The 138,632-nt window shown below is 42.3% G+C and overlaps 1 protein-coding gene across 3 annotated transcripts; it reads right to left on the reverse strand.

Annotated features, from left to right (window-relative positions):
* Window positions 1-13,115: 13,115 nt before the first annotated feature.
* On the reverse strand, window positions 13,116-114,436 carry RABEP1 (rabaptin, RAB GTPase binding effector protein 1). Of its 3 annotated transcripts, XM_089678503.1 has the most exons (19): window positions 114,285-114,436; window positions 85,025-85,153; window positions 77,405-77,608; window positions 74,733-74,893; window positions 67,268-67,387; window positions 63,542-63,677; window positions 63,005-63,183; window positions 57,588-57,704; window positions 49,456-49,920; window positions 47,045-47,149; window positions 42,098-42,214; window positions 37,354-37,452; window positions 36,541-36,681; window positions 35,585-35,774; window positions 31,390-31,401; window positions 30,302-30,357; window positions 21,851-21,949; window positions 18,781-18,897; window positions 13,116-16,443 (listed from the first exon to the last, which is right to left on the reverse strand). In XM_089678503.1, the coding sequence occupies exons 1-19, from the start codon at window positions 114,316-114,318 to the stop codon at window positions 16,342-16,344; spliced, it is 2,583 nt and encodes an 860-aa protein (XP_089534629.1). In that variant the 5' UTR covers window positions 114,319-114,436; the 3' UTR covers window positions 13,116-16,341. The 3 variants fall into 3 exon arrangements, with proteins under 3 accessions (XP_089534629.1, XP_089534630.1, XP_089534631.1); XM_089678504.1 differs by lacking the exon at window positions 31,390-31,401; XM_089678505.1 differs by lacking the exon at window positions 85,025-85,153 and having other exon boundaries at window positions 114,285-114,416.
* Between the last annotated feature and the right edge of the window lie 24,196 nt (window positions 114,437-138,632).

Consider the following 138,632-nt stretch of genomic DNA (forward strand, 5'->3'; position numbering starts at 1 on the left):
GCAATGTTTCTTTCCCTTCTGTGGGAGATCAATATTTATTATCATGTTAAGTTGTCAGTAATTTCACCGGTTATTATAGATACTCTACTTGGATATAGTTTTGCCTCGTGAGATTTTTTACATCTTTGCACTCTATCAATCCGAGGCAACGATACTTTGATTTTCTTATATTCCAGTAAGTATTGTGGATAATTATAAGAACGATACTTTCAACATTATTTAAGGTAGCCTGTGCCAGTATATATATTTATAATCTTTTTATAATATTATAGTTCAATAACAATCTTTGGCTCTTTGTCTATGGGATTTGTGAGATTCTTACCATTGAAGAAAAAAGCATTTCAATCTCGTAATCATTTTGCTTTGAGTTGTGGCCCTATGAGATTAATGATACCTTCACCATTAGTCCTACTTTCCCACTTTCTTTAGATCATTTTGAGTATTATCCTTCAGGTCCATGAGATAAGCCTTGTATATAATTAATTTTGGGGTTTTTTTTATGTCCTTAGAAGGTGTAGAGCAGGGGTGTCAAACTGGCAGCCCTCCAGCTGTTGCGAAACTACTAAGTCCCATCATGCCTCTGCCTTTGGGAGTCATGCTTGTAACTGTCAATCTTGCAATGCTTCATGGGACTTGTAGTTTGGCAACAGCTGGAGGGCCACCAGTTTGACACCAGTGGTATAGAGGGTGATCTGATGTTTCCTGGTCGTTGTTTGTTCCATGGGATTGAAATCTGACCACTCTTGTTCTTCTTGAGTGTCCACACCGTTGGGGCTCCGACTCATGTGGGTTCATCCTGGATGCTATTATCTTATACTTACAAAAATAAATATTAGTCAGAGCAATTGTGATTGTGGTAATGCTCTAAATGCCATTGACTAATTGTCTATATATACATATTATGATTCCTCTCTACATGGCCATTAAAAATCTCTTCTGTATCTATGCACCCTGAAGAAGATCAAAAATGTGAAATGATCGAAACACGTCGGGTTAACTCTCTCCCTTTCTTTTGTGTCTTTTCGCTTTGTGAAGAAAACTTTTTTGCAATATTTGTCAGAGCAAATGCCTTTTTTAACAAAAATTATGTATTTCTTATAAGCATGTCTATGTAATAAAGTTGATATTTTTTTGAAAAGTTATATGTCCCAGTTTGCTGCAATAAAGTGCCATAAGTGTTTTTTTTCTTCCATGTATCCATTCAGGGACAGGCAGCCAGATACTCGACCCTTCTGGTAATCATAAGAGTATTCACAACCTTTACAGAGCACCCAAGATCTATTAGCCTTTGCCTCTCAAGACCCAAGCCATCAGCTCGGGTGGTTGACAAATGGGACTTTGGAGAAGATTCAGTCTTACTGGCACAGGGAGTGGATCCTTGACACTCATTAGGAGGAGCAAAGGGTACCAAAGCCTCTTCTGCCAATCTGGGATCACCACCAGAACTGTCACCTTCTCCCACGACAGCCTCAGCAGGACGCTGAGAATCAGAGGGAGCAGCAGAAAGACATAAGCTGTGTTGGAGATCTACTATGCAATCAGCACCTCCACCCCGATTGCCTGCAGATGCTGGACCTTGGAATAGAACTTCAGCAACTTGGTGTTGACTGGGGATGTGAACAAGTCTATCTCTGGAAGAAGCTACCAAGCTCCATTAGTAATCAAAAGACTTGGGGCAGTCTGGACTATTTATTGTCATCCAGGATTGTCCTGGACACATAGTTCGATTGAGGATTCTTCCAAGTGGGCACATAGACCGCAGATACCTGCAGAAGACTGACTTGAGCCGACTCTAAAATTGGAGAAACCTCTTTCGGGAGGGAGAAACTGTGAGTGCCCCCTTCCAGATGTAGGCCACAGTCGTTGTGCTCTCTAACTTCACTAGGACAGGTCCATCCCAGATGAGGTGACCGAAGGCTAGGAGAGCCCGAAATGCCATTCTCTACTCCAGGATGTTGGATACCATCTTGGACTCTTGAAAAAAGGCCATTGGTCCTTAGCCCATTGCTCCTGAATTTGGGGTGCCCAACTACTTTGGTGGTGGCTGACTGCCCCACCAGCCACTAGGTCGTCAGACAAGAATGACATTGCAGAAGATTCTTCTTCCTCAACCACAAGGTTAGGCTTGCTTTCATACAAGGCATAATCCATATCTTCTAACCTAAGCTCTCTGACTGCCAGAGGTCCAGAAACCTGACTTGAAAGGGAGAGAAAGCTCAACTTAAACTTAATCTACTTGACCTGCTGGAGCAAAGCGATTTCTGCGGCCCAATCTGCAATGTAAAGGATAAAAGATCTACCAATATGGCTTGAAATGCTTCCCTTGAGGGACCATGTGTCCATCGCCAAAACTGTACCTACAATATCTCACAGAAGTGAGAACACCCCTCACATTTTTGTAAATATTTTATTATATCTTTTCATGTGACAGCACTGAAGAAATGACACTTTGCTACAATGTAAAGTAGTGAGTGTACAGCTCATATAGGAGTGTACATTTTCTGTCCCCTCAAAATAACTCAACACACAGCCATTAATGTCTAAACCGCTGGCAAGAAAAGTGAGTACACCCCTAAGTGAAAATGTCCAAATTTGGCCCAAAGTGCCAATATTTTGTGTGGCCACCATTATTTTCCAGCATTGCCTTAATTAACTCTCTTGGGCATGGAGTTCACCAGAGCTTCACAAGTTTACACTGGAGTCATCTTCCATTCCTACATGATGACATGGATGTTGGAGACCTTGCGCTCCTCCTTTTTACATTTGAGGATGCCCCACAGATGCTCAATAGGGTTTAGGTCCAGAGACATGCTTGGCCAGTCCATCACTTTTACCTTCAGCTTCTTTAGCAAGGCAGTGGTCATCTTGGAGGTATGTTTGGGGTCATTATGTTGGAATACTGCCCTGCGGTCCAGTCTCTGAAGGGAGGGGATCATGCTCTGCTTTAGTATGTCACAGTACATGTTGGTATTAATGGTTCCCTGTAGCGCCTCAGTGCCGACAGCACTCATGCAGCCTCAGACCATGACACTCCCACCACCATGCTTGACTGTAGGCAAGACACACTTGTCTTTGTACTCCTCACCTGGTTGTCGCCACACACGCTTGACACCATCTGAACCAAATAAGTTTATCTTGGTCTCATCATAACACAGGACATGGTTACAGTAACCCATGTCCTTAGTCTGCTTATCTTCAGCAAACTGTTTGTAGGCTTTCTTGTGCATCATCTTTAGAAAAGGCTTCCTTCTGGCATGACAGCCATGCAGACCAGTTTGATGCAGTGTGCGGCGTATGGTCTAAGCACTGACATAGATCTCTTCACTGACTTTTTGGATTATGTGCTGGCTTACCAATTTTTTCCTGGACTCCCAGCTAGAAATGCAGAAGCTACCCTCTCTGGAGTGAGTGTGGAAATTGACTCTTGAACTTCTGTCTCTGTCTCAAGATGAACATCTGTTGAGTTAAAGACGTCAAACTGATTGCTGTTAATTTAGGCTTAACATTTTAAGAATAAGAACAATGCAGTGATTGAGTACATCCTTGAAGGCCACAGCATCTTCTAATGATAAGGTCATGTGTCTGGCCAATCCCATAAGGGACACACCAACCAATGGGGTGATTCCAAACTATGGACACCTTCCTGTTAAAAAGGACACAATTTTGACATCCTGCTGTGACAACATGCTCCAATCTTGTAGAATGAGCACTTGATTTAGTCACCATAAGGGAATTGTCAAGCCATCCACTGGAGGCACTTGAAATACTTCCATAGCTTTGCTTCTATCTAAAGGCACTTCATCCAGAGAGGGTGCGCGGGTGTCCGGAGCGGATGACTCACTGACCACTCCGCACGATCCTGGCATTCCAGGGGTGATATTAGTGGCCACCGCTTACCTGCATCCCCAGAACTCACCTGTACCGCTAGAGGAGGTGGCAGGTGCTCTTCCTATACCCACCTGACTGTCTGGAAAGTACGTGGGTTGACCCCGCGCCGCGATGAAGGGGGTGGGCAGGGGGAACAAGATGGCACCCTCCGTTGGCTCCAAGGCCTCCTCGGCTGCTGAGGAGTCACAGAGGGACAGTGCCTCCCTCTTCTGCTTCTGATCATCAGGATAGACATCCCTCCAGATCCATAGAGCCATGTGAGTGACCTCCCTGCATCTCCTAGCTCCCTTTCTAGTCCTCCTGGGTCTTCCTCACAGGCTGCAAGCCTATCACCAGGTCGTGATTCCCAAGCTTCTTCCCAGCTAGACAGGGAAATGGTGAATATCTTTATTAGTCAAACTGGTAGCCAGGATTCCACACATGATGGCCCAGTGGATTGTCCTGCCCTTCTTCCTGCACCACCGCACTATTCCGGGGATTCCGTACTCATCGCACATTTTGCTGATTTGTTACAGCTGGAACTGTTAAAGCTACCACTAAATTGGCCTCTGACCTGAAACAGGATTTTTGGGAATTGGGGGATTGCCTGGAGAAGATTGAACGTAAAGTTGATGATACAGTTGATAGAGTGTCCTGAAATGATAGCATGATTGCCGACTTACAAGAGCGCCTGGATGAGACATACAATAAAATTGAGAATCGTGCCTGGTGCTGCAATTTTCGAACCGGAGGATTGCCTAAAATGGTAAAAGATATTTTGTCTATTGCCCGTTTTCTGATCCATGCTGCGGTACCAACGATTGATGAAATTCATCTGGAAATTGATCATATACACAGGGCTCTTGTTCCTTTGCAGCCGGATGGCCCTTTTCGGGACATAATAGTGAAGCCTCACTTTTTCAGAGTTAAAGAGTCTGTGATGCGTTACGCTAGAGAACATCCAGATTTGGAGGTCGATGGATACTGGATTCAGATCTTTGTGGATATCTCCCATGCTACCATCCAAAAGAGGAGGGCCTTTAAACTGCTACTCTCATCGTTAATTCAGAGGAATATCCGCTACTGATGGAACTATTTAGTCTACAGTTTCTTTCTAATGGCAAATCCTACTCTTTCTGTACATTCCTTGAGGGGCAAAGACTCTTGCTGAACTTAGGCTTTATTTCTCTTAACCCCTCCTCCCGCAACCAGCCTAAAGTTGATGGACCCCCCTCCACACTCTCACCTCCTGGAAGAAATCCGCAACTGCTACACCACATTGGGTGTCTTGAAAACTCCATTTGCTCCTGATAAAAATTTCTTTTTTTTTTTTTAAATTTGGTTTTTTTTTTTTTTAATTTATGGGGGCCTCTCCATGGCCCCACGCTGGGGCATTGGCCTCTGTATATGCATACTGCCTTACGGTTTTGATTATTATTTAGTGGTTTTGACAGTTTTATCCTTGTTCATGTGGACTTCAGAGTCCCGGGAAGAGTCTATACGCTCTCCCTATTTACAAGACTCTCCCCATTGTTTGACTTTGTCCTTGACGTAGTATCTAAGATATTGACATTTTGATATCTCACGTTACATACTACCATTTAGCCTGTAGTTGGATGCGGGCCATTTCTTGGCCTTGGCATCTTTGGTCTCTTTCTCTTTTCTTACTTTCAGAATTTTTTTAATTTTTTCTGTTTGAGGGTCAACTCAGGAATTTTTAACTGTTTTTGGATAATTGATGTTCTGCATGGATGGGTGATTTTGTCTGATGATAGCTATACCACTTGTTTTCCATGTCTACTTCAAAAGAATGCACTGCCATGATACGTTTGCTTACCCATAATGTTCAAGGATTGGGCTTCCTTTCTAAGCGACTTAAAATATTTTCCCATTATAAATCTTTGGGAACCGACATCATGGCTTTACAGGAAACACATGTTGTCCCCTCTTTTACTCCCAGATATATTCGTAGGGATCTCCCGATTTAGTTTTTTTGCAAACGCCTCTGAACAAAAGAGAGGGATGGCACTTTGCTTTTCCAAACGGCTGTCATTTACGGAAACTAAAGCTTTAAGGGATAGGGAGGGACGATACCTTCTGGTCAAAGGTTATTTGGAAGGAAATACGGTGTCTTTTCTTATTTACTATGCCTCTAATACAAATCAAGTGGCCTTCTTTTGTTCCCTTTTTAAATCTTTGTGTAAAGAATTGGAAGGTGATGTGATTTTGGCGGGGGAACTCTAATCTGGCCTTAGATCATGTACTTGACAAGTCCCATGTAACTAAACTTATATCACCCTCTAAAAAAGCTGCAATTTTGTGCAGCTTTTACATTGCCATGACCTAATTGATGCGTGGAGGGAGGCCAATCCCATCTCTTGAGACTACTCCCACTTCTCTAGGGCCCATAACCATTATTCTTGTATAGATCATGTATTTCTACCCTCGGAAATGATGGCTAAGCTTCATTCGGCCAAAATTATATCGACACCTTGGTCGGACCACAATCCTGTAATTCTGATGCTCGCGGATTTGATGGTTAGAGTGGTTGCACCACATTAGCGATTAAACGAGTCTAAACTGAGTGATGAGTCATGTTGCCTGGCAGTGGGCAACCATCTCAAGTCCTAATTTACAATTAATAGGGTAGAGGATACGAACCCCTCTATTATTTGGGCAGCCCACAAAGCCTCAGTTAGAGGCTTCTTTATCCAGATGTCCTCCAGAATAAAAAATATTGCGAGGAATTGATCTCTGCCAAATCTAGAGAATATGAATCGCTAGTTGCCCAATATAAACTTACCCCAACCTCAGATCTCTTGTCTAAGGTGCAGCAGGCCCGGTTGGAACTTAACCTCTACTTCACCACAAAAGCAGAAAAACAATTACGCTGGATGAATCATAAGTTTTTAAGTGGCGGGACAGACCAGGTTCCCTTCTAGCTCATAAACTTACCCCCAAATTCGCTCATTCAGCACTGCCCAACCTCTGGCTAAAGGGGGGCACTATCACTCAAGATCCTCAGATCCTTGGGGAATTTCATGATTTTTATGCCTCCCTGTACGGGCCGCCTCGGCCAGTGGAACCTTCCCCTTTTCTAGAGTCTTTGCCTATTTTCCCCCTCACTGAAGCCTATAAAGAGCTTATGGAACAACCTATTACTTCTGAGGAGCTCCAAGACGTTCTTATATTTCTATCGTCACATAAATCCCCGGGCCCCGATGGCCTTCCTAATAAGTAGTATAAAACATTTTCTGCTCATCTTCTTCCACATATGACATTATACTTCAGTTCAGTGAAGGAAGAGGAAGGGGTCCCTTTGGATGAAAATAGGGCATATATTAGTGTTATTCCCAAACCCAATAAAGATTCCTCAGATGTCTGCAATTATCACCCTATTTCATTAATTAATTGTGATTTAAAAATGTTAACAAAACTTCTAGCCGTACGTCTTAATTCCTTTCTGGCACAATATATTCATAAAGACCAGTTGGGATTCATATTGGGTTGTCAAATATTAGACCAGATTCGCAGATCTGTTACTCTGATCTCAGCTGCCTGTTCTAATTGGGATGCCCTTCTTTCTCGGGCACTTTTGCTTCTTTCTCTGGACCTTCAGAAGAATTTTGATAGTCTGACATGGGAATATTTGTTTACTACCCTGAAGGCCTTTGGTTTCGGTCCATTGTTTCTGGCTTTGCTGCTCTCGTTATCTGATAATCCCTCTGCTCTGGTCGCCATTAAAGGCTACAAATCTTTTGTATTTCCAATCCAAAGAGGCACTAGACAGGGCTGTCCGTTGTATCCACTCCTTTTTCCTCTGGCAATTGAGCCTCTGGCTAAGGCAATTCATGCCCATCCCCAAATCTATGGCGTTCATTGCGGACAACAGGAGCATAAATGTGCCCTGTTCGCCGATGATGTTCTTATGTATATTACTTCCCCTATGATAACTATCCCTAATTTACTGTCAGTGTTATGCCAATTTTCAGCTCTTTCTGGGCTCTCTCTCTTAATTACCAAAAAACAGCCCTTAATGTTTCCTTATCCATAATTGAGGAACAACTTTGCACTTATGATTTTCAGTGTCATATTTGTATGTATGATGGTACACTGTTTGCATGTAGTACTTGTTGTTGTAAAATACTTAATAAATAACCATTGGCAACTAAAGGCACTTCATCAGCCTTGCAAAAGAAGGATTTAAAAACCTGGTCATGTTCATCCATATCTTCTTTGGAAGAATCTGACAAGGATTGATTTGCCTGAGAAGCTTCTGAGACTGCGCATTCCCATGTGATCCCTTCACAGGGTGAGTGAAAGCAACTCCTTTAGAAAGTATTGACCACGTGTTCAATGAATGCGATAATCTGTTAGGTGTCAATTTCTTTATTCTAGGTTGCGTGAACCAGCAGGGCTCATACTGTCATACCCATCTGTATCTTCATTTTGGAAGAGTCTGAAGAGGATTGTTTGCCTGGAAGGCTAGGAGACTGCTCATTGATAGAATAGATAGCCCTTTCACAGGGTGAGTGGAAACACTTCTTTAGCACGTTTTAGCCTCACGTGACACCTGTTAGGTGTCATCATCTTTATCCTTGGTTGCTTGAACAAAGCAGTATTCACACAGTCATGTCCATGCGCCTGGGAAGGCTAGGCAGCTTTTGATTTCCAGAGCATCCAAATCTTCTTTATAAGAGTCTGAAGAGGGCCGTTTTGCCTGGGAAGGTTATGAAACTATGAAGGGTGAATGGAATGAGCTCCTTTGAGTGTATTTTCCACTTGTTTAACCACTTTAGCTCCGCCCCATAGCAGAAATACTGTTACAGGGCGGCAGCTATGTTCAAAATTCCATATAGATACGTGATTTTGCATTTCCGGGTAGGGGACGCTCAAGCCCTACCCGAGCCGCCATTCGCGACTGCAGCTGTCAATCACCAGGTCCCGGACGGTGATTGCCGAGGATCTCCAAAAGGGGGGGGGGGGGGAGGAGGAGAACTGTTAGTAAACAAAACAGTTCTCCCTGTCAGCTCCTGCACTCTGCTTTGCATGGCTGTGCACAGTACAGCCATGAAAAGCAGTGTGCTTACAGTGCAGCACAAACACAGAACATGATATAAAATGGCACTCAGTTAACCCTTTGATCACCCCACATGTTAACCCCTTCATGCCCAGTGCCATTAGTACATTGTCAGTGCTTTTTATTCGCACTGATCACTGTATTGGTGTCACTGGGGATGTCAGTGACACCAAGTTAATTCCCCACCGCAGTCCCGCTATAAGTTGCCGATCACCTACATTGCTAGTAAAAAAAAAAATTTAAAAACCCCTTTTATATATACAACCATTTGTAAACGCTATAGCTTTCAAGTAAACCAATTAATTCACACATATTGGGATATTTTTTTTTAGCCGACATGTAGCAGAATACTTTTTAGCTTAAATTTGATTTTTAATTTTTTTTTCACTGGACATGTTTAATAGCAAAAAGTCAAAAATATTGTTTTCTTTCTCAAGCTCTATTCGTGGGGAAAAAAGGACATACATTTCATTTGGATGCAGTATTGCATGACCGCGCAATTGTCAGTTAAAGTAACACAGCTCCGTAATGCAAAAAATGGCCTGGTCAGGAAGGGGGAGGGGCAAGTGGTTAATGAATGTGATCACCTGTTACGTGTCATCGTCCTTATCTCCGGTTGCACAATGAACAAAGCAAGAGTCATACAGTCATGTTTGTCTGCATCTTATTTTTTGAAGAAGGCTGTTTTGCTTTGGAAAGCTGAGACTGCTCATTGCCAGAATAGATAAGCAGCAAGCAAAGCCCTGTAAAATGATTAACAAAGCAGCTCAAAAAAATGATTCAATGCAGTAGAAAATAGCTTGCATTGTAACAAACCCTAAAAGGGTTAACTACTACTAGAGGAAGGTTGATACTGTAGCTTCTAACCACAGCCCTAAAATCACCAGATGAACCAACCTTGCCCTGTCAGAGAGCAGGACATGATCAAAAAAGGTTTTGTTTTTTTTTTTTGGCTGGGGAACTGGAGAGCAAAAATATAAAACAATGTCCTATACTCCAACAGGCAATAGCTGGCTATAGTAGTCATCCATAGGTGACTCCTGTACTTTCTCTGGGAATGTTGTTCTTTTAAGAGGGCTAGCATAATGGCACAATAGTAATGCAAACATGAGAAGCCACCAATGGGTTAATGCCATGTGTGAATAAAGTATTACTTTGTGCACCTGTTACACAGATTACTACCTGTGGAGTATGATCATGGTATGCACAGTGGATCCAGTGAACAAGGTTCAGCAATACAGCATTCATTTGGATACAAAGCATTTTTTAATTTAGCTCACCCAACCTCCACTGACTGCAAACACTGGCACTGCGCGTGTGTGTGCGCGCGCATAGGGGAGACTCTGCTGTCACCGCTGCCTGCTTCACATGGACCCAGCGTACCCCAGACAAGTCTGTTAGCCATGATAAAAGTCACCCCAGCTGGGCTCACTGGATTATGGGTCATTTAGTCAGTGCACCAGGGACCACGACTAGCTGAAACCTCTCACGCTTGGATGGACGGCCAGTTCTTTAGTCCAGTCAGGTAGAGGAGTACACCTAGGTCCTTCACATAGGAGAAAAAAAAAAAAAGGAACAGAGCAAGCTGGAAGGTGGGCTCAAATTTTTGAGTTAGGTCCTGGAAGCATGGGGGAAAGCAGGGCCCATACCCAGCTCTGCTGCTGTGGAGCCATCAGGAATGATGTTAGCACTGAGAGAATAAAATGGCAGGAAGAAAGAAAATCAGTGTATGCATAACCCTTACAAGGCAGCAGCTGTTGGGTATTGGATGACAGAATTTAGGTGTTTGGAGGCCTGTACCCACAAACTCTGAGGGGTATCCCAAGGGTTGAGAAAAAAATCCCAATAATCTAGCATCCCATGGGCAGAGTGGAAAAGCAGACAGGAGGGGAAAATAACCCCCAGACAGCCTGCTAGAAGCATCAGCGATTTGGATGCAAACGTACAGGAGTCTTTTTAAGTCCAACTATAAAATAGACAAATGGCTGTGTCAGAGGGGACTTTGTGAAAAACCTGACTACTAAAATAGCTTATACCAATACATCTTGTGCAGTGGGGTATGTGTGCCTTCAAGGACATGTGTCCCTAGGTAGGAGTTGGTAAATCCTGAATTCTTTTCCAGAGTGGGAAAGGAGGCAAACACCCACTGCAAAGATAAAAATGGTTAAATGTTATTTTCCTAAGGAGATAGAAACGGAGATAGTCAGAGAAGACAGCTATTAAGAATAACTGTACATCTCCTGTAAAAAGGTTTTTTGACATTTCTTTTCTAAGTTGGGGGATAGTGGACATGGACTACCTCATCATTTCCAGAAAAGGAGGTGAACCTTTAGTTTGAGGAAAGCTGTTTAGCAGCTTTGGTGGGCTTGGAGAAAGAATGTTTGCCACAACCAGAAGGACTCATAGTGGATGATAGTGCCCGAGGGGAGCGACTGAGGTGAAAATTGTACAGTAGGAGATACACAATGCACAGCAAATTGTGGGCTGGATAATAGGGCCTGTTGGTACCTGCCTCAATGTATTTATTGAGGGACTTGCCAAAGAGAAGCTCACCCTCGAAGGACATGTGCAAAAGGCATCTTTTCCACACCAGTTCAGTTGCTCAGGCTTTAAGCTGCACATATACACAGAAATGAAAGACATTCTGGAGATATTATAGATCAGGTTCTCCATGGCATCTACACAGAATATTTAGACCAAAGGAAAAAGTTGTAACTTCTCATAATTTCTGTGGCCCAGGTAGTCATACTTTGGGCTATCGCTAAGGTGACTGTGGCCAGGTGTAGGGCAGGGCCTGCTAGCACAAAGGAAGTTTTTATAAGAATCTCCAAACACCTCTTCACTGATTCTTTAAAAAATGACATCCTTATTAGAGATGGTAGATTTAGCATTTAGCTCAAGAATGGCTGGGGCCACAGAATGGACAATTTTTTAAATAAAATTCTGTATCCATAGGATACAAGGCTTCAATATTTTAGGGAAGGGATACCCTCTATGAGTTTGCCCAGTCATTGTATAAGGATCAACTTGCCTGAACCAGAGTAGGAGGGACTTCCTACAGAAGGCTCTCAAAGAAAATGGGGGCTGTATAGCGCTAGTTGTATTTACCCAAAAACTAGCACTAGGTGTATCAATGAATCCACAGAAACCAACAAACAGAGAGAGGGTAGGAAAGACATTTTCTTAAATAGCAGAAAAAAAAAATAAATATCAGGGTAGAAAGTCTGCATCCTCTTTCAATTGTGCCACAGCAAGTGTGTCAGATAACTCTTTGTTGGGAAGAACTATAATCAGACGGAGGCAAGACAGTAGAACTCTTGCTGTTAATAGCCCATGATTTCAGAAGCAGCAATAGCTTCTGCAATAAGTAAGACATAAGTTAGCTGCTGTGAATTCAGTCTCTCACTATTGAGGTTCCTGCTCCTAAACACCTGTAATCCTCCATTGCTAAGGGAGGGTCTTTCCCTGTGGAGTACTCACAGAATGTATGTGGATTAAAGGGGTTCAGGGTGTCCAATATGAGGGAGCCACAGTAACCCAGGTGCTAATGAAATTTCTAAGGATGGATCCTTTCAAAGCTGGATAACAGGTGGTGTGGCAAATGATCAGCTTGCATTGCGGACAGGAAATTAAGGCCAGAAGTGTGCAGCTAAGTGTGTGGAAAAACGCAGTAAATCGCAGCACACCAGCATTTTTGGTAAAAAAAAAAACCCTCTAAAAACCATAAATGTGAAAAAACACCACTAAACACTAATACAAAAACACTAAAAAAAAAAAAAAAAAAAAACCCATTAAAAACTCACGTTTTTAACATGACATTATACAGCCAACGTTACCAGCGTTATTAAAATGCCCAGTGTGCATGGAGCTTAAGCTAGCATAACTTTTTTAACCCTTTCCCACTCTGAAACGAATAAGACAAGAATGGCTGGAGTTCAGCATCAATTTTCTTTTTTTTTATCCTATGTTAAGGTTGAGTTGCATAGGTATAAATTAACCATTGATTAAAAAAAAAATCACTCACTACCCCCTATGCAAAGTGTACGGGTAAATTGGGTTTTGGATTTTAACAGTTCCTGACATTCATACAAGCTTTCATTTTAACCAACAAAATTGTGTACAACAAATACTAACATTTCAAGGTAAGGAAAAACTATGAGAAAATATATACTGTGTGTCAATATCGGACCTTTATTTTATGTTAGGTAACATGACGTATTGCCTTATCTGTTAATATACCAAATGTAGAATCAAAATCAAGCAATTACCTGGTTTCCCAGTTGCAAATTTCATTCAACCAGACTTGGCATTAACTCCACTAAAAATTAGAGACGGTACAAGAAAAGACACTTCAGCAGCTTTTTAATTGTCAAACACTTTACTTTGAGGACACTTGTGCAGTATTTTTCATTGGGTTATGAAGATACTACTTTATCAGTAGAAACCTGTCAGGGAGACTTGTCAGTGGTCCTTTCCATCTTGTATTTTACAAAGAACTGCATACTTCATTGTACTGTAACCAGGCAAAGGGAATTAAATGTTCTGGTACCTTTTCAGTAATGTTAGGCTGCTGCTGTATTTTGCAGCTCAGCTACTTGCAAGATGCAGTACTTCAGAGATATTCCAACAAGCTGGAAAATCTCTGGTGTATTAACTTATGCTACCATGGTGTCTCTCTCCTCCCCCCCAACCCACCCCACCTCCCAAGTCACCCAAAAGCCACATCAAGCAGTATTTGACCACTCCTTAGACATGCCTTCTGTTAATCTGAAAATCAAGCACCAGTACATACAATTGAAGATAATCTTGTACTATGCACTCCTACAGATACAGAGCATAAAAAGGTATAATACCCATTTTAACTTCTGGATGTGAAAACCTCGCCTTTTTTTTTTTTTTTTTTTAAACTATCCCCCTAGTTGATCTCCAAAGCAATATACTGAGAAATTTGACTTTTGACAATGCCCTGACAATTAGGACCAAAGATGGGGAATATTCTCCCTGAGATCAGAAACAGCCATAAACACATAGTAGGGGATCAAACTCTTTTCTACACTAAGAATTATATTGAGGGGGAAAAGTTCCATTTTAGAACAGCTTAGATTCTGTCAAATGTTTTGTGTTGTAGATGAAAGTATGTTACCAAATTGTACTCTTAATAAAATAAATTGCACGCTGGGTTTCTTGCACAGAAACCAGAGTACACAAAACATTCCAAATAACAAAAAAAATTATGGTAAAAGAAAAAAAAAAAGTTTACAAATTCTGTCCAAAAGAACAGCTGTGTTGATATTCAGTTTACCTAACAAAATCAGCATCTTAAACATTAGCTACTTAGAACATAAGTATTTGGTCCTCAAAAACAAACTGCAAGAACATAATCTTTATGCAGCCCACTGAAAGATTATTCTTTCAACTGTAAAGAAAAGCTAAACGATTTGGGTACTTTAACAGACCATTTAAGGAACGCATAGAAATTGGTTGACCATCTTCTAAATAAGCAGAGCAGGGCAATGATCAGACCTTAGCAGGAGACAAAAAGTTTGAATTGGATCTGCTGATAGTCCCTACAGCTAGATAGCACTAGAGTTACTGGATTTACTAAAGGATATAGGCTGTTAACCTAACAAAGCATATGCTATTTTACAAAGTAAATGTTAGTGAGTCTTTGTTCACTCTGAACACCCAATTATGTGATGGAAAAAAAAAAGAATAAAACAAAAGAACACTAAATTTTTGCTTGCACATAACTGGGTATTCAAAATGAACACAGCTTCAAACTTGATCATTTACATTTAATGTGTAAAATGAACAGTTACTATGCTATGTAAACAACCTCTAGTCCTTCAGTACATGAACACCATTGTTTCTCAATAACTTGACTGCAGTCTGAAGTCTATGACTATCTTTAGCCCACCACACAAGAAAAACCGAATCTGTAGCCAGAATGGATGCAACAACTTGTTCCATCAGTAACTCATCCCTAATTCCCTTCCACAGATTTTATTAGGGAATGCAACATACACTGTATCAATGGAGTACATATGAACTATATACCGAATAAAAGGACTGATCAAGGTTTTCTAAAATCACTATGGTGTGGACATTTTATGGTATTTGATCCCTTGCATAATATGAGCTGCTCAAAACAAATATGTAAACAAATCTAAATGCAAATGCCTTTATGTGCTGAACAGTCCACAGAACTGGAAAATGTGGAATGCAGCTATCAGATTATCAGAGTCATTGAGCAAACTGACCAGATGAAATCTATAAAGGTGACCAAACAGCAGCATATGGGCCCACAATTTGCTACATGTCAAACTGCAGTGGGCCATCTGCAATACATGAACTTTGGTAAAATGACCATGCAGAATAAATCAAGATGATGTCTGGTAAGTATTTACTATATATATGTTCTACAAAAACAAATATGGACATGCCATTGAGAGAACTGCTGCTGCCTATACATGCTGCAATTTACAGAATTAAAATATTACTGCACAATTAAACAGATGACATCACTACTTGATTTCCTTTGCTTAAATGCTTTTACACAGAGTGAATGGCAAAGAGTATTGCTAATATTCTGTGCTTAAGGATCTCATATTCAACAATAAATATGGTGGGATTCACTGCAATTCATTGTTAAACTGCAAAACTGGGATTTAAGTGCCTGGTTCCAGTCAATGGACTCTACAGACTGATTAACCAATTACATGTTTCCTTATACTCTATGATATGCTGGAATTGTATGCTGCCGAAACAAAAAAATATTAGTGTAGAATAAACCGTGTCTACTGCCTTTCACTATGCTGCTTTTGGGACATACTTAGAAATAGAAATCCCCAAATTCCCATTACAAGTCCTTTCAATAACAGAGCAGAATTATTGCACCGAAAGAGTGTTATGTCATTCACCACCAGAGTTTCATTTGTAAACATAACCTGCCTTGCCAAAGACACAGCGGGCCATCACTACACTTACAAAAAACAGGTTACGAGCCAAACTGGACGGGTTAAGAAGAAGGCTGTTGCCAGCAGCTATCATGCTGTTGCGTATGCTTAGTATACTTACAAAGCATTTTATTTTGTTTTTACGTTCCCAAAAATAAGATGAGAGACAAAACAACAGACTTTTATTAATGGAGAGACAGCTCTGTTTAGTCAGACAAAGCGACTTGTTTCATTAGTGTTCCCACTGGAAAGGTTCCTTGCCTCCTTGCTCTCAAGACTCCAACCTGCATTGATTTATTCCCTTATACAGTGCTCTCATTTCACATACCACATCCCCTCATCTGGGATAAGAGTTAAATAATAATTAATGTTACTAGAAAGATGAGTTTTAAAAATAAAAACTCAGTTGCAGCTTCAGATCCTTGTGATACGGAGAGGTCATGTTTCAGGAAGCTGATTAATGTCTGTCAGTTTTGTGTCATTCAGAATAGCTCGAATGGCATCCAAGGACTCAGTCTGCCGAATACGCTCCAGCTGCACCTGAAAGGAAACAGCGACCAAACGAAATGGTTAATGCGACAATCTAGAGGAAAAAAGGGTATATGTTAAAAGGAAACTGGACATGTCACAACAAGAAAGAAGTCTGTGCTAGTTATATGGGCTAACATAAAGGGTCTGTGTTTACAGGCTGTGCTCTTGTGTTGATGGTATCAGTTGTTCCTGAGATCGTTCAGAAATTGACACACACAAAAGCCCATCAGTGTAGGCCCTAAAACTCAGTAAGTGACTACATTTAAAAGTGAAACGGTGCCTGTGACCAGAGGGTCCACCACTGCATAGCACTGCTGAGAAAATTAGAAGGGAAAAACCTATACTATACTCACAGCACACCTAATGGAAACATGAACAAGGAGACACACAGGGGGGCTGCCATTGTTGGCAATCTTCTGGAAATTCTAGCTGCATGGACGTTTTTGGCTTTAGTATTTATTGAGAAACTGACAAAAAAAAAAATGCAAAAGTCCATAACTCTACATGTGTTCATTTCTTCTAGGTCTGTAACTTAATGGACTAAAACCATTGGATCAATACAACTTGCAATTGCAGAAGGGGAAGGTCAGCAATGATTGCGACTATATTTGCAAAGTGGAAGTCTTCTTTAACCAACTGCCTACTGAGCACTTTCACCCCCTTTCTGCTCAGGCCAATTTTCAACTTTCAGCGCTGTTGCACTTTGAATGACAATTGCGCGGTTATGCAACACTGTACCCATATTAAATTTTTATCTTTATTTTGAGACAGATAGAGCTTTCTTTTGGTGGTATTTAACCACTTGCCTACCGGGCACCCATACCCCTTTCTTTACCAGGCCAATTTTCAGCTTTCAGCGCTGTCGCACTTTGATTGACAACTGCGCGGTCATGCAAGATTGTACCCATATGAAATTTTTATAATTTTTTTCTCACAAAAAGAGCTTTCTTTTGGTGGTATTTAATAGCCGCTGGGCACTTTAATTTTTGCGCTATAAACAAAAGAAGTGCAAAACATTTGAAAAAAAAAAAATGTTTCTTTGTTTCTATTATAAAATTTTTCAAACAGGTAATTTTTCTCCTTCACTGATGTGCGTTGATGAGGCAGCACTGATGGGCACTGAAAGGCAGCATTGCAGGGCACTGATAGGCAGCACTAATGAGGTGGCATGGATAGGCAGCACTAATGAGGTGTCACGGATAGGCGGCACTGATGATGGGTACTGATAGACAGCACTGATAGGTGGCACTGACTGGCATCACTGCTAGGCATTGACTGGCGCAACTGCTGGGCACTGACTGGCAGAACCGCTGGGCACTGACTGGCAACACTGCATTGATGGGCACTGGTGGGCACAGGTGGGTGGCACTGCTGGGCACCGATCATCAGGGCACTGATCATCAGTGCCCTGATGATCGGTGCCGATCCCTGCTTTGACAACTACCGGTTCTCGGCAGTACTTTCCTCGCGCTCTGACAGCGTGAGGAAAGTGCAGCCGAGAACCGGCAATTGCATTTCCCGGAGATCAGTGTGTCATTGGACACGGCTGATCACATGGTAAAAGGCCGCTGTGATTGGCCTTTTACCACATCGCATGATCAGCTGTGTCCGTAGGACACAGCGATCACGGAGATCACTGGGGGCGCGCAGGAGAGCGCGTTCTGGGAGGACGTCATAGGACGCCCTCCCAGAACTGGCCGTCCACAGTGTAGCTGTCATTCGGCTACCTGCGGTTGGCAAGTAGTTAATTACTACTGGGTTTTTTTATTTTTTGATAAACAAATCAAAAACTGAAAATTTAGAAGAAAAAAAAAGGTTTCTGTTACAAAATTTTGCAAAAGGAGTCATTTTTCTCCTTCACTGATGTGCGCTAATGGGGCTGCTGTGATGGGTATTGACAGGCATCACTAGTGGGCATTCACAGACATTACTGATGGGCACTGAAAGGCAGTACTCATATGGCACTGATAGGCGGCACTGATATGTGGCATTGATGTGCACTGATGGGGCTACACGGATCATCAGGGCACTGATAATCAGTGCCCTGATGATCAGTGTAGATGTCCCCTCTGAGGAATGCCGATTACCGGTTCTCCTCTCAAGCTGTCAGCGTGACAACTTGTGAGGAGAGAAATGCTGATAAGAGGCATTTCCTTATTTACATGTGATCAGCTGTAGGATCACAGCGTCAGGAGGGGGACGGTTACTCTTTTCAACATTTGTCAAGGATTTTTAGTTGGATTGAGGTCTGACCTTTGACTGGATGATGATATGACTTTCACTTTAGCAGCTTTTAGTAGTCTATAAAAAAAATAAACCACATTTTATTGTAGATGTTTGATTCACCTGCAACGTTTGGGATAACTTCACAAAATCTCTCTGCACTTGCTCACTGACATCCAATTCTGTCTGCAGCCTCTGTGCCTTGTTCTTTTCTTCAAATAAAAGCTGTTCCAGGCTAGTCTGAAAATAGAGCTATAGTGTTAGTATTCACAAATACGTCTAGCATTACAGCCAAACAGCTGTTTCAGATCAATTTTCCTGCCAACGCAATAACAAAAGTACAGGATTTGCAAAATAACAGCGAAGAAAAGTGCAAAAAAGAAAGCAGCATACATTTAGCAAGGCATTAAAAAGGTAACAGTGGTTAACTATTAGGACAAAGTTCTTTACAATAACTAACTATATGGCCCTGCCTACACATCTTGCGCATATCAGACAGAAAAAGGTACCAGTATCAAGCAGCTATGTATAAAGTACTTGTGCAGAATATATATATATATATAAAAAAAAAAACACTCTCCAGTGCTCTAGTTCATTCCAGGAACAAAAGTGCACTATGACTATATCCATAAGATGGCGCTGCTCACTTGGTAGCACAATGCTGGTGTTAGTCTGGACTTCTATCATCTAAAATGTATGTCGGGATGCCCAGTATGTACAACAAAAAAAGATTATACGATCAGTAAATTACACGACCATAATCACGTATAACAGTTCATGTGCCACAATCCCTCTTTTCCAGACAAACTGAACAGGCTAGTCCATTACGTGAGATTAGTACAAATAAGAGTGCAAGCAAAGCACAGATAGGAAGACCCACACTTCAGAAGTAGCTGATAAAGACCACACATAAGGTGGAGTACAGACAGCAAGTCCCTTTGCAGCAAACAGCAATCATGCAAAGTGGCAAGCTAGTCAAAGCATTCATAGGCCAGGAAAACTTTAGGAGTGTGGCATCCAGCGGGGTCAGATCATGGGTTCCTGATCCCTGATGACATCAATTGCTACAAAACGAGTCAGTTGGAGCATACAATCTGACGTCATTAGTGACACCCTGGGGCGTGGCCTGAACACGTTAACGTTCCCATGCACATCAGCTATGTCAATTCATGCTGTACCATTGCCCCCTTGTTATACTGAGGAATGCTGTTTATATTAACTTAAAATTTGAGTGCTTTTAAAATTTTTATAAAACACATTTGCCCTATGATATTATACTATTGCAGTGTTTTTGGATTTATATGTGGGTACTACTGAGTGTGTGCTATACATCAACTGAAGAAGCCAGTCGAACCTTCCTGGATGGGCTATGTACGCATGCTTACCATGACCATTCTATATTTGGGGGTCATGGAGGTCCAAGAGTTTTTCCTTAATCCCTTCGTGCTGGCGCCTCCCGGCCCTTTAAGGGTTTCAGAAGTCAGGAGGCGGGGCGAGGTTTAGGGTCATGTGACACGCCATCACATGATTGGGAAAGGTCCCGATCGAAAGAGGAGAGCGGGACCTTTCCGTGAGTACCGGACATGTGTGCTGGGAGTGCGCAGGGCGCACTCTCAGCACGTCTTTTTTTAATAGAACGCAAATGTGTGGCCGGCGTGAAGAGGTTAAAGGCACAGTGGATTTGAAAATAGAGAATGCAGTGCTAGTGTTAGAGCACATAGGATTAAGAGACTTTATGTAACGTTCCTTCATAGGGGACTGGACTTTCACTTGATATGAACGTTATTTTTTCACTTTGATTAGCACATTTCATTGTGGAATGTTTTAATAGTTTTTGATCCATATAAATTATTTGATCACTCTCACATATATAAAGTTTGTTAAGAAATGACAAATATAGGTATATCTAAGCACTGTTGGTTTGGGGATTTAGCAGTACCTTTATTTTGAGAGCATGTAAATGTTCTACACCTATTATTCAGTTATAATACATTATTCAACTTTAGTCAAAGCTGCACAGTTTGCTTTGTTTTTTTATCTACAGAGGCCCCTTATCTGCATGGTAGTATGCATTCAAACAGTATTTTGTCCAGAGCTTGTGCGAAAGCCAGGCTGTTTCTGAATTTCTGGTTTGCTCCCACAAACAGGATAAATGGATACTATCCAAATGGTAAAGTTATTTTTTGTTTTTCTTGCTTATTATTTTTTGGCAAATAGCTAATATTTCTGTGTGTCATTTTCATTCTTGTCTCTTGTATTTTTACGTCTGTACATACTTCTATGCACTGCCGGCCTAGGGATAATAAATATAATTCATAAATTGGCCTTAAGCATACAATTCACATCTAGAAGGACCGTCATATTATTGGTACCTGTACATGGTTGTAAATTCACTGGTAATTTAATCTGTGTGAGATTGTAACTGTCCTGAATCATGCATATGTGTGTATGGCGGGAAAAGTGTGTGTAAGGACTGATACATTTATGGCCGGATTAAGACTTTTGTACAGGGTTTGTCTCACATGACTCCCGTTGAATGCATTTCCGTGAGATTTGAAGCATCAGGGAGATTCCTCTTTCCACTGTCAATTATAAGGTTGTGTTCCTTGTTGTCACCACCTCTACAGGGCGAATATCTGAGCATATGGTTTTATCCTCAGAGCCCATTCTGGTCTTGCACAGGGACAAGGTGGTGCTGCTAAGGGCAAGCGAAGGGCCGCATCCAACCCTTGGGCTGTAGTTTGGAGACCACTGTGCTAGATAAATGCCCATTCCTTTTCTGTCTTGTCTTGAAAGCTTTGTGATAACCTTATGATGAGGGGAAGCTACAAGAAATTTGTCAGATCTGCTCTAATTTTAAGGACAATGAATCTCTAAGTAAGGACTATTGAATAAAAGGACCTATTGGATGCTGTATAGTGTGGTTTTTTTGTCATATTTGTTATAGAACACTATAAAAATGTAAAAGAAATTCAATATATAGTCAAGTTTGGTTCTGGAATGAAGTTTGGCTTGGGTATTAATGGGGCCTAGCATGTAATGCCAAAGCCAGAACAGCTGCCCCTAACAGCCAGTTTTACAGTATAGAAAGTTGGTTGGGGTCAAGAAGCCATATTTGTGTATTTTCCTGAAACACATTTTAATAATTTTTTGTGGTTACACATTTTGATTCACAAATATATGCTGCCCTTACCTTGCTGGATGTCTCTTTTCTAAGTTGGTCCTCCAAGGAATTTCTGAATTCTTGAATATTCTGCAGTTCTTTTGTCTTTTCTTGTAAGGTAGACTCTAGCTGCATTGGCAGAAATAACAGCTTTTACACCTCTGTGATACGACTATGCCCACAAGTGTATGGTTCAACAGCACTGAACAAAATAGGCCATGACTGGGCTTATGCAGGAATATGAACACTCTGATGAACTACAACTGAGCAAATTACTTACTAACGTTTCCCCCTTAACGCATCCTGTCCCTTTAAGAGGTTTCTGACGCCAGGGCGGCGGGGTGAGTTTAGGGTCATGTGAACACTGCGATTGGCTGTCACATGATCGGAAAGGTCCAGATCGCAAGTAGTGATCGGGACCTTTCCATGAAGCGCCGGCAACATGCCGGGAAAGCGCAGGGCGCACGCTCTTTGCACAAGTTTGTTTACTTTTGGTATGAAAATATGCGGCCGCTCAGCATCAAGGCCCAGCCACCAAAAGGCCACATATTTGCATACCGTCAGTACCAACAGGTTAAAGAGGAACTGCAGGTAGCAGTATTGTATGTTTTACAATAAACCTATATCTCTTCCTCTCTAAGGCCCATATCACACTAGGGATTTTGCTGCTGGCAGCATCTCAGCAGCGACAGCATCACTAATAGTCCACTCACCTGCTCCTATGGCATGGTACCTCTTTCCACTTACTGTTCCGTTCTGCTGAATAAGTCGGACTTTGATGGTACAGAGGACACAACACTTATATTAAAAGTTTACAAAACTTTTCTAAACAAACGTTCTTCAAAATCCAAAGAGGATCAAACAGATCTTAAACACATTGTAGTCTACCTTACATCAAATACTGCTCTAACAGAAAAATCTGCACGCTATGATCCACAATCTAGACCTATATTATTTGATTTACAAAATATGTGAACAATAACATGGTCTTGTGGTGGTGGGTCCTCTTAAGTCAATGTATTTCAAGTCAATGCTTCTTCAGGACAAAATAAGGACTAAGCGATGAGATAACATTTACTAAATACAGAAAAAGACTATTAACCACTTGCCCTCCTGAGGATTTACCCCCCCCTTCCTGACAAGGCCATTTTTTGCATTACGGCGCTGCATTCCTTTAACTGACAACTGCACGATCATGCAACGCTGCACCTAAATTAAATTTCCGTCCCTTTTTTCCCACAAATTGAGCTTTCTTTCGGTGGTATTTGAGCGCCTGTGCGTTTATTTTTGCGCTATAAATAAAAAGACCGACAATTTTGAGGAAAAAAAAAATATTTTTTACTTTTTGCTAATAAACATGACCAGTAAAAAATTTTACAAAAATCAAATTTCATCATAAATTTAGGCCAAATTGTGTTCTGCTACATGTCTTTGCTAAGAAAAAATCCCAATATGTGTAAAATAATTGGTTTACATGAAAGTTATAGCATTTACAAAATGGTGGTATAGATACTGGAATTTTTAATTTTTTACTAATAATGTCAGTGAGCAGCAACTTATAGTGGGACTGCAGTGGGCATTCAGACACTGTGGGGGAACTGACTTGGTGTCACTGACATCCACAATGACACCAATGCAGTGATCAGTGCTAAAAAAAAACAAAAAAAAACACTGACATTGTACTAATGGCACTGGGCAGGAAGGGGTTAACATGAGGGGCAATCAAAGGGTTGTGTGCTGGGAGTGTTTTACTGTGGAGGTAGTGTGTTGGTGCTTCACTGTAAGCACACTTCTCTGGATGGCTGTGCTGTGCACAGCCATCCAAAGCAGTGTGCCTGAGCCGACAGAGAGAACTGTTAGTAAACAAAGCAGCCCTCCTCCCCATCGGAGATCCTCTGTAAATCACTGGGCGCCAGGGGGGTAATCACTGGCAAGGACCCGGTGATTGATAGCTGCGGCCGCCCCCTACCCAGAAATGCAAAATCACGTATATATACACACGTGATTTTGCACACCCTGCCGCCCTGTAGCAGTATATCTATATATGCTACAGGGTGGCAGGGAAGTGGTTAAAACATGTTTACAATCAAAGTTATTAAATAGATCATATTTAGTGCAAATTGTAATCAACTATGATGAAGTGCCATTAGTCCTCTGTTTCACTGTCTTCACTGCCCAAGTTTCCTCCACAAGGATGGCTCCTGATCAGCCACTGCAGCCACATTTAAAAGGTACAAACATGTTACATGTATTGGCACGTTTGCATTTTCCCTAAATGTGAATATTTAATTATAATTTGCACTAAACATGATCCATTTAATAATTTTGAAATATGTATTAATAGACTCTCTTTTCTGTGTTTAGTAAATGTTGTTACCTCGTTGCTTGGTCCTCAGTTGTCCTGAAGAAGCTATATGAGAAACTTGTTTACTTAAGAGGATTCATCACCACAAGGCAATGTCAGTGTTCACATAACTTGGTAACGGAAAGAAAAATAGGCCTATATTGTGGATGATAGCTAGCAGTTATTTCAGTTAGTAAAAGGAGTAATCAACATAAGGTAGCCTACGATGATTTTAGGATGAATTTGACCCACTTTGGATGTTAAAAGAATGATTGTTTGGAAAAAAGTTTTGTTAAAATCGTTTAATATAAGTGTGGCCTCATTTGTACCAGTAAAGTCAGACTTACTCTCTAATTGATTTATATGACGTAATGGATATGGTACTAATGTGGTCTTTTCATTTACCTATATGTTACATTGCACCTTAAAATCTTTAAAAAAAAACTTTTTTTACTCTTGAAAAAAAAAAAAAGTGGCGGGACAAAGTCAGCAGCCACCTGATCTCCACTTACAGTCAGGTCCATAAATATTGGGACATCGACACAATTCTAACATTTTTGGCTCTATACACCACCACAATGGATTTGAAATGAAACGACCAAGATGTGCTTTAACTGCTGACTGTCAGCTTTAATTTGAGGGTATCTGCATCCAAATCAGGTGAACGTTGTAGGAATTACAACAGTTTGCATATGTGCCTCCCACTTGTTAAGGGACCAAAAGTAATGGGACAGAATAATCATCATAAATCAAACTTTCACTTTTTAATACTTGGTTGCAAATCCTTTGCAGTCAATTACAGCCTGAAGTCTGGAACGCATAGACATCACCAGACGCTGGGTTTCATCCCTGGTGATGCTCTGCCAGGCCTCTACTGCAACTGTCTTCAGTTCCTGCTTGTTCTTGGGGCATTTTCCCTTCAGTTTTGTCTTCAGCAAGTGAAATGCATGCTCAATCGGATTCAGGTCAGGTGATTGACTTGGCCATTGCATAACATTCCACTTCTTTCCCTTAAAAAAACTCTTTGGTTGCTTTTGCAGTATGCTTTGGGTCATTGTCCATCTGCACTGTGAAGCGGCGTCCAATGAGTTCTGAAGCATTTGGCTGAATATGAGCAGATAATATTGCCCGAAACACTTCAGAATTCATCCTGCTGCTTTTGTCAGCAGTCACATCATCAATAAATACAAAAGAACCAGTTCCATTGGCAGCCATACATGCCCACGCCATGACACTACCACCACCATGCTTCACTGATGAGGTGGTATGCTTAGGATCATGAGCAGTTCCTTTCCTTCTCCATACTCTTCTCTTCCCATCACTCTGGTACAAGTTGATCTTGGTCTCATCTGTCCATAGGATGTTGTTCCAGAACTGTGAAGGCTTTTTTAGATGTCGTTTAGTAAACTCTAATCTGGCCTTCCTGTTTTTGAGGCTCACCAATAGTTTACATCTTGTGGTGAACCCTCTGTATTCACTCTGGTGAAGTCTTCTCTTGATTGTTGACTTTGACACACATACACCTACCTCCTGGAGAGTGTTCTTGATCTGGCCAACTGTTGTGAAGGGTGTTTTCTTCACCAGGGAAAGAATTCTTCGGTCATCCACCACAGTTGTTTTCCGTGGTCTTCTGGGTCTTTTGGTGCTGCTGAGCTCACTGGTGCGTTCCTTCTTTTTAAGAATTTTCCAAACAGTTGTTTTGGCCACACCTAATGTTTTTGCTATCTCTCTGATGGGTTTGTTTTGTTTTTCAGCCTAATGATGGCTTGCTTCACTGATAGTGACAGCTCTTTGGATCTCATCTTGAGAGTTGACAGCAACAGATTCCAAATGCAAATAGCACACTTGAAATGAACTCTGGACCTTTTATCTGCTCATTGTAATTGGGATAATGAGGGAATAACACACACCTGGCCATGGAACAGCTGAGAAGGCAATTGTCCCATTACTTTTGGCCCCTTAACAAGTGGGAGGCACATATGCAAACTGTTGTAATTCCTACACCGTTCACCTGATTTGGATGTAAATACCCTCAAATTAAAACAGTCTGCAGTAAAAGCACATCTTGTTCGTTTCATTTCAAATCCATTGTGGTGGTGTATAGAGCCAAAAATGTTAGAATTGTGTCGATGTCCCAATATTTATGGACCTGGCTGTATTTTTTTAGACTAGCAAGATAAAGTCTGGAAAAAAGTGTTGTGGCAAGCAAGGGTTAAAGAAATTGCTTCCAAGCAAAGCCTAACATTTTAAAAGAACTCAACTTGTCTGCTTCTTTACAAGCTTGTCCTTCCTAAATGAGTGAATGCATCTCTGCCATGGGTTTCCTGTTCTTGGGTGGTTCCAATGCCTTGCATGGTCCCTGTGAAGCCACCATTTCATGCACACTCCCAGGAAAAAGTTCAAGCTGAAACTAGGATGTTGCCTGCGCTGACACAAAAGCAGCCAGAGTGGAATGAATTTGGCACGTACGTGGCACATGAAATTATGGGAGTTGTAGTCCTGGGAAGGGGGATAAGGTGATGTTCTGTGCCGTAGTGAGTGCACGCTCCCCAGCTGGAAGTTCAGGAAGAAGCAGAGAGCAAGCTAGAGTGGACAGTTCTAAAGAAGCCAAGTTAAAAGTGTTTCTGGACATTTTATGTCCTATGCTCAACTGGCATTAACAAATGTAATTAGGATAAAACCAGTGCGGTGTTGGCATAACTTCAGTGGACAGAAAGTCTTTGACAGGTCTTCGTTAATCCCTTGATAAAGCAAGACACTGGCCGATCGACTCCAGGAAGAGAAGCCCATTTTGTTGAAAAATCCTTTACAAGAGGGGATTGAGCACTTAGAACCATTTAGAAGGAGGCATTGTCTGGGTGTTTTCAATCTTTGTAATTAAAGTCATGGAATAAGGATGTGTAAAGACAACTTGGGAGGATGTTAATGTGTATGAGAACCAAGGCAAGAGTTTGGTAGGTGAAGTAACAGTGGAGGCCTCTCACTGAAACTGAACACACAACCTTGTTTAGAAAAGTAACAGTTTCCTTCTGTTTAGGTGAAATGACAGTTGACTAAAATTCAGCTGGTGGGGTTTCATCCTCCTCTAGTGAGGACCGTCCACACCTGACAACAAGTTCTCTGTTAGGTATCTCTGAGTTGAAATACGCTGGGAAATGCAACAGTGGGTATTTTAGTACCTTGCAATCAGCAGGAGAAACAACTTTCACTTACAAATAAAAAAAAACCTCATAACCTCATAAATAATACTTCTGATGTAAGAAACAGAAATTAACTCATGAGGAGAAAGGGGAGATATCAAAAATAGCTACTGGCGCAGGCAATTCCAACCTAAGATATGTAAGAAATACAATAGGCCCAGTTATTTCCTGTGCCAAGTTCACCTTTGCAAATAAGGTCTTCACTGGAGGATTTGTTCTCAACCGCAGCCCTTCCATTTGGTGCTAGAAATGTTGCAAACGACTAAAAAGGTGTATAAAAAGGAACTACCCAAACACCCCAGAAGTACTCACAGACCCAAGGATGGATTTGGTGTGTCAGGGGGTGAATCAGCAACAACAGCTCTGTGATCACTTGTCACTACAGGCAGCTAAAAAAACAACAGTATTGGGTTCAATTGCCAAAAGCTGTGCTATGGAAAAAAAAAAAAAGGCATGAGGTGAGGGCTGACTGAGAAGAAACTGCTTCAATTAAAAAAGAATCAAAAAGAAAGAAATGACTGGTGCAAGAGGAGAAGGAGAAAGAAACTTTCAGAAGTACAATTAACAATTCAGTACTGTTCGTGATACTTTTTTTATTTGCACTGACATACAATTTTGAGGACAAGCTTTCGGGGAGTGTCCCCTTCTTCAAGGTCCAAGCAGTACTGAATTGTTTCTGTCGCAAGTGCACTAATACGGCTACAATCACCTCAAGCAGAAGTACAATTAGAAACCACAAAGCAGAGTGTGCATACTCCCAAAAAGCTAAATACCAGCCTGTAGGAGAAGTAGCAGGAAGTTTGAACTGGTGGTATGGGCCAAACATTGGCCACAAAAAAAAAAAAAACCCCACAACAATAAAAAGGAAAAAAGGCCCCACAGACCACAAACGATTATGTACAATATAAGTACATAAAGCAAATATACAACCATAGAAAAGGGAAATATAGAGCACTGTACATCTGTCCAGGAAGTATAAAACAGCCACTATAGAAGCTTCACACAAAGCTGGCTAACCAATCACAACAGTGAGACGAGGACAGGTGAACTGCCGTAAGCTCTGGTCCCGATAGCTCTGCAGGGGGTCCCCAAAAAACTGCCCTGACATGAATAGCAGGGTCCTGTACAAACTGGAACACAAACAGGTTGTCACTGCAAACATGCAGGACCATCGTGGACAGGACACAAATATATTTAATGCACTTGCAAAATCTGCACTCCTGGGATGACTGGAAAGACTTCCAGGATTTCAGAATCTGGCCAGAATCTACTAGTAGCTGTCCATAGTAGAAAAGTCTTTCAAATGAACAGAAAATAGCTGAGATAAAGAAAAAATGCCCACTCTATTGAGAATGCTAAGCAGAACCTGGCAGGTGAGGTGGGGGGAATTATAGGTGGTATAGTCTCTAGGGCAGCCTTTCTCAACCAGGTTGCCCAAGCACCCTGGGGTGCCTTGAGATTTCTTCAGGGGTGCCTTGACAAAATGTCTAAAAAGTGCCAAAAACTTGAATACAAGCCAGCAGGTGGGACAACCCTGCCTATTAGTTACACAAAGCCAAGGGTTTTCATTGTGCACCATTAGGACCTTCTAGCCGCCGCCGTCCCGACAAACAATGACATCTTCAGTCGATAAGGAGGATGTCAGAAGCCTCTACAGCATCCTAGTACGACACCCCTTCATCAGAGCTGCGGTCACATTAGCCCAGCGATGGAGAAATCTCAGGGAGAAGGGAAACACTGGAATGCTAGTCAGTACCAGTGTGCAAAAGTGTATTTTCTTTGGAAGAATAAATCGCCTCTAATGTTGGGTGTCGTACATGTGTGGATTTTTATGCATTATATAAAACTATTAGAATCGTTTTTTCACATTTTAGAATGGAGTGCCTCAATACTGTCCATAATTTTAAAGGGTGCCTTGACTGAGCAAAGGTTGAAAAACACTGCTGTAGGGAAATGGCCTTCAATTTTCTACATGCCTACTGTCTATTTCTCATAAACCTTGATTGCTTAATATAAAAGCTGTGCCCCTCAATGGATAATAGAGAAATAAAAAATTCAACTTGACTTATAAGGGCAGGAACCATAGAAGCCTATTACAGTTTTTTTTGGTTCCTTATCCATAAGCATGCACTGTGGAAATCTGCAATAGAAACTATTCCCTGAGGGGCATTTCACACTAAATGCATTTCAGTTGCTTTTTTTCTGCATCCAAAATGCACAGAAAGTAGGTTATATGGTTGTGAATGTCGCAGTTCACATCAGTGCTTGCAGTTCCCGTGCATTCTGGATGCAGGAAAAAAAAGTAGAACAGGCTGTATTTTTTCTGCACAGAACTGTACTGGAACACGTTAAAACACTGGAATGCACATGTCCCTATTTAGGGTTACCTCATACTAGATGCGGTTCATTGTGTTTTTTTTCTGCATCAAAAATGCATGCAATGTTTTCCATGTATTCCAATGGCCCTAGTTCACACCAGCGCAATCACGTCCAGTCAGTTTCCAGTGCAGAAAAAAAAAGTAGAACGTGCTGCATTTTTTCTGCACAGAACCATACTGGAACATGGCAAACTGCATCAAAACTGCACCGGAACTGTGTGTGATGTGAACTGTAAGCAAAAACCTATCCAGAGTGTGTTTTTGTAGTGTGAACTAGCCCTTACATTGAAGAAAAAGAGAGGGGGAAAAATGAACTGGAAAGCATAAAATAAAAAAATAAACACACCAGAACATGTCAAAAATGGAATGCACCAAAAACGTGCATGCAGAAATGCATCTGGAATATAGTGTGAACCACCCTAAAAGATAAACACATTATATAAGGATTACTTTAAACTTTCTGGTCATTCCCACAAAACGAATGTATTCCAGTGAAAATTACAACTTCTTTTTAAATACTAAACAAGTTCCTGAAATAAATACGAAATAACATTCATACCTGCTCTTTTTCTGCTTTTATTCTGTCCAGCTCAACTTTTAAACTTGATATTGATGCTATATAAAAGGAAAGACACATCAGACTAGTTAAAAAAAAAAAAAGTAAGGCCACACAATACAGTTATCAATACACCTGACATATGAACACATACAATGTAAAACATTATACATGTATCAAACAAAACAATGGCACAGCAACTTCTTTTTGTGTGGAGGTAAAACTAATGAAAAGCTACAGAGGCCTAAATAGTTAAAAACAACTGGGAACAAAGTAGATAGATAGCAATAATTAAATTCTAGCCTGTCAAATGCATTCATTCAGACCTTGCAGTATTTGGTCCGGGTTCAATTTGTACCAGTGTATAGCGTTTATATGCACTAGATGTTTACTTAGTCTTTCAAACCGCTTCTCAAAGTTCATTCCCCAAAATCAAAAAATACTGCTGTTTAACCACTTGAGCTCACAAAGGTATTACCCCTTTCGTGACCAGGCCATTTTTTGCTATTTAGCACTGTGCTACTTTAACTGGCAGTTGATCTGCCATGCAATGCTGTAGCCAAATTAAATTTATATAATTTTTTTGCACATAGAGATTTAATTTGGTGGTATTTCATCACCACGGTTTTTTAATTTTTTATTATATAAAAACGAAAAAAAAAAAAAATTTGAAAAATGTACAAAACCGATCCTAACTAATAACCAAAACGGATTTCTGCTTGTACAATCATCTTTGGAAACAGGAACTGACATGAATACCAATTTTTGCTCTGTAGAGTCCTCTAAAAAAAAAAAATTACAATGAAAAAAAAAGACCCCTTAGGTTTTCATGTCATTTTTTGACGGTTGTGTTAAGCATTGTCCATGCATATGGTCTTTTGTTTGTTCAATTTAAATAATCCTCCTTTGACACAAAAGAGTAATGCTGTGCTTAAAGAACAGGGATGCTCTAGTACTCTAGTGTTTACTTATTGTATGATAAACACACACAACCTCAACATATCTCACCTTCTAGTGACATGAATAATGAAGAACCCATGAGCCAACATAAAACCTACAACACAGACTTAAAACAGACAAGTAGATCCTACCTTCTAAGATGTCTGCAAAGTGGTGAGAGACAGGAGGAAGAAGGGACAAAAGAAAGTACATAAAATGTCAAGAAAAGGAGGAAAATAAAACCATAAAGAGACTTGCTTTGTATTAGTGCCCATCTCTGAGTTTTCTTGAGTTATGTGCTGAACAAAAAGAAACACCAAACAGGACAATATATAGATCAATTGATCTCTGTTATGTTTGCTATGCTTTTGTTTTTGGTATTCCCCAGCACAAACCAAGAATACATTTATCGGTGAACGGTCATCACATAAGCCATCAGATCACCAGAAAAAAGGTCATATGAAAAGAAGAGTTTAAGAGAACAATACTAGTATTGGGAGTAGAGCACATGCTCAGAGTAGTTATCCTCTTGTAGGTACTCATCCAGATAAGATCTGCTTCTAGAAATAACTCCGCCAATTAGCTACACCTGGTTGGTTGTACTTTTCTATGTTCTGAGTTGCTCCCTTGAAGAAAAGTATTCATACCCCTTGAAATTTAACACATTTTGTCATGTTACAGCCAAAAATGTAAATGTGTTTTATTGGGATTTGATGTGATAGACCAACACAAAGTGGCACACAATTGTGAAGTGGAAGGAAAATGATAAATGGTTTTCAAAATATTTACAAATAAATATCTGAAAAGTGTGGAGTGTATTTGTATTCAGCCCTCTTTATTCTGATACCCCTAACTAAAATCTAGTGGAACCAATTGCCTTTTGGAGTCACCCAATTAGTAAATAGAGTCCACCTGTGTGTAATTTAATCTCAGTATAAATACAGCTGTTCTGTAAGCCCCCAGAGGTTTATTAGAGAACATTAGTGAACAAACAGCATCATGAAGGCCAAGGAACACACTAGAAAGGTCAGGGATAAAGTTGTGGAGAAGTTTAAAGCAGGATTAGGTTAAAAAAAATATCCCAAGCTTTGAACATCTCACAGAGCATTGTTCAATCCATCATCCGAAAATGGAAAGAGTATGGCACAAGTGGAAACCTACCAAGACATGGCTGTCTACCTAAACTGACAGACCGGGCAAGGAGAGCATTAATCAGAGAAGCAGCCAAGAGGCCTGCAGGAACTCTGGAGGAGCTGCAGAGATCCACAGCTCAGGTGGGAGAATCTGTCCACAGGACAACTATTAGTCGTGCACTCCACAAATCTGGCCTTTATGGAAGAGTGGCAAGAAGAAAGCCATTGTTGAATGAAATCCATAAGTCGTCCAGTTTGTGAGAAGCCATGTGGGGGACACAGCAAACATGTGGAAGAAGGTGTTCTGGTCAGACGAGACCAAAATTTAACTTTTTTGCTTAAAAGCAAAACGCTATGTGTGGTGGAAAACTAACACTGCACATCACCCTGAACACACCATCCACACCGTGAAACATGGTGGTGGCAGCATCATGTTGTGGGGATGCTTTTCTTCAGCAAGGACAGGGAAGCTGGTCAGAGTTGATGGGACGATGGATGGAGCTAAATAAAGGGCAATCTAAACCCTAAACATACAGCCAGAGCTACAATGGAATGGTTTAGATCAAAGCATATTCATGTGTTAGAATGGCCCAAAGTCCAGACCTAAATCCAATTGAGAATCTGTGGCAAGACTTGAAAATTGCTGTTCACAGATGCTCTCCATCCAATCTGACAGAGCTTGAGCTATTTTGCAAAGAAGAATGGGCAAAAATGTCACTCTCTAGATGTGCAAAGCTGGTAGAGACATCCCCAAAAAGACTTGCAGCTGTAATTACAGGTGGTTCTACAAAGTAGAATACAAATGCACGCCACACCTTTCAGATCTTTATTTGTAAAAAAAGTGTGAAAACCATTTATCATTTTCCTTCCACTTCACAATTATGTGCCACTTTGTGTTGGTCTATCACATAAAATTCCAATAAAATACATTTACGTTTATGGGGTATGAATACTTTTTTCAAGGCACTGTACTACATGTAAAGTGTTTTCACAACACTGGCCTAGAATTTTAAAAAATGACCTTTAGGTCCAGTTCACACCAAGAATCGCACAGTAATATGCTTGCATTCCTGTGCGATTTGAGTGCAGAGCGTCTTCAGCTCAATCATATGAACTGGCTGAAATCACACTGCACCGCACCAACAGTAGTGCATGCACTACTTTAAAAAGCACATTGTAACCAGACAGCATGGTGCTTCTGTACCATGCGACCTGGTGCAGACTGCAATTGGGGTGTCGTTAGCACTGCACTGACACCCGCTGCAGAACGCAAGGGCAGTGCGTTTTAAACGTGGTGTGGGAAACTTGCACAAAACGCAGGCTTCCCACGCCGTGTTCTCATGTGAATGGGCCCCAAAAGAAGTATATATTTGCCAACATATTGGATGGTAGGTCAACCAAAATCTTTCCAAGGGATTCTGGAAAACTACTTTAAGCCTATATCAACACACAGAGATGAGTGTGACTGTTACTGTGTGAGTGTTAAGTGTGCGTTAAATGCCAAATGTTACAGTTACACAACACAACAGTGCCAAGTACACAGGCTGTATTCGGTTTTAAATAAAACACATTTTAAATTCCATACCGTTCATCTACTGAATCTGAAATTAAAAGTCTTTTCTTACAATTTTATGTTGCGCAAAACTTAGAATGCATTAAAGTGTATGTTACCCTTTAAGGTATTATTTCATACATGTGTCAGTGCTTGTGTATAAGGGTGTGCGCAACTGTAACCCATTATATTTTAATTCCTTTGTTTTCTTAGAAATGCCTTGGGGATCCGCTAGTCTCTCCCTTTGCTGTACCAACTTGGCCACACCAAGCATGGATGAAAAACTGCGCTGGTGTGGTCAGTTTGTGTATCATTTATTCCCTCTTGGAGTTATAATATGACTGTGGTCAGTTTAGTTTCACACCCTTTGCCCAGCCCTGCTGTTCCCTGTTTTAGTGTGCTGGACAGCATACAGGGGTTTATTTACTAAAGCAGGTTCACTCACAATCTCATGCACTTCTGCATAGAAACCTACAGGTTTTATTGCTAACGCTTAAAGTGTTACTAAACCCACAACAGTAAAATCAGTCTGTGTATGCAGTAAAGGATTGTTATACTCACTGTGGAACCTAAGGGGTTAATCCTCTGCATTGTGTAAAAAGGTAATTTAATCCTGACTTCTTTGATCCTCCCCTTCTTCCAGTGTCCCCTTCTTATATCCTGATAAGACATATCGTGTGGAGTCACTCTGCACATGCTCAGTTTGGTGTGTAATGCTAGAGAAGGTTTTTTTTTCCTTGGGATAGTGCATGTGATCAGCACAGGGCCACTCAGCACTGTCCAGACAGAGGTCAGGGTTTCTGCATCCTTCTAGAGCAAAATGCAAACTTCTACAAGTTTTAACCTGTGCTCTTCTGAACACTGAAAGAAGTCACAAGACTGCTCTAACTGCTGCTGAGAAAAGGTATTTAGCAGTTTATTTTTACTAAAATAACTGCATTTCCATTTTCTGTGTATTGTGGGAGACCAGATAGAGTGAATGCAGGGTCCTGGGTTTAGTAACACTTTAACAGCACAAGCCGAGATTAGAAGCTAATCGGCTACCATGCACAGTGGCACCAGATTCTGAGTGAACCAGCTTTTGTAAATAAACCCCCAGTGTTCAGGGTACTTCAATGTGTATGCCTCTAATGTGTATTGTCTACCATCCTGCCTTCCTGCCCACTTATCCTCATAAAACCGGCTGCCCCGCACAGCTGTAGGCAAGGAGTGTCATGGGATGCCAATCATCCCTTTATCCCTGCCTACAGCCTGACAACACTTTTGACTGTCTGGATTGAGCTACAGAGCTCTTGAGATGTATGGTGTTAGGATCCACTTACAGCACCTGGACCAGAAAGAGAGGAGAGGATGCAGCAATAACATGACTAATAGGTACAAAAAAGAAAAAAAACACCCCACAAACATTTTTTAAACATTTTTAGATTAAATTAAGTGCTTAACTAGCTGCTAAGCATTGCCTTGATATAACTGGCATTTTAGGTTCACAAATACTTACATTATCTACCTGTTAGCAATAATGAGTGAGAAATGAGTACAAAAAATATAAAAGAATTTTGAAAGCTCACCCAATACCTGTGAATTCAAAATATAAACCTCATCACCTACGCTCTCTCCTTTATGCCAAACAAAGCTTATTGGATGAGAAGCTGGAAGTCTTACCTATCTCCTCTTTACAATTTTCTATTTCAATCTGTAGGGTTTCTTCTATATTTTCTTTCTGACATTGCTCTGCTTGAATTTGCTCCTTTAAGAATAAAATTTCTGCTTTCAGTTTTTCTTCAAGGTGGTCTGATGCAGTCCGGACACTTATAATATCTTCCCTATATTTCAGAACTAATTCATGTAGTTCCTAGGAATAGACAGAGGCAGCCAATTGAGAGAGATGAAAATGAAGCTGATAAAACTCTTCTGCAATAGAGTCCAAAGATGAATGGCTGAATAAAACACCTTCATTACAGTTTACCTACACACTTCCTCTTGGTCTACTGCAGGCCATAGACGGGTCGTTTATCAGCTGAATTTTTGTCCAAACGAAAAATAGGCCGATATTCACACCGTTAGTGGGGCAATGCCGTGGGCCGTTTTTTGCGGATCTTCTCATTTCTTTTTATCAGTCATGCTGGAAAATCTTTGAAAAACGGCCGTTTTTCGTTTGCATTGGTGGCAGCATCCATGACAGCAACGACCAATTTTTCATTTATTGGCCGACAATTCGGCCGATAAATAGCCCGTCTATGGCCAGCCTAAGAAAGAATGTTAACATGGCTGATATCTTTTTTTTCCTTTTAAACAAACTACAAAAAGAAAAAAAGTTAGATAAAACTTTGCAAGGTTAGGGTGCACACTGAGGCTTCTGGGCAACTCAAAGAACAAATCAAGCAATGTGTTATTTTCTTTAAGACAATCTGGCATGTTATCTGGGAAGTATTATCAGATTTCTTTAGGCTTCCTTGATTTTTTTCTTCACATGGATCATGCAGGTTTACAATATCCTGATGGCTTCCATAAAATAAAGCTCATGATCTCCGTGGCATCAACTCCATTAGGTCTACACATACAGTAGGTGCATAACGTAGTGGAAGTAGCAAAAACAATGTCTGAAGGTAGAAATATACCTCAATTGTTTCAGGAAGAATGAAATTTTCTGCCTGCTGTAGTGACACATGCAAGCTATGTTTTCCTTGAAGACTCTCATTGTCCTTCTGTAGCCTAGTCAACTCTTCAGAGACTTGCTCCCGTGACTGTGTCAGCACAGCCTGAAATTGACAAACAGAAATACTAGGAATAATTAGAGCAAACCTAGTCAAAGGGCTGATCTACAATGCACCATGATGGTTACAGCTTCATAAAGTATAACAAAATGTAGCAGAAGTAAAGGTGCCTTAACCACTAGAGACACGTAGACTGAATATCTAGAAAAGTTTGAGAGGATATATTCTATCAAAGCAAAAGCACATCTTCAGAAAGTACATATTTTCAAAATACGTAAAAAGTCATTTCTGATGTTACTATTTCACTTGCTTGGACGTATATTTTTATGATGGTTCTTCACGAACAGTTTTCTTGATTCTTCCTATAGAAGCCTACACAAGACCATGCAGTTCGTATCCTTTCTGAAGGACTTTATCATAACATAATAAGCTGCCTAGAGCCGGTATGGTGAGACAGGAACTAATTTACATTTATATTAAACAATGTCGTTTTTCTTTAACAAAATTATAAATCCACTGTAACCTCAATAATAATAATGATGATGAATAATGAAGAGCTGCATGGGCCAGCATTAAAGTGAACTTGTTGATTTGCCCTGCATGCCAACGCACAGATTAATTTTAAGTCTAAAATGTTATGAGCAGGTCTATGGCAGCTCTCTTCGTAGTATTTGCTTCTACACTCTGCTGAAAGAAGAAATGAGAAAAATGAATTACCATCTGTTCTTGAACACTTCTCTTTGCTAGAGAGAACGTCTGCTGAATTTCAGCGAGCAACGCTTCTGAATCCTGAGCTCGCAGTGTTAGGGCAGTTATCTGACAACAAAAGAAAACATTTGCAGTGAATATGATGTCAGAACATATCTATTAATGGCTATTACATGGAACACGACAGGGAAAAAACTATTCCTTCACCTTTACTTGGTTACCCTGCAGACTATTCAAGTTAAAAGGAGAAGTTCATCTTTGGAACATGTTCAACACGTTTTCAGGATGGAACATACATCTGCACCTTCCCCCCCCCCCCCCCCCCCAATGACTTGGGAGCATGAACAGAGAATCATTCACCATTTGCCCTCCAGAGGATTTACCCCCCTTCTTCACCAGGCCATTTTTTGTGATATGGCGCTTCGTTACTTTAACTGACAATTGCAGTCATGCAACATTGTACATAAAAAAAAAATTGTAATTTTTTCCCACAAATAGAGTTTTGTTTCGGTGGTATTTGATCATCTCTGCGTTTTTTTTTTTCCACTATAAACAAAAAAAGTCAATTTTGAAAGAACCAAAACAATATTTTTGACGATTTTCTATAAAACAAATACAATAAAAAAAAAAAATTAAAAATGTCAATTAATAAGAGAATTCTAACACACAGCATAGGCATATTTATAATTATAGTCCAAAACACATTCTGCTACTCCTGAGTATGGGGATACCACATGAGTGTCTTTTTCACAGCCTACCCACAAAGAGCTGCCCAAAATCCAAGGAGCACCTTTAGACATTCTAGGGCATAAAGTACGTATTTTCCTGACTACCCCTCACATTTTTAGAGGCCATGGAGTACCAGGACAGCAGAGACACCAACACAATGACCACATTTTAGAGAGTAAACACCCCAAGGTATTTTTTAAAAGGCATGGTGAGCCATTTGAAGACTTTTTTTTTTTTTTTTGGAAACTGGGGGGGAAAAATAATGAAAATTAATCTTTTTACACAAAGTTGTCAATTTAATAAGACATTTTTCACACACAACGTGCTTAGAATTTCACCCCAAAACAATTCTGCTACTCCTCCCAAGTATAGAGATACCACATGTGTGAGACTATTTTAATGTCTGAACTGATATTTACCATACATTGTATCATTTGTAACGCAGCAGTCTCCATTTCTATAAGCCAAACAAGCCTAGCCTACTGGCACAGGCAGAAATGCAGTCAACATATCGGCCTGGGTCAGTACAGGCAGAGGCAATACTGCACTAGTGTGGCAGTGATCAGGAACACTTACTTGCTGCACTGGCGACACTGGCACTGGTGTGGCCGCGATAAGAAACACTGTTGATAGCTTACACAAGTCTGGTGACACTGAGACTGGTATGGGAGTGATCAGGAACACTGTTGCTGGCTTACACTGGTCTGGTGACACTGCAACATACCTGGCAGTGATCAGAAACAATGTTGCTGGCATACACTGGTCTGGTGATACTGGTACTGGTGTGGTGGTGATCAGCACAGCCATTATTGGCTGTACTGGTCTGGTGTGACAACAGTCAGGAAAACAGTTGCTAGCTACACTGGTGCAGTGCCACTGTGACTGGTGTGGTGGTGATTGAAGACAATGCGACTGGCCAGTTATTAGGGCCAGTTCACGTGTGAGGTTAGGGAGTGATAAAACCTCACTGTTAAGTCACGGTTTTACCACCCCCAACCACTACCCCCTTTAGCTGCAGAGACAGCAGCAGGGGATGTACACATGCCACAGATGCAATGCTTTGCAGCCATGACAGGGATTTTACCTCCTGACACTTTCGGTGTGCGTAGAACTGTGACCCATTCAAGTTGAAGGGGGCATTGGTACAGGAGTCAAGGTAGGTGGTGAGGAGACGATATAATGCACTCTGAAAAGCAATCCAAACGGCAATCAATAGACAGCAGAGCAGTACAACGTCACCACTGTACTGCTCAGGAGGCTGGGTTTTTTTTTTTCTTGGTTTTAACTCTGACTCCCAGTGACTGTAGTAAGCAGTTTTTCCCCTCTTACAGCTGATCGCCGTGAGAGGAAACTGCTCAAACGCTGCAATCTTGCAGCCTTTGCTTACATGTGTGATTGCTGTGATTGGTCACAGCAATTACATGGTATAGGGACAAATTTCATTGGCCCTGTACCCAGCAGATCACAGAGTGTGCAGGGGGTGCAGGAGGATGTAAAAGTATATCCCCCCGAATTGAAGCTTGTCCCACCCAGCTTTTTATATGCAGTGGCAGGGTGGGAGATGGTTAGAGTAATATAAGTGAGAACATAGTTTAAGATGTTTTTAACTCCATGACAAATTTGTTTTCAATTAAATCATTAAACCTTCAGGAGTAAAGCATGCATATTTGCCAAAATGAATCTCTCATTAAGTGTCATGTTAAAGTTAGGGGGTTTTCCTACTTTATACAAGGCAACTACAACAGGCAAAACATGTGTAGAGCATGAATGGACCCACAATGCCCTTAGCAGTACAGTTTAAGCAGGCGGTTAAGGTTCTAAGTATATTTCAAGTGTTAAGACATACAAGTGAAACCAGTTTCTGTTCCTCACACAACACCACTGATAGAAATGTAAGTATCAGTATGGTTTAGGAACACAGCAGGCTGTCATCAATGTGGAAAGCATAAGTAAGCATCAACATTCATTAAACACTGCGTATTGTGCCCCAGTTTACAGTAATGTAGAAGGTTTGACAATTTAATTACCGGAACGGACTGCAACCAAGTTGTCACCTAGTTTTCTAGACTCTACCAGAAACATTCCTGGAACTCGTTTTCCAGAACACTGCACAATATCTGTGTTGCGGCATGCTGGATGTTCAGAACATCAAATCATTTGTGCCCTTTAAACGCAGGCAAAAGTCGCTGGGTGCCGAGTCAGGGGAATAAGGTGGTTGGTTAAGTTTCGGAAACACATTAAGTGCAGGGGCATTGTCGTGGTGGAGAATCCACTTGTCAGGCCACAGGTACAGTCCTTTCCTCCGAACAGATTCCTGTAACCTAGTCAGATTTTCCAAGTAACAATGTTGGTTGACGGTGGTACCATTTTCTATGAACTCGTAAGGAACAAGCATAGATTTGAATAGAGAATGAGACGTGCATTCTTTGGGTGAGGTGAATTCTGTGTTTTCCCCTACAAGCTCTGGCACTCTGTTTCCTGGATCATACTGGAAACACCAGCTTTCATCACTGGTAGTAACCCTACCAACCAGCATTCTTCAAAAGAGTGGATGAAATTTGAAGATGACATCTCTTCTAATCTTCAGTCAAGATTAGAAGCAATATCTTTGCGGGAATCTTTCTCGTTCCCAAATACTTCATTAGAATCTACTACACTGTATCCCTGTTCATGTTCAATTCTTCTGTCATCATTCGCACACTAAATCTTCGATCTGAACGTACTAGAGTTCACACTGTGTCCACATTTGCAACTGTCCTTTGTGTTTTTTGCTGCCCTCATCTTGCGTCATCGTGGACATCTTCTTAAACTGTCTATGCCATTTAAAAACACCAATTTCTTCATGGAATGTTCACCATAAGCCTGTTGTAACAGCTAAAGTTTCACTTGCACATTTTGCCAGTTTTCATGCAAAATTAGATGTTAATCTGCTGCTCCAGATTCCGGTCACTCATTTTCCACCAACAGTGCAACATACGTGTTATTTCTTCCACTACTCTGTAAACACTGAGTCAACTTGTCTGCGACCCAAGCCAGAACATACTCAAGCATGAATGGCAGTGTGTACACCTCATACATCTGTGTACCCAAAATTTGGAAACACTTAGGCAAATCACATTGCTGAGCTGCTATATACTTCACAGTTGTACGATGGAGCTTCTAATTATGTTGAATACTGTATACTTAAAGAGGAGCTCTAGTCAAAACATAAAAAACTTAAAGCCAGCAGCTAACAGATCTGTAGCTGTTGACTTTTAAAAACCAGACACTCACCTTCCCTCGATCCAGCAGTGCGCTGACTGCAGCCATCCTCTCTCGAAGGTGCTGGCATCTTACGTGTGGGCACCCGGCTTAACAGCTTGCAGCTTCACAGCCGGATGCCCACTGTGTGAGTAGCATTACACCTTGTGAATGGTCCTGTAGTCTTCTGGGACCTGTCACATGTGACAGGTCCCAGAAAACTATGGGGGGTTGTTAGACAAATGAGGACAAATTCCACTTTTGATCGCCTAGGAATTAAGTAGCATGGACTCTTGCGCAGTACCAGTTAAAGCGGAGCTAAACCCAAAAGGGGAAGTTCCGTTTTAAGGCCCCGTCTCCCGCTCAAGGATTGGCACCTTTTGGGGAGCGGGTACGCAATTTTGACAGGTACCCACTCCCCAAAAGGTGCCAATCCTTAATGGGGAGGGGGAGACGGGGCCTTAAAACGGAACTTCCCCTTTTGGGTTTAGCTCCGCTTTAACTGGTACTGCGCAAGAGTCCATGCTACTTAATAAATTAGCCAAAAGAAAATTAATTGTTTTAATAAGAAAGCTAAATGATAGAGTTATGTATGAGGCAAGGCAAATACATATATAAAACACACCAACATCTCTTATTTTTGTTGAAAACCCAGAGATAACATTCTCACACATAAAAACTCAGAAGCAAATCAAACATGAGCGTCTACAAGTACTACAAGGGATGGGTGTAATCTGGTAGCATGGTAGCAATAAATGGCTTTGGTGAAATATATCATTCATACCTGTTTAACAGTTTCTTCAGAATTTTGCTTTAAATACTCCTCCAGTTCCTGCTTTTCTTTTAAGCTTTTCTCAGATTGGTCATTTGATTGTCTCAGCATTACTTGCAGTTTTTTAACCTGTGAACAAGACCATTACAGTAAAAACATTTTACATACTAGTCAAAAATTCTCAGGTACCCTAACAACGAACATACAATAACTTGATGCTATCAAAACAAGCATGGTAGCTTGCATTTATTTATTATTGATGTAAACAATACAGAACACATTTTTCACCACAGTGGTATAACTCTTCCTAATGGAAACACCCCTCCATCAGCCCAGATATTGCTGAAGCTTGCAAATTCACTCATTTGACACTGGCATTCCAAAGGAATGTAAGAATCCAACCATCAGTATAAGATGCACACATTGTCAAACATAGGATTTTTGTACTGTAAGATTAATTTCCTGGGGTTCATTCAGCGACACCGTGTCATTCATACAGTGTCAGTGCTTTTTAATCACTGTATTAGTGTCACTGGGGATGCCAGTGGCAGTTCGTTCCCACCCAGTGTCATAATGCCCGCCACAGTCCCGCTATAAGTCGCTGATCACGGCCATTACTAATATAAAAATAAATAAATAAAACTTCCACTGTATATACCGCCATTTGTAAACGCTATAACTTTCACGAAAACCAATTAATTTACATGTATTGGGATTTTTTTTTCTTTAGCAAAGACATGTAGCAGAATACATTTTGGCCTAAATTTATGAAGAAATTTGATTTTAAAATTTTTTTATTGGATATGTTTTATATCAAAAAGTCAAAAATATTGGGTTTTTTTTTTTTTTTCAAAATTGTCTTTTTTTTTTTTTTAGCGCAAAAAAATAAAAAATGCAGAGGTGATCAAATACCACCGAAAGAAAGCTCTATTTGTGGGGGAAAAAAAATGACATATTTCATTTATGTGCAGCATTGCATGATGGCACAATTTTCAGTTAAAGTAACACAGTGGCATATTGCAGCAAATGGCCTGGTCAGGAAGGGGGGTAAAAACTCTGGAGGACAAGTGGTTAAGTACAAAAATCCCATTTTTGTCTCATTCCTTGAGAGACACAAGAATTCAGAGAATGTTGAGAAATCCAAAAGCAGTGGAACTGAGGGGTGGACAACAGCAACAAAAACACTAAGGGGCCCACACAAATAGGAACTGGGGGCTGCCTGCAGTTGATAGAGTCACCCAAAGGACCTTGCACCCAAAACTAGCATGATATGAAACCTGAACATATACGTGAACGTAACCTGGGATCACATGGTTACTCTTTGTTCAGCCAGAGGGCTGAAAATAAAAAAAAAACTAAGATTCCTGCTTCAACACAAGCAATGTGGATGCAAGGATCTCCACCCTCTGATCAGAGCTATAGCTGACTGTGCTAATCATAGGTTTCACAACTGTCTTGTTAAATAGAAATCGATCTAACAATTGGTTTCTAACAGGGAGGGCTACACACAGATCGAAATTCAGTCAGTCCCTGGTGAACTGGTTGAATTTCAACCTGTGCGTACCCAGATTTAGAGAACAAGGGAACAGTAGGCCAGGTGGTGGCCTTGCAAATTTTGGGAAACAGGTACTTGAGCTGCAAAAGCTCAAGAAGCACTCACAGATATAATAGAGTGTGCCTTTACAGGGTGGAACCCAATCCTTCAGCATAGGATTGGATGATGATCTCATTCAGCCATTGAAAAGGCTTCCCTTACGAGTGCCATCAGGGATGGCAAAGGGACAGTCATTATTTCTAATGCATGCAGTTGCTCTGAGGTAGACAAGCACAGAGCAAACTACATCTAAGCAATAAAGGGGAAATCTTCTGATAAACTGGAGCCAGACAGAGAGCTGGAAGAACAATGTCTTGGTTGAGGTGAAGAGCCAAAACCAACTTAGAAAGAAAGAAGGCTCTAGGCCTCAACACCAATTCCAAGATGCCCCTGTCCTTTAAGACCCGGGCTTCAACAGACATGCCTTTATAGCTAGCGAATGTGAAGCAGAATGTTAAACTGGTCCACAAGACAGAAGATTTGATAGACCGATATACAAGATTTATTGTCATTGCAAATAAAAAAAAAATTGACAATGAAATTTTCAAAAGTAACTCCTCACAATTTAAAAACTCAAACAATAATTTACATTCACCTCCATACAAACATTTTGAAAAGTAGATAATTAACTGCACTAACATAACAAAACACTAACCTAATTGGTGGTTACCTATCTTAAGCTAGTTTGGCATTTATACCCTTATTAGCCTGAGGGAAAAAGCTCTCTCTGTTTTTTCTGACATTAATGTTCCTGTAGCGTCTGTAAATGTGGACAATCTGGTAGAGCACAAGGTGTATCTCTTAGTAGTCGAATTAGGCTGTAGTACCGCATCTGCATGGGCCCATCAAACTGAGGATCATCAGAATCCTGCACAGTGGACAAGGCCAGAAGTCCACATCTGGTTTCATCTATGTATGACACAGGTCCTGAAATCCCTCAAATGCAGGCAACACTTTCCTGACTCCATATGTAGGAAGTCTGCCAGCCAACTTTCCACACCTAAAAACTAAACAGGGACAAGGCGGGAACATAAAGTTGCTGAAGCTTCAAAATGTGAGAAGAGATTCCTCTGTCTAAGTCCCTATTGCATGGACAGGGTGTCTAGTAATCCTCCCCAGCTTGATAGTTAATTGGAAGAAAGGACTTGCCCCCTTCCAGAGCTGTATTCCTGTGCCACCAGGCCAGCTAGAACCTGATCTTTGGTGACAGATGAACTAGTCTGTTCCACGATGACAGGATGTTGGTTGTAAGGGTCTGGAGTGGAACTGGACAAATTGAACTGCCTTAAAGAAGGCTACCATCAAACCCAGAATTCTCATGTAGAAGCAAAGAGTGGGGTGACACCTGGACTAAAGAGTCCAAGTCTGGGAGTGGAGAGTTTGAAGATTCTCCTGAGGAAGAAAAATTCTGGCTTGACCCGTATCTACGATAAGTCTCAGATACTCCAAGCATTTAGTCAGTTCCAGCACTGACATTGTTGGTCAGAACCTGTGTCAACTGCTGCCTCAAAAGGAGATCATCCAGATATCCCACAATAGGGATGTCCTAGCAGAGCAGCAAGGCTAGCATTGGGTCCAGAACCTTGGTCAACCCCCATGTTGTTAAGGGACAGAATGAATGGCAAGGCCACAAACTAGGTGTTTTCAGAGTCTACAGAAAAGTGAAGGAATTGATGAAGTGCTAGAAAAATAGGAACATGTAGGTATGCATCCTTGATTTTCTCAAAGGCCAGAAAGTCTCACTGTTGAAAAGAAATGACAGGTCTGGTTAATTTCATACAAAATGTCTGGGCCCAAAATTAAAGCATTTAGGGTTTTGAGATCCAAAATGCCCCATTTGATTTGGGAACTGTGGATAGGCTGGAATAGAACCCCTGTAACTGTTACACCACACTTCACAAGACCTGCAAGGGCTGCACATAGATCTGCTAATTTGTGTGCTGGCACAGGCAGGTACAAAGACATGAAACCACTGAATTTGACTATCATCCCACACCGTCATCTAGGATGTTGGCTCTCCTGAGGCTCGCAAAGGCTAACAGATGTCTCACCACTTTGGAAAGTGGTGGTGCCCCTTTATGCTGAACTAAGTTCGTCTGAGGGTTAGGGGTACGTGGAAGCCTAAGGTTTGAAGTTTAGCTGGGTGCTCAGCTTGGGTTTGGCTTTTGAGAATGAGGACCAGGAGTGTCGAAAGGAACTCTTCTTGAACTCTGAGCAGCGGTGAAATTTCAAGTCTTGAGCTCTAGATGTCTTCTGCTGGTGCAGAGGATAAGGGTGTCAAAAGCAGGTCTAAAGAGACGCTGAGCCTTAAAGGGCATTGGCAGCAAATGCTTTTTGCATGCCTGCTCTGCAGCACATGAAATCAGGGATAGGCTGGAGGAAACAGCAGCTTAGGGCTCCATGCACAAGCTCAAAATGCTCCACAGGCAAGGTATCAGCTTGGAAGAGAGACTGGATTACTTCTCATAGCCTTAGTCCAGTTCACCAAGGACTGATAGACTAGCATCACTACCAAGACAAGGCCTGCCAGAAAAAAATAAGGAAACAGTCTCTAATCATTTATCAATGAGAACCTTAAACACAGGCATATCCTTTACTGGGATTGTCAATGCTACGTTAGTATGCAATGCTGCAAGATCCACAGCAGGAACAGCTGCCAGATGTTTGGGATTTGTAAACAGCTTGTCAAGGTGAAGAAAAGCTGGGAACAGTCGGTGCAATGGAAGGGTTTTGGACCTGTAAAGGAACCTAGACAGGTAACAGCACTGGTAGAAGCTACAGGATGATTCACCAGTTTTAAAGTGGTATAAACCATGTCAATAAGAGAGATGGTCTCTATGTCTGGGGTGTAATGGCAGTAGTCTGTGTCTCCTCATCAGCAATATCATCCCTTAATTTGAGAGACTCGGTGTTACACATATAGCAGATGAGGGGTGTGGTAAATAACAGGGGCTGTTCCTCGGAGATGCTTTGATTTTATACTCCTGGAGGTGGCACTATAAGCCGTATGGTCTAGATTCCTTGCCAGGCTGTGTTCTTCAATGAAAAAAAGAGAAATAATCTTGGTCAAAAGGGAAACGGCAGTTGCGAAACGGTTAGACAGAGCATGGAGAAAAAAAAATTAAAAACTGAGGCATGCTGGGAGCAAGAGGGGTTAAACTAACTCAATGTCTAATCCTCTAATAAGCATCAGTGTAACCGAATAGTCTCCAAATTCCTGTGTCGTTCAGTGAATGATAAACACATCTGTTTTTTTTTTTTTAATGGACTCACCCATTTACTGGGTATGTTACGTAAGCACTGAGTGATTCTTTATTAAGATCAGACAAAGCTTTACAACAGATATTGACAGGTTACGGACTTACTTGATCTCTTGTTTCTGCTTCCTGTGTCTGAATCCCCTGCAACTGTTTTTCATAATTAGAGCACATATCACATCGTCGTCCTAGCTTATTACCAGCTGTGTGCACCTGCAAAAACACAATGCAAGGCTGTATTTCATGGCATTTTAAGTAACAAATTCAGAGCACAGTGAAAAGCAATATATATATATAACCCTCAGCAGAAGATCAATTTAAATGAAACTAATGTAGTTAAAGTTCATCACCAGTCAAGCCTTTAAAAATAACTTCTGTATTCTAAGTGTCTACTGCTCGTTTAGTCTAGGTGTGAAGCATAGTAATATTTACCCCACTCCTCGCTTCCCGAACTGGCACCCTTCTCCGATTTGCTTCAGCTCCGGAATGTGGACGGGGCTTCGACTGCTGGTTCTGATTTGCACATGATCAATTCAGAGAAAGAGCGGTTTCATAACCAGCAAATAGAAACAACCTTGGGGACTGGCTGTAATTTAAATATATTTGCAAACGTATGCAGCAATTTATTATTTTATATAGATACACTATTCGCTGCACTAATAAAGGTAAATAAACATACAGATGCTAACAATACTAAAAAAAAGAAGAAAGTATTATCCAGATCTAACAATATCCACAAAAAGTGCTCAATATATGACACCTCTTCACAGTGCTCCACCACCAAGCTGAGAGGTAAAATCTGTTAAATTTCTCATCTAAACATAATCCATATGGATCACCAGTGCTCATCAGAGGTCCCACTTCAAAAGGTAAGATCACTCTCAGCCAAGGGGTTCTTCTGCAGCACCCACCAACCAAGGGGGTTGTACTTACAAAAGTAAAAGAAAAACCAGTGCTGCATAAAAACATTAAATCCCACATGGAACGACTAAAATGACCGACTTTCAGTTTGACACGTTTCGTCATAGATGCTGGTGTCCCAGAAGTCTACGATGACATGCACTGGAAGTATGTTTTTATGCAGTACTGGTGATTATTTTACTTCTGCAAGTGCACTAATAGTTTATTAAAAGTCTACAGTTTTAACACTATGTGGAGCATCTGATCTTCTCTTTCTGGGTAATTACCTGCATACACAGATTCGCTTGGTTGGTGGGTGCTGCAAAAGAACCCTTTGGCGGCCAGTGATCTTACCTTTGAAGTAGGACCTCTGAGGAGCACCGGTGATCCATATAGATTAGGTTTTGTTGTGCAATTTGACACGTATGATTTGAGAGTCAACGCAAACAGTCTCAACTTGGTGGTGGAGCATTGTGAAGAAGTAAAATATGTTGAACAATTTCATAAGAGACTTGTTTGGACTTGGTCCTTTTTTTTTTGGACATTGCGAGATTGTATCTGGATAATACTTTATTTTTTATTATCATCATCTGTATTTTTATTCATATGTACCTTTAATAGCTCAGCACATTGCTTACCTATTATCTGAGGCTTTGAAGAATATCTTATAGCATGCTAGCAGCTTCTTCATCATATGTTTTTTCTCTTTCACAGCGCGGTTACTCCTTTGAACACTTATATGTTATTTTATATGTTTGTGCTTGCTAACTGGTGTCACTGCTGGGGAATATCTGAACTGTTCTTTGGGAATGGCTCCATCCTGCTTGATCTTTTTCTACTGCTTGTTTTTTGTTATTTATCAGCAGTGTCAATGCCCCTTCCCTACCTTTCTCTCTGTATATGTTGCTATTCCAGAAAATAACCAGGTATACCATGTATTAGTGACTTTTCCTTATGGATAGAAATAGATACCATAAAAGAGCCCCGCATTATTTATCTGTCTTTCAGTCCAGTCTCCAAGCTTCTCTTTTCATCCAGCTCTGGATGGAGGGGCCCCAGACAACTCTCAAACTGTATTGGGTTTTTTACTTGATTACAAATAAATTTAATTCTGGACATTTACAAGTAAAGTGGCTCTTCTGTTTTTCTACCATTCCTCCATGGATCTCCAGTGTTGTTCCCACTCATCAGCCACCCAAAATAGTCCTAGCTGGACAAAGATTTCTTAAAGATAAGCTGCAAAAATATCTGCACTAGGCTCCCAGCAGATTTCTATTATTATTTAAATGTATGTATAGTCAGTTATTTCTTTTTTTAGTAGTGGTAAGAGTGTGTAAGGATTAGAACCCTTATTCATTTATTGTTGCCAGCCTGCATCCCATCTGGGAGATTTCCCTTCACTTCCTGCCTAGGAAACAACAGAGGGGATGATCTCCCAAGAGTGGACACTGAAGATAATAAAAACCTCATGGGGGTCCAACCTACTTACCACTCAATGTAACACAAAACAAAAAAAGTTATGCACCTAAAGAGTAATGCAAACTTTAAGCACATCTTGGGGATTGACTTCATTTCTTTATGGTATTAGACTTTAAATAAGAATAGGCAAGAAAATATACCTCTTTTTGTAATAAATTCCATTCTGTCTCGCTCACCAAACGGTAACCAGATGGAGGAACATATGCACTCTCCGTAACCTGTGTGACACTTGAGAGCAGCGATGCGGTCTCCTCTTGCTCAGGAGTCATGGCTTTGATTGCTTTCTCCTGATCTTTGGTTAACATGAATCCACTTGGCATGTGCAAAGATCCAAGGGAAGAAGTGTCAAAATTCTCAGAAACAGAATCTGCTCCTACAAGGGGGCCGAAGTCAGATTCATCAAGGTTGCCAGCTGATTTGGCTTTGTTGTTATATACCAAGGTTTTTGCCTGCAATGGCCCAGATGTGCCTAGACTATCTGTAGACTGTGCTCTTCGAAGTCCATCTTTAAATAAGTCCTCTTGCTTGCCAAAACATTCTCCTTCATGCAATGTTATGTCTGCATCCAATGAATGGATTGAGCCATGAGAACTGTTTAGGAGACCCTGGAAAATAAAAGAAAAAAGTCTGACCTTTTGTAGTATAGTCTTTTGGCTGATTATGTTTAACCACATTAGTATTTTAAATGTAGGAGATACATCCTGAAAAAAAAAACCTTCTAAGATGCAACGCCTATGTTTTGTACATCTCCCTTGGAATTACTATGTTTTATACAGCAGGAAGAGCTTGTCAAAATGCAGTCACTCCTGAGTAAAATGACACTTACAGATAGTCTGCAGGTGTCATTGAGTAATCGAGTGTACAGTGTACTGTTACATTATAGTTACTATTTGATTCAAATGTTGATCAAAGTTGTGACCTTAGATCTTTATATGATGTCAGTTAAAGAAACCATACAAGTTACACATTTATTGATTTTTGTTAAATAAAATGTATTCCTGTTTAACCCTTCATTAGTCCCAATCAGTCCCGGTTAATTCCTTTCTGCCTTTAACTTTTATTTTTTTGCTAGTTTTACTTTTATTACTTTTATTTTCTTACCGTCAATATGTATTTTTCCATTTTATATTTTTCAATGTCGCATAAAAAACACACATAAAAAAAAAACAAAAACCTTTTTTCCTATTTGCAAATAACTTTGCTGTGTGCCAAAAACAATATTTTAGTGTAATCTTGAATGGCAAAAAATAAAGCATAAAACGTATAATATTAAACAGTATAGATTCCATATAAATCAGAATTTTTTTTGCATGACAATATTACCAAATAAAAAGCCTAGAAGGTCCACAAAAATATGTATATATTACTTTATCTCACTGGCAAAGGCTATTGCTGAATAATAATGCCATAGTGGAAATGTGAAAAAAGATCTAGTCCATAAGGGGTATAAAAGATATGGGAGCTGAAGTGGTCAATTAGGACAGCGGCTTGTGAAAATATGGAATGTATCACAACACATGAAAGACTGGATCATTTCAACCAGAAACACTGAGATCATGAGTTGTAAATAACCTGTTGAAAGCAATCTTCAAAGAAACAGCTAACAAAATATCACTGTAGCTTTTGGCTCCTTTATTTAGGTAATATCAATGGCAATAAAACTATGGGAAATCCAGCACAAGAGAAAGGCTCCCGCTCCAACAGAAACAGAAAATTCATCACAAAAACACTTTAAAAGAAGTCCTTCTGCCAAATTGATCAGTTATAAATGAGAACCGAAGGATCTAATTAGATGCAAAACACATGCATCAAAAATGATAACACAAGGGTGGGAATCCTGCTGCCCTGGAAGACTCCTGGAAATAAAGTTACCAATAAGTCTAACTCTGAATTTCACAAATCATCTTCCAGGACAGCCCATGAGAGGCTAGCAAATAACTTAATAGATTTAGGACTGAAAAAAAATCTGGACAACTGTTCCCAAAGGGCTGACCATGAATATTTTGGAGGGTCCAGTGTATATGAACCTTTCAACAGAGTGATATAAAACACAGGAGACCTAGGCTGTAGAGGAACAAGACCTGAGTAGACAGCCAAAATACACCTAATGCCCCCATGACTAATCCTGTACAATGTTACACGGACCTGACTCAAAAGGGAACTATATACTGTATATTTTAGTAAGACCAAACTACAGTAAGGCCTTGGTCAACTAAGGGCATACATAAAACCCATAGCCTGTATAGTTTAACGTAAAAGGGTAATTTAAAGTCATTTAATAAGACACTTTCTTTGGGTTTGGTATCACATACAGCTGTGGGTATAACGCTCCATGTGAGAAGAATGTAGAATTGATCCATACCTATTGAAGAAACCACTTGATGACATTCTGAGTGTAAGCTAACAGAATGCAGGACTGCAAAAGCACACATAAGCCTAGTATTTGCATCCTAAAAATAATCCAAGGACCTCAGTCCTCCAACAGCTGTGCAGGATTAACAGCCTACATACTCAAAATCTGACATGGTGAGGCAGTTTCTAACACAAGCTATTGTTCACCTACTGCAAATGAAAGGATTAAACAGTAGGGTGCTGGTCCCATTGAAACCACAACACCTAAAGTAGAATTCCAGTCAAATACTAACTATACTTAAACCTGCTCCCACTCACATTCTAACTTCCCTGTAAAGTAAAGATAGATATATATATATATATTATATATACATATACATACATACACACACACTGCTCAGCATAAATGAGTAGACCCCAACAGATTTCTCAGAAAACATTTGCTTTCCTTTCAGAATCAACATTTTCTATGGGACACTATACTACAAAATATTCCCACAAATGTGGGCCATTGATTGCAAACATGCTTTGTTAATTTGCACACAAAGTTTTTTTCCTAACAAATTCATTCAAGACCATGTTGCAAAAATGAATACACCCCAATGAAAGTCTTAGGAGCAAAGCTACATTTTAGACAACAAAATCCTAATTAACTAGAATTCAATGATAGCTGAGTCTAATTATTCATTAAACAGGTGTTCAGCAGACAGATGATTATAAAAGGGCGTTACTTAAAGAAAACCCCTTCCAATTTCATGCTGTCAGCAATGTCACCACATGGAGGAAAAATGTCACAAGGTCCAAGAAAAAAAATAATTTCTTTACACAAGAAGATCAGCAAAGCTTTACTTATCTATCAGAATACTGTAGCAAACGTGATACAAATATTTAACAAAGATGAAACTGCAACTATCTCACAGAGACATCCAGGCCATTCACGGAGGTTAACACCTCGACAGGAGCGTCTTCTGATGAGAAGGGTTGAAGAAAAATCGCCATGCAAGTTCACTGCAGTTAGCTAAAGAAGTAGAAAGCCAAACTGGGGTGATTGTTTCCCGTGACACAATACGGCATACACTTCAGAGGAATGGCATGCATAGGTGTCGTCCACGAAGGAAGCCTCTCCCTAAAGCCCACGTACAAAAAAGACCGCCCAGAATTTGCCAGGGCCCATGCTGAAAAAGAAGACTACAGGAACTCTGTACTTTGGAGTGAGAACAAGATAAATGTTTTTGGAACTGATGGCTTCAAAACTGTATGGCGTCACAAAGGTAAGGAGTACAAAGAAAAATGCATGGTGCTTACGGTGAAACATGGTAGTGGCAGTGTCCTGTGGGGCTGCATGAGTGCTGCTGGTGTCAGGGAGCTGATCCTCTGAAGTCACGTGACAGTGCAATAACATGTAGGGCGCAAACGGAGGCAGACGCAAACTGGAAGTGACATCATGTGAAAGCACCCTTTTCAGATCTCAGTAACAGAAGCGATTTTTAGTCTTGCAAAATATAAGTGCAATACTTAATTTTAATAAACACTGGAATTTTTAATCATACTGCACCATAAGAGGTGCATTGCTCTAGCTATATATGGGCAAGGTAAAGGCGACAGTATGAATGCTCAAGAGGTTTAAAGGCACCATACCTTCTTTCCATTTTGGTTTTATGTAAGAAAGGAGTGAAAAGCCCCTAGAGGTCTGGAGGAGAAGGAGGCAGAAGGAGCTGGTGGAATCCGGATAGTGTGTCATATACACGCATGATGATATAAATTTGGAGGTGAGAGTTCTGTGAGCACAGAGGTGGAACTGTATTGTGCGAAGTCAACACAGAGCACATATATTTTGGTGTTGGACAATCACACACTTATATGTGGACTTTATGAACTGATGCACTTATATACACTGCTCAAAAAAATTAAAGGAACACTTTGAAAACACATCAGATCTGAATGGGTATAAATCTCATGCTGGATATCTATACTGATATGGACTGGGTAATGTGTTAGGAATGTTAGGATGCCCCATCGTTTGATGTAAATGAAAATTATCAACATACAGGAGGACCGATTTCAAAGGCACCCCAAAAAGCAAAGTGAAAAAATGATGCAGCAGGCTAGTCCATTTTGCTGAAATGTCATTGCAGCAACTCAAAAAATGGTACTCAGTAGTGTGTATGGCCTCCACGTGCTTGTATATATGCCTGTCAACATCACGGCTTGCTCCTAATGAGATGACAGATAGTGTCCTGGGGCATTTCCTCCCAGATCTGGACCAGGGCATCACTGAGCTAATGGGCAGTCTGAGGTGCAACCTGGTGGCATCAGATGGACCAAAACATGATATCCCAGAGGTGTTCTATTGAGTTTAAGTCAGGCAAGCGTGAGGACCATTCAATGGTATCAATTACTTCATCATCCAGAAACTGCATACTCTCACCACATTAAGGCCAGGCATTGCCGTGCACCAGGAGGAACCCAGGACCCACTGCACCAGCGTAGGGTCTGACAATGGGTTCAAGGATTTCATCCTGATACCTAATGGCAGTCAGGGTGTCATTGCCTAGCCTGTAGAGGTCTGTGAGACCCTCCGTGGATATGCCTCCCCAGACCATCACTGACCCACCACTAAAACGGTCATGCTGAACAATGTTACAGGTAGCATAACTTTCTCCAGCCCCTTTCACGTCTGTTACGTGCGCAGGGTGAACCTGTTCTCATCTGTGAAAAGCACAGGGCACCAGTGGCGGACCTGCCAATTGTTCAATTGCAAATGCCAGTTGAGCTCTATGGTGCCGGGCAGTGAGCACAGGGCCCACTAGAGGACATCGGGCCCTCAAGCCACCGTCATGAAGTCTGTTTCTGATTTTTTTGGTCAGAGACATTCACACCAGCGGCCTGCTGGAGGTCATTTGTAGGGCTCTGGCAGTGCTCATCCTGTTCCTCCTTTCACAAAGGTGCAGATACCGGTCCTACTGACGGGTTGAGGACCTTCTACGGCCCTGTCCAGCTCTCCTAGAGTAACTGCCTGTCTCCTGGAATCTCCTCCATGCTCTTGAGACTGTGCTGGGAGACACAGCAAACCTTCTGGCAATGGCATGTATTGATGTGCCATCCTGGAGGAGTTGGACTGCCTGTACAACCTCTGTAGGGTCCAGGCATCGCCTCATGCTACCAGTAGTGCCACTGACCCTAGCCAAATGCAAAGCTAGTGAAAATCAGTCAGAAAAGATTGAGTAGGAAAAAAATATCAGTGGCCTCCACCTGTAAAACCATTCCTGTTTTGGGGGTCGTCTCATTGTTGCCCATCTAGTGTACCTGTTGTTAATTTCATAAACACCAAAGCAGCTGAAACTGAGTAACAACCCCCTCTGATACTTAACTGGTCAGATCAATATCCCAGGAGTTTAACTGACTTGATGCTATACTCTGATTAAAGAGTGTTCCTTTACATTTTTTGAGCAGTGTAATATATATGTTAAAATGCAATAGATATTTATTCACTTGTTTATACTGTATGTTAATTTAGTTATGTGCAAGCGATATACACAATAAGGGTATTAGAGCAGCATCATCTACCAGATTATTCACTTCACTTAATGTGGGTACACATTTTGATGCTAGCAGCAGCAGCAATAGTCATTTAAAGGGGCATACACTTGTATGTAATGTCACGTTCATTGAATAGCATAATCAGTTTTAGGTAGGGCAGGAGTTTCACTATATAATTTCGATCAGTCTATGGCCAGGTTTAGTCCTGTAGTCAGACCCCTGTCTTAGTCCTAAAATAAGTGAAACTGGCATAGAGGGTTTTCAGACTAACAAGGGTAACAATAGACATCTTGTTGTGTCTTGCCTGCTCCTAACATGATGTTAAAACATTTATAATGGCAGACAGGCTCATTTCAATACATTTTTTCCTGATACCGTGAAAAAGAAAATCAAAAAGTATATTTTCACAGAACAAAAAAAATCTTTATTTCTCAATTCTAGTTTACTGATCATAACTGCCAGGACAGTAAAGACACAGTTAGCAATGGCAAACACAGCTCCCCATGCCTCTCAAAGAGTGCTGACATTATTATAAAATTGCATCAAAAAAGGTAAGCAGCAGTTTTTAAATATTTTTAAATTATGCTATGTGGATGAGAACATGTACCAAATTAAAGTAAATACTATGCAAAAAGTGGAAACACACTTTAAAAACAGAGATTGTACAAGAAGAGAATCAAACAGGGCAAATCTTTGGCGTGCTTTAAAGATGTGCACTGTGTTTAGCTTGCTTTGGGACTTTGAAACAAGCAGAGAACAATTAAAATGAATGAAAAAAAGCTGAGACAAAAGCCTGGCCATGCAGCCCATCACTGTCAAGTGACTGGGCCTCTCCTCCAACCACAGACTTCTCTGTGCAGCATTTATTCCATCATACACTGCAGTCTCTAGACCAGGGGTCTCCAAACTGCGGCCCGCGGGCCGGATGTGGCCCTTTGCTTGCTCTTATCCAGCCCTTGGGGAACTTTTCCTTCCACTCATTCGAATGACTATTCCTTCCATTGACACAAACCACGGGGAGTGATTATTCCCACTAAAACCAATGATGGAAGACTAGTCGTCCCACTGACCCAAACGACGGGGCGCTGTTCCTCCCATTGACAAGGCCCAGTTCCTCCCACTGACACCAGTGACGGGGCCCAGTTCCTCCCACTGACACCAGTGACGGGGCCCAGTTCCTCCCACGGACACCAGTGACGGGGCCCAGTTCCTCCCACGGACACCAGTGACTGGGCCCAGTTCCTCCCACGGACACCAGTGACGGGGCCCAGTTCCTCCCACGGACACCAGTGACGGGGCCCAGTTCCTCCCACGGACACCAGTGACGGGGCCCAGTTCCTCCCACGGACACCAGTGACGGGGCCCAGTTCCTCCCACGGACACCAGTGACGGGGCCCAATTCCTCCCACGGACACCAGTGACGGGGCCCAGTTCCTCCCACGGACACCAGTGACGGGGCCCAGTTCCTCCCACGGACACCAGTGACGGGGCCCAGTTCCTCCCACGGACACCAGTGACGGGGCCCAGTTCCTCCCACGGACACCAGTGACGGGGCCCAGTTCCTCCCACGGACACCAGTGACGGGGCCCAGTTCCTCCCACGGACACCAGTGACGGGGCCCAGTTCCTCCCACGGACACCAGTGACGGGGCCCAGTTCCTCCCACGGACACCAGTGACGGGGCCCAGTTCCTCCCACGGACACCAGTGACGGGGCCCAGTTCCCCCCCCTGACACCAGTGACGGGGCCCAGTTCCTCCCACTGACACCAGTGACGGGGCCCTGTTCCTCCCATTGACACCAGACATGGGGAACTAATTATCCCACTGACACCAATGATGGGGCACTGTTCCTCCCACTGACCACCAAGCCTAGGGTATTGTTTACGCCCACTGATGCCAGGGCATTTTCCATTCCCACTGACCACAATCCAGCCCCCATAAAGTTTGAAGGGCAGTAAACTGGCCCTTTGTTTCAAAAGTTTGTAGACCGCTGCTCTAGACCATGGCCTGTATTTTATGAATCAAATTTAAAGGATAAAGTTACCCTTAAAAAAATAAAAATAAACAAACATACATGTTTTTGCATGTTAAAAAATGTGCATTTATTAAAATGTTTAACAATGGAGCCTGTGCATTGAGAGGATCCACATGAAGGGGGGGGGGGGGGGGGCAGGCAGGTGCTGTATAATAGCATGTTACACTCTAAATATAAGTGTAACGTGCTACAAAAAGGTGAACCTTTAAAAATGCAGGCAAAGTGTGGAAAAACTTTCTGTTGTATAGCAGAGTGGTATCCTATTTCTACTTTAAATACCTCCATAGTATTTAGGGAAATCTAGTTTACAAATTTAAAAAAATGTGGATATGAAAATAGGGTAACCTCTTGAATTTGAAGATTTGGAAAGGATTCTTCATGAGTAAGTGTTATTTTTGATTCCTCCTCTTCTCTTTTCTGTTTCCTCTCCGTTTTGCTACGGCTTCTTTGCTCATCTTCTTCCTAGAAAAGAAAATAAATAAAAAGAACCGGTATGTATTGTGCAGTGAAACGGCATGACCAGCTTGATTTTTTTATTTCTAGTTTCAGAGTAAAAGGACCTTTTGTCAGGTTTAAAATTCTGTCTGTGTGCCCATTAACGAAATTTACCTTACCCTCCTAAAGCAGCATCTGTGGAATTTCAGTCCACTAGACACTAACGTGAGGGGAAATATCCCTATTAAAGATAAAGACAAAAAGCAAAAACTGCAACACATTTTCTTAAAAAAGACTTGTAAATTTTGTTTATACATAACAAATGTAAATAATAGTTTCATTCTCTAATATACAGTTGTGTTCAAAATAATAGCAGTCAGACATCACTAACCTGATCAATCACTGTTTTTGGTAGGAATGATATTTCTACATGGCAAATAATTTACTAGCAGGTGTAGTAGAGTAATAGAAATCCAACAGACCCAACAGTGATGACATGCATGCTGCTGATTCTGTGGAATTGAATCACTAATTGAAAGGGGCATGTTCAAAATAATAGCAGTGTGGAGTTCTATTAGTGAGGTCATTCATTCTTTGAAAATCAGGTGGCAATTATTGCCCTTATTTAAAGGAAGGAAGGCAGCAAATGTTGTACTTGCTGGCTACAGTGCATTTCTCTCTGAAATTCTGAGGAAAATGGGTCATTCCAGACATTGTTCAGAAGAACAGCGTACCTTGATTAAAAAGTTAATTGGAGAGGGAAAACATATAAAGAAGTGCAGAAAATGATAGGCTGCTCAGCTAAAATGATCGCAAATGCTTTAAAATGGCAACTAAAACCTGAAAGACATGGAAGAAAGCGGAAAACTACCATTCGAATGGATAGAAGAATAGCCAAAATGGCAAGGACTCAGCCAACAATCAGCTCCGGGAAGATCAAAGAAGGTCTAAAGTTACCTGTAAGTACTGTTACAATTAGAAGACGCCTATGTGAAGCCAAGCTACAGTGAGGAACAGAAGTATTTGAACACCATGCGATTTTGCAAGTTCTCCCACTTAGAAATCATGGAGGGGTCTGAAATTCACATTGTAGGTGCATTCCCACTCTGATAGACAGCATTAAAAAAAAAATGTAGAAATCACATTGTATGATTTTTAAAGAATTTATTTGTCTTGCACTGCTGAACATAAGTATTTGAACACCTAAGAAACAGCAAGAATTCTGGCTCTCAAAGACCTGTTACTGTGCCTTTAAAAAGTCCACCTCTACTCCACTCAATCTAACTTAGTAACACCTGTCTGAGCTCTTTAAAGACACCTGTCCACCCCACAAGTCAGTCAGGCACCAACTACTACCATGGGTAAGACCAAAGAGCTGTCAAAAGACACCAGAGACAAAATTGTGGACCTCCACAAGGCTGGAAAAGGCTACGGGGCAATTGCCAAGCAGCTTGGTTAAAATAGATCAACTGTTGGAGCAATTGTTAGAAAATGGAAGAGGCTAAAGACGACTGTCAGTCTCCCTCGGACTGGGGCTCCATGCAAGATCTCACCTCATGGGGTATCACTGATAATAAGAAAGGTGAGGAATCATCCCAGAACTACAAGGGAGGAGCTGGTCAATGACATGAAGAGAGCTGGGACCACAGTTTCAAAGGTCACTGTCAGTAGAACACTACGCCGTCATGGTTTCAAATCATGTATTGCACGGAAGGTTCCCCTGCTCAAGTCATCACATGTCCAGACCCGTCTGAAGTTTGCCAATGACCATCTGGATGATCCAGAGGAGGCATAGGAGAAAGTCATGTGGTCAGATGAGACCAAAGTAGAACTTTTTGGTCTAAACTTCACTCGTCGTGTTTGGAGGAAAAAGGATGAGTTGCATCCCAAGAACACCATCCCTACTGTGAAGCATGGGGGTGGTTACATCATGCTTTGGGGGTGCTTTTCTGCGAAGGGGACATGACGACTGCACTGTATTAAGGAGAGGATGAATGGGGCCATTTATTGTGAGATTTTGAGCAACAACCTCCTTCCCTCAGTCAGAGCATTGAAGATGGGTCGTGGCTGGGTCTTCCAACATGACAACAACCCGAAACACACAGCCAGGATAACCAAGGAGTGGCTCCGTAAGAAGCATATCAAGGTTCTGGAGTGGCCTCGCCAGTCTCCAGACCTAAATCCAATAGAACATCTTTGGAGGGAGCTGAAACTCCATGTTGCTCAGCGACAGCCACGAGACCTGACAGATCTAGAGGAGATCTGTGTGGAGGAGTGGGCCAAAATCCCTGTTGCAGTGTGTGCAAACCTGGTCAAGAGCTACAAGAAATGTTTGACCTCCGTAATTGCAAACAAAGGCTTCTGTACCAAATATTAACACTGATTTTCTCAGGTGTTCAAATACTTATGTTCAGCAGTGCAAGACCAATAAATTCTTTAAAAATCATACAATGTGATTTCCTGAATTTGTTTTTTAAATTCTGTCTGAGAGGGGATGCACCTACAATGTGAATTTCAGACCCTTCCATGATTCCTAAGTAGGAGAACTTGCAAAAACGCAGGGTGTTCAAATACTTCTGTTCCTCACTGTATCTGCAAGAAGCCCCCGCAAAGTCCCACTGTTGAAAAAAAAAACACGTGCTGAAGAGGTTACAATTTGCCAAAGAGCACATTGACTGGCCTAACAAGAAATGGCGCAACATTTTGTGGACTGATGAAAGTAAGATTGTTCTTTTTGGGTCTAGTGGCCGGAGACAGTTTGTCAGACGACCCCCAAACACTGAATTCAAGCCACAGTACACTGTGAAGACAGTGAAGCATGGTGGTGCAAGCATCATGATATGGGGATGTTTCTCATACTACGGTGTTGGGCCTATTTATCGCATACCAGGGATCATGGATCAGTTTGAATACATCAGAATACTTGAAGAGCTCATGCTGCCTTATGCTGAAGAGGAAATGCCCTTGAAATGGGTGTTCCAACAAGACAACGACCCCAAACACACCAGTAAACGTGTAAAATCTTGGTTCCATACCAACAAGATTGACATTATGGATTGGCCAGCCCAATCCCCGGATCTTAATCCAATAGAAAACTTGTGGGGTGACATCAAAAATGCAGTTTCTGAGGCAAAACCAAGAAATAGAGAAGAACTGTGGAATGTAGTCCAATCATCCTGGGCTGGAATACCTGTTCACAGGTGCCAGAAGTTGGTTGACTCCATGCAACACAGATGTACAGCAGTTCTCAGAAACAGTGGTTATATAACGAAATATTAATTAAGTGATTCAAAGGAAAGCAAAATCTTCAAACATTTTTCAGTTTATATAGTGAATGTTTGAGTTTGTAAAGAAGAATACAAACACTGCTATTTTTTTGAACAGTCTAATATTCACTTTTCTTCAATTTTTTTTAGAGGAACAACACAAATTTGATCTATTTTTCTTCATGTTTTGATTTGGAATATAATGTGTAGTGTTCCCAATGCATTTGTGTGTATGGAAATAAAAGCTATTAGAAGGATTTTGAGATTTATTCACTTTTTTCAACACACTGCTATTATTTTGAACACAACTGTATATATATATATATATATATATATATATATATGTTACATCTGGGAGCGTTAAAGCCAAACTCTAAATGTATACAGTCTGTCCTAACATTATCAATATTGATCATATTGACATTTTCTTTTCTGTTCACAGCTTTGGTGTTCTCTGCCTGACAGAGGCAGCCTTATGCAGCCCATAGACGGTTCGTTTATCGGCCGATTTTTCGTACAAAACATTGGTCGTTCTGTTGCCACCAATGATTGAGAAAATTGGACGTTTTTCACAAATTTTCCAGCATGACCGATAAAAGATATGAGGAGGAACCGCGAAAATCGGCCAATGCCATTGCCCCACTAACAGTGCGAAATTCGGCCGATTATTCTTTCGAACAAAAAATTGGCTGATAAACGAACAGTCTATGGCCTGCATTACTCAGGCTGTAGACCGTTTACCAATAATTAGAAATTGCTCACAGCCTCCAGATTACTCCTTTTACAAGCTTTCATTTGTATAGCTATCAATTGTATTTTGTTTCCTTACTGGGATTTGTTACCTATATATGAACAGATACTTTGTTTGCAGCCAGCTGCTACACAGCAACTCTCGGGAGCAGTTTTTATACTCTGGTATTTTATTTTATCAACAGGTTTTATTTCTAATTTACCTTAGTGAGGAGCACCAGACTTTAAATTTTTTTTTTTTGTTTTTTCATCAGCAAAATGGTGGCAGTCTGCACACAGACACTGACTCCCTGTTGCATACTATGAATGATATGGGTAAAAGATGGCTATAGCTGCTTTTCTCCATCTGTAGAGAACGCAGACGCGTTTCATCCCTTTTTGGGGCTCTATGATACAGGATTATGTTGAAGTCTACTATAGCCTGACAAGCTGATCCTATCTGTCTTGCACCAATCTATTCACATGATGCTCTGACTAACACAGGTTTGGGGGGCATAAGAGTGGTACAACTTTCAATGTTTTGGATTATCAATATTGTACTACATTTTGCTTCTCATATCAAAGTATACTTTTCGCCCTCTTTATATAACTATTGTAGATCCTATTTATAAAAATAATAAAGTGTAGAGCTACATCCAATATATTAAAACATTTTTTAGTCACATAATGTAGCTTTAATAACAATCTAAATTCAAATGTACTATGCCTAATCCTACACCATCAGTGCTAACTTCAAAGATTCTCAAAAAATCTTATGTATAAGCGGCTTTCCGTGGAGACACCCACTGTAGAGGAGGAGCCTGAAGAGCCGGCAGGGGACCCCAGCTTTAAACTATGTATAAAAAATTTGCTCTGCGAATATGTCACTCATTGAGCTCCACGATTCTTCACCGTAATATTACGAACACCAATATCCGTGCTGATGATCCTAGGACGTCCATCCACAGATGAATCTTTCATGTATAAAAATGTTCATTATGACCACTTCACATGGAAAGCATTTGCAGCACTTGAAAATAAGGAATCCACAGATAATGCAGATAATCACTTTTATGTACTGGATGAAGCCCTTACCCTCTGATACTTATTTTTTTATTAATAGGATCTAGAGCAGTCACATAAAGAGGGTAAAATATTGTTGTGTAAGTTGATATCAAAAGTAAATTACATTACAGCCTTAATCTAGGTAGTCAGTGTTGCAGTCTCTCTTTTGGTTGTTTTTTATATCAACTTAGATTACACTACAGTATCAACATGCTAGCTTTACCACATCTATGAATGACAGTCTTAAGCAGCCTCAGTGATATATACCAGGTCTTTCTTTTTCTTTTCCTCGACTTGTCGTAGCTGTTCTGTGGTCAACACAGACTCCATGCGCTTCATGTCTTGCATCATCAAACGCTGGGACTCAAGGAACTGATCATTGGCCTTCTGCCATGTATGTTTCAGCTGATTGTGTTGTTGCCTCTCTTGTTCTAGCAGATGACAAACTATCCCAGAGAAAAATCAATGAACAGTTACCCTGATAACATGGAATGGCACAGCGTACAGATAAGCATTACAGACATATGTTCACAAAATGCCATACATAAGAACAAAACGGTTCTGTAAATTATAATCAAAGTTGGTACTTGTTACTCTGCTATTATAAACAAAGTAAATCAACACAAATGTAAGGCCTAAATCTAAATAAATTTGGACCAACGTATTAAAAACAGTTCTGATTCAAGATATGATGATTTCAGTTTAGAATACCAATATTTTTCATAAAGCAGGATTCTACTCACAGAATAAATGAAACTATTTTATGTACCATTATAATAAAAGTGTGTTTTTTTTTTTATTCACCTTCATGTAACTCTTTCCTTAGCTTTTCAGCATCTTCTTGAAGGACAGACTTTTGAGTATTTAAAACAGCCACATACATCTCTAAGTCTGTCCGGCAGGATTTTTCAGCTTCCAGGTAATGATTCAATTCCTTCACCTGACAAATTTAAAAACACAACATAAATTTTATTCTAATAAACAGAGACATGCTTAATTTTTGTACTCAATGTAAAATTCAGTAATTCAGCAACTGTTTTACTGTAGTTAACAGGACAAATAAGTAACATAAAATGGAGGACTGCCAACAACTCAGCTGTCTGAAGGACCTTACAGCCAAAGCTGGCGTTAGATGAAACTTTAACATCCAACTGGTATAACTTTGAAAATGAATGAACAGAAGACCAGGTGATAGCCCTCAAAATCTGGGGAAACTTTAGCCTGAAATTGAAACGTCCAAGAGAGAGTATTGACAGAAAAAAAAAGGTGGAAATTGATCCTTGAGGATCTGCGCAGACTGCTAGTGCCCTATAAATCCTGTTTAACAAGAATAATAACAATGAATTATTATCTGTCAGAGCCACTGAGTGAATGGTGATTCAAGAAACAGGTTACCCTTTAGGGGGACCAACAGGACTGACAGAAAGAGTCAGTCTTTGTAATTGAAGCAGTAGTTGTGAGGCAGATATGCGCAGCACCACCAAATCCTAGCAATGGAAGGACATCTGAAGAATTGGAGATGGAAGAACAATGTCCTTGTTAAAGTGAAAGGTCAAAACTACTTTGGGAAGGAAGAGCAGAATTGGGCAAATGGGACTGCCTTGTAAGAAACTACCATCAGTCCCAGAACTCTCATGCAATAATGAAGAATTGGGTGACTCTTGCACTGAAGATCAGGAATATGGGAGCAGAGAATCTGAAGCTTCTCCTGAGGAAGAAAAACTGTGGTTTGAGCTGTGTCTAGGAAAAGATCCAGATATTCCAAGCAATGATTCAGTTCCAGCACTGATTTCTGAATGTTCAGTACCCAGCAGAAAATCTGGACAGTTTAGCTACACTGTCAGCCAGAATTTGCACCAACTGCTCCCACAAATGGGAGTGCCTTGGGAACATACCAAGGCCGGTATGGGGCAAGAATGGTAAACACTCAAGGTGCAGAGAATAAGCAAAATTACAAGACCACCAAATAGAAGTGCTGGAAGGATTTGCTGATGCGGAAAAACAATGCAAACTATGCATCCTTTATGTCAACAAAGGCCAGAAGGTCTTCCTGATAGAGAGAAACTAACAGACTTGGTTACATTCATGCAGAATGGGCCATTTAGGGCTTCGAGATCAAAGATGGGGAGACTATCCCTTTATAGTTTTGGAACTGCAAAAAGGTCGGATTAGAACCCTTGGTATTTTCTGCTAAAAGTACTGGGACGATCACTATTCACACCAGAAGTCATGTGAGAGTTGCGTGGCAATCAGCCGATATGTGTGGTGACACAGGCAGGTTGGCAGACATAAAACAATAGAGTTGGCTGGGAGCAGAATTATAGTTTGAAGGACTCTGAAGTCGAGGGTCTGCAGGTAGACTAGGGAATGGGCTTGGAGGCCAAGGCCTGAGAGTAACGAAAAAGGACTTTTCTTGCTCTCAAAGGAAGGATGAGCCATTCTGGGCTGAGCTTCAAGCTTTCTTTTGAGCCCTACAACAGATAGCCCCAGGTGGCATCCTTAAAGAGTTATTGAATCTCAATATGCATAGCAGGTGCTTTTTGTATACTAGTTCCACAGACCAACACAAATACAGTCTCTCTCTGTTACTCTGGGGAGGCTCATATGGGAAATTACAAAAAGACCTGTTGGCGCAGTAGTTTCAGGCTGCAGGTATGGGCTCCAGATGCTCTTTAGTTAAATGGTTTACTCACTGTAAAGGCTTTGTTAGGAGAGGATGCTGCAGGATCCATAGCGAGGGCAGTCTATTAACTAGGTTCCAATAAAACAGGTACAGGCCTGCCAACAGCTTGGAAGAAGTGAACAGCTTGTTAGGATTCTTCTAGTCTCTTTAAAGGATGGCTGGGAATAGCAGGTGTACCAGAAAGTTCTTGTCAGTCCTTAGAGCCTAGTGAAGCCTAGACTGGGGGCAGCACATTAGCAATAGAAGCTGCAGGCTAATCAAGTAGCAAGAACCTAGTCAATAAGCACTGAGAGGGTTTAGGTCTGGGAATGATGGGCACTGCCCTGCAACTCCTCAGGTATAGCATCATCCACACTCAGTGACTGAATGCTCGTAGGCGATTAATGCCACAGGAAAATTAGAGAAGGATTCTGTGGGGAAAGGCATGAAAGCATACTTATAGAGCTCAGGAGGGTGCTAAGCCTGAAGGAGCTAGAGAAGGCTCAGCTGCTGGTAGCAGAAGAGATTTAGAAGGGTGGAAGTGACCAGGTCACTGTAGGAGAGTAGGACAGATTTATGTGTCACTTATGAATGAAAGGAAAGAGTGCAGGGCATGTAGGCATGACACTCCACCCAATGTTCAGTTCCTTAGCATTAATCCTGTCCACATGAACCAATGGAGTGGGAGTTTCAGATGGTGTTCAATGACTAGTAACAAGGTAGCTCCAACAGCTCTGCCCATATGGCCTACTCACAAAGTGAGTCTTCAGAGACAAGGTCAAACCTAGGGCTGTGCTATAGCTCTGGACCTCAAAAGCGCCCCACTACTATTTATTTAAACAGAGTACACAGAGGTCTGGAAAGTTCCAAAATGCAGTGCCCAGTAGTCACATTCCATATACTGGGCTGGTGACATTTTTTTTGGTTTGTTTGCCACGGTCCAATCCTGATGTAGATGGTAGTATAGCCAACAGTCTCTGAATTTGTGTGTACCTCGAACAAGAAAGAAAGATGGCTTCTTGTAATTACCTTAAAACTCAACTTAAGCATATGATACAAGAGCAAAGAAGGGGGAGGGGAGCAGTGTTATTGGGACAGGAAAAAACAGCCAGCAACTACAGGAACTACAGCATTGTGGACTACCACTGCCGACTTCTTATCCTGTAAATGTAATTTGCTCGACTTCTAAGCAGACCTCCTGGTTTGAATACTTTGAGCCACTGTCTTATAACTATTAAGTACTTTTGATTTTACGCTGACTTCCCTGATATGCATACTTATTCCTGGTATATGAATCACGAGGTCAGTATGATAGGTAAGGGAACTAGCATTTTCAGAAGGAACACCTACATTATTTCAGTATATATTTACTTGACAGAGCTTATAAATAATCGTCAATCTATTTTTAAAAAAATTGTCCCTGTGTCAGTATGGGGAATATCTACATAGCTGGGACACAAAAAACAAAAACGTAACCCTTCCTCAGTCCGTGCAAAAAAGACCACAGGTAACCTGGAAAAAAGACGGCACTGTAATAAACACTAAATGTATTAATAAAGTTGTATTTTTGTTTAAGGACTCGGCCTAAATACCCCACCTTCCACACTCACATCTTTTGCTTAAATTCTTCACTACAAGGCCATTAAAACTTCAATACATGTGTTATATTTAATTGCATAGATATGTTCATTTAAACTCTTATTGAAAACTTTCTAGTTTAACAGTCTTAAAATATTAAAAATTCTCAAGTGTAGATAAAGCCCAACTGCAGCCAACCTTTTTAGGTTTAAACACAGTGAGCAATGAGGTTCTGGCAGGAGTTTAAGACCTATAGCTATACTACAATTCAAATAATTAAATTTGTAAACCTTAGATGCTTCAAGCTCCTTGATCTTCTCCTCCGCTTCTGACAACTTCTCCTTTAATGTTCCAATCTCTTTTTCCATGGGCATCACTACGGAACGCAGCTTTTCTGCATCCTCTTGAGCCTGTGATCAGAACGAATCCATCATACATAAGAAAAAAAAAAAAAAAAACACCACTATGACAAGATGCCGAATGCTGTAACAGGATTTTTTGTTGCTCACCATAACATCCCTTTCTCATTGAGTTCATTGACGGACACATCGTCTTCTTTATCCATGACAAAGCAGGGTTTTATAGCCCCACCTTGGACACTAGGCAGAAAAAGGACTCTCCGCCTCCTACGGGCAGTCCCCTCTGGGTATAAAACCCCTTCTCTGCTATAGGCCAGCTGTGACGATCGCGGCGTCAGACCACAGCCCTTCTCACCAAACTCGTGACCGAAGGACTAGCCGATCTAAAACCGTGCTGTCACGTGCGTAACAATGCCACGCCCAGCTGCACCCTGCACAAAGATTTTCCAGCTAATGAACCACAATCTGTGTACTTGCAGCCTGGGAGCGATTGTTACTGGGTCAGGTTAATTACGCAATTAACCCTTCACACTGGCATCACCTCCTTTTTGTACACAGAAAGAAACTTGGCAATATCAGCAAGAACACTATGATGTTGAATAATCGTCTGTATACCACTGTCACCGCAGGCAGAGATATACAGAAGTTTAAAACACACAGTAGCGCTCTTCAGAGGCAGGGATTCTTAGTTTGCATTAAAGAGCTTTAGAGAGACAGTTCAACACTTTCAGAAAGTAAGATTTATTAATAAAAAGTCAAAAGGGTGCAATAAAGATATTTACAGAAAAAGATGTAGCGCATATATATATATATCTATCTATCTATCTATCAGGGCCCTCGAATCCCTCGTTTATTGTATTGTATTGTTACTGTGCTGTCTCGTGTACTGTCTCCCATTATAATGTACATCGCTGAGCAAACTGTTGGCGCTATATAAATACTGTATAATAATAATAATACTTGCCAAAAGCCTTGGTTTAAGCAGCTTTCAAGTTTCAGAGCAGAAGGGTGCCTTATCTCCCAAAGTTGGTTCCTGATGTTAAAAGGGAGATTTCTTCAACTTAGCTCAACTCAGCTTTTTTTAGCTTCAAGCATAACAGCCTTTTTCCAGGAACTCAGCAGGGTGTCTCCCTGAACCAGAGAACCAATCGCCTCATTTGGGGAGGGAGTTGTAGGCAGGAAGCTCAGGCTCTGACCAAATTATACTATGGTCAATAACTTTTCCTAGGTACATTTAACATTCCACCCACGGGTAGATTAATACACAGAATCATCTGCAGAATGTCTAGATATGAAATATGACATACCTGCTAGGACGGTTAAGGAGATGTTATTTTCTGCTCTCCTGGAGCTGTCAGCTAGGGGGTGTAATATATCAGGCGATTTGTATTAAAGTGAGCCATCCGAATATGTGCTCCATGTTTGTGTAATTATTTCCTATTTGGAGATATAAAATTATATGGAAAACTGGGTTTTTAAATGTAAGTCTGTTTCACAGCTAGCTGGAATGTCTTTTAAAGCTCAGTGTGGGCTCGGTTTATGGCTTTACGATATCGCAGATTCAGCAGCTAACAGACATCTAGGCACCAGCTAGGTTAGGATTTTATAGTCCTGAAGCTCTCCCGCTGAGCTTGACTGCCTGTGACCTCTGCCTCATCCAGACCACATCACTCAGAGAGGGAGAGGGGATGAGGGAAGAGGGAGAGAGAGATACAAGATGGAGGGTTTGGAGCAAAATGGAAGACCGTGTCCATCTCTGTGTGCACGATTGCTACACCAGCCTCCAGTCATTCACAAGCAGTGTCAAAGTAGAAATCTCCCTAGAAGTGTGCGTGCTGTGTTAATCAATGAACTCAAAGAAAGGGATTTTACAGTAACAAAAAATCCCGTTTTCTCTTATGTTCGACGGACACAGCTTCTTATTTATCCATTACCAAGCAGGTATGTACCCAAGCAGTGTCATAATGAGGGGCAGGGAACCCAAATAAACAATGGAGAAAAATCCCAGGGCAACATGCCACAAAGGAGTGCCCAGGAATCCTAAACAGCCACCTGCAACACTTTGTAGCCAAAACTAGCATTAGAAGATGCCAACACATCTACTTTATAGAACTTAGTAAACGTGTGCAGAGACGACCAGGTCTCCGCAAAGCAGCTGTCACAGACAGGTACACACAAATTGTGCAAACCACATCCAAGCAATGCAGGGCCACCTCCTTAGGGTGCACTAGACGAGGACACAGGGAAGGAAGGACAATATCCTCATTTAAGTGAAAATCCGACACCATCTTTTGCAGAAAAGAAGGGGGAGGTCAAAGTACCACCTTGTCCTTCTGCAAAACCATATAAGGTGCCTTTCAGGACAAAGCCGCCAACCTAGACACTCACCGTGCAGAAGTGATAGCGACAAGGATGGCAGCTTGTTGCAAAAGTGTAAGCAAGGGTATATCCCGAATGCTCTCAAAAGAAGGCTTCTAAAGAGTCAAAAGTACCAAGTTCAAATCCAAGGATGGCAATGGGGAGCGCACAGGTGGAACCACGTAACAAAACCCCTGAACAAAAGTGTGAACCAAAGAATGCGTAGCTAAGGGACGTGCCTCACACCCCCTGAGCCCAGGCAAGCCATCCAAACCCAGGCATAGACACCTCCCCCAAGCAGCAGGACAGATCCCTGTAGCCCCAGACACCTGGGACCGCACCGGCAGGAGGGAAGGAGAGGCAGGCAGGCTGTGAGGATCTCAACACTACCAGGGCCTAGGAAACATGCAGGCACTTGGCCAGAGCCCACACCTACACTGTGAACCACAGAGTTCAGCGTCCCCACAGGCAGGTCACTGGTGGGAAGGGGGGTGAGAGCGGACCTCACAAGACCAACCAACCCAAGGAGTAACCACGCCCCAGTGTCCGGTGAAGGAGGAGAGTGGGCACTACTTACCAATCCAGCGGAGCTGGCGGGTGAGTCCCGTCACAGATCCTCCTCTCCACAAACGTGGGGGGCTGTTGGCCAGGGGTAACACTGAGACATGGACTATAGGCACCCGGTCATGTGTGTCCCTGTGAGACGTTTAAGTAGCTGGCCATCCCAGTCCAGGATGGGACATCGTCGTGGCCGACCGAGCGCGGAGCTGGCAGTCTATGTATGCTCACTGGTCAGACTAGGGTGAACACTAGGCATAGGTTATCCAGCCCATCACCCAGAACGACTGCTGATAGAAGATTTCCTTACAAAATTCCAAGAAACATAAAAAGGAAAAAAGAAAAGTCGTGGGCCCACAAGTCCCCACAGCAAAAATTCATGCGCACACTACTGAAGACACGAGGCAGAAATGACTAGAGGCCTATAGCAGAGAGGGGGTTTTATACCCAGAGGGGACTGCCCATAGGAGGTGCCGAGTCTTTTTTCGGCCTTGTGTCCTACGCCTGTAGGTGGGGCTAAAAAAAAAACCTTGCTTGGTCATAGAAAAAGAAGATGCTGTGCTTGTCAAACATAAGAGAAAATGTACTTATTGTTCTACATCCGATTTTCCTTTGCCTATTCATTTCATTATTTAATATAAAATATTCAAAGTTGTTACTGTAATCTGTACGCTGGCATACAGTGTGAAGTTTTTAAAAAAAACAAAAAAAAACGACTTAATATTTAATGTTATTCTGCATGAAAATAATATTAAGTAAAATTAAAGATATAAAACACCAGGATAAGGATCCTTATTAAAAAAACAAAACAAACACAAACAAACAAAAACACACACTTTATGTCAGAAAGTGATTTTGTTTACAGAGGATCGTGTTATGCATTCTTTATTCTGAGCTGAGCTAAGCACAATGTAAAACACACACACACACACAACAGATTAGTCCACTCTTTCACATGGGGTTCATTGGGAAGAACTTTCCGGAAAACAATACAGTGATCATGTGAACAACAAAGGCCAATTCTCAATGGAATTCATGATGAGCTATTGATATATGTGTACGCGGCAATATATTATATAAGTATTAATAAGGATAATCTAAGTATAGCAAGCACAGGAAGGATCATCTAAGCATTGCAGCAAGCACCTGGCAGGCCTTCTATAAGGATCGGTGCCAGTCTGTGAGGCAAGAACCCCCACATCTTCCTGTTAGCAGGGGAATGCATTTCCTCCTGACCCAATTCCAATGACAACTGGATACATTGTAAAAAGGAGTGTATCATTATATGTTTTTATTATTTCAAGATTTTTGTCTTTAACCACTTGCCCTCCTGAGGATTTACCCCCCTTCTTGACCAGGCCTCTTTTTGCTATACAGTGCTGCACTAATTTAACTGGTAATTGCGCTGTCATGCAATGCTGTACCCAAACGAAATTGATGTCCTTTTTTCACACAAATAGAGCTTTCTTTTGGTGTTATTTGATCACCTGTGTGATTTTTATTTTTCACACTATAAACAAAAAAAAAAAAAAAAAACGAATATTTTCTTATTTCTGTCATAAAAAAATATCCAAAAAATTGAAATTTCATCATTAATTTAGGCCAAAATGTATTCTGCTACATGTTTTTAGCAAAAAAATCTGAAGAAGTGTATATTTATTGCTTTGTGTGAACATTATAGCATCTACAAACTATGGTATAGATAATGAAATTTACACAGCTTTTACTTTCTGACTGCCCATCACATTTCTTGAGGTGCTAAAATACCAGGACAGTAGAAACACACTCAAATGACCCCTTTTCAGAAATTAGACACCCTAAGCTATATGAGAGGCATATTGAGTCCATGGAAGATTTATTTTTTTTCCCCACGCGTCTTTGGAAAAATCACAAAAACATTTATTTATTTTTTACACAAAGTTGTCACTTAAATGATATATTGCTCACACAAGCCATGGGTATATGTGTAATTACACCACAAAAACCATTCTGCTACTTCTACCAGGTATAGGGATACCACGTGTGAGACTTTTTGGGAGCCTAGCCACATACAGGAGCCTGAAATCCAATGGCCGCTTTAAAAGCCTGAAAGTTCCTCATTACCTATCACAGTTTCGGAGGCCCTGAAATGCCAGGAGAGCACCAAAGGACCCTTTTTCTGAAAGTATAGAACCCAAGGAATAAAAAAAAAAAAGGCATGGTGAGCATTTTGCAGATCTCATTTTTTCTCACAAGGTTTTGAAATATATAAAAAAAAAAGAAAAAATATGTTTTCGTTTTTTCTTCATTTTCCAAAAACTTGTGGCAATAAACGAGATCTGCTAAATTCTCACCATGCTTCTTATCAAATTCCTTGGGGTGTCTTCTTTCCAAAAAGGGGTCATTTGGGGCTTTGGTGCAGCTGCAGGCATTATCCTGGTATAACCAAAGTCCAGTGATATACCAGCACATCACTGGTTCTTGTTGGGTGTATATGCTATGTTTTTTTTTTTTATGTGTGTGGATTTGCGGATTGGGCCACAGCACCTTCTAGATACAAAAGGACAGTGATGATCTTTTCCTGAAATTTTAGGAAGAATCCACTTTGTCCAGTTGCTTTGTAAATTACAAAAGCGTTATATATAGCCAATTGAAATAGACAGACACCTTTTTTTTACCAGCGTTGAGCTTTCCGGGAAACGAGGTATGGATTCATCATTTGGTTGTTGAAGTCCACCCTTCCCAAGTTAAGGTTATAGTCGTGGACACAAGAGGGGTGTCTCAACAACGCCAGATACCGTGTTAATTTGGATTGTCGCGTCTGCGTGAATGGAAAACAGGACGAAAACATCCTATTCGTCCTTCCACTTCACTGCAAGCAATTCATCATTCCCCAAGCAGGCTCTCTCCCCCTTTCTAAGTCAGATATTTACAAACCGTTGGGGGAAACCCTGGCGATTAGGTTGCATGGTGTCACATGAGCCAATTTCAAGATAGTACAAATGTCTAAATAGTGGCACGCTTGTATACAAATTGTCCATGTATAAGTGGTACACCTATGGAACAAACAATACCAAGTCCCAAGCTTTCTTGCCACTGCTCCCCGTGTAATCTGGGTAGTCAGGGGGTTCTACGTCGCTGTCTCTTCCCTCATAAACCCAAAATTTGTACATATAGCCTGTGGCCCTCTCACAGAGCTTATACAATTTGACCCCACATCTGGCACGCTTGCTGGCGATGTACAGTTACTGCAGAATTTGTGGGCTGCCAATCAGGATTTGCAATCACGTTCGGAAAAACACTAAGGGCTCTATGGGCCTGTGTGCGAATTCTTGGTGGCTGTGGGACACTACTTGTACTCGCCTCCGCACCAGCTTGTACTGCACTTATGGGACTCGCCACGTCACCAAGTGATACTGCAGTGCTGGTATAAAATAGACCAGGATGTACTAGGCCGCTGGTGCTTGCCAGTTCACCAAAAGGTAGTCTGACACTAGTACTGGTACTCTGCTGCATAAGAGACAAGTCATGCAATCCTAGCACTTCAGCTTCATGGGGTCGGGTATGCCTGATCTAAACAGGGACCTCTTCTCCATCGCTTGAGCTACTTGTCACGCTGCTGCTGTCTACAGGTTCATATTCTGAGACTGATTGTGTCAGTGAGTCTTCCCCTTCGCTCTCACCTGAAATGCTCAGCATCCTGTAGGCCTCTTCACTAGTGTACCTTTCATGGACATTTTGGACTCTAAATTTACAGGTACTTAGTGCGACTCATGGGGGAAAAAAAAGAGCATCTGGCTGTCAGACTGCTTGAACCGCTACAAAAAAATTTACCGGCCCAATTCTGTGAACACTGTGATGTTGTGTGCAATGTATTACAGGTGACTGTGATCAGAAATTATACTGACACTGCACTTCTTGTTAGGGGTGGGGGGGGAGCATTGGGGCTAAATGCTAGTGCTGGCAGCGAATGGGGAAGATCATGCCAACACTGTGTTTTTGGGGACACTAATATAGTTTTGTTCATGATCAATATATTGCTAGTGGCATCAATGCAGTGATCAGTGAAAAATGCTGTACATTGACACTGTACTAATGGCACTGGCAGGGTACACTCAAAGGGTTAAATGTGGCAATCAAGGGGTTAAAATGTCTAACGTGTGTGGGTGCAGTATGATGCTTTTACTCATGTGTGATGTCTTTCTTCTCTCTTTGGAACAAAAAACGGCTCCAGGGAGAGAAGAACCAGCTAGATCTTATGCCTGTATTTACAAATACAGGCACAGCTCTGCATTTCCATTCGCTGTAAGAGATCGGCAGAGTCCCGGCAAAAATCACTGGCCAAGACCTGCTGGCATACACCTCTTACAACGAATGACAGAGGGGGGATGTGTGCCTCCCCTCTCTAAACCCAAAAGAGCAAAGCTACCACCTGTCTGCAGTACATTGCGGGTGGGCGGTCAGGAAATGGTTAAGGAAACATTGTGAAACCCTCACCAACCTTTTTCATGTCATTTTCCAAGTTCTCTTCTTGTTGGCCTTCAGAAAGCCGCCTCCTAAGCTCTGCAATCTCTCTTTCCACAGAATCTCTGTACTGTCCCCACTGTGCACGCTCCTGCTCCAATCTGCGATGAAACCGAATTTCATATTCACCCACTGTGTCTATAATTGATGCAAACAAAACACTTTCATTCAATAACAGGAAAGAAAAAGAACAGATGCGATTTATGTTGCTGCTGCAAAGCTGACTATACACTTGTATATTTTCGTACAAACATTCGTGAAAAAATCCTCATCAGTACATTCAATAATGTCTACAGAGACTTGACAACTTCAAATTCTGTTGCTTTTACCATTTGATTATTGAATAAATGTAATTTCCCAAATGAACAAAAAATCCACTGTTAGAAATTTGTTAATGAAATATTTTCCATCCTGCTTTTTTTTAATTTTCTTGTCATTTTAGTCGAAAATGATTTCATCCCACAAACTATTACCGAATCAAAATGAGGCTCCAAAAACAAAAATGTTGAAATGAAATTCTACAAGTGTATGGCCAGCTGAAAATGAAACAATGACTACCATATAACGGCATAGTACCAGACAGCAAACAGCATATCAAGCAGAACAGGACAAAATGTCAAGGAGTTCCAAGGTAGTTATTTTTACTTACCGTATTTGCCGGCGTATAAGACGACTGGGCGTATAAGACGACCCCCTACTTTTCCTGCTAAAATGTAGTGTTTGGGCTATACTCGCCGTATAAGACTACCCCTCTTCCAATGCACACCAGTGGGAGGAATAGTGCCCCATCATCGGTATCAGTGGGGGGAATAGTGCCCCATCATTGGCATTAGTGGCAGGAATAGTGCCCCATCATTGGCATTAGTGGGAGGAATTGTGCCCCATCATTGGCATTAGTGGGAGGAATAGTGCCCCATCATCGGTATCAGTGGGAGGAATAGTGCCCCATCATTTGTATTAGTGGCAGGAATAGTGCCCCATCATTGGCATTAGTGGGAGGAATAGTGCCCTATCATTGGCATTAGTGGGAGGAATAGTGCCCCATCATTGGCATTAGTGGGAGGAATAGTGCCCCATCATTGGCATTAGTGGGAGGAATAGTGCCCCATCATTAGTATCAGTGGGGGGAATAGGTGCCCCATCATCGGTATCAGTGGCAGGAATAGTGCCCCATCATCAGTATCAGTGGCAGGAATAGTGCCCCATCATCGGGCACCGCCTCCCTAAAAAGTGTCAGTATGCCGTATACCGGCGTATAAGACGACCCCCGACTTTTGAGAAGATTTTCAAGGGGTAAAAAGTCGTCTTATACGCTGGCAAATACGGTACTCTTTTTTTATTGTATACCAAAAAAATGAAGTTTCATACGACACAAGCTTTAGTTTTCAAGGTAATTAACTGAGAATTACTTGTAATGCTATAATGTTTTTAACCACTTCCAACCCAGCCTATTGTAAAATGAAGGCCGGGGCAGGAGCACTGTTATTCGGGAGGGACATCATATAACGTCCTCCCAGGATCGGGCCATGCACTGGCGCGAACGGTCACCCGCTGTGTCCACCACAAAAGTGTGAGAAACTACCATTTTTCTTTACATATATGTTGTTAGGTAAATACCGGTACATTCTGTAAAGACATAGAAGGTGAATTACACACCAGAGATCTATTTGTTACTGTTATCTGCACCTCAGAGGTGGCCCACTTTTACTCCTGAGTATTATATTTTCAAAAGTAGTACAAGTTATTTAAACAAGCAATATTGGGTTTTTTTTTCTAGTATGTGAAACCCAACATCATGATCATCAATGTTCATCCTGCTAAGTGATGGCAGAAGAGAAGCTACCCTGTTTGAGATCCAGCCAATAAACTACAGAAAAAGTTCGTAAACACCATAAGAAGAAGAAAGTGGAAATGTTAGCTTTTTATTAACAAAACGTTTAACAGGGACTACAAAACAGAAAAGTCCTTGAACCCTGGTTCACATTAATGCAAAGCGACACATTGCTTGTGATTCACACAGGAACCGCACCGAATTCCTGTGCAAATCACATGCGATGTCTGTGCGGTAAGATTTGAGCCATACATTTTGTATTGCTCAAATCGCATCCGCACCAAAAAGGAGCAGGACCCTTCTTTCCCCCCACACCTGATTCGCATTGCATGGGTATTCACATCCATGCGATTCGAATTATGGTAATCGCACTGCATCTTATGATCTGTTTCGGGGTGTTATTATTTAACATTGACACCAATACCAGATCGCATGGACGCCATGCGATTGCAATGCGGTGCAGGCGGCGCACAGGATTCGCTGTGTTTCCCGCACCGCATTAGTGTGAACAAGGGCTTAAAAGACAGTTGGAATTAAATTATAAAATTAATTTCACAAAGCAGTGTTCACACACATTGCCATTGATTTTCCATGGGGAACATGCCTGGGCCCAGACTCGGGGATTGCACATACAGAACACCCATGCTGAGAGGCTCCCCAGGCACATACAAGACATTCTCCTGACACAGGTATGTGCAGGCACATTCTGGTGAGTGCCCTTGGGGAAGTATATTGGTAATTATTTTTGTCTTCATGTTTGTTTTCTAGATGCAGCCTTCAGGTAAACCTGACAGCAACTACTGTTCCCAGCTACATACCTTTCATGATAGCTTGCAGAGATGCCACCTCTTCTTGCCATTGTTTCTTCACCTCATCAATGGCTTCCTGCTTAGTGTTCTCTGACACTGTAGCAATAGCTTTGATGTTTTCCATCTCTGCATGTGCTTCTGATAACTGGAGGTTCAGTTGAGCTATCTCATCTTGTGCAGCCTGTGCAGCGACATGCTGGCGCTTTAAATCCTCTGAGAGATTTATAAAAAAAATGAAAAAAATAAAATAGATATGGTTTAGTATAAAAAAAATTAATGATAAAAATCACTGAATTAAAGACAACAAAATGATTGGCAAAGGAGCAGCTGTACCAATGTATACTCATAAAGCAGCAATTTATAAAATCCTATGTGTAACCTTTAAAACTGAACTTTGGGGAGATACAAAGGACAAAATAGCACAGCTTTGTATCCTATTCTATCCTCAGGTTAACAAAAAGAACCCTTCAAACAGAAACAAAAGAAAATACATCAGAGTGCCTTTGTTTTTGCTTTCCATTCAATACTACTAACAATGAGTCAAGGAGTGCTCCCGCACCACCAGCCTACCATTCCCCGGCAGGATTCACCGGCAGACACTGCTCTTTCTCTGCTGCCGAGGTGATATTCAGCCTGCACATGGCTGACATGGGAAGTAGCTGCAAGGAGACCACAGCATGCAGACTCTTCAACATCCCATCTGACATCTCACAAGCCTCCACAGCCACTAATCTCTGTTGTCATCTGCACTATCTGAGCCACTGTTGCCTGCCATGCCGCTACCAACTCCACCCATAAAAGCCGCAGAGCACAGGCATAAACTATGGGGAGCTAAGGAAAAAGATAGCTTTGCAAACACTCCAACATCCCATCTGCCATGTTCCACATCTGCACAGTGATGCGGATCTGCCGACAATCTGTGCATATGTGGCAAGCATAACAGTGTTCATGGATGACACCCCACATTCTACTTTGCGTCACCATGTTCCCCATCCTCCCCTTTCACCAGCACCACCCTTTCTGCTGTATTCATGCTCCTCCCTTCACACATTGACAGAGTTGAATGCTACACTTCCTAACTTTTCTATTCTATCTTGTAGTAAACAGAAATGGAAACACAGGCAAACGTAGCACTGTGTCTACAAGGGTGCGCAAAAACTGGAAACATGCAAAATCCTCACATGCATAACAACCCACTGACCTGATGCTGTCCCTGACCACCTCGCTGCCTGCGGTCATCTAGCCCATTCTTGTGACCTTAACACATGCCGATATGCAGTCCTCTACAACCCCTGAATCCAAACCAGCCTACAGTCCTCTCCGACCCCTCAACCCATGCCAGCCTGTAGTCCACTCCGACCCCTCAACCCATGCCAGCCTACAGTCCTCTCCGACCTCTCAACCCAGGCCAGCCTACAGTCCTCTCCGATCTCTCAACCCAGGCCAGCCTACATTCCTCTCCGACCCTTCAACCCAGGCCAGCCTACAGTCCTCTCCGACCTCTCAACCCAGGCCAGCCTACAGTTCTTTCTGACCTCTCAACCCAGACCAATCTGCAGTCCTCTCTGGCCCCTCAACCCAGGCCAACCTGCAGTCCTCTCTGGCCCCTCAACCCAGGCCAACCTGCAGTCCTCTCTGGCTCTTCAACCCAGGCCAACCTGCAGTCCTCACTAGTCCCTCAACCCAGGCCAACCTGCAGTCTTCTCCTGCCCTTCAATCCATGCCAACATGCAGTCCTCTCTGGCCCCTCAATAAAGGCAACCTGCATTCCTGTCCACATCATCAATCCATGCTAACCTGCAGTCCTCTCCGGCCCCTCAAAAAAAATGCCAACATGTGGCACTCTCTAGCCACCTCAACTCATGCTGACAGGAAGCCTTCTCTGACTGTTTTGCCCTATGCCAAGATGCAGCCCTCTCTACCACCACAACCCCCTTGACATGCAACCACCAAAACAACATTGTCAAAAACATCCTAAGGGCTTGTGCCAATGGAATTTCTTTCATGTTAGAACTGAAATTTTCCCCATTCAAGTCAACAGGCAAAAAAAAGTAGCTAGCCTAGTATAACCTCTCCCACTTTCGGCATGCCTTAGTTTTGTAGAAAAGCAGTACCAGGAGTAAGACCATAAACACAAGAAAGGAGACCAGTATCCCTCAACAAACTCCAATAAATGGATTTTACAGCAAGTATAAAAGTCCCATTTTCTTTCTCTGAGACGATAAAGACGGCCTGTAAGATAGGAACAGCAGCAACAAAAAAAAAAAAAAAAAAAATTACCAGGCTCACACAAAAAAAAAAAAAAAAAAAAAAAAAAAAACTGGAGGATGCCTGCAGCTCAAACAGCTGCCTGAAGGACCTTACACACCTGAACCTGGCATCAATGAGGCTGAAACATCCACTTTGTTGACAAGTTCTCTAAGTTTTACAAAGGCCAGGTGTCAGCCTTGTAAATCTAGCAAATAGTTACTTAAAGTCCAAAAGCTAAATAGGCACTGATTTAGTAGAGTGTGCCTTCATAGAAAAGGGTGGAAAGCAATTCTTAGAACCATAAGAGGCAGAGAAAAAAACTCCCACTGCTAGCGCATCCAGGAGCAGTGAGTTTTGGCAAAAAAAATAAACATTTCTTTTTATTTCTCTTTCATTCATTGATGGACACAGCCTCTTCTTATTTTCAACCATAGAATTTATAGCACCATCTACAGGAGTAGGACACTAGGCAGAGGAGAAAAAAAATAATTACAATTAAAATGAAACCTGTCATACTTACCTGTTCTGTGCAATGGTTTTGCATAGAACAGCCCCAATTCTACTCTTCTCAAGCTCCCTCCTGGCCACTCTGGGAACCTCCCCCTGATAATAGCCCCATAGCAGCTTTGCGATTGGGGCACTCATGTAGGCCCGCCCCAGCCTCTCCTCACTGGCTGTGAATGACAACAGTGGGATCCATTGGCTGTCTCTTAGCCAATGAGGAGGAAGAGAACCAGGAGAGCCTCTGCTCTCATGCACATTGGATTGAGATCAGGATAAGGTAAGTAAAAGGAGGGCTGGGAGGAGAGCAGGCCACAGAAGGTTTATTTATCTTAATGCATATAATGCATTAAAAAGGTAAAAAAAAAAACCTCCTAGCTTTACAACCACTTTAAAGTGTATCTACACCCAAAAGCAAAATTTTATATAATGAGGTTTACCAGTCCTGTTGTGGGTGCATTAGATTTCTTTTTCCGACTCTTTTTCTATATTTTCACCTGGTGAAATTTCTAGGAATTCACTTTCTGTCCTAGAGTGACAACACTCACTCAATGTGTTGCATCTATGGAGGAGGAGATGCAGCTTTGTCACCCTGGCTAGGTCTGATAAAACTGATTGGGATTTCACTGCAGCAGAAGCATTGTGCTGTCCGCTCACACAAGACAGAAAATTATAAACTCGCTGGATTTCTAGATACATCAAAATTGCTTTTTTACTCCCGCTGCTGTCGGTCAAATCCTGTGAGGAAGGATCAGAAGAAGCGTGCCCTCATGGGTGCCCCTTAGCAGCCAGCTTAACAGGGGGGCACTCTGAGAAACAAGGAGCGGAGAGCGCTGGTGGGACAATGCCAAAGAGGAAGTATTGTATATTAAAAAAAAAAAAAAAAAAAAAAAAAAAAAAAAAAGAAGAGAACCTTCTTTTTATGGTCTACATACACCTTAGAACTGCTAAAACATTGTGTTGTGTCAGGACACAAGCTCTTGTAATATGGCCACCACTCTCTATTGTTATACACCATAAACTCATTCCATTCCCTCTATAACTGACGACGTGATCGCTAAAAATCATTCTGCCTCATTTAAGACCCTAAAATCTATTACGTTATGGTACATTAATATCCAAGTATATTTAAAAACATTACATCCATATTACAGCTCTCACTCTCAATTAGTCACTAAAAACATATCCCATGTGCAATTAACACTGTATTTACCTATCAAATGGAATCTCATTAAAAAAATGCTCCTTTATCACCAGTTCCATAACAGTAATCAAAATATACTAGAACAAATATCACCTCAGAATCAACTGTATGTACACTTAAAATGTATATAAAGCCAAAAGCATGTGTTTTTGCTAGAGTACTGATTAATTAAAACCATGACTTTCTGTAATGGAAACAATGGTTACCATGTCAAAAAAGGACTTGAAAAAGCCAAAAAGTTTTGGCTTTACCTGGACAAAGATATTTTCTATTGCTGAGCACAGTTACACATTACAATCTTTAAATGATCAAGCTAAATAATGGAACCACAAGAAACCTATAACACACACACACACACACACACACACACACACACACACAAAAATACAAAAAATAAGTAGTACACTATTCAAATCACAAAAGCCCACAACAATGACATTAACGTGTTTATAAACACAAAAAAAATCATGTTACTTTAATGTCTATTAACCACTTGCCCTGCTGAGGATTTACCCCCCTTCCTGACCAGGCCATTTTTTGCATTACAGCACTGTGTTACATTATCTGACAATTGCACTGTCATGCAACGCTGAACCCAAATTATATTTAAGTACTTTATTCCCACTAATTGAGCTTTCTTTCGGTGGTATTTAATTGCCTGTGCAGTTTTTTTTTGCACTATAGAAAAGAAAAGAAAAAAAAAAAGACCGAAAATTCTGAGAAAAAAAACAATATTTTTCACTTTTTGCAATTAAACATGTCCAGTAAAAAATCAAATTTCATCGTAAATTTAGGCTAAAATGTATTCTGCTATATGTCTTTGCTAACAAAAAATCCCAATATAGTTAGGTCCATATATATTTGGACACAGGCACAATTTTAGTTTTTTTCAGGTATTTACCAAAATATATTCAAGCTATAGTTATATAATGGAAATGGGCTGAAACTGCACACTCTCAGGTTTAATTTGGGGGTAAGTATATCCAATTTGGGGGAAGGGTTTAGGAACTACAGCTCTTAAGAGTAGCCATCCTCCCTTTTTCAAAGGACCAAACGAAATTAGAAAATTGAATCAAAAGCTGTTTCATGGCCAAGTGTAGGCTACTCCTTCGTTATTTCTTCATCAATTAAGCAGGTAAAAGGTGCATTCAATGGAACTGTCCATGCAAGTAAAATAGGCCATTGTAAGGCTTCAGAAACTAAACAAATACATCAGAGCGATAGCAGCAACATTAGGAGTGGCCAAATCAACAGTTTAGTAAATTCTGAGGAAAGAAGAATGCACCGGTGAGCTCAGCAACATAAAAAGGCATGGACGTCCACGGAAGACAACAGTGGTGGATGATCGCAGGATCCGCTCTATGGTAAAGAAAAACCCATTCACAACATCCAGACAAATGAAGGACACTCTCTAGGAGGTGGGCGTATCATTGTCAAAGTCTACAAACAAGAGAAAACTTCACGAGAGCAAATACAGAGGGTTCACCACAAGGTGCAAACCATTCATAAGCCTAGAATATAGATAAAAAAGGCAGATTAGACTTTGCCAAAAAAACATCTAAAAAAGCCAGACCGGTTCTGGAAAAGCATTCTTTGGGCAGATGAAACAAAGATTAATCTGTACCAGAATGACGAGAAGAAAAACTTGTGGAGAAGGCTTGGAACAGCTCATGATCCAAAGCACACAACGTCATCTGTAAAACATGGTGGAGGCAGTGTGATGGCATGAGCATGCATGATTTCCAGTGGCATTGGGTCATTGGTGTTTATTGATGATGTGACAGAAGCAGCCGGATGAATTCTGCAGTGCTTAGAGGTATACGGTCAGCCCAGATTCAGCCAAATGCAGCAAAGTTGATTGGACAGCACTTCACAGTACAGATGGACAATGATCCAAAACACACTGGAAAAGCAACTCAAGAGCTTTTGAAGGAAAAGAAATGGAATCACCTGATCTCAACCCAATTGAGCATGCATTTCACTTGGTGAAGGCAAAACTAAAGGCAGAAAGACCAACAAACAAAGAACAACTGAAGACAGCTGCAGTTAGAGCCTGGCAAAGCACCAGAAAGGTGGAAACCCAGTCTTTGGTAATGTCCATGGGTTCCAGACTTCAGGCAGTCATTGCCAGTAAAGGATTCTCAACAAAATATTACAAGTCAGCATTTTATTTATGATTATAATCATTTGTCCAATTACTTTTGGTCCCTTGAAAAAGGGGGGATGGCTACTCTTAAGAGCTGTAATTCCTAAACCATTCCCCCAATTTGGATGTACATACCCTCAAATTAAACCTGAGAGTGTGCACTTTCAGCACATATCCATTATATAACTATAGCTTGAATATGTTTTGGTAAATACCTGAACAAAACTAAAATTGAGTCTATGTCCAAATATATATGGACCTAACTGTATGTAAATTAATTGGTTTACGTGAACGTTATAGTGTTTACAAATGGCGGTGTATATATACTATGATTTTTTTTTTTTCTTACTAGTAATGGCAACAATTAGCAACTTATAGCGGGACTGCAGCAGGCATTCTGACACTGGGAGGAACTGACTTGGTGTCACTGACATCCCCAGTGACACCAATACAGTGATCAATGCTAAAAAAAAAAAAAAAAAAAAAAAAAAAAAGCACTGACACTACTAATGGAACAAGGCAGGAAGGGGTTAACATGAGGGGCAATCAAAGTGTTAACTGTGTGCTGTTTCACTATGTGCTGTGTCCGTGTGCTTCACTGTAAGCACACTGCATTGCATGGCCATCCAAAGCAGTGTGCACGAGCTGACAGGGAGAACGGTTTTGTTTATTATTATTATTATACAGTATTTATATAGCGCCAAAGGGTATGCTTAGCGCTGTACAGTAGCAGGGGGAACAGTACATGAGACAAGACAGTAACAATACAATACACGAGGGGTTCGAGGGCCCTGCTCTTTCGAGCTTACAATCTAGGAGACTTACAAACAGTTCTCCTCCCTGTTGGAGACGCTTGGCAATCATCGGCCGGGACCTGGTGATTGACAGCCGAGGCTGCAAACGGCGGCGCAGGTAAGGTGCACGCGCACCCCCTACCTGGAAATGTAATATCACGCATTTCTGCTATAGGGTGGTAGGGAAGCGGTTAATGTGTTTTTTAATGTTACTATTTTATTTGTGCCTGCTGGTGTTGTGCAATACCTGGTTGATCCTGCCTGTGCTGCTCCTCCTGAGAGTATACTGACCACTATAACCATGGAAGCTGATCCTTGCTTGAGTGGTCAGTTTAGGTCTTGTGTCATCTCGCTGTTTGTACGGGTACACTGTGCAAGAGCACAGCATATCTGTACCTTCCGTAGTCAGTAAAAAGCTGGCCCATCCATCCTGGCTTGAGTTTGGTGGATTCCCTTTCAGCCGCTTCTCCCCTCCTGTGTAGCTGCTGGTCTACTTTTGTTTCATTGTCTTTAAAATGCAGGCATTCGGCAGCTAACATTATTCCTTCTAGTGATGTAGTGTAATGATGTCATAAGAAACCTAGATGTAATATTTTGATAGCTTTACTTATTTATAAAAAAAAAATAAAAGTGTTCAACACTACTGAAGTTTACAGCTGCTTTAACCACCAGCCCACCCAAACAAATTAAAAATAAAGTAAAACAAATCCTGTCAGTGGGAAGGTGAGACTTACCTTCCTTGGTCAAGTATAACTCCTTAAACTTAGCTCTCTTCTGATTAAATTCTTGCTCCAGTTGCTGCTTGGTCCTAAGAAGTTCTGCATTTATTTTTTCCAGTTCTTCCACTCTTTTCTCAACAGCAGCTGTTAGGTGGAAGAAAGAATAATTTAATATATTTGCTACATTGATTCTCAAAAAATACCCATTACTTTAAAGAGAGAGGAGTATGCCTGAGGGACATGTCAGGAATGCAGAAGAAAAGAAGTTGTCACCAAAGCTAGGCTAAAAAAAAGGGAGTATTAGAGTTTCAGGCTTTCATGTTCTTGCTTACTCTAAACAACAATTTTTTGCTATGAATCCTATAATCCCATTCAGAATATTCTTTATAAAAGTCAAAACTTAAAGTGTTACTAAACCCAGGACCCTGCATTCACTATATTTGGTCTCCCCAGTACACAGAACTTAGAAAAGCAATTATTTTAGTAAATATGAACTGCTAAATACCTTCTCATCAGCAGTGTATAGCAGTCTATCAGTATCCAACTGAGCACTGGTTAAAGCTTGTAGGAGGAGCTTTCATTCTGCTCTAGCTGTCCTATGAGGCTGCATGATCCCTGACCCTCTGTCTGGGCAGTGCTGATTGGACCTGTGCCGATCACATGCACCCTCCCCCGAAAAAATAAAAATAAAAACACTCTAGCAATACACAACAAAATGAGCATGTGCTGAGTTGCTCCTAGGGTTCTGTACTATCAGCTGATGGATTGGGGACTGTGAAGGAAGGGGAGGGTCAGAGAAGACAGGATCAAACAGCCTTTCTACACAATTCGGAGGATTAACCCCTTAGATTCCACAGTGAGAAAAAAAAGTTGCTGTCTGTCTGTACTATGGATAGCCAATGCAGATTTCAGCATATACTAGCAGATGTAATGTTACATACAGTAACAAAGTCCCACTGTTGAAAAAAAGACGTGCTGAAGAGGTTACAATTTGCCAAAGAGTACATTGACTGGCCTAAAGAGAAATGGCGGAACATTTTGTGGACTGATGAAAGTAAGATTGTTCTTTTTGGGTCTAGTGGCCAGAGACAGTTTGTCAGACGACCCCCAGACACTGAATTCAAGCCACAGTACACTGTGAAGACAGTGAAGCATGGTTGTGCAAGCATCATGATATGGGGATGTTTCTCATACTACGGTGTTGGGCCTATTTATCGCATACCAGGGATCATGGATCAGTTTGAATACATCAGAATACTTGAAGAGGTCATGCTGCCTTATGTTGAAGAGGAAATGCCCTTGAAAGTGGGCCACTTTGGAAGAAAAGGAATTGTCTTGGGCCACAAATAAAATACACAAACAATAAGGATAGCTCATGAGCAGAAAAGGTGGGGAAGATCTCAAGTTAATGATCACAGATATACATAATGTACCCATTATAAAATTATTTTAAATTTTTTTTTCTATTATAAAAGTAAAAGAGGGCAACAAACTAGTGCAATATTGGATACTGTTTTTGATAAATTAACACATCAATATCTGGTTTAATGGATGGAGCAGCAATTCCCAATAAATTCTCAAGGTGCTCATGAGATATTTTGGTTCCAATTTTACCCTTTGTGTAGATCATCCTTGAAAATAGCTGCTCACAAATATAGGCGCCATTGAAAAAACTGATGACATGGGTGAGGAGTGATTGTGTAGAGTGGAATATTTTTCTTTGTGAAGATAAAACTTACAAAAGTCCAGTAAAAGGACACAGTGAACACATGGACTACGAAATACCATATTTTTTCACTCCATAAGACGCACCTGACCATAAGATGAACCTAGGTTTTAGAGGAGGAAAACAAGAAATATTCTGGACCAGAGACTGCGGGCACCATACAGGAGATGACCAGAGACTGCGGGCACCGTACAGGAGATGACCAGAGACTGCGGGCACCGTACAGGAGATGACCAGAGACTGCGGACACCGTACAGGAGATGACCAGAGACTGCGGACACCGTACAGGAGATGACCAGAGACTGCGGACACCGTACAGGAGATGACCAGAGACTGCGGACACCGTACAGGAGATGACCAGAGACTGCGGACACCGTACAGGAGATGACCAGAGACTGCGGACACCGTACAGGAGATGACCAGAGACTGCGGACACCGTACAGGAGATGACCAGACTGCGGACACCGTACAGGAGATGACCAGAGACTGCGGACACCGTACAGGAGATGACCAGAGACTGCGGACACCGTACAGGAGATGACCAGAGACTGCGGACACAGTACAGGAGATGACCAGAGACTGCGGACACAGTACAGGAGATGACCAGAGACTGCGGACACCGTACAGGAGATGACCAGAGACTGCGGACACCGTACAGGAGATGACCAGAGACTGCGGACACCGTACAGGAGATGACCAGAGACTGCGGACACCGTACAGGAGATGACCAGAGACTGCGGACACAGTACAGGAGATGACCAGAGACTGCGGACACAGTACAGGAGATGACCAGAGACTGCGGACACAGTACAGGAGATGACCAGAGACTGCGGACACAGTACAGGAGATGACCAGAGACTGCGGACACAGTACAGGAGATGACCAGAGACTGCGGACACAGTACAGGAGATGACCAGAGACTGCGGACACAGTACAGGAGATGACCAGAGACTGCGGACACAGTACAGGAGATGACCAGAGACTGCGGACACAGTACAGGAGATGACCAGAGACTGCGGACACAGTACAGGAGATGACCAGAGACTGCGGACACAGTACAGGAGATGACCAGAGACTGCGGACACAGTACAGGAGATGACCAGAGACTGCGGACACAGTACAGGAGATGACCAGAGACTGCGGACACAGTACAGGAGATGACCAGAGACTGCGGACACAGTACAGGAGATGACCAGAGACTGCGGACACAGTACAGGAGATGACCAGAGACTGCGGACACAGTACAGGAGATGACCAGAGACTGCGGACACAGTACAGGAGATGACCAGAGACTGCGGACACAGTACAGGAGATGACCAGAGACTGCGGACACAGTACAGGAGATGACCAGAGACTGCGGACACAGTACAGGAGATGACCAGAGACTGCGGACACAGTACAGGAGATGACCAGAGACTGCGGACACAGTACAGGAGATGACCAGAGACTGCGGACACAGTACAGGAGATGACCAGAGACTGCGGACACAGTACAGGAGATGACCAGAGACTACGGACACAGTACAGGAGATGACCAGAGACTGCGGACACAGTACAGGAGATGACCAGAGACTGCGGACACAGTACAGGAGATGACCAGAGACTGCGGACACAGTACAGGAGATGACCAGAGACTGCGGACACAGTACAGGAGATGACCAGAGACTGCGGACACAGTACAGGAGATGACCAGAGACTGCGGACACAGTACAGGAGATGACCAGAGACTGCGGACACAGTACAGGAGATGACCAGAGACTGCGGACACAGTACAGGAGATGACCAGAGACTGCGGACACAGTACAGGGGATGACCAGAGACTGCGGACACAGTACAGGGGATGACCAGAGACTGCGGACACAGTACAGGGGATGACCAGAGACTGCGGACACCGTACAGGGGATGACCAGAGACTGCGGACACCGTACAGGAGATGACCAGAGACTGCGGACACAGTACAGGAGATGACCAGAGACTGCGGACACAGTACAGGAGATGACCAGAGACTGCGGACACAGTACAGGAGATGACCAGAGACTGCGGACACAGTACAGGAGATGACCAGAGACTGCGGACACAGTACAGGAGATGACCAGAGACTGGGGACACAGTACAGGAGATGACCAGAGACTGCGGACACAGTACAGGAGATGACCAGAGACTGCGGACACAGTACAGGAGATGACCAGAGACTGCGGACACAGTACAGGAGATGACCAGAGACTGCGGACACAGTACAGGAGATGACCAGAGACTGCGGACACAGTACAGGAGATGACCAGAGACTGCGGACACAGTACAGGAGATGACCAGAGACTGCGGACACAGTACAGGAGATGACCAGAGACTGCGGACACCGTACAGGAGATGACCAGAGACTGCAGACACCGTACAGGAGATGACCAGAGACTGCGGACACCGTACAGGAGATGACCAGAGACTGCGGACACCGTACAGGAGATGACCAGAGACTGCAGACACCGTACAGGAGATGACCAGAGACTGCAGACACCGTACAGGAGATGACCAGAGACTGTGGACACCGTACAGGAGATGACCAGAGACTGCGGACACAGTACAGGAGATGACCAGAGACTGCGGACATAGTACAGGAGACGCTGGTAGGTTAATTGGCTCCTGTCTAAATTGTCCCTAGTATGTGTATGTATGAATGTGAGTTAGGGACCTTAGACTGTACACCCCTTGAGGGTTAGGGACTGATGTGAATGTACAATATATATGTAAAGCACTGCATAAATTGACGGCGCTAAGTACCTAAAATGAATAAAATAAATCACGCATTAAATATGTGATAAAAATTATAGAACCTAATAATACTAGAAAACATTATCAGTGCTGAAAAACCTGCTCTAAAATCTTTTACCAAAAAATCCCATGATCCACACTACATGTATCTCGGGCAATTTGAAGTTATTTGCTATGCTCTGTAGTTTTACCTTCTGTCCATGTCATATTTTTGACAGCAGTCAGAAGACAGGACAATGATTTCCTTCCTCTATGACTGCTGACTACTGAAAATCGCAGTAGACTTTTTATTTTTTATGTAAAACATGCTATCTTATGAATGAGCAAAAGTGTATTTAGGCGTTTATAAATTGTGAAACCCGTGTATGAAAGAGGATGGTCCTGCAACCTGAACTGTGCAGAGAACAGGAATGAAGTGTCACACGAAATTCCAGTTACAATTAGTGTAGGCTTCATGGTAATATTTTCCTCCACAACAACAAAGGAATGCAGAACATAACCAGCCATTTGTGAAATGTCACCTGACCGAATAACCATCCAGGTAAATTCTGCTCTCCCAGGAAATGAAGCTGGCCCTCAGTTCTAATCATCTAGACACTGGCTATATTTCAAGACTCTCAAATAAGAGGTACCGCTGGAAGCTTTTTCCAGAAAAAAATGTAAAAAGAGGTAGCACTTAAAAGCATTTGCAGATTAGAGAAGGATGTAATATGTTTTATACACCTGTGCTTAGGACTGATTAAATACTCCCTAGTCGAAATAGTGACCAGCTGCAGCTCTATTATGGTGATATACAGTTGCAAGAAAAAGTATGTGAACCCCTTGGGATTACGTGGAGTTTTGCATGAATTGGGCATAAAATGTGCTCTGAACATCATCTAAGTCACAACAATTGAAGAACACAGTCTGCTGAACATAATACTACACAAACATTACATGTTGCCATGGTTTAATTGCACATAACATGTAAACATTCACAGTGCAGGGAGGAAAAAGTATGTGAGGCCCTAGCTTAATGACTTCTCCCAGAGCTAATTGGAGCCAGGAGTGAGCCAACCTTGACTCCAATCAGTGTGATGATATTGGATGTGTTGCTGACAGCTGTCCTGCCCTTAGAAAACACACACCTGTTTTGGGTTTACTGGTTTCAAGAAGCACTGTCTGATGTGAACCATGCCTCGCAGAAAAGAGCTCTCAGAAGACCTACGATCAAGAATTGTTGACTTGCATGAAGCTGGAAAGGGTTGCCATGGTTTAATTGCACATAACATGTAAACATTCACAGTGCAGGGAGGAAAAAGTATGTGAGGCCCTAGCTTAATGACTTCTCCCAGAGCTAATTGGAGCCAGGAGTGAGCCAACCTTGACTCCAATCAGTGTGATGATATTGGATGTGTTGCTGACAGCTGTCCTGCCCTTAGAAAACACACACCTGTTTTGGGTTTACTGGTTTCAAGAAGCACTGTCTGATGTGAACCATGCCTCGCAGAAAAGTGCTCTCAGAAGACCTACGATCAAGAATAGTTGACTTGCATGAAGCTGGAAAGGGTTACAAAAGTATCTCCTTGAGCCTTGATGTTCATGTGTCCACGGTAAGACAGACTGTCTACAAATGGAGAAAGTTTAGCACTGTTGCTACTCTCCCTAGGCGTGGTTGTCCTGTAAAAATGACTGCAAGAGCCCAGCGCAGAATGCTGCATGAGGTAAAGAAGAATCCCAGAGTGTCAGCTAAAGACCTACAGAAATCTCTGGCATATGCTAACATTTTTGTTGACACATCTACAATAAGGAAAACATTAAACAAGAATGGAGTACATGGGAGGACACCACGGAGGAAGCCATTGCTGTCCAAAAAGAATATTGAAGCACGTTTGAAGTTTGCAAAAGAACACCTGGATGTTCCACAGCACTACTGGCAATATATACTGTGGACAGATGAAACAAGATTGAGTTGTTTGGGAAGAACACACAACACTATGTGTGGAGAAAAAAAGGCACAGCACACCAACATCAAAACCTCATCCCCACTGTAAAACATGGCGGAGGGAGCATCATGGTTTGGGGCTGCTTTGCTGCCTCAGGGCCTGGACGGATTGTTGTCATTGATGGGAAAATGAATTCCAGAGTTTATCAAGACATTTTGCAGGAAAACATATGACCATCTGTCCGCCAACTGAAGCTCTGCAGAGGATGGGTGATGCAACAGGACAATGACCCAAAGCATACAAGTCATTCAACAAAACAATGGCTGCAACAGCACAGAATACGCCTTCTGGAGTGGCCCAGTCAGAGTCCTGACCTCAACCCCATTGAAATGCTGTGGCATGACCTTAAGAGAGCGATTCACACGAGACATCCCAAGAATATTGCTACACTGAAACAGTTTTGTGAAGAGGAGTGGTCCAAAATGACTCCAGATCGTTGTGCAGGTCTGATCTGCAACTACAGGAAACGTTTGGTTGAGGTTATTGCTGCCAAAGGAGGGTCAACCAGTTATTAAGTCCAAAGGTTCACATACTTTTTCCTCCCTGCACTGTGAATGTTTACATGTTATGTGCAATTAAACCATAGCAACATCTAATGTTTGTGTAGTATTATGTTCAGCAGACTGTGTTCTTCTATTGTTGTGACTTAGATGATGTTCAGAGCACATTTTATGCCCAATTCATGCAAAACTCCACGTAATCCCAAGGGGTTCACATACTTTTTCTTGCAACTGTACCTTTAATTTACATGTGTTGCTATAGCCACTCTGCCTGGTCTGTGCTAATATATTTTAAATTAATTCAAATTAAAAACCCAGTGATCTGACCATTAAGTAACAAATCATCAGAACATGACAATACTATAAATCAAAATGATACGAGTCCATAAATCATGTGCTTCTTCACTCAAACTATGACAACTGTGCAATCCTCTAGCATTATCCATGATGGTCCTTTAGTGGCTGTGCAAATTATGGTGATCCCCTCCTATGTGCCCATTCACTCACTAGAAAGTATGGATTCTTAAGAGTCATATGCGATGTACAGTACTGAAGGTTGATCTGAGACTTGTGGTCCTCCTAGACGTTTATATCCTGTTTCCCACTTAAGTGACCATATCGATGTTCATTGATCTCATATAGCATGGATATAAACGATATAGAAGATTCCAGTAGTCTAATTCTGCTTTATTAAAGTGATGGTAAAAACACCATTTTAATTTTGATTTACAGTATGTTCATGTTCTGATGATTTGTTACTTAATGCTCAGATCACTGGATTTATCATTTTAATTAATTTGCAATATATTAGCACAGACCATGCAGCGTCTATAGCAACACATGTAGAGAAGGATGTAGCTTCCAGTAATCCTATGTATTCCAATATTCCACTCTAAACGGATAGTGAAGGTAAAAGGAGTATACAAACAGGATTTGATACACAAAGTGTCTATAAACATTCACACATCTGTGCTGTCAAACTTCACCTGACCTGCCAAATGTCTCTTCTCCACTGGTTGATGAAGAGATGGGAACACACGATAGTTACACATTTCAAAGGAATACTAGCTGAAGTTCCATCATCTACATTAGTAGGTGTTGACCACAATAACCAGCACAGTTCAGGCTGGCCAATATACTGAAACTCAACTGCTAATGAATTGGTGTTCTACGACAATACAAAAGAACACTATCATATGTCATACAAACATGGTATTCACCCAAAAATTCTACTAGCACTTTGAACTCCAGGAAAATCAATTTCCCAACATAACATTTTATTCACTAAATTTCCAGCTGACTGTATATAGAGCGCAATACGCAAAGCTAAAAAAATTGCATAAAAGTTAAAGAACCATACAATATTAGTATGAAAATGACGTGGTTACCAGCAGAAACGCAGCAAGCAGTATGAACAAATACAGTGCACGTCTACATTTACACATGGACATCATCCTGAATGAGAGCACTTGCACACTAAGAGGTTACATAGCCTTCAGCAAGCTTCAGGCAACCTTCCTGAAGCCTTCAAAGAAACCTTCTGCTCCAGCCTGGGGATGCTAAATCTGTTTGGGAGTGCCGACTGTCACTCTAGACAAGCTAACAGAGGACCTTTTGAAAGTTTCAGCACTACTTGGGATTTGTCAAGGCCTGCAGAAGCTTGATAGCAGCTTCTTTAAAGTGACGGCACTCTAAATAAGATTTATGTTTAACATCCCCCAAAATGCAAGTGAGGGGGATTTTAGAAGCATCAAGAAAGTTTGCCGATAGCTTTGCCTTTAGAATTAGCATCAAACATCATAGTACCAACTAGAAAAGCTACAATTTCTGGGGAAATTGTGTGAAGTGTTCTTGCCTCCACCAGTAGTCTACAACTGGAGTGGGCGGAGTAACCGGGTGGAGTGGCTTGTCACTCTGCTGTCTGCTCACACACCTGGGTTCCTATGGCAACTCACTCTACAGCAAGGGCAGAGAAGAGCGGTTAAAAACAAACTGCTCCAACTTGCTCACTTCACTGGCGGTTGCCATCTTCAAACGGTTGTAGTTTAAAAATTATAAATCCTACACCGAAGAGCTTTATATTGTGAGAATCACAAGACCCAGACCTACATTTTGATGCATAGTATGTCTCTGAAATATTAAAAATGAAGGCACAGTTGCAGTTTAGAAATTACCCTTCAAATTTGAGGTGGCTAGAGTGGAGTTTCAATGAATGTCAATGGGCGGCGTGAGTTGCAAACAAATGGTCACATTGTGAAAACTATCAGGACTATGGCTTAGCTGTGGACATTTTTAGTGGCAGCAGGGATAGCTGAACGTTTTGATATAAGATTTGTGTAGGTGGCCTTGTAAATGAGAGAGTGATGGCAGTTTAGAAATCATGTCCTGATTTTTCAGCTCACACTCTAGCTTTTGTCAGCTCCCACTCTAATTTTGAACATTGCACCATTCATTCCTATGGGACCAATTTCACCACAAAAAAGGCGATATTTCGTGAACCATTCGGTGAAACGTTCCACAAAGTAATAGCACACCAATCGGGAACAATCCACACGTTTCCGTATATTACCGTCTATGTATTGCAAAAACTGTGGGAGGAGTTAGGGTGGCAAATTTGGCTATAATAATAAGAATATATATGTGAGATAACAGTAAGTGGTCTTGCCATGCAAGAACACTTAATAACTTAGCAATAGAGATAACTGTCACTCACTTGGGGCATGCTTGCATCCAAAGAGTTCAAAGTGAGGTTGAAACCATTAGATTTACCAGCAGATCAGCATGACAAACAAAAAAAAGGTTTAGAAGGAGGTCATCTCTCTTAGCACAGGTTTCCCCATATCTCTGGCACAGTTTAAAAAAAAAAAAAAAAGAAAAGAAAAGAAAAGCTCTGCTATCCTCCTCCCCCAGTCAAATTTTTTGGCATATTATTTTAAAAAAGGTGCTTGAACAGCCCCATTTGTTTACCTTAAAGTAGAACTATAGGCAATTTTTTTTTTTTTTGGATAAAGTACAGGAGAGTTACAACAACTGTAAGGTTTAGTTTTTGGCCTCTTTGTCCCATTGGGGAGATTTACCTTCACTTCCTGTCCCACAGCCACAACAGGAAGCTAGAGGAAAACCCTGCAAATTAAAGGGAGTCTCATAAGGACCCCCAGGTCACCATAACTACTGTCCCCATTAGAAGATTTCCCTTCTATCACTTTTCTACGGACAACCCAAAAGTTTTTATTTTTTTTTAACTTTCACTAATTATAAACAGAGTGAATCTTCCGAACGGGGACACAGATAGCAATAAAAACCCGACAGGTGTTCTAATCCCTCTCTACTCTATCCAAAACTATAAAAAAAAAAAAAAAAAACATTTTGTTATACTTTAACCCTCAGTCACATGACCTTCAGCTGCCTTTTACAACCGCTAGATAACAGGAGGGAGTTAATAGTACTGACCATGTCACATTTTGGACAGCTGGCCTCTGCACTACATTCCCCATGAACCCTCCTTACAAAAATTCCTCTGTCGGTAAGTTTATAGGTATAATATTGAGCAGTGTTTTTCACAACCTAAAAAATTTAAATGGAGGAAGTGTGGAGTTGACAGGTGTTGAGCGCTGTCTTGAAACCAGAGTTTCTAATGCCAATACCCTGACGCTACATGTCACGATGTAAGCTACCAGAGTCAAATAGATGAGTGGTCACATGCACATAAACGGAGCAGTTGCAGGGCTGTTCACCCTCACAGGCATTGCTGATGACCATAGCTTCAGATGGGAAAATAGGGATGTTACAAAGATAGCAAACGTCATATTGTGATAGAAGATCACGAATGCCCATTTTTCTCCTTTTCTAAAGTTTAGGTTTAGGGCTATGTTCAGGCTCTCATTTGATGCACATACGCTATTTTGCCAAAAGTATTGGGATGCCTGCCTTTACACACACACATGAATTTTAATGACATCCCAGTCTTAGTCCGTAGGGTTCAATATTGAGTTGGCCCACCCTTTGTAGTTATAACAGCTTCATCTCTTCTGAGAAGGCTGTCCACAAGGTTTAGGAGTGTGTCTATGGGAATGTTTAACCATTCTTCCAGAAGTGCATTTGTGAGGTCAGGCAGTGATGTCGGACGAGAAGGCCTGGCTCGCAGTCTCCACTCCAATTCATCCCAAAGGTGTTCTATAGAGTTTAGGTCAGGCCATGTTAGAACAGGAAGGGGCCATCCCCAAATTGTTCCCAAAAATTTGGGAGTGTGAAATTGTCCAAAATTACTTGGTATGCTGATGCCTTAAGGAGTTCCCTTCACTGGGACTAAGGGGCCAAGCCCAACCCCTGAAAACAACCCCACACCATAATCCCCCCTTCATCAAACTTTACAGTCAGGCAAGTACCATTCTCCTGACAACCGCCAAACCCAGACATGTCCATCCGATTGCCAGTCATAGAAGTGAGATTCGTCACTCCAGAGAACACGTCACCACTGTATCCGACGCTTTGCATTGCATTTGCTGATGTAAAGCTTGGATGCAGCTGCTCAGCCATAGAAACCCATTCCATGAAGCACTCTACACACGGTTGTTGTGCTAATCTGAAGGCCACACAGAGTTTGGAAGTCCTTAGCAATTGGCTCTGCAGTTGCCGACTTCTGTGCACTTCCGGGTCCCTGTTGACATCACTTCCGGGTCATCGAGGCCGGGAAAGAATGTAATGCGGTGCGATGTACACTGCATTACATTCAGTGTAGTACAGAGCAGACATGCAGGGTCTTTTAGACCCTGGATGTCTCAAAAAAGAGAAACTGTCACCAAAAAATCATCACATAGGGGACTTTTTGTCCACTATGTGATAAAAAAAAACAAACGTTAAAAGCAAAAATTTTTTTTTTTTTTTTTTTTAAAAGATTGCACTGCAAGGTCTCTTTCCTCTTTGCTAGTCCTCAGGTGCGGTGCTGGGGACAGGAAGGGAAGTGAGGAGATAAACAGCACAATGTTAAAAATATTAAACGTGTAGCCTCCCTAGCGGTCTGATTATGTCAGTATTCTGTGCTCAAAGCAGTACATTTTTTTGCTTGGAAATATATAATTTTTTTTTTAATTGTAGGCCTGTAATTCTTAGGAGTAACTCACTGAAATCTGTCCGAATAGGAGTCTAGTAACCATCCCGGGTATGTTAAAATTTTAAACACGAAATCATAAATTATAATTTAATAAATAATCATAAAAAATAATATAATAAATTTAATTCAATAATATTATCAAACCAAAAACACTGAAATTTGAAATATAGCGCCAAGTTCACACATCACTGAGCAAAGTCGCAAAATCGTTTTCAGTGTCTGAAGACAAATTTCCCCACGAATCATCACTCAATTCTGCAAGTGGTTCTGATTTACTATCGCTGTTCTCTAGCTGGTCTAAAACCGCTTTTGACCTAAAGGGACGCTTTTTGGACATTTTCCAGTTTCCAGGCAGAAAGAACAGTAAATATGCAGGCAGGGCACAGGACAAAGCACTAGGGACAAAATGTATGTGAAATGGTTTGATACAGTAATATTTTACTATGTAATTTTAGTGTATTTAGTAAATGTCACTTTTTGACATTTTTAAATTTCCTGTCAGTTCCATCCACGTACGTCCTGATGTCACAGGGAACGGAACCCAGAAGACAGATGCCGGCATCCGCCGGAGGACATTGCCGGGGACACTGCAGGGGGGACATCGTGGGAGCACAGGACAAGGTAAGTGCAGAAGGGATCCCGGAGCAACGCTGCAAGGTATTCCCAAGTATAGCTCGGGGTTACCGCTTGTGGTGTTGAAATTTTACCCCAAGCTACACTCAGGAATACCTCCAGGGAGGTTAAATCGCCATAAAGCCCCTTTTCTTTTAAAAAGCCCCAGACAATACTTAAAGCAGATTTAAATACGGTTTTGGTTAAAAAAAACAGGACAAGTAGATTGTCATGAGGGGCAAGTAGATTGGGACACCAAATTATTCCCTGGAAAAGTAGCTTTTTCAAAAATTTTCACACCACTGATAGTGTATATGCATCTAAAGAACTGGTTTTGCATTACCTGCAAGTTCTGCATTTACTTTGTTACCATGATGTTATATAGTGTACTTTAATCCCAGTTTTAAAGTGCTTATTATGGACAAAGCCCTGTTCCTTCATTGTCTGTGATATGTAAAAAATACTGGTCACCCAATAAAAGCACAACTACAGTGAGTATTGAGCTACTACCCATAGAAACTAGAGGGCTGGTGTCATTTGACATACTGTATGAAATATGGATGTTTTCCTTTTCAACGGCCTCTGATTAGTTTTCTTAACAACTTGTAAAACTAGAAAAGAAAATCTATTAAAAAATGTTTATATACCTATTCACACAGCCAAGACATAAGTGTTTTTGTTTTTCAAAGATCAAAAGGAGAAGTACAGCCAAAGCTCTTCTGGTTGTACTTTTCCTGTGGATCACTCAGTGACCAGTGCTCAGCTGACAGAGGGTTGACGTCCGCTGTTGGTTGACGTCATTCAGCCGGTCCAGGCTGGGGAAAGATCCTGACCTTAAAGTCGGGATCCACCCAGAGTCTGGAGCGGCACCTGGCTCAGCCTATCAGTGAGTTGCTGAGAGCCTGAGCCAGCCACTCCCGCCCCCTCCACAGCGCAGAGATTCAGTGAGCACTGGGGAGGTGCAGAGCAGACAGCAGTGACTAACAATCACCGCTCTTTGCTCAGAGCGGCTGTGAGAACTCAGCGATCAGGTGATCGTTGCGTTCTCACACACAGAGCTGATGGGGGACTGATGCTGCATCCATCAAGGTAAGTATAAATGGGGGAGGGGGGAATGCCCTACTTTTTTAAGTTTGCTTCAAATGTTAGACAGAATAAAGTTAAAGTTCCAACAGTACAGAATACAGAACTTAATTGAAGGATTGTGAAAGTAGTGTCCTATGCTCTTTATAGCCATCAAATGTGCTATAGCTAGGGCCTGGAAGAAACTCTCAGTCTGGTTCGCAGAAGTGAAGAGCATTTTAACCAGCCTAATGGTTCACAAGATGACCAGTATTTTCCATGACTACCACCGCAAATTTCTCAAAGTGTGGAGCCCATGGTGGACCCAACTTTTGAGTGCCCCAGGCTGCCACAGCGAGTTATCTGGCCCCCAGAAAACCCCTCCTCTTCTTAATCCTGCTTTGCCCTTTTTTTTTTTCTTCTGCTACTCTACTGTTCCTCTCCCCCTACGTTTCTCTCTCCTCCCTCTCCCCCCCCTTAACTCCTTCTCTTATATCTAGTCCTAGGTCTTTGTGCCCAGATACTCATTGTCATTCCCAGCATTGGCTGCAGTTGACTGTTTCATACAACTCAAAAAACGTATGTATTTTATAACCGTTTGTATACTTGACCGCTACGGTCCCCTGCGAGCAACTCACGTTTCATGTGTATACTCTATTATGCCCTTTAAGCTTCAATAAAAAATGATTGTACCAGAAAGTAGTGTCCTATGTTAAAGGCACTGCTGTAGTACAATCTGGTCTAGAATTGGGTGAGTTGAAAGTAGTGCTCTATGGGAAAGGTACAGCTGTAGTACTGACTGTTCTAGAATTGTGTGAGCACTCCAAATGCAAGATGGTCGTTGACCTTTTAGGCAGGCATGGGAAGATCAAGGCCAGTAAAGCTGTAGAAATAGAAAGTCCTGTGGGAATGGAAAGAGGAAGGTAGACACAAGAATAAAATGAGAGTAGGAGGGAGGGAGTTGGATGGACCTTGAAAAGGCTGCTAAATTGACCAAGGAGTGGGATAAGAAGAGAGTGTAAAGGAAGAAAGGGTAGAGGGTGTGAATCGACCAGAGGAAGAAGCACCTCCATCTTTTTTATAAAAAAGATGGGAGCACCCCTACCCCAAACATCAGATGCCAAGAGCCCCCCAACCTCCCTTACATCACAGTGCACCCCCCTTACCTTCTGCTGCTGGGACTGCACAGAGAGGCGCAGTATCTGTAGGAGGAGTCCTGCCCTCCTCTCTGCAGATGACTGCTGAGATGGGGGGGTGGTTGAGATGAGCCTCTCCATGGCTGCACAGAATCTGGCTCGGGAGTTCTTTTCTCCTCTCCACTGCTTCTTCTGAGACAAGGGGGTTGGTGTAACTGCAGAGGTGGTGTGAAGGCCACACATGAAATGGCCTTGTGGGCCAGATTTAGTTCATGGGCCTTGTGTTTGACACATGTGCCATAAGGAAATCGATCAGCCATGACATTACAAACTGCAGCCACAATATGTGAGCCAATCGTTACAAGGTAAGGCCAACAAACAACACAGGGAATACAACTACACTACTACCTAGTTAAAACAAAAACATTTGAATGAAAACAATGCCTTAAATTTGAATTACTTATCACCTTTTAGGGCTCATGTACACAGGCCAACTGGATTGAACAGCGTAAAAAACAATGTTTTGGGGCATCCAGGAGGCATAGGGGCAGTGTATAGCTCACTGCCAGCAAACCCTCAAAATCAATGACAAGCTGAAATACACAGTGGCTGTACGTCTCACACTCACGTACAGGAACGTATACTCTGAACATAGACTTTCTGCCCTCTGTTCAAGTACTGCTTGGAAGAGTATGAAGCCCCGTACAGCTATTACCTATTGCAGCCAGTCACTGATTTTGACAGACTGCTGGCAGCAGGTAGTACTCTACACCTGTGCCTTCCAATCACCCCTGAACGCCCATCTTTTTAAGGCGTGTAGGCCTAACCACCCGTGTGCAGAAGCCCTTATGGTGCTGCATTGTAACGATATTATTCATGAGAAGCGAAAAGCATGAAGGCACCAGAAACTATGGGCAATAAACTGACAAACAGAAAAACATAGTCTAGATAAGTCATACTTTTTATTATAAACAACTTTATTAGATCACATTACACGGGTTCATGATAACCAAAGCCAAGACAAGATGACAAACATGGAACACTGTCATTACTGGGTAAAGGATTGGATAACAGTCATACTCGTCACCATTACCCAAATATGCTGCTTAAGGAGATGCAGATTCAGACAGGTTCAGCCTGTCCAAGATTACGATTCTATACCTCACACCTAAACATATTATCAGTGGCATCATAAATGAATGCCTGTATCACAAGACATGCAACAAATATGTCACTTTAACTTCCTGGGAATTTAACCTTGCTGTTAAAGCAATAGTAAACTGTGGGAAAGAAAAAAAAAGTCCCCTGCAAGGTAATGTCATAATGTGCTGCTAGTGCACATCACACAACACCACATTATGTAAAGCTTACCTTAAAACAGAGTCCTCCAGCGGCCCGCTGTCACAGCTGCAGAGGCTTCCATCTTCACCCGGTCTTCCTTCCGGGTTCGCGAGCTCTGGCCATCTGACAGGCCGGGCAGCGATGACATTGCTCCTGCGCATAGGAGTCCCAGGCCACGGCACACAGCTAAAGGAACAGCGTAGGTATGCCGTTCCTTCAGAACGCATGCGCTGGCTTATAAAGAGAGAACATCTCCTAAACGGTGCACATTTAGGAGATATTAATCTTACCTACAGGTAAGCTTTATTATAAGCTTGGATGTAGGTAAAATTTTAAAAACCGAGTTTACTACCACTTTAACCTATTCCTGCTTGGCCAATAGTCAGTCGATCTGGGTGGGCGTCATATGACGTCCTTCGCGGGGCAGCGATGTGGAGAGATCTGTCACCGGCTGTGTACCTCAGACACAGCCGATGACAGATCTGTTTACCAGCCCGTTACCAGTACCATGTGACCTGCTGTGACCAATCACATCAGGACACATGACAATTGTAAACAATGGATGGCTCTTTTTCATGCCATCCATTGTATACAATTGTGTCACTAGCTGTGATTGGTCACAGTGATCACATGTACAGACTAGGCCAATCAGAGCCCATTTGTGTCCTGTGATTAGCTGTGGCCAGTTAAATGCTTGCTTATGGCAAAGCAATTCTTTGCTATAAGCAATCATAATATGTTAAAAAAAAAAAAAAAACACAACACTGATAAATTGGTAACATTATACTACTCTGGTCACAGCGTGTTAGGAAAAAAAAAATCTTAAAATAAGAAAATATTTAATAAAAAAAATAATTTATTTTAATTATTTTTTGTACTGTTACCAGTGTCCCTGATCACTGCCACACTATTTATATGATGATGCTGTACTGCACTGGTGACAGTATGTAAAAAAAAAAAAAAAAAAGTTAACTTTTTCTTTTTTTTTTTTAATTTCATTTTCCAAAAATTCTGACAAAAAATTACAACTTCAAAAAACTAGCCATGCCTCTTACTAAATACCTCAGACTGTGCTGTCCTGACATTTTTGGGTCTCAAGAAATTAGACTGTACTTCAAGATTGATCGATTTTCAGATATATAATAGTTTGTGGACTCTATAAGTTTCCTACAGACTAAATAATTAATACTGATTTATTTTTTTTTCACCAAAGAAATGTAGCAGAATACATCTTGGCCTAAATCTTTGAACAATTATTTACTAAATTTTATACACAGAAAAAGAAAAATGAGGTTTTTTTTCAAAAATTACGGTCTTTTTTTTGTTAATTTAGCAAAAAATAAAAACCCCAATGGTGAATAAATACCAACAAAAGAAAGCGCTAGTTGTGCGAAGAAAATGATAAAAATCTAGCTTGAGAACAGCATTGCATGACCGCACAATTATCATTCAAAAAGTGAGAGTGCTGAAAGCTGCAAATTGGCCTGGGCAGGAAGGGGGTAAAACTGCCAGGTATTGAAGTGGTTAAAGCAATATTAAACGTTCAGGGTTTTTTGTTTTTTTTTTACAATAACAAACACCCCACTTACGGTGGGGAAAATATTTACTTGATCCCCTGCTGATTTTTTACGTTTTCTCACTCACAAAGAAATGAAGAGTTTATAATTTATCAAAGGTGTATTTTAAATGATAGAGACAGAATATCAACCACAAATTAAGAAAAAAACATGATGCAAATGTTTTAAATTGAGTTGCAGTTCAATGAGTAAAAAATTTGATCCCCAAGCAAAACATGACTTAGTGCTTGGTGGAGAAACCCTTATTGGCAAGCACAGAGGTAAGACTATTCTTGCAGTTGCTTACCAGGTTTGCACACATCTCAGCAGGAATTTTAGTCCACTCTTCTTTACAGATCTTCTCTAAATCCTTAAGGTTTCTAGGGGGTTCCTTGGCAACTCGAAGTTTCAGCTCCCTCCATACATTTTCTATAGGATTAAGGTCTGGAGACTGGCTAGGCCACTCCATGACCTTAATGTGCTTCTTCTTCAGCCACTCCTTTGTTGCCTTGGGGGTATATTTCGGGTCATTGTCATGCTGGAATACACATCCACTACCCATCTTCAGTGTTCTGGCTGAGAGAAGAAGGTTCTAAGATTTTACAATACATGGCTCCGTCCATTGGCCCCTCAATATGGCAAAGTCAGCCTGTAACCTTTAGCAGAGAAACAGCCCCAAAGCATAATGTTTCCACCTCCATGCTTGACTGTAGGGATGGTGTTCTAAGGGTCATAGTCAGCATTTTTCTTCCTCCAAACATGGCGAGTCAAGTTAATGCCAAAGAGCTCAATTTTGGTCTCATCTGTTCACAGTCCTTTCTCCCAATCCTTCTTGGAATCATTTAGATGTTCATTGGCAAACTTCAGACAGGCCTGTACATGTACCTTCTTGAGGAGGTGGACCTTGCGGGCGCTTCAGGAATTAAATCCATGGTGGCGTATTGTGTTACCAATGGTTTGTTTGGTGACTGTGGTACCAACTGTCTTGAGATTGTTCAGAAGCTCCTCATGTGTAGTTCTGGGCTGATCCTTCACTTTTCTCATGATCATCCTTACCCCATGAGGAGAAATTTTGCATGGAGCTCCAGATCGGGGGGGGGGGGGGGGGGGGGGTGATGGTTATTTTGTATTTCTTCCATTTGCAAATAATTGGTCCAATGGTTGTCTCCTTCTTCACCAAGCTTCTTGCTGATGGTCTTGTAGCCCATTCCAGCCTTGTGCAGGTCTACAATCTTGTCCCTGACGTCCTTTGACAGCTCTTTGGTCATTTGCCCATGATGGTGAGGTTTGAATGGAAGAAAGCGTTTCTGTGGACAGGTGTCTTTTATAAACATAACGAGTTGTCCTTAAGAGCACCTTCCTAAATTGACAGGACTAATATGTGTACCACATGAGCACATAGCCAGTCTGTAGGAGCCAAAATTATTGTTGGTTGGTAGGGGATCAAATATTTATTCTACTCACTGAACTGCAACTCAATTTATAACATTTATATCATGTGTTTTTTCTATATCTTTGATATTCTGTCTCTATCATTTAAAATGCATCTATGATAAAAATTATAGACCCTTCATTTCTTTGTAAGTGGGAAAACTTACAAAATCTACAGAGGATCAAATAATTATTTTCCCCACTGTACCTGCTCTGTGCAATGGTTTTGCACAGAGCAGCCCCAATCTTCTTCTTTTCGAGTCCCCAGCCAATGCTTCTGGCTCCTTCCCCTTAACCAGTGCCCCCAATAGCAAGCCGTTTACTATCGGGGCACTGGTGCGTGCTCGGCCACACCCTCTCCTCATTCAATCACTGGCTGTGATTGAGAGCAGTTGAAGCCATCGAGGGAGAGAGACCCGGGACTGCCAAGGCTCCCATGCACATCGCTGGATCGAGAGGGGGCTCAGGTGAGTATTGGGGGGGGGGGGGATGTAGGGGGAGCAGCACACAAATCACTGGTGCCATGCAGGTCTCCCAAGTATATCTACTTGCTCGTACATCTCATATGAGCAAGCTGATACTTCTGACAGGAAGGATCAATAAACTACCATGGTAGTTCACTGAAAACTACAAGCTGCCAGCCGCAAAGGCTGCCGTGACTTGTAGTTTTCTCATTCTCGAATACTGTGAATGAGTGATGCGGCCAGATAGGTGAAGCCCCCACACGGCCAAGTCTTTTTTTAACTTGATAGCTAACGAGGGGGGAGAAGATCCCCCGCTAGCAGTCACAGAACGGAGTGGGGGCCAGTCTGATCATAACATGTTACAGTTTATAGCCCAAATATGGGTGTAACATGTCACGAAAGGTGAACTTAACCTTTAAATGCTCGTTTTTATCTAGGGGCTCTAAATGTAAAGATATACCTTACCAGCTGATCCCCGAGCACAAGGCCAGTCCCTGCAGTCCCCCCCCCCCCACTAGTCTTATGAACGGACTGTTCCAGACGTCATCACGCCCACAGACTGGCTCAGTACGTGAGGATGGCAGGCACAGTACACTGCTGGATGTGGGGGAGCGTGGTTTTCTGGAGGATAGGGTATGTACAGCTTATCCCTGAGCCCCTAGACAAAATGAGCACTTAAAGCAGAGTTCCACTTAAAAGTGGAAGCTCCGCTTATTTACCTCCTCTCCCCCTCCACTGCTATATTTGGCACCTTTTGGGGGGAGCGGATACCTGTTTTTGACAGGTACCCGCTCCCACTTCTGGCTCAGTTCACCGTGGCGAAGTGAGCCGGAAGTTTGGCCCCCTCCTGGTTGTAAACTCTTACATATGCCCAGTGAATGACTAGCCTCAAGTTATACACAGAGATAATAAAAAAATCCCCCTACATAAATTGAACCTGTTTATCTGCAGTCTTCTCTTCATCTATTCAAAGTGCTTGTCTGAGAGTTCAGAAAAAAGGGGAAGAGCTGAAGTTACACACTGCAAATTCAGTAAGGAGAGCTCTGAGAGCTAATTGGAGAGAAGGAACACACCCTCCTCCACACAGCTCACTGGAACAGAGCGGAGGCTGTCAATTTGCTGGAGGTCCCTCCCTGTCACCATTTTTCTATTGGTTTTAGGAAAACTTATCAGAAGTGACTGAGAAGCAGCAGACAAAGCTGCAGATAGAAATGACACCTAGTGCTGATAGACAACTACACACTATAGAGGGATGTGCATATCTAATGTCAGAAGTTTACAACCACTTTAAAGCCGAGCTCCAGCTGTCACTTTAAAACGGCTTGGTCCAAACAAGCTATTACCTTCACTAACACATGCAGTGGCTATCAGCGCTGAATAAACTGTATGTAGAAATAGCTGCATACAGAATACAGCACTGTATTCTGGCACCTTGACAGGGACTTCCCATCTCACTTCCAGAACAAAATAGAGCAGGGGCGACTACTACTCAGCCATTCACAGTAAGCCGTATATTTTCTGAATGAGTACAAGACTTCCTCCGATTTGCTGAGGTGGAAATCGAAACGTCATCCACCCACCTCTTAAACTGGCCTGGTCATATAGTTCTACATAGATCAACATATTTTTTTCCTGGCCCTGCAGTTCTACAATCACTACATATCTCTAACCTCTCATGGTCCTATATTTCTACAATATTCCCCATTCCATGATTTCTCCTGAAACGTATAGTTCTGCAATGACCTCCAATCTCGTGTGAGTTCAGACTATCCTCTTAACACCCCTGAACTCATCCCTGGTGATCACTGATGAACCGTGCGTTCCAGGAGAAATGAGGGAATGGTGATCATTGTAAACCTATGATGCCAGGTAAAACCAGAGAACAGTGATCATTGTAGAACTGTAGGGCAAGGTGAAATCACAGAATGGTGATCAATGTAGAGCTGTAAAGCCAGGTGAGATCAGAGAAAAGGGATCATTTTAGAATTGTGGGGCCAAGTTAGATCAGAGAACGGTAACCATTGTAGAACTATGGGCAGGTGAGATCAGAAAACAGTGGTTGTTGTAAAACTATACGACAGGCGAGATCCGAGAACAGGGATCACTAGAGAACTATAGGACAGGCGAGATCCGAGAACAGGGATCACTGGAGAACTACAGGACAGGCGAGATCCGAGAACAGGGATCACTAGAGAACTATAGGACAGGCGAGATCCGAGAACAGGGATCACTGGAGAACTACAGGACAGGCGAGATCCGAGAACAGGGATCACTGGAGAACTACAGGACAGGCAAGATCCGAGAACAGGGATCACTGGAGAACTACAGGACAGGCGAGATCCGAGAACAGGGATCACTGGAGAACTACAGGACAGGCGAGATCCGAGAACAGGGATCACTAGAGAACTACAGGACAGGCGAGATCCGAGAACAGGGATCACTAGAGAACTACAGGACAGGCGAGATCCGAGAACAGGGATCACTAGAGAACTACAGGACAGGCGAGATCCGAGAACAGGGATCACTGGAGAACTACAGGACAGGCGAGATCCGAGAACAGGGATCACTGGAGAACTACAGGACAGGCGAGATCCGAGAACAGGGATCACTGGAGAACTACAGGACAGGCGAGATCCGAGAACAGGGATCACTAGAGAACTACAGGACAGGCGAGATCCGAGAACAGGGATCACTAGAGAACTATAGGACAGGCGAGATCCGAGAAAAGGGATCACTAGAGAACTATAGGACAGGCGAGATCCGAGAACAGGGATCACTAGAGAACTATAGGACAGGCGAGATCCGAGAACAGGGATCACTAGAGAACTATAGGACAGGCGAGATCCGAGAACAGGGATCACTAGAGAACTATAGGACAGGTGAGATCAGGGATCACTGGAGAACTATAGGACAGGTGAGATCAGGGATCACTGGGGAACTATAGGACAGGTGAGATCCGAGAACAGCGATCACTGGGGAACTATAGGACAGGTGAGATCCGAGAACAGCGATCACTGGGGAACTATAGGACAGGTGAGATCCGAGAACAGCGATCACTGGGGAACTATAGGACAGGTGAGATCAGGGATCACTGGGGAACTATAGGACAGGTGAGATCAGGGATCACTGGGGAACTATAGGACAGGTGAGATCAGGGATCACTGGGGAACTATAGGACAGGTGAGATCAGGGATCACTGGGGAACTATAGGACAGGTGAGATCAGGGATCACTGGGGAACTATAGGACAGGTGAGATCAGGGATCACTGGGGAACTATAGGACAGGTGAGATCAGGGATCACTGGGGAACTATAGGACAGGTGAGATCAGGGATCACTGGGGAACTATAGGACAGGTGAGATCAGGGATCACTGGGGAACTATAGGACAGGTGAGATCAGGGATCACTGGGGAACTATAGGACAGGTGAGATCAGGGATCACTGGGGAACTATAGGACAGGTGAGATCAGGGATCACTGGGGTACTATACGACAGGTGAGATCAGGGATCACTGGGGAACTATAGGACAGGTGAGATCAGGGATCACTGGGGAACTATAGGACAGGTGAGATCGGGGATCACTGGGGAACTATAGGACAGGTGAGATCGGGGATCACTGGGGAACTATAGGACAGGTGAGATCGGGGATCACTGGGGAACTATAGGACAGGTGAGATCAGGGATCACTAGAGAACTATAGGACAGGCGAGATCCGAGAACAGGGATCACTAGAGAACTATAGGACAGGTGAGATCAGGGATCACTGGAGAACTATAGGACAGGTGAGATCAGGGATCACTGGAGAACTATAGGACAGGCGAGATCAGGGATCACTGGGGAACTATAGGACAGGCGAGATCAGGGATCACTGGGGAACTATAGGACAGGCGAGATCCGAGAACAGCGATAACTGGGGAACTATAGGACAGGCGAGATCCGAGAACAGGGATCACTAGAGAACTATAGGACAGGCGAGATCCGAGAACAGGGATCACTAGAGAACTATAGGACAGGCGAGATCCGAGAACAGGGATCACTAGAGAACTATAGGACAGGCGAGATCCGAGAACAGGGATCACTAGAGAACTATAGGACAGGCGAGATCCGAGAACAGGGATCACTAGAGAACTATAGGACAGGCGAGATCCGAGAACAGGGATCACTAGAGAACTATAGGACAGGCGAGATCCGAGAACAGGGATCACTAGAGAACTATAGGACAGGTGAGATCAGGGATCACTGGAGAACTATAGGACAGGTGAGATCAGGGATCACTGGGGAACTATAGGACAGGTGAGATCAGGGATCACTGGGGAACTATAGGACAGGTGAGATCAGGGATCACTGGGGAACTATAGGACAGGTGAGATCAGGGATCACTGGGGTACTATACGACAGGTGAGATCAGGGATCACTGGGGAACTATAGGACAGGTGAGATCAGGGATCACTGGGGTACTATACGACAGGTGAGATCAGGGATCACTGGGGAACTATAGGACAGGTGAGATCAGGGATCACTGGGGAACTATAGGACAGGTGAGATCGGGGATCACTGGGGAACTATAGGACAGGTGAGATCGGGGATCACTAGAGAACTATAGGACAGGCGAGATCCGAGAACAGGGATCACTAGAGAACTATAGGACAGGCGAGATCCGAGAACAGGGATCACTAGAGAACTATAGGACAGGCGAGATCCGAGAACAGGGATCACTAGAGAACTATAGGACAGGCGAGATCCGAGAACAGGGATCACTAGAGAACTATAGGACAGGCGAGATCTGAGAACAGGGATCACTAGAGAACTATAGGACAGGTGAGATCAGGGATCACTGGAGAACTATAGGACAGGTGAGATCAGGGATCACTGGGGAACTATAGGACAGGTGAGATCAGGGATCACTGGGGAACTATAGGACAGGTGAGATCAGGGATCACTGGGGAACTATAGGACAGGTGAGATCAGGGATCACTGGGGTACTATACGACAGGTGAGATCAGGGATCACTGGGGAACTATAGGACAGGTGAGATCAGGGATCACTGGGGTACTATACGACAGGTGAGATCAGGGATCACTGGGGAACTATAGGACAGGTGAGATCAGGGATCACTGGGGAACTATAGGACAGGTGAGATCGGGGATCACTGGGGAACTATAGGACAGGTGAGATCGGGGATCACTAGAGAACTATAGGACAGGCGAGATCCGAGAACAGGGATCACTAGAGAACTATAGGACAGGTGAGATCAGGGATCACTGGAGAACTATAGGACAGGTGAGATCAGGGATCACTGGGGAACTATAGGACAGGCGAGATCCGAGAACAGCGATCACTGGGGAACTATAGCACAGGCGAGATCCGAGAACAGGGATCACTAGAGAACTATAGGACAGGCGAGATCCGAGAACAGGGATCACTAGAGAACTATAGGACAGGCGAGATCCGAGAACAGGGATCACTAGAGAACTATAGGACAGGCGAGATCCGAGAACAGGGATCACTAGAGAACTATAGGACAGGCGAGATCAGGGATCACTGGAGAACTATAGGACAGGCGAGATCAGGGATCACTGGGGAACTATAGGACAGGCGAGATCCAAGAACAGCGATCACTGGGGAACTATAGGACAGGCGAGATCCGAGAACAGGGATCACTAGAGAACTATAGGACAGGCGAGATCCGAGAACAGGGATCACTAGAGAACTATAGGACAGGCGAGATCCGAGAACAGGGATCACTAGAGAACTATAGGACAGGTGAGATCAGGGATCACTGGAGAACTATAGGACAGGTGAGATCAGGGATCACTGGGGAATTATAGGACAGGTGAGATCCGAGAACAGCGATCACTGGGGAACTATAGGACAGGTGAGATCCGAGAACAGCGATCACTGGGGAACTATAGGACAGGTGAGATCAGGGATCACTGGGGAACTATAGGACAGGTGAGATCAGGGATCACTGGGGAACTATAGGACAGGTGAGATCAGGGATCACTGGGGAACTATAGGACAGGTGAGATCAGGGATCACTGGGGAACTATAGGACAGGTGAGATCAGGGATCACTGGGGAACTATAGGACAGGTGAGATCAGGGATCACTGGGGAACTATAGGACAGGTGAGATCAGGGATCACTGGGGAACTATAGGACAGGTGAGATCAGGGATCACTGGGGAACTATAGGACAGGTGAGATCAGGGATCACTGGGGAACTATAGGACAGGTGAGATCAGGGATCACTGGGGAACTATAGGACAGGTGAGATCAGGGATCACTGGGGAACTATAGGACAGGTGAGATCAGGGATCACTGGGGAACTATAGGACAGGTGAGATCAGGGATCACTGGGGAACTATAGGACAGGTGAGATCAGGGATCACTGGGGAACTATAGGACAGGTGAGATCAGGGATCACTGGGGAACTATAGGACAGGTGAGATCAGGGATCACTGGGGAACTATAGGACAGGTGAGATCAGGGATCACTGGGGAACTATAGGACAGGTGAGATCAGGGATCACTGGGGAACTATAGGACAGGTGAGATCAGGGATCACTGGGGAACTATAGGACAGGTGAGATCAAGGATCACTGGGGTACTATACGACAGGTGAGATCAGGGATCACTGGGGAACTATAGGACAGGTGAGATCAGGGATCACTGGGGAACTATAGGACAGGTGAGATCAGGGATCACTGGGGAACTATAGGACAGGTGAGATCAGGGATCACTGGGGAACTATAGGACAGGTGAGATCAGGGATCACTGGGGAACTATAGGACAGGTGAGATCAGGGATCACTGGGGAACTATAGGACAGGTGAGATCAGGGATCACTGGGCAACTATAGGACAGGTGAGATCAGGGATCACTGGGGAACTATAGGACAGGTGAGATCAGGGATCACTGGGGAACTATAGGACAGGTGAGATCAGGGATCACTGGGGAACTATAGGACAGGTGAGATCAGGGATCACTGGGGAACTATAGGACAGGTGAGATCAGGGATCACTGGGGAACTATAGGACAGGTGAGATCAGGGATCACTAGAGAACTATAGGACAGGCGAGATCCGAGAACAGGGATCACTAGAGAACTATAGGACAGGCGAGATCCGAGAACAGGGATCACTAGAGAACTATAGGACAGGTGAGATCAGGGATCACTGGGGAACTATAGGACAGGTGAGATCCGAGAACAGCGATCACTGGGGAACTATAGGACAGGTGAGATCCGAGAACAGCGATCACTGGGGAACTATAGGACAGGTGAGATCGGGGATCACTGGGGAACTATAGGACAGGTGAGATCGGGGATCACTGGGGAACTATAGGACAGGTGAGATCGGGGATCACTGGGGAACTATAGGACAGGTGAGATCGGGGATCACTGGGGAACTATAGGACAGGTGAGATCAGGGATCACTGGGGAACTATAGGACAGGTGAGATCAGGGATCACTGGGGAACTATAGGACAGGTGAGATCAGGGATCACTGGGGAACTATAGGACAGGTGAGATCAGGGATCACTAGAGAACTATAGGACAGGCGAGATCCGAGAACAGGGATCACTAGAGAACTATAGGACAGGCGAGATCCGAGAACAGGGATCACTAGAGAACTATAGGACAGGTGAGATCAGGGATCACTGGGGAACTATAGGACAGGTGAGATCCGAGAACAGCGATCACTGGGGAACTATAGGACAGGTGAGATCCGAGAACAGCGATCACTGGGGAACTATAGGACAGGTGAGATCGGGGATCACTGGGGAACTATAGGACAGGTGAGATCGGGGATCACTGGGGAACTATAGGACAGGTGAGATCGGGGATCACTGGGGAACTATAGGACAGGTGAGATCGGGGATCACTGGGGAACTATAGGACAGGTGAGATCGGGGATCACTGGGGAACTATAGGACAGGTGAGATCGGGGATCACTGGGGAACTATAGGACAGGTGAGATCGGGGATCACTGGGGAACTATAGGACAGGTGAGATCGGGGATCACTGGGGAACTATAGGACAGGTGAGATCGGGGATCACTGGGGAACTATAGGACAGGTGAGATCGGGGATCAGTGATCCCCGATCTCACCTGTCCTATAGTTCCCCAGTGATCCCCGATCTCACCTGTCCTATAGTTCCCCAGTGATCCCCGATCTCACCTGTCCTATAGTTCCCCAGTGATCCCCGATCTCACCTGTCCTATAGTTCCCCAGTGATCCCCGATCTCACCTGTCCTATAGTTCCCCAGTGATCCCCGATCTCACCTGTCCTATAGTTCCCCAGTGATCCCCGATCTCACCTGTCCTATAGTTCCCCAGTGATCCCCGATCTCACCTGTCCTATAGTTCCCCAGTGATCCCCGATCTCACCTGTCCTATAGTTCCCCAGTGATCCCCGATCTCACCTGTCCTATAGTTCCCCAGTGATCCCCGATCTCACCTGTCCTATAGTTCCCCAGTGATCCCCGATCTCACCTGTCCTATAGTTCCCCAGTGATCCCCGATCTCACCTGTCCTATAGTTCCCCAGTGATCCCCGATCTCACCTGTCCTATAGTTCCCCAGTGATCCCCGATCTCACCTGTCCTATAGTTCCCCAGTGATCCCCGATCTCACCTGTCCTATAGTTCCCCAGTGATCCCCGATCTCACCTGTCCTATAGTTCCCCAGTGATCCCCGATCTCACCTGTCCTATAGTTCCCCAGTGATCCCCGATCTCACCTGTCCTATAGTTCCCCAGTGATCCCCGATCTCACCTGTCCTATAGTTCCCCAGTGATCCCCGATCTCACCTGTCCTATAGTTCCCCAGTGATCCCCGATCTCACCTGTCCTATAGTTCCCCAGTGATCCCCGATCTCACCTGTCCTATAGTTCCCCAGTGATCCCCGATCTCACCTGTCCTATAGTTCCCCAGTGATCCCCGATCTCACCTGTCCTATAGTTCCCCAGTGATCCCCGATCTCACCTGTCCTATAGTTCCCCAGTGATCCCCGATCTCACCTGTCCTATAGTTCCCCAGTGATCCCCGATCTCACCTGTCCTATAGTTCCCCAGTGATCCCCGATCTCACCTGTCCTATAGTTCCCCAGTGATCCCCGATCTCACCTGTCCTATAGTTCCCCAGTGATCCCCGATCTCACCTGTCCTATAGTTCCCCAGTGATCCCCGATCTCACCTGTCCTATAGTTCCCCAGTGATCCCCGATCTCACCTGTATAGGACAGGTGAGATCGGGGATCACTGGGGAACTATAGGACAGGTGAGATCGGGGATCACTGGGGAACTATAGGACAGGTGAGAAGTGGAAGCCCCAGTGGTGTCCCAGGCAGTCTTCCAGGACATGAGATGTCAGACAGGGTGTGTGCACTCATTATACAAGCAGCACATGTAGCGGGACTGCTCCATACACAGGCCTGTCATCACACCCCGGGTGCTCACGTGTCCTCCCCTAGCTTCCAGCACTCCATCCAGCCACTGCTGAGGACTGCACGGCCCCCAACTCTCCCAAGCCTGTCTGTCACCCCCTCATGGAAAACCACATATACAAAAGCCAATGCCGAGGGCTCACTCACCGTCCATGGGGACGTCTTGCCCCGACTCCGCCATCCCGACCTCCAAAGCCGGCTACGGTCAGTGTCGGGAAACGTTCAACGCTGAGCTCGGCCTGGGCATCTTCGAGTACCGCGTCATCCTGACAGCGTGACAGGCAGCGTCATTACGTAACTGGACGTGACGCTGTGACCTGCCGAAGAACGTGAGATGCCATGTTTCTGTCTGGCAGGGGTATTACTGAGCTGTGATGATAATAATATGTGAGAGCATTTACTCACAGTTTCTGAGAGATAAAATCTCTCTTCTGTAGATAACTTTTCCTTGTAGTCATTAGGCAGCACTACTTCAGAAGCCAGAACAGTATTATGTGTGTTGTCCCTCAAAAACCCATACGGAGCCTTAGGAGGGAAAAGAAATAGAAGGGGTTATGTTTAGGGCGCATGTGGGTGGAGCTTTGTGTTGTTACAAAACATTGCTCTATTTACTTTTTTTAAAGTTTATTAGAAATGTTAAAGTGATATTTATAAATTTTGTGCAGCACAACAGACCTGGGGGGTTGACAAATGACAGTGACTTTAACTACTTGTCCTCCAGAGGATTTACCCCCCTTCCTGACCAGGCCATTTTTTGCATTACAGCTGCGTTACTTTGACAATTGCGCGGTCATGCAATGCTGCACCCAAATGAAATTTGTGTCCTTTTTTCCCACAAATTGAGCTTTTTTTGGTGGTATTTGATCACCTGTGCGTTTTGGGGTTTATTTGCGCTATAAAAAAAAGACCGACAATTTTGAGAGAAAAACAATACTTTTGACTTTTTGCTATTAAACATTTCCAGTAAAAAAATTTAAAAATCAAATTTCATCATAAATTTAGGCCAAAATGTATTCTGCCAATTGTCTTTGCTAAAAAAAATACCAATACATGTAAATTAATTGGTTTATGTGAAAGTTTTAACATTTACAAATGGCGGTATAGATACTGGAATTTTTTTATTTTTTTTTACTAGTAATGGTGACGATCATTATATTGCGGGACTGCGGCAGACATTCTGACACTGGGGGGAACTGACTTGGTGTCACTGACATCAGAAGTGACACCAATACAGTGATCAGTGCTAAAAAAAAAGCATTGACGCTCTGCTAATGGCACTGGGCAGGAAGGCATTAACAGGGGCGATCAAAGGGTTAACTGTGTGCTGGGAGTGTTTTACATAGGGGGTGGTGTCAGTGTGCTTCAATGTAAGTACACTGCTTTGGATGGCTGTGCTGTGCACAGCCATCCAAATCAGTGTGTCTGAGCTGACAGGAAGGAGAACTGTTAGTAAACAAAACAGTTCTCCTCCCCGTCGGAGATCGGCGGAAATCACCGGCCGGGACCCAGTGATCGACAGATCGGTGGTGCGGGTAGGGAGCGCACGCAGCTCGTGTGCGTCCCCTACCCAGAAATATATGTGATATATACCCTGCATTGTGAATGTTTACATGTTATGTGCAATTAAACCATGGCAACATCTAATGTTTGTGTAGTATTATGTTCAGCAGACTGTGTTCTTCTATTGTTGTGACTTAGATGACGTTCAGAGCACATTTTATGCCCAATTCATGCAAAACTCCATGTAATCCCAAGGGGTTCACATACTTTTTCTTGCAACTGTAGATCAAAAACACAATTTTCTCAAATTAGAATACAGCCCATTATTCATTTAGTTTCTCGAGCCACTGTGGTAAATTAATTCCAAAATGTTCTAATCCTACAAAATTCATATATCATAAGATTTATACATTTGTATTATAGCTTGCAATAGTGATATATGCCTTGTTCATTATTTTCAAATATCTCTCAAATCAGTGCTTATTGTGAGCTGGTATAACCCTTAGACACTAAGGGGTCTACTTATAAAAAATTTGTTGGACAGATGTCTTACATGCTGTAATTTCTCTAATAGAGTAATCCCTTTGATTATCAGCTACATCAAGTGGCCAAAATGCAGTATATTTTTTTAAATACATCCATGAAAAAATACATTATGTCACATTTTGGCCTTTAGAAAAGGCTGATGATCATAGGGATTACTCTTGTTACAACTAATGTTTTAAAAATAGAACCCAAAATGTTCTATTTCCTTTATATGCAGGAAGAACGTACTACATTTAGCATGATCTAAAAAAAATGCATACATAAATCTTAATGACAATTTACTAATTATTCCATTCTTAGAGAAGTTTTTTCCAGGATTTAATTAATAGTGAAACAATTTTTATATCCCAGTTGCTTGTTTTTCTTAAATCTAATCCTGAATCTGTTTGTAAGAGAAAGTAATTTCATATGGCTGACCAAACTTCTTCATTTTAATAGAGGAAATATGCTTTCGTTTGTTCCCAACAAAAGATTCCACCTTTGGGAAACCCCTTTCATTCCAGTCATAGTATACTATGTATTTAACCATTTTACTGCGACCACTGTACTGCTTATGGTTGTGGCAGCAAGTGGTTGTACACTCCACAAGCTGTCACCTTTCTAATGAACAGCTTACCAATCACTTTCTGTGACCCCCTGCAGTGTGTTCCCTGCAGCAACAGCTCCAGATAACATTTTTTGGGGTTGCTATGCTGGTGCTGGAAGTAAGAGTAGGAGTCCTAATGCAGTGCAGGAAGCCCACCGCCTACCTTGCACATGTGGGCATGGCCAAAAATTGGGTGTGACAAGCAAGTGGGTGTTTCTTCATGGTCTATGGCTTGTGGTGTAAAACATTTCTCCTTTTCTGTAGGCCAAATAAAACCTGGGGGTGAATTGAAGAGACTGTGGGATTAAAATAAGCCCAGCTGGGGTCAGAAAATATAACCCCCAGCTTGTGTTAAGTTTAGCAATAACCCCCAGCACAGGATAATAATGAACTCCCAGCGCACCACAATATTAACACACAGTAGGACTCATAAATTAACCCCTAGCACAGCACAGGAATTAACCAGGTCATGGTTCAATACTTAGCCCTCCGCACAGTCATTAACCCCAGCATTGCACAACAGTTAACCCCCAACATTGAACAACAATTAACCTTCAACATTGCACAACAATTAAACCCCAAAATTACATAACAATTAGCCCCCAACATTGCACAATAATTAACCTCCAATGTTGCACAATAATTAACCCGCAACACTGCATGATAACTAACCAGCAGCACAGCACAGCAATTAACCCCCAGCACATGCCTCCTTTATTGTGCAACATACAACATAGCATACAGAGTGAAGAGGTCAGCAGTAAATGTGTAGAGCGTGAGGGTCAAGACAAAGTACATTAGTTCCTCAGTGTGCCCTCTTATATTGGTGGTCAATAATCTTCAGGCTCTCTTACATTAATGGTTAGTGTGCATCTGCACAATGATGGTTAGTGTGTCCCTTGTGCAAAGGTGATCAGTATGTCTTCTGTACATTAATACAAAGCAAACAATGCAGCGCAATCCTACACTTCCTCTATAAAATAGTACAAATGGACTATTTGCAATGGTTAGACCTATATATGATTGAATATCCAGTGCAGATCAACCAATGTATTGCAATATAGTAGGAATGGTGTCATCCTCGCTGCAAAAAATATTTTGAGAAGCAGCAGAGTTGTAATGTGCAAACAATGGTAAAACCCTCTACATACAATAATAATAACAGAGGTGCAAATCAAGTAGTGATGGTGGTACCCTCTGCAAAAGTAAGAAGTATTGCAGAACTGCAATGTGCAAATAGTGGTGAAACCCCATACATATAATAATAAATGTAAAATATGCATCGATTATACATTTATTATTTTTATTATTATTATTATATGTATTGGTTCACTACTATTTGCACATTACAGCTCTGTAACATTTCTTAACATTTGCAGAGTGGGTGATACCATTCCTACTATGTTCTAATACACTGGTTGATTTGCACCACTTCTATTAATATTGTATGTAGGGGGTTTCACCATAATTTGCACATTGCAGCTCTGAAATTTCTCAAAATATGTTTGCAGAGAGGATGACACCATCACTACTATATCACTAATATATTTACTTTGAATGTGGGAATATATATCAATGGTAGCAGCAACCAGCTAAAAAGATTCTGTGAATCTATGAAACCAGCCTGCCGGGACTCACTAAAGGGTGTCGCCTTACACGGACGGAGCAGCTGTATCCATCCACAGGAAAAAAGAGTCCCCAGCCTTCTGGCATCAACAGAAGATGTGCAGGTAAATTGAAATTCAAAAAAAAAACACTGTGACATCTGAATTTTGTGGATGCTACAGGGGTGCCTAAAGAATCTTTTGGGGTGCTTCAGCACCCCCAAGCACCCACCTGGCACCGCCTCTGGTTCCCCTGTGCAACTCCTCCACCATGTTTCCAAGGCCCTGCTGTCCTGCGTGTGGGCCCAGAACCCACATAGCAGGCATCGCTAGGTGGACATCTGGGGACGGAAGATGCAATGGCTGTCTGATCATGTAACTGCAGGATTAAAGTGGGTGGAAACCCTTACATATACCCAATAAAGTGAATCAACAAATCTCTTACATCATTTGTACCTGTTTATCTATAGCTATGTTTCCCCTACATCCATTCAAAATTTACACTGATTTTTCAGCACTGAAAAGCAGGGGGCGGGGAGCTGAAGTTACATCAGTGAGGAGAGCTCTGAGAACTGATTGGAGGGAAGGGACACACATTCCCTTCACACTGCACACAGGAAAAGAGCTGAGGCTGTCAATTACAGGCTGTGCACTCCCCTGTCACCATTTTTCTCTTGGTGTCAGGAAAACTCAGCAGAAGTGACTCATGCTGATTGCAGAGGAAAAAGGCAGCGGACAGAAATGACACTTGGTGTAGTGCTCTGGATTGAGACAAGCACACACTATGCGGGAATATTCTTTGTTCATATTTCATGTCTGAGATTAACAACCACTTTAAAGAATAAAAAAGGTATATACCAGGTTTTTCCGTTTACTGTAAAATCAAGCTCAGCAAGAGATTTGGGTGCCATGTATTATTCCTGTCTGGATTCAAAAAAACTTTAAAGGATAAGTTCACCTTTTGACAACAAATAATAAATGTACATTTTTTTTGCAGGTAAAAAAATATGCATTTATTTTTTTTTGGTTGCAGAAGCCTGTAAACCATTGCACCAGCGATCAGCAGATCGCTGGTGCCATGCAGGTCTCCTGCAGGATTGGGAACATGTTACATGTTCCACCCTAAAAGTGGATGGAACATGTAACATGTTCCCAAAGGTGAACTTACCCTTTAACTAAACTCCAGCGAAGAGGAATAGAATATCATTATCAAGGTGCTTTCTTACCTTCTGCCTTGACGTTTACTGCAAAGCAGTGGTGTGCTTCCTTCTGTGGTGGACAGCACCTATGCAAGGCCTGCCAGTAGTCTAGGATAAGCTTTGAGTACTGCCTGCATGGTCACTGTTCAGTGAATTCCCATGATATAATGGGAAATGTAGTTAATGTGGTCTAATATGACGTGCGCCACCTACATAGATCTTCCCCACAGTGCCCAGGCAAAGTAAACATAACAAAAGAAGCTTAGGGCATAAGCATAAAATAATCATCAAATGCTCAAAAAAAGTTTGGTGTTTTTTTAAATGTTTAAGAGAATTTTTATTGTGATGGGGAAAGAAAGTTAAGGGTCAATAGTGGCTAGGAACCAGGAGTTCAGCTTTAAAACTCTACATAATCAGATGATTACCTTGTATGTCTCCACACAAATATGTATAAAGGCACTAAAGGTTTGTCATGCATCATTGGTTCTCTTGAGTAAATTATTCATCAGTGTGTAAATCTATATCCATTTCCTTAATTTATGTGAGAGAAAGAATATGTTTTGTTTTTGGTTTTGTTTTTTGCATTCTTGATTTCTGTTGTTTTTACATAGCAATACAAATCAATGATCTGAAGAAATAGTCTAAATGCCTAAAGTGTATTAACAGTAGATAAATAAAAGGTAAAATTAGATAACATTTTTACATGAAGGGCATTTGAGGTAACCAGGAGTTTCAGGCCTATTAGCATCACTGCTCCAGCAATGCCACTCCTTAACTAATCTCCCCATCACGTAGCCAGGCTTGTTTATTAGAAGTGTCAACTCAAGACTACTCTGTCTAATGCTTTTCCCTCTACCCTGTCTTCTAACTGTCACCCAACTATCTTCCTCTAGTGACTGCACCTCCATATCACCACCCTCCTCTATACTGGCCCCAGACAGCACCTAACAAGTCTACAGAATAAATCTAAAACAATCCACCCCTAAGTGATAATAAATATTCACCTTTTTTCTTTAGTGTATGTCTCGTGACATCAGAGAACCTGATTGGGACTTAAAAAAGAGAAAAGTCCATTAACTGAGCATTTCAAACAACGGCATAAGCCCTCAGAACAGGATTGAAGTTCAGCGGTATCTATAAATTGAAGTTACTGGCAAGAAGAGGCAACAAAGATGAAATCCTCCTTCAAATGGAGGTGAGATAGATTTATGATTTGAATACAATAGCCCCTCTAGACTTAAATAATAAAATGATGTTACAGCCATTCTTACGATACATTGTAATGGGGACAATGTAAAAAGAAGTGGCTTGGTAGCAGGTGTGCATGTACTGACAATAAAAACTGCCTGAATGTAGTTGTTGCCAGATATAACCAATGTTGCATAACAAATTTGTGGGTTTTTTTTCAGAATATTGCTTTCTGTCCCTTTAAGGTCAAAATTGGGCAGTCCTGGATAACAGATGGCAGATTGTAAAAGCCCTTCCTGAGATTGGGTAAGTTCATCCTAATGAAGTCCAGCTGTGGTTGAAGCACATCAACATCATCAGCTGTGTCTTGCCCTCCCCTTGGCATGTGGGATGGCCAGATGAGAGACCAGGAAGATCCCCGGCATGTATCATCTCCAGCCCCTTACCCATCTACCATCCAATTATAATACCATTAGGGTTGTTCATGCCTTACATTGGGCAAAACATGGCTCAGAGAAGATACCCTCCCTCATACTGGCAACAGATGCTGAAAAGGTCTTTGACAGAGTGGATTGGCAGTATATGGAAGAAGCCCTAGGAGCGCTAGGATTGGAAGAAAGGATGTTGGCTGGATTTTAGCTTTGGATCAGAATCCAAAGGGGAAGTTGAAGGTTAATGGCATGCTTTCCCAGTCCTTCCCTAATACTGACAGAACTTACCAGGTATGTTCCCAGTCGCTTTACTATTCACAGTGCTGTTGGAATCTTTCCTTAGAAAAATAAGGAACAATCCAGACATTAAACTGGTTGTAAAGGTAGAAGGTTTTTTACCTTTATGCATTCTTTGCATGAATGTAAAAACCTTCTGCTTGCAGCTACCCCCCTCCCCAACCCCCAATTATTCTTACCTGAGCCCGGTCTCGATCCAGCAATATGTGCAAGAGCTGAGGCTCTCTCCTCTCTCTGAATCCTCATTGACTTAGGTACAGCAGTAGAAGCCATTGGATCCTGCTGCTGTCAATAACAGGTGGTAGCAGGGGCAAGACAGAGCCATGCTCTGTGTGTCTTATAAACACACAGGGCCTGCTCTGGAGTGAGCATGCATGGGTGCCCCCACAGCAAATGGAGGAGCCAGAAGCACTGGCAAGGGACCCGAGTGGAGGAGGATCAGGGCTGCTGTGTGTAAAACCATTGCACAGAGAAGGTAAGTATAAAATATGTTTGTTATGTTAAAGAAAAAAAATGATTGTTTAATAATAAGGCATTCAGATAGGGTCTCAGGAACATGAGGTCTCTGCTTATGCAGATGATGTTCTATTCTGTATCATACAACCACTTTCCACCCTCCCAATCTTAATGTCTGAATTGTAAAAATCTGGATAGCTGTCCAATTTTAAGATAAATTATAATAAATCTGAAATTTTACCAATGATTATCCCTTCTGATCTAGCCTTGTGATTGCAACAATTTTTTCTGTTTGTTTGTTTGTCAGAAACTACTCTCTCGCCTGGGCACGCACATATCCTCTGATACAGGATATACAGTATCTCTTCATTAGAAAATATGATACATTCCTTGGTATGGTAAGAAGGGATCTTAAAGCATGGAAAGGTCTTCCACTCAAACTTCAGTGTTTCGGGGCAGAAAAAAAAATGTTTTTGTAGAGTTTTTGGGAGTGTTTTTCCAGCAGAAAAAAAAGCTGAACGCTCCTAAATGCTACTAAAAAGCTCCTAACAGCTTTTTTCTAGCTTTTTTTCCCCTACATGTATTGTAAAAATGCTGATAAAATGCTAACACTTCTAAACACTACTAAAACGCTACAAAATAAAATGATATTATCAAAATTTTTTATCCAGGGTTTTTTCCAGCATTTTTGGAGCTTAAAAAAAACGCTAATGTACATGGAGCCTTAATATCTGCTTCCTTTCTCCTCTCTGTGCCTAAAGTCATAAACTTCTGGGGGTGTGGAGAAACATGAGGAGATGGTTCTGTGGTTGAAGTCTGTCAGTCACAACCAGAGAGAAATGCTCCTGCTGTGTTTACAAGGTGCCTGTACATGCAATCCACCATGTCGTCAGTGCAGCTCTTGTTAACAACAGGGGTGGACAGACCATTGGGAAACTCGGGCACTGCCCGAGGGCCTGGGGTCAGTAGGGGGCCCCATGAGATGCCCCTGGTACCTTTTTCATAGGCTTTTTTGAGTTTGGGCAAGGACACAAGGGGGCCCATGATCCCCTATTGCCCAGGGCCCCATGAGTTGTCAGTCTGCCCCTGGTTAACAATGTCTGCTATGTCATTTGGACCTCTGCAATTTCACCTCTTCTTAAATAAATACTAATCTTATTTTCAAAAATATACATTTAAAAACAAATAGTCTAAACAATTATTTTAATTTAAACACAACAGTTTAATTGTATTAGCTGCTACCAGCAACATTTCTTGTCTTATTTCTGCAGTGTGTACTTCTCACCGTTAGATGTCATTCTTGATGAAAATGATGTTTGCAAAGTAATACAAATGTTCCTTAGGCCCCTTTCACATACGCATCATCAGTTAAAGTGTTACTAAACCTACAACAGTACAATCAGTCTGTACATGCAATATAGCATGCTTGAGTAAAGCATGCTTGATATACTCACTGTGAAACCTAAGGGGTTAATCCACTGAATTGTGTAAAAAGGAGGTTTGATCCTTTTTTCTCTGCCCTTCCTCTTGTTGAAATGACCACCTGATACAGACTGAACCCGTGGTCATATGCACATGCTCAGTTTGGTGTGTATTGCTGGAAAGGGTTTTTTTTTCTTGGGAGGGTGCATGTGATCAGCACAAGGCCAATCAGCACTGTCCAGACTGAGAGTCAGAGGTTTCACATCCTTCTAGATCAGAAAGAAAACTCCTGCTACAAGCTTTAACCAGTGCTCTGCTCAAGTCACAAGACTGCTCTAACTGCTGATAAGAAAAGGTATTTAGCAGTTTATATTTACTAAAAGAATTGTACTTTCATGTTGTGTGTACTGTCGGATACCAGATATAGTGAATTCAGGGTCCTGGGTTTAGTATCCCTTCAAGCTGCATTTTTTCCAGGTAAAAACAGATTCCTTTCACATCAGTTTACATCTGTTTTTTCATTGGTCTTCCATTCAGTTCAGCTAAGCTTTGTCAATAAAACCTGAAAGCTGATTGGTTTCTATATGACCTTGAGGTAAGAACACATTCATTTCTCCCTTCAAGTGTGTAAAATATAGCTTGTGTTTTAATATGGTGTAAAATTTTAACAGTACTTTTCTATAATACAGTATATGTTGCGGACCCCTGACCCCAGCATCAGAGAGGGCTGACATTTCACCTCAGGGTGCTGGTTATTAGGCGTGGTGGGTGTGGACAGGTGCAAAAAATGGGCGCCAGTCACTTTTAGGCTGAATAAAAGTGAGTTTATTGCTCATAACAACAAAATTTATGGAGAGAGGATTAGGGCACAAGACACCCTAGGACAGTAGGCAGACAGACCAGCAGACAAAAATAACAAGGTAGACAGTAGTACAGTAAAAAGGGCCTTAACCCGCAGCCAACATTCTGTACCTCAGTAGCATAGCAACAAAAAATCATAGTACCATTCAGGGATTATCCGGGTGAGTCCGTCTAGGTGCTTTCCCAGACTCTCTACAGTTCTAGGTCCATGGAAGAGTAAAATGTGGTACTTCATCTCAGGGCTCCATCCCTCTCTTCATGCCTCCAGTGACTTCCTTGCAGAGCCTAGAGCACATGGCTAGGCCTTAGGCATTAACCCTACCCAACACAGCTTTCCTCAACCACCCACACCAGACCAAGGTCTGCGTAGGAGGACCCTGATCACGAGACCTCTCCAATATTTATACTGTTTCCCAGCATGCACCAGTGACCAGAGAAAATCCTACTGATTGGTTGAGAGAAGTATGCATATACATAATCCAGCTTCACTGTAGCTCATCATACTAATGCCAAAGGTTGTAGTGACATCGACTGGCAAAAAGGAAGAACCACAGCTATACTAGACTTCGGGGTGAACCCAAATGACCAAAAGACTGCAAATCAGCCAGATTAATTACAGCTCAGCAAAGCTAAATTTACTGGAATCCCCTATATAGGACAAGGAGGCTACATATATTTTTCTCTAATTTTAAGTATATTTTATATATATGTTATCAAATAATTCTAATATCAGCGCAGGTCTGGGGTAAGGGGGCTGTGATAATTTTTTGGCAAAATGTATTTTATCCCTGAATGCTGCTTCGGAAAGAAAGAAGCTAAAAGAGATGGACATTCTCTTCTAGGTTTCTTTCTGCCAGCCAGTCTTATACCTCCTTAAACCACTACTTCTGGGAATTTCTACAATTTTTAAGATAGTGCGCAATACCTAAAAATCAAACAAAACTGCGCTACATACGTGAAACAATACAAGTCCTAAAAAACAAAAATAAAATTCAAAATTGCTGCCACTTCCAATATATCATTATAACACATAAACGAACCCTCAAAAGTGATTCAGTAGCGAAAAAAAACGTGAATAAATGTGAATTTAAAAAATCCACAAAGGGGAAACAATAAAGTCCAAAGAAAGTTCTTATCCACCAAATGAATCTTCAATTTCTCCAGAATAAATCACCACGTGCAAAAGAAACTGGTGTCTTTCGGGTATACACTCACCAAATGGTGATGCCTCCCATTCTCATGGTTGGCTAAAATCGCTCAATGAGTACCTTCCAGTGGGATAAAGGATCAATTAGTATCAATGTGCTTCCTCTCCTCCAATGTCCATATCTGCCTTTCCCCAAAATAGTTGGCAATACTTTCAGAAATTGGTGGATTCCCAATACAGAGGCACTTATGAAAGCATAAAGGTTAACCTCCTTCTTAATACTCTACTCTCAGGTATAGTGGTCATGTAAAACAAAGCAAGAAAGCCCCAATGCTGCAGTGCAAAACAGCTCCTTTATTCACTAAAATAGAAAGCCACTTACAGTGAAGGAAATAAGTATTTGATCCCCTGTTGATTTTGAATGTTTGCCCACTCACAAAGAAATTATCAGTCTAAAAATTGAATGTTAGGTGTATAGTAACACTGAGAGACAGAATAGCAATAGAAAATTCAAAAGAAATGCATGTCTAACAAATTATGCACTGATTTGCATGTTTATGAGGGAAATGAGTATTTGATCCCCTTCACAAACCATGACTTAGTACTTAGTGGAAAATCCCTTGTTGGCAATCACAGAGGTCAGACGTTTCCTGTAGCTGGCCACCAGGTTTGCACACATCTCAGGAGGGATTTTGGCCCACTCCACTTTGCAGATCCTCTCCAACTCATTAAGGTTTGGTGGCTTACGTTTGACAACTCGAACTTTCAGCTCCCTCCACAGATTTTCTATCAGATTAAGGTCTGGAGACTGGCTAGGCCACTCCAGGACCTTAATGTGCTTCTTCTTGAGCCTTTGTTGTCGTGGCCGTGTGTTTTGGGTCATTGTCATGCTGGAACACCCATCCACGACCCATTTTCAATGGCCTGGCTGAGGGAAGAAGGTTCTCACCCAAGATTTGACGGTACATTGCCCCGTCCATCATCCTTTTGATGTGGTGCAGTTGTCCTGTCCCCTTAGCAGAAAAACACACCCAAAGCAGAATGTTTCCACCACTATTTTTGACAGTTGGGATGGTGTTCTTGGGGTCATAGGCAGCATTCCTCCTCCTCCAAACACGGCGAGTTGAGTGGATGCCAAAGAGCTCGATTTTAGTCTCATCTGACCACAACACTTTCAACCAGTCCTCATCTGCATCATTCAGATGTTCAGTGGCAAACTTCAGACGGTCCTGGATATGTGCTTTCTTGAGCAGAGGGACCTCGCAAGCACTGCAGGATTTCTATATTTTTTTTTTAAAGTTGGGTGGTGTATATAATGTTTAAAGGCAAATTTGTCTTTATTATTTTGCATAAATTTAAGAGACATAACATGAGAAGTATAAAGAACATGTACAAGTAGATAAACAACAAAAAAAACAGCACAGATGAGGTTATGATCCATATGGATGTAAGAAAATGATGCAGTAAAACTGCCAGAGGAAAGGATCAATAACTTATATTACGGAGGCATAACATAATAAAGTATCATGGGGGTATCCCTGGGCGAGATGTCTGAAACAATATGAGAGAACTACATACAACCAAAAATGTAAACAAAAAAAAAAGGAAGGGGGGGAAGGAAAAAGTCAGCGGAAAGGAAAGCAAAAGAGGAGAAGAGAGAGAAGAGAGGGGGTTGGAAGATGGGGGCATTAGAAAGCCACAGTAGGGTGGTTCCTCAACTGAATCTCACCTAAGCGACCCCGCTGTCCGCATCTCAGCACGGACCGCAGGGGCAAATCGGCAGATAAGCCAAAATGAAAATTAGTCGTGGGAGCAATTATTATTATTATACAGTACTTATATAGCGCCAACGGTTTGCTCAGCGCTGTACATTATAAAGGGAGACAGTACACAAGACTTGCTTACAATCTAGGAGGGAGGGGATAGTGGTACAGGAGGAAATAGCTGTGGGGGGTGGAGTGGTAGGAAGAGTGGAGGAGTTCAGTAATTAGCTGAGGGCGGGGTAGGCTTCCCTGAAGAGACAGGTTTTCAGAGTGCGCCTAAAGGTGAGGAGAGTAGGTGACAGTCTGATGGATTGGGGTAGGGAGTTACAGAGAATGGGGGAAGCCCTGGAGAAGTCCTGGAGACGGGCTTGGGAGGAGGAGACCAGGGAACTAGGGAGTAGGAGGTCTTGTGAGGAGCGGAGAGTATGTTTTGGGTGGTATTTGGATACCAGATCGGTGATGTAGTTTGGTGCAGTATTATGAACAGCTTTATAAGCCAGTGTTAGCATTTTGAATTTTATCCGTTGGGCAATCGGAAGCCAGTGGAGGGATTGGCAGAGATGGGTGGCGGATACGGAGCGGTTAGTAAGGTGGATGAGTCTGGCCGCAGCATTCAAGATAGACTGAAGCAGGGATAGTCTGCAGTGGGGTAAGCTGGTGAGGAGAGAGTTACAGTAGTCGTGGCGTGATATAATGAGGTAGTGCATGAGTTGCTTAGTGGTTTCGGGGTTAGGAACGGACGTATTTTGGAGATGTTACGGAGGTGAAGTTTGCATGAGTTTGTCAGCGAATGGACTTGGGGCTGGAAGGACAGATTGGAGTCTAGGATGACACCTAGTATCTTGGCTTGAGGGGAGGGACTGATGGTGGTGTTGGTCTTGAAGGAGAAGTCGAGGGAGGGGGGATGGGCTGGGGGGAAAACTAGGAGCTCAGTTTTGGACAGATTTAGTTTGAGGAAGTGGAGTGACATCCAGTCCAATATGTTGCTCAGTAGGCTTGTGATACGAGCGGAGAATGAAGGGGTGAGGTGAGGGGTAGAGAGATAGATTTGCGTGTCGTCGGCATAGAGATGGTAGTTGAAGCCGTGAGAGTGTATCAATTGGCCAAGGGAGGAGGTGTAGATGGAGAAGAGAAGGGGCCCAAGGACAGAACCTTGAGGGACCCCAACAGAGAGGGGGAGTGGAGAGGAGGTGGCAGCGTTATAGGTAACACTGAGAAGCGCTGTGATAGATAAGAAGAGAGCCAGGAGAGAGCGGAATCTCTGAGGCCAAGAGAGTGTAGTTGTTTGAGGAGGAGGGGGTGGTCAACCATGTCGAAAGCCGCAGAGAGGTCGAGGAGTAGGAGCACTGAATAGTGGCCAGTAGCTTTTGCGGTTAGCAGGTCGTTGGTGAGTTTGAGTAGGGCAGTTTCAGTGGAGTGTAGGGGGTGGAAGCCAGACTGTAGGGGATCAAGGAGGTTGTTGTCGGTGAGGTGGGAACTCAGGTGATTATAGACTAAGCGCTCTAGAAGTTTGGATGTAAATGGCAGCAGGGAGATGGGTCTAAGGTTGTTCGGGTCGGTGGGATCCAGGGAGGGTTTTTTAAGTATGGGAGTGATGTGCACGTGGTGATGCAGGCTTCAGAAAAGACCTTAGTGACCTCTTCAGTGGTAGCGAGGTCGAAGGAGTGGAGTGTTGAGGGGGTTTTAGTGTGAGGAATGCTAGGTGGGGTGGAAGTCTGGGCAGTGGCAAGGTCGAAGGATTGGAGTGTTAAGGGCGTTTTAGTGTGAGGAATGCTAGGTGGGGTGGAAGTCTGAGCAGTGGCGATGTCCCTACGAATTGCGTCGATCTTGTTTTTGAAGTGGTTAGCAATCTCGTGGGTGGTAAGATACTGGGTGGAGGTGGAGAGAGTAGAGAGTTAAAAGTGGAGAAGAGCCGGCGAGGACTGAAGGAGAAGGTAGTAATGAGGGTAAAAAAGTAGGCTTGTTTGGCAGCGTGAAGGGAGGAAGTGTAGGTTAGGATGGTAGATTTATATCGGGTGAACGCTTGTTGGAATCTGGTTTTGCGCCATAGTCGCTCCAGCGCACGACTGCAAGGCTCAACTAGAGTGCAACAGGGGAACATATATCTCGGAGAATCGCAGAGGAGGAGAAATGGAGCCAGATCGACCACAGCAAACGCCAGCATTTCCCACTGCAGGATTTCAATCCTTGTGGGCTTAGTGTGTTATCAATTGTTTTCTTGGTGACTGTGGTCCCAGCTACCTGGAGATCATTGACAAGATCCTCACGGGTAGTTCTGAGATGATTCCTCACTGTTCTGATGATCATTGACACTTGACGAGGTGAGAACTTGCATGCTGCACCAGACCTAGGCAGACTGACAGTTGTTTTGTGCTTCTGCCATTTGCGAATGATTGCACCAGCTGTTGTTACCTTCTCACCAATCTGCTTGGCGATCGTTTTATAGCCCAGTCCAGCCTTGTGTAGGTCTACAGTCTTGTCCCTGACATCCTTGGACAGCTCTTTGGTCTTTGCCATGGTAGAGAGTTTGGAATCTGATTGTTTGTATTGCTCCTGTGGACTGGTGTCTTTTATACAGGTAACAAAATGAGATTAGCAGCACTCCCTTTAAGAGACAGCTTGTTACCTGTATGAAAGACATCTTGTAGCCAGAAATCCTGCTAAATGATAGGGGATCAAATACTTTGTTCCCTCATGAACATGCAAATCAGTGCATAATTTGTTAGACATGCATTTCTTTTGAATTTTTTGTTGCTATTCTGTCTCTCAGTGTTACAATACACCTATTATTCGATTTTTAGACTGATAATTTCTTTGTGAGTGGGCAAACATTCAAAATCAGCAGGGGATCAAATACTTATTTCCTTCACTGTACAAACTCAAAGTAAGTAAAAGGCCCAAAGATGTTGCAATAGGTGTAAACACTGATAGGAACCAAGACAGTGCTCTCGCCACTGCCAGATTCCCAGTCACTGGTGCTCTCACGTCACTTCCAGTTCCAGTCACGTCATTTATAATTAAACTCGGTCTTTTCTCCGTAATAAAGTTCCTGTTTCATGTGCCAGACCGCTTCTCCCCACACAGCTGGTCATGTGGCTATGATGTCACGAAAGGTCCTTTAGCCCTCTCGGATGTACCATCTAACCTGGCAATAAGAATTATTTGGTGGATAAGAACTTTCTTTGAACCTTATGTTTTCACCTTTGTGGAGTTTTTTTATTCACATGTTATTTGTGCTACTGAATCACTTTTGAGGGTTCGTTTAAGTGCACAATACCTGCCTAGCCATATGGGAAGAGCTCCATTCATCGACCATGCCATTACCAGATGGGAACATGTGGTGAGGTATAGCAGATGGACTTTGGACCTGGACCAACTTTCCAAACTGCATAGGAGCCCTTAATGGGAAACATATCCGCATACACATGCCTCCTGGTTCTGGATCTAGATTTTATATATATATAAATATTTCTCAGTGCTCTCACGGTTATCTGCAATAGCAATTATGAATTCATAGTTGTGCACATTGGGGAATATGGCAGTACATCAGATTCAAGAGTTTTCTTGGAGTCAGTAATTGGTAGAAGGCTGCATGAAGGGCAATTTCGACCTAACATCTGATCAGTGCAACTTAGCCATGAGAATGCTGAGTTAACAATCCAGGCTTACTGTGTCCTCCATGATATTGTCTGTGATAAGGAGGGCATAAACCTTGAAGAAGAAGATGAATTCAACGTGTCCTCCGTACGTTATAGTGGAGTGCGAGCAACTAGCTTAAACATTACCATGCGGGAGAACTTTGTAGACTACTTCATATCTCCAGCAGGTTCCATGGTAATAACAATATGTGTGAAAAAGTACACATTTCATATTTGTATAATAATTTTCAATAAAAATTGCCTCTGATTTCATTTGTGAAATTGTTATTTAAATAAAGTTCTGTAAATTTGCTGTTTGATTTAAAAATAGACAAACACGTGTTATCCACTGGCCAACTGTGCACTATAGTTTTACTACTACAGTGTGGGCCAGCTGCGCAAAATCACATATACAGAATATATACACGTAATTTTGCATTTCTGGGTAGGGGGCTCACGCCTGCCCCCCAGCTGAGCTGTCACTGGCTCCAGCACATGCCGATGATTTATGGCAGGGATCCACCGATCAGCTGAGCAAGTGAAAGGAGAGAGCTCTATGTTGGTAAACAACACAGATCTCTCTACTGACAGCATTGATGTGCCAGTTTTTGTTTCACATTACTAGGCACAAAGTTAACCCTTTGGTTACCTCAGATGTTAACCCCTTCCAAGCCAGTGTCATTAGTATGATGTCAGTGTATATTACCAGCACTGATCACTATATTGTCAGTGGCAGTTAGTCAGTTCCCACAAAGTGTCAGTTAGTGTCAGATTGCCTGCTGTACTATCACTGTCCTGCTATAAGTTGCTGATCACTGCCATTAGTAGTGTAGAAAATAATAAATAACGATTTCCAGTATCTATATACCATAGTTTGTAGACACTGTAACTTTCATGTAAACCAATCAATCTACACAAATTGGGATTTTTTTTTTAACCTAAGACAAGCAGTAGAATACATTTTGGCCAAAATGTATGCATAAATTTGATTTCTTACATTTTGTTTATTGGATTTGTTTTATAATAGAAAGTAGAAAACAATGGGGGGGGGGGTTCAACATTTTGGGTCCTTGTTCATTTATATTGCAAAAAAACAAAAAACCTAGTTGTGATCAAATGCCACCGAAAGAAAGCTTTATTTGTATTATTACTTTTTTTTTTTTTTTAGGAAATGGGGAAAATATGTTCAAAACATATTTGGTTTGCTTTTCACTAACGAAAAAACAAGCATTCAAAACACATAAACTATAACAAAACTTTTATTTTCCTTTTTTTAATTACAAATCTTGGTAGAGAAGGTTAAGAGATGGGACAATGCTGTTGAAAGTTGGGAAGAAGTCCCATAGCTGGATTGGCTCTGTGTTTATGGCAAATGGAGATTGTGAGATAGGATTTGAATTTACAGGATATATTCCCTGTGCAGATTGAGCAGGAGAGGAACTACCGTAACAAGGAGGCCTCTGTGTATGGTGAACAGAGCTGTGTGAATGGAAAGAAGGTGTGCATAAGGTTGATTTGATATGGATGATGCCTCATACTGAAATTGATGGTATGGCCTCTGAGGGGGATCATATTGGCTAAAATTAGATAAGAGAATTCCTGACATTGCAGCTCTAATACCCCTGCATAATTAAATAAGCAAAGTTGGTTCTCCAACTGTCTTTCTACTGATGCTCTTTCGAGGACATGGTACATTGTTCTCAGGAAGCACGCAGTAGCATTATTGGGATCACAGAATGGATAATTTCTGTCTGATTGTCTGTCTCTAAGAGTGGACATCTTCTCAATGAAGGACATCATGGCTTTGTCCATCTCATTATTTTCAGCCCTTTTCCCATGACGAGAGTTTCTTGATGTGGTTGGCCTCTCTTGATGGACCTGTGGAGAATAATAATAATATTCAATATATATACCGTATAAGCACTGCAATGATGCGTTTGTGTACATCTGAATTTGCTGATTATTGAATAGTATATTTACGCGCATATGATGTCCTTAATGTATGGATCTTTGTGAAGGCCCAGGACGTGCTGACTCCCCACCAGACTTGGACAAAAAGCACATCAGCACCCTAACATCAGCCTCTGCAAAAAGTCAACTCTTCATGCCACCCCAGAGTTCCTACTGATAACTGGTACACAGGAGCTCCTTCACCTCTCGTCTCTGTGTCCTCAACAGGCTCCTGACCACTAAGGGGGGAAAAGAAAGACACACAAAAACAGGTAACCAGCATAGTTAACACACCCAACCAAGAAGAGTGCCCTAGCTCCACTTACATGGGGAAGACTGGTACCAGAAACTCCTGCTACAAATCCATTTTTGACTTTAAAATGTCTCTTGCATATGCTAGCCCCCTCTTCCCCCCCTTTCGAATTTTGAATGCAGATTATCTGCTTTTCAAGCATTTGTGGTGTTCCTCATAACTTCTGAATTTTACTTTCTCAGAGCCAACAGAAAGGCTATTTGTTCTACCTATGGCACTCTCTCCTTCAGAACTGGTGCCTACACAAATTTCTAATCTCTTTAATAGAAATGCTGGGAGAGTGCAGTATACAAGGCACAGACAGCCTTGTTTTAAGGATGGCTAAAGGTATCAAAAGGCACTATAAGTTGCATTCCCAATACGAAGTATTCAGAATGGGCATGAGGCTGGGTTTAGTATAGGTGCCTAGTGCACATTAACCCATTCATTGTTGTGGGAATACAAATCATCTTTACTATGTCAGAGTACTATTAACTATTCTGATGATTCTGCTGTGATTTATTAAAACATACAAAAAGGAAACTGAGATCTTGAAAAAGCTTGTAGCGCCACTCAAAGCCTAGGCTCAAAAGTCTGGTGATCAGAAGACAGGAGCAGGCGTCTAATTCACCAATCCAGAAGTGTCGGCTTGTCATGCAAAGGACAGCGCTTGGACCAAACCGGTGCTTGTGAGGTGTATGGCCTCAGCCAACGCTGCTCTGGCCATGTCCCTGCACATTTCACTCCGCCCATCAGGGCCTGGTCACAGAGGTCCAATCAAGCCCCCGATAGGTGGGGTAAAACACGTCAGTGGGCATGGCCCGAGCAGCGCTGGCTGAGGCCATACACCTCACGCGCACCGGCTCGGTCTGAGTAGCGTCCTTTGCAATACTAACAGGAAACATTACTCCTCGTCCAATAAAATATGGCGGGGAAATTTTGAAGCCTGCAAATGTATCTTGAATGTGAATTGATCACAAGTGAACATATTATACTCACAACCACATTATAGCCAGTTTTAAAAAGAACAAGAATCCCCTTTTAGTTTATCAGCAGTGCAGTAAAAAAACAGGCTCAATCTCCTGGGGAAACGCTTTATTTGGAGCTGACATGCAATTTAAACATTTATATAGTTGTTTAACTACATCAAAATGGATAGAAAGACTAGTCTCTCTATAAAATCAATGAAAAAACAAAATCACCATATTTTCTCTCATGTGCATAGTTCCCTATATCACCACAGCCATCTAGTGGTCATAAAGTGTTTTTTTCCTCAGCATTACAGCAACTACTGTAGATGGTGCTATTGATATATTAACATGACAAAATTCGCAATTTTCCCCTTTCCACTATGCAGATTTTTGTCCAATTGGTATAGCAAATGTTTACTATATAGACACCAAAGTGTTATTTTTTGTTATATGATTAAGAAACGCATATACTTTTAAGTATTCTACAATGTAATTATATTATCTCTTTTAGATCTTCCAACAGCATATTGCAAAGGCTCCCCTAATTAGATTTCAATTTAATGGAAAGCAAAGACTGAAGTACATGATCTATGCTGTTTAGTAACAGTGATATAATTCCATTCATGTATACTTGTCATTTTCATTGTAGTTTCCCAATTATCCATGGCTTTCTGAATAGGCAACACAGAGTTGCATGATGGCCCTCATAGGCACATTGACTTAGAGACTATAAGGGTTTTTCTTGGCTTTGGCCTGAAATGTCCACATCTACGTCTTTGCTTCTCTATGGGGAATGCTATGCTTAGCACTGTTTTCCAGGAGTCCACATAACACTGTTTTGTAGAATGACTAGTGGGACCACATCTGAATTACCTTAGAGAATCCCCCCCCCCCCCCCTCTTTGAAGCAAGTAGCTGAGCAACCAAAGATTTGGGTTGGTAAGACTCACAATGGTCTCTTTAAGGACAGTTAGGATGTGATCCTCTTTTGGAGCATTTTTGCCTTCTTAGGAGTACAAAACTGAATGTCAGCCTCCTGTCTCTTCACTAACTTCATTCACTAATGGAAATTCTTCATTCTTCACCCATGGAGTGAATTCTGTCACATATTAATATTTTGAGCAACTGAATTGTCCTCACAGAGTCCACTGCAGAAGGAAATATAGCAGTGTGACAGTGGCGTAACTAGAACTTTCAGGGCCCCAGTGCAAGAAACCTTGAAGGGCCCCCCAACCCTCCATCAGTGCCCGAGCGCTTTCCTCTGGTCCTGTGGCCCTCCCCACTGATCTTGGGGCCCTTTACTCCTGCTGCAGGGCCCTTTATTACGTTCCCGCAGCGGGACCCTTTCATATGTTCTGCAGTGGGCCCCCTTCTTACCGTCCTGGGGTCCCTCGTGGTGGCAGATAACAAGAGATATGTCACCAGCACACCAGTAAACTCCATATAAGGGTCCAGCACAGTGGCAGAACTACCATGGTTGCAAAGGTCACACTTGCAACTGGTCCCTGGTGTTATGCCGCCATGGGGGTCCCCAGCCTCCTCTTGCTGTCCTGTCCCTGCTATTGACAGCGCTGGTCTGCCATCTCTCTCTCCATGGCAGCGGTGGCAGTCTATTGAGACACTGTGCCAGTTACATTATGGGGCTGATGGGTGCATAAGGGGGAAGGCTGGCACTATTGGTTGTAGACAGCTGAGCCCCCAGCTACTCACCTAGCAGTGGTAACACTGCATAACTTTCTCTGTTGACATGCCGATCAGGATGTGATCAGGTGATGCTCCTAATCAGATCTAATAAACACAATATTTATTAGAATACCTCTTCCTCAGGCACAGCTGCACATCAAGGATAGGAGCATGGCGGGGCTGGGAAGACAGAGGAGGAACAGGGGCGGGAGAAGGAGCAGCTGTGTTCCTCTCTGCTCTCCCGTCCATGAGGGGAGGGAGGGGAATGCTCACTTGCAATGTCATAGACACTCAGCTCAGCTAGCCGACAGTCGCTACATTCACAGACTGATTATCCTGTCCTACGGATTTTTTCCCAGTCCAGGCTTGACTGTAACTGATTAATAAAAATGGAAACATCTTCACCTTCCTTCTAACAAGACATATGGTAGTCAGGAACCATCTGTTCATGATCATAGTTTGACTCAAAGTGATCAGACCGTACCTGAAAGTGGTGCATAGCACATATGCTTTTGCATGGCTTCTTCTGAACAGGTCCACTCCCTTAGACATCAGAGAGTGTGCTCTCTCCAGACTTCTGCTTGTTGCACAGGAACATTACCAGAAAACACTTTCAACTTCCTGTAATGTGCTGCCTGTAAACCCTGTGCTAATATTTCACTCAGTTTGGCTATAGATCCACTTAATTATTATTGTGAGAATAGCTAACTGATATGGGTTCTTCTTTTACATGAAGAGATAGGAAGGTACAGTATAAGTCTATCGCCATATCTAGGAATGGATTACACCCTTTGTGAGCAGGTTGAGGATGCTTAGTTCAGTTGCAGGGGCCCCTAAGGATGATCATGATGCAGAATCCACCTTTATTTTGGAGACCTGAAGACAAGATCAGTGGTGATAGAAAGATCCAACAACTGTTGTCCAACCAGCCTGGAATGCAGCTTTTCACTCAGAGGAACGGTGGTGTAGCACTAGAACGTATAGTCAGCATATCTACTCTGAGTTTTAGCCCCTCCCTAGTTGTTTATTATATAACTTGCATCTAACTAAAAGAAGTGGCCATCGGATGCCTAGCCTGGCTTTAGCCTATGCTGGTTGGATGGTATGAATTGGTTGCAGTTTAAGGAAACTTTCTTGTGTGGTGATAGTAAATGCCCCTATTGTTCCCAAATAATAAGAGGTAACACAGTGCATTCTACAAATAGTGACAGGAAATGCAACATTTCTTCATTTATAAACTGCAAAGCTAGGAATTGGGTTTATGTTATCATCTGTGGCATTTGCTCTGTACAGTATGTACACGACTCTACATCTGTGGGATCGCCTTCATGATCACATCTGTGGCACTATGAAGAAAAATTCAATTAATGTTGCCAAACATTTTATCGAGTATGATGAAGGCTATCTTGCAGCCATGCATATTTAAGGCATAGAGAGAGTTATGACTCCCGGAAGAAAGGGAGATGTATTCCAACTATGCTAACGTGAGGATATGTGGCTGGGACTTGCTTTCTCTTTCCACTTTCTTCTTTGTTTTTTTTTCAAAGTCAACCTCTCAGAGACAGGAAGTGTTAATACATAACTAGAAAAGCTACAATTTCTAGGGAAATTGTGTGAAGTGTTCTTGCCTCCACCAGTAGTCTACTACTGGAGTGGGCGGAGTAACTGGGTGGAGTGGCTTGAGTAACTGTTGTGTGGTTGGAGTGGCTGGAGTAACTGTGAAAAGGTTGGACTGGGCAGAGTAACTTTATGGAGTGGGCAGAGTAACTGTGTGGAGTGTTTAGAGTGAGTAAAGATAGTAAACATTACATTAACCAATTGATCAAATTTAAAAAGTGCACATGGCAAGCTTGATAGAGTGAGAAATGCATTTCAACTTTTAATTATTTATATAGCACATCAAACGGTTGTAGTTTAAAAATTATAAATCCTACACCGATATTGTGAGAATCACAAGACCCAGAGCTGCATTTTGATGCATAGTATGTCTCTGAAATATTAAAAATGAAGGCACAGTCGCAGTTTAGACATTGCCCTTCAAATTTGAGGTGGCTAGAGTGGAGTTTCAATGAATGTCAATGGGCAAACAAATGGTCATATTGTGAAAACTATCAGGACTATGGCTTAGCCGTGGACATTTTTAGTGGCAGTAGGGATAGCTGAACGTTTTGATATAAGATTTGTGTAGGTGGGCTTGAAAATGATGGAGTGATGGCAGTTTAGAAATCATGTCCTGATTTTTCAGCTCACACTCTAGCTTTTGTCAGCTCCCACTCTAGTTTTGAACATTCCGCCATTCATTCCTATGGGACCAATTTCAACACAAAAATGCCGATATTTTGTGAAGCATTCGGCGAAACGTTCCACAAAGTAATAGCACACCAATTGGGAACAATCCGCATGTTTCGGTATATTACTGTCTATGTAGTGTAAAAACTGTAGGAGGAGTTAGGGTGGTAAATTTGGCTATAATAATAAGAATATATATGTGAGATAACAGTAAGTGGTCTTGCTATGCAAGAACACTTAACTAGAAAAGCTACAATTTCTGGGGAAATTGTGTGAAGTGTTCTTGCTTCCACCAGTAGTCTAGGGCTTGAAAATGAGGGAGTGATGGCAGTTTAGAAATCATGTCCTGATTTTTCAGCTCACACTCTAGCTTTTGTTACTCTGCTGCCTGCTCACACACCTGGGTTCCTATGGCAACTCACTCTACAGCAAGGGCAGAGAAGAGCGGTTAAAAACAAAGTGCTCCAACTTGCTCACTTCACTGGTGGTTGCCATCTTCAAACGGTTGTAGTTTAAAAATTATAAATCCTACAGTGAAGAGCTTTATATTGTGAGAATCACAAGACACAGACCTACATTTTGATGCATAGTATGTCTCTGAAATATTAAAAATGAAGGCACAGTCGCAGTTTAGAAATTGCCCTTCAAATTTGAGGTGGCTAGAGTAGAGTTT

Source organism: Staurois parvus, unplaced genomic scaffold (genome assembly GCF_062004578.1).
Source record: "Staurois parvus isolate SC_StPar_1 unplaced genomic scaffold, SC_StPar_1.0 ptg000206l, whole genome shotgun sequence".
In the NCBI taxonomy this organism is placed as follows: domain Eukaryota; kingdom Metazoa; phylum Chordata; class Amphibia; order Anura; family Ranidae; genus Staurois; species Staurois parvus.

Excerpts from the sequence above, each read along its gene's own strand:
- RABEP1 (XM_089678503.1), bottom strand. The coding sequence starts at position 114,318 with ATGGCGGAGTCGGGGCAAGACGTCCCCATGGACG. Across the intron at positions 63,678-67,267 it reads AGGAGCTTGAAGCATCTAAG|GTGAAGGAATTGAATCATTA; the intron begins GTTTACAAATTT and ends TAAATTTGTCAG. Across the intron at positions 63,184-63,541 it reads AAGGAAAGAGTTACATGAAG|TTTGTCATCTGCTAGAACAA; the intron begins GTGAATAAAAAA and ends TCTCTGGGATAG.